Genomic DNA, 140560 nt, shown 5'->3' on the forward strand with positions numbered 1-140560 from the left:
TGCTAATATTGTTTACAATTGTTGATAACCATTGACCCATAAATAAAAATTTAAACTATAATAATGCCATAAGCAATTTAGGAAATTCCACAAAATAATTATTCAAAAACACTAACTTTTCCTTATCATTAATGATGTATTTTGAAGTATGTCGTGTATTGAATTTTACTGAGATAATTTTTTTTCAAATTTATTATGATATGGTTTGACGTCCACACATAACAAAAAATAACTCGTTAACCATGGAAATCATTCTATAAAACAATTTTGACTCCTTTATTGGGTGTCCATCAGCGCCGGCACTACCTCCAAATCAAGGTAGAGCGATATCGTCTTTCGGCACCGTTTTTTTCTAAAAATTAACTCGTATTTCAATAATCAACACTTAAAATGTGAAATTGTTTTTTGAATTTGGCATTTTGGTGCCCCTTGTAACCTGGGGTTTACAAATTTTGCACGAGTAATCTAGTCATCCCTATCCCTATCCTACCCCTATCCCTATCCTTATCCCCGTCCCTATCCCTAAATATTATAAATGTGGAAGTAAGGATGTTTGTTTGTTACGCTTTCACACAAAACCAACAGTATTCCTAAGTATATAATAATACCAGACACATTATATTTGACCATATCAAACTTTGGCTTATTCTCAATATTAGTCGATATAGGCAATACACTATACATAGATGCATAGTTTTTGTAGAGAAAATTCTTTTGATATCGTAAAATATTATGAAAGTCGGATAACTAGAAAACTGCTTAGATGAGTATTGTACAAGTGACAACATATGTCTTCTTGTCGAAAATATTTCGCTCTTTTTCAAGCGAAGAAATTTAATGTTTCGCTAAGTTAACAGTCCAATAGTCAGTCGGTATTTCATGCTAGCCAGCTAAACCAAATTGACTTCTGAACATATCTATGACAAAATTAAAATTTGCTGATTCCGAATTTCTTTGTATAATAATCTATCTATTATTGTTGGATTCTGTTTGGTTTATAGCCTAAAAACAGCAGAAAGGCTAAGCAGGTTGTCTAATATTATATGCTACAATGAAACAATTGGGAATTTTCCTAAATAAACCAATTAATTATTATTTAATGAATCAACATTTTAAAATTCAGTTTTATTGACATCTGAAAACTCATTTAAGATTTTCAATATTATATAAAAAGCAAAATTTAAAATATTAGAATATTCAATTTCAAAATTTTGAATTCAAATGAATACAGTGTAGCCAATGTAATGTTTATTAAAAGTAATGTTGACATGCCTGTAAAAAACTTAAAATGCAATCTTCATGATAATGATTTTAGCGGGAAAGTGAGTTTTGGCAACAGGTGTTCCTTACATTTTATTTTATTGTTTGTGTTATTTTTTGTTGCATTAAAAATATTAAAAAAGGTAAATTTATTTTGTACGAAACATTTTTTATAATTTTCAATGAATATTATTTACTAATTTTTATTATAATGGTAGAAACATAATGAGTTCGCCGCCACCGTCTTCTGATCGAGGAGCTATGACTTCTCCAGCACCAGATTTCGAACCATTTGAAGATGAAGGTGCACTTATTGGAAACGATGATCCAGAAGTAGAAGAAGAAGATGGGGAAGAATTATTTGGTGATAATTTGGAGAATGATTACAGGGCGATGCCAGAACTCGATCGATATGAAGCTGATAATTTGGATGATGAAGATTACGATCTTATGTCTGAAGGCGATCGTCAAGCAGCTGAAGCAGAATTACGAAGAAGAGATCGTGAACAAGGTAATTTTTATTGTTATTATTCCCTGACATAATTGGGTGATTCTGCGAGTTTTTGATCCGTCCTGGCCAAAAAACCTATGTAATTTTATTGAAAAAGTTTATTTTAAATTAAGTAATATTATCAGTCAACACTAAATGTTAAAATATGTTTGGAATTACGTAAGATCAATTCGTTTGCCACTTTGTAACCTTGAGAGATGCTTTTTACGACCGAAGCGAAAAATTATAGTTTTATTTCAAAATTTGTTATAAATTTATAGGGATCGTTCGTCGTGATGATCGAGAACTTTTTTATGAGGAGTCTGATGAAGATGAAGCACCTAAACGTAAACGAAAAGCTGCTGAGAAAGCAGCGACCGGAGAAATGGAAGATACTGAAATGATTGAATCTATTGACAATTTGGAAGACACAAAAGGATATAATATTCGTGAATGGGTATCAATGTTAGGACCGCGTACCGAAATTGCCAATCGATTTCGTAATTTTCTACGTACATATGCAAACACAAAAGGTCAATACATGTATCGTGATCGAATACGTCGTATGTGCGAACTAAATCAGTCATCATTTATCGTTGAATTTCCTGTACTCGCAAATCAAGAAAATGTTTTAGCATATTTCCTTCCAGAGGCTCCATTTCAAATGCTTGAAATTTTTGATGAAGTTGCTAAAAGTTTAGTTTTAAACATTTTTCCAAGTTATGAACGAGTTACATCTGAAATTCATGTTCGTATTTCGGAATTACCGTTAATCGAAGAACTTCGTACTTTCCGAAAGCTACATTTGAATCAATTGGTACGAACAAATGGTATTATAACTTCGACAACAGGTGTTTTACCACAACTTTCAGTCGTTAAATACGATTGTAATAAATGTGGGTACGTATTAGGCCCGTTTGTTCAAACTCAGAATGCTGAAGTGAAGCCTGGATCGTGTCCGGAATGTCAGAGCACCGGTCCATTTATGATTAATATGGAGCAAACTGTTTATCGTAATTATCAAAAAGTTACTGTACAAGAATCACCTGGACGAGTTCCTGCTGGTCGAGTTCCTCGTTCAAAAAATTGTGTTCTTCTTGCTGATTTATGCGATCGTTGCAAGCCAGGTGACGAAGTCGATATAACGGCTATATATACAAACAATTATGATGGTTCCTTGAATACAGCTAATGGATTCCCCGTATTTTCTACAGTTTTACTTGCAAATCATATCATAGTAAAAGATTCTAAACAAATTGTACAATCTTTAACCGATGAAGATATCTTAACGATTACTAAATTGAGCAAAGATCATCGTGTAGCTGATCGAATAATCGCTAGTATAGCACCATCAATTTATGGGCACGATTATATTAAAAGAGGTCTTGCGTTAGCATTATTTGGTGGAGAATCGAAAAACCCTGGACAAAAGCATAAAATTCGTGGTGATATCAATGTACTTTTATGCGGTGATCCTGGTACAGCAAAATCGCAATTTTTAAAATTCACTGAAAAAATTGCTCCGCGGGCCGTATTTACAACTGGTCAAGGTGCTAGCGCAGTGGGTCTTACAGCTTATGTACGACGTAATCCAACATCACGAGAATGGACTTTAGAAGCTGGTGCTCTAGTTCTTGCGGATCAAGGTGTTTGTTTAATTGATGAATTTGACAAGATGAATGATCAAGATCGAACTTCCATTCATGAAGCCATGGAACAACAGTCAATTTCAATATCCAAAGCTGGAATTGTTACATCATTACAAGCTCGATGTTCCGTTATTGCTGCAGCTAATCCAATAGGTGGGCGATATGATGCAAGTATGACATTTTCAGAAAATGTCAATTTATCTGAACCGATTTTATCACGTTTTGATATATTGTGCGTTGTCCGAGATGAAGCAGATCCAATGCAAGATAAACGTTTGGCCAGGTTCGTCGTTTCGTCACATATTCGCCATCATCCAAGTAAATCCGACACTACTGTGATACCCGATAACGAGACCGAAGATATATCAATTCCGCAAGATTTACTCAAAAAATATATTGTATATGCTCGAGAACACGTTCATCCAAAATTACACAATTTGGATCAAGATAAAATTGCTAAAATGTACAGTCAATTACGTCAAGAATCGTTAGCTACCGGAAGTTTGCCCATTACGGTACGACATATTGAAAGTATGATTCGTATGGCTGAAGCACATGCACGTATGCATTTACGTGATTTTATCCAAGAAGGAGATGTTAATATGGCGATTCGAATGATGTTAGAAAGCTTTATCGAAACACAAAAGTATAGTGTGATGAAAACTATGCGAAATACATTCCAGAAATATTTATCGTACAAGAAAGATCACAGCGAACTCTTATATTACATTTTACGGCAACTTACAATGGATCAAATGACATTTTTACGTTGTTTACATGGCTCTGAAATCACATCGGTGGAAATTAGTGAGAAAGATTTAATGGATCGTGCCAAACAAATTAATATCACAAATCTAAAACCGTTCTATGAAAGTGACGTTTTCAAGAAAAATTATTATGTTCATGATCCAAAACGGAAGGTTATTGTTTTAACGATGCCAGAAGCTGCAAGTTTAAGTCAAGCATCAGTTTAAGTATTATTTTTTTAAATTTGTTTTTTGTACTTTATTTGTTAGTTTTTATAGATTAAGCGTTATATAAGAAATTTCGTGGAGCGGTTGAATAAAATTAATCCATGTTCGAATTTTACTTTACGAAGGAATTTTGAGAAAATTTTGCGGGCGAAAAAAATGCATAGAGTATGAGTTAAAGTATATATTTCTAATTCAATACAATTACAAATTTTTCTTGAAGAAGTTCGTCAAGATTTACCGTAGTAGAAAATTTCCTCTAATATCAGAATACACCAGAAAATTAATATTCGTCTTATGGAAATCTCATATGAGTGAGTCTATTCTTTTTATATTTTTGTTTCGTTTATCACTTAAAATAAGCTTTAATTTTCTCAAGATATTGGCATCCTATAAATAAATAGAATTGGCCTATAGATCAATTATTTTTTAATTTTAATTATTTTTAAATGTACTTTTCTAAAATCCAACGCACTCTAATGGACCCAAAACGTACTTGTACAAAAAATTTACGGAAAAAATATTTTAAGCCTCAACAAACCATTTTGTTGGATGCCATCGTATACTGATCAAATATTTGATCTTGAAAAATCGTTTGAAATTATTTCAAATATTGTGACTTTTTTACAATTTTTTTCATAGTGTTTTTATTGTTAAAAATGCGTTTCTGTTTTTCATGAAAAAGGTCTATTGGTTTTTTATTTTATGTAGGTAAAAAACTGTTTTAATTTGATTGAAATTTCTTGAAACGTTTTGTCTAACAACGTTTTTTTTATCATCATCAGTGTGCGTTGGGTCTAAGCAAAAAATGAAATTTTCATTTATTTTTAAATTTCTTATTTTGTTAGGTACATATGTTAATTGATTCAAACCAAAGTTGATAAAATTAAATCGTGAAATTTTACATAAGTTTTTATAACTATTTTAGATTTACGAATTTTGGAGTTACATTAATTAATTCGATAGGAATGCGAATATGTAGTTATGTCATTGGCTTTATAGTTTACTTAGATTAAGCATCGCCTATCTTTCCGTACAATGAGAAAAGAACCAACATCTGAGGTAATTGCTTAGGTCGGCTAGGGGCATTAATAAAAAAAATATACATTGAAAATAGGGACATTTATCAAAAAAGCATACATTGAATGTCAAATTTACATATCACAAAATGTTTTACATAAAGCATTGTGATTTCACAGAACTTTTTCGCTTTTTGATTAAAAAAAATACTTATCACGTATCACTTTACATTTTTTCTTTCGATTCTACAATGGATTTGACCTAAGCAATTATCTCAGATGTTGGCACGCTTAAAATCGTATGACACTCAGTCTATGTAACTGTAATGCCAATGAGTTATGTACACACATGATTTATAATCTCTAAATTTGTTATTTACCATTATTTTTTTAATTTAAAATATACAAAAGTTCATTTTATAAATTTGTTAATTTTCATTTAAAAAATTACCATTGTTTAATTCTCATCACCCCGGCTGCAGCTGCAATCAAACCCCTAAGATATCGATAAGTTATTTTAATTGATTTATGTTAATTGAGAACTCTACAATTTCCGTAGACTGCTATTTTGCGATTTCAGGAAGGTTTTCATGAATATCCTGACGGGCAACGATAATAATTCGTTTTCTTCGTCTTCGACGGGTATGATGTCATCAGTGGATGAGTTAATGCCAATCTTTAATGAAAAGCCAGTCCTTCTGGGTCAAAATCGACAAAAACTGAAATAAGGTCAAAATTTTTAGAATGACCCGGTCGTTTGATGAGATCGAAAATTTGGATGTAACTTAGCCTTTGCATTGCAAATAACATATAAAAAATATCTAATTTTTGATACAGCGCGCTCAATGTTTGATTTAACTGAATTAAAATTATAATAAAATTTATTTTCTACAACATTATCATCATAAATTTATTAAAATATATTTTGAACGGAGAAAATCTCAAATTTTGTATATTTTAGAACATTAAAATCGTTAAATTAGGCAATTTTATAATAAAATACAATATGAGTTTTAAAAATAATTTTATTTAAAATTTGCATTCGCAAAATTATGAACTTATTTAATAATCTATTACATTCTACTTATTCGCTACTACAATCTGAGATTGGAATACATTCTGAATTATCATCTCCTTTTCGGGCGTAACCTTCCTCGCAGTAGCAAGCATCATTACATTTAATATTTACTATTGGACAAGGTTGTCCTAAGTTTGAACATGTTGTTTGACAAGCAGATCCACACTGATACTCTTCATTAGGTCTTGTGCAATCTAATTCATCTGAAAACAAATATTTTTCTTAATATATGTATAAACAAAAAAAAAATAAAGGTATAAATGTCATAAGTCCAGGCACATGGAAACAAAGCTAAAACATTTAACAGAAAAATCACTCCTGAATCTAAAAATACCATTTTGTAATGCAACAAAATAAAAATCATGACGACAAACAATGGAAAAAATATGAAGGGTACCAAAAGAAAGTTCATTTTTCAGGGTTGGCTAACAAAGAAGTTAAAATATATATTGAAAATAGACCCTTAAAAATGAAAATTGCAGCGAAAAATGACCTCTACAAGACGACGCGATGTCAGGATTTTTCAAGAGTATCCAGATTTATTACATCTTCGTCTAGCATGCCATCTGTGGATTAATAATCTTGTAACTTTAAAAAATTGGACAAATTTTGAAAATCTGAATCTTTGAAACATTTGCTCCTATAAAAACCGCTCTGGCCTCAAATGAATGCACAATCTTTAATGAAAAACTAATCCTTTTGAGTCGAAATCGACAAAAACTGATGGTTAGGTTAGGTTAGAGTGACTGTCCTGGGATGAGACACACTTAGACCAAAGGGTCCGTTGTGATACCGAAAAGGGATTAGTCCATCCCCGACCACTACTCCATGAACCATTTGGAGCTGTTTAAGAACAGCTTAAATTAGGGAATTTTATAAATATAAATATAATAGAATTTTAAAAATAATTTTATTTAAAAAATCTCAAAGTATGTATGTATTTTAGAACATTAAAAATCGTTACATTCCCATAATCATTCCCATAATCGAAAATTTTCTACATTTTGAGATTGGAATACATTCTGAATTATCATCTCTTTTTCGGGCGTAACCATCAATGCAGTAGCAAGCATCATTACATCTAATATTTACTATTGGACAAGGTTGTCCTAGGTTTGAACATGTTGTTTGACAAGCAGATCCACACTGATACTCTTCATTAGGTCTTGTGCAATCTAATTCATCTGAAAACGAATATTTTTCTTACTTAATATAGGTATAAGCAAAAAAAATGAAGGTAAAAGTTTCATAATTCCCGACGCATGGAAACAAAGCGAAAACATTTAATGGAAAAATCACTCCTGGTTCCAAAAATACCAAAGTAACGTTTGCGCAGTGTGCCAATCATATATTCCTTTGAATACCCTGTTTGTAAAAAAAGTATTTCTACACAATTTTTTTTCGAAATGTTGGACAACTCCAACGAATCGTTTTTTAATGGATTACAACTAAAATAAAACAGTTCAATACATAAACTTTTGAATAAAATTCAAGACAAAGTAAGTTGAATCGGTGGGATTCTGCCATAATCGAAGAGAGTATAGGTATTCGTTACACTTGTTTAGAGCTTGTGAATTGACACGTCGAATTTTCTACGTTAATATTTTATTATCATAGGTAATAAGTGCAACACATGCTCTACAGCAAAATTGTTTATAATTATGAAATAATAAAAGTATATTAAATTTTCATTTCTTCAATACAGGTTTTCAAGGTTATTTCAGGTTATATGATTTATGTGGTATAGTAAATAGTAATTACAACAATTGAAAACAAACAATTGACTGAGTTAATTGTTGAAATACCATGCATAGGTAGTGTTGATTCATAGACAGTGACGCACAGACTTAAGAAAGATAGTCACTCTTAAATAGCCACACATACATACATATTACACACATATAACTGATATTCCCATATAACACGTAACATAATTTGCGCCCTCGCGGGTAAACAATGATGTTTACGAAAAAATGTTTCAAACAAAAGTTGTTTATTTTTTAATAAGGAACATTTTTTACATTTAAACTTTTGTGCTATATCTAAAGGTTTACAAGATCCAATTGACCTATGTTGCTCATTTTTACGTCCTAAAAGTATGCTATAAAAATTTCAGCTTGATATCTCTTTTCGTTTTTGAGTTATCGAGTTAACAGACGAAAAGACAGGCGTGCAGACAATCCAAAGTAGACGGATTTTAGGTGATTTTATGAACAGCTAGCTATATACCAAAATTTTGTTCATAGCATCAATATTTTTAGCGTTACAAACTTGAAACTAAAATTAGTATACCTTGATATTATTTCATCTACACATGGTATAAAAAAACGCAAATGTATTGAGGAAAATTATTGTATATCGCGACAATTTTGTCACATGCTGGAAAAATTATGAAAATATGATCTACTTTCAATGTATTAGTAATGCAAATTTTGTTGGGTTTTGTAAAACTATGCGAACATGAAAAACTTTAAATACAATCTTAATGTTTTCTATGAATGTTTAGAACTTGATTATACGGTTTTATTATGGGATTAGGTGTAGGCAAAGACATGAAAAAATGGCATGTTTTTTTGCCAGTAAATTATTTTATTTTACAAAAGTAAAAACATAGCATCTTTTCGACTTAACCTGACGAAAATTGAAAAAAAAAGTTAATAAATTTAAAAGTCATGGCTGTTTGTGTTGATCTAGTTCCAACCGAAGCTCCTTGCGGTGACCATGACTAAAATCCTTGGACATTCATTTAAAATCATTCGGACAAAAAAAATTAGTTTTATTAATAGATAATCTAGTGCCTAATGGAAGCTTTTCGAGAAAAAACCAACAGTTGATTGTTAATAAAAAATTCATGTTTTCAAAAAGTTGTATAAATTTTATTGAAATCTACCGAGCGGTTTTCGAGCAGTAGTCGCTACTAGTAGTCGCTAGTTCAAAAAACATAGTTTTAAGAAAAACGCATTTGAAGCTTTACACTCAATTTACGAAAAGTAATATCTATTCCTGGGCCACATAATAGTTCTTCCTCATTGTAGCAGCTTCCAAAATATTCATTTGATGTTGTCTATATGTAGCATTCTACCTTCTCGAGCTTTGTCGTTAGCGCCCTTATCCGCCGGTCGCTTGCAGTTACTGCAAGTTACTTGCTCTCGAACGTTTCAGAGCGCCCGAGAACCCTTTGCTAATTATTGAACAACTCGAAAAGTATTTGTCGGGTTAACAATTGCAAAAAAAAAAAAATCGATTTTTTGAAAATTCTGACTACACGTAACACCTTATGCTTGTTAATAATTACAGCATGATCAAGCTGCATGTTCTTAGTTTCTTACCTGCCTTTACACCGTATATAAACACTGTGATCGCGAACACAACAAAGACAAAGAATTTCATTGTTTGATTTTAAAGTATTACTACAAATATAATATGTATAATTTAATTAACTAATAGTTTTTTGCGTATTTTTTATTATTTATATACCAATTTAGCCAAATACCTATGAATCGTAAACAATAATTACCTAGGATTAACTCCATTTAACTTTTAAACATGTTTTAGGGTTACGTACCACTATATATAATGCTAATTTTTGAACAAGTTAATGACAGCGGAAAATTTATTTTGTAAAGAGGCTGCAGCTTTCCTTCTTACCCAAATATATATTTAAATGTAAAATAGGGCAATTTTTTACAATTGAGTTTCCTAATGACTCAATTCTTCACCTTTTTTTTCGGAGAAATACCTTATTTTGGAATTATAAGGAATGGAAAAAGGATTATAGGTATGGACCAGCATTTGTTTTTTTAATTTTTTTTTTAGAATCGATAGATTCTGACCAATGTATAGACAAATTATTTTAATTTTTTTATGGAATTAATCTCTTCTTTTATTAGGGATGGTGATATCCCCCATAAAAAACTTTTCTTGGACTATGCATATCTTAGACCATCTATTACTAGATATGCCTAACGTGTACCAAGTATGTACATTTTTGCTTCACAATAAGAAGATTACAAAGACAACAATACAATATTCAAACAGCTGACAGAGAAACACAATACCAGAGCATGGCATTCAATGCGCATGATTGTATTGACGCAAATCCGCTGCTTCAATAGCTACTGTCTGTTTAATTAATTCTGTGTTAAAGTTATAAAAAATGGTTAGATATTGTTTTATTTGCAAGGAATATTTTAAAGTAGACATGTATTACAAATTAGTAAAGTTTAATTATTGAATATTTATTAAATGGCAATTATTATGTTGTAAATACGCGACAGGATATTATATTGCTCTCGCATTTATTATCCTTCTCAATCTTCTTTGAGAGGTGGTTCTCACTCTGTTTCCAATTCGCGATCGCAAGATACGGTGGCGCCGCGCAGCGAGGATTAGTGAAACTATTATAGAGGATTTTGAGTTTTGACAGCTACACAAGTGCTGAATGTTTTTGTTGTTGAGATGGAAATTATCAAAAATGAAAAACGTTGTGGTGTTCCCCAGTGTGGGAAAATAAGATCTACAGGCGTCAGTTGTCGCACAATGTCGCAAAAACATGCTTGCACTTGCTTTCCGCGCCCGCTTTGCATTCGATTTTTTTGTTGTCATTGGCTACAAACACTTTGATTTAGATCTCATGAGGTTTCTCGGTGATGTTCGACGTTTGCAAACATGAAGATTTGATTAATAAACAATTATTTTGCTTCGATTGGATACCACAGAAATGCAAGTTTTTGGAACGAGAAAGCGCCTCTCCTTCCATCAACGGCCTTACTGATCCACCAAGTAGATAAAATATATCACCAATATTAATATCCAGGGCTTTCTCCATGTTAAAAAAACAAATAAACAAAAAAAAATGCAAAAATTTATTTTGACAACTTGAACGAAAATCCTCTATATCGGCCATATTGCATTCACACCAGAGCCATCTCTAGGTAATTTCGTTCGCCAATTCCAGTTAGTATATTTTCAAAGGTACATACATCCACACTCCTTATTTTTAAGTGTGCATCCGGCTTTATATAGAGCAAAATTAATTATTTTATAATGAATTCAATCACAAATATGAAATTTTGTTTGATAAGTTAGCCTAAATTTGATTAATATACATATTATTAATATTAATAATAATATGAATATTTATCACACTTATAATTGGATAAAATTTATATGAGATACAGAAAAATTTATTTTTTGGTCTTTGTTGACCTCACCATGTTTTAAAAATCGACTTTTTGGGTAAGTTATATTACGTACTATCCCGTAATAATATACTTTTACCTTATACTTGCGTTTATTAAGAACTAATTTTAGAAGTAACAATTTAGAAAACAAACAATTGACTGAGTTGATTGTTGAAATTCCATGTATAGGCAGTGTTGATTACGCAATCGTTTTTTTACGTCATGTAAGTAAAGAAAGAGTCAGGTAGCCATAATCATGCGGCTGTGGAGTCACATATACAAAACTGATATTACCCATATAAGACATACCTACTATAATGATCTAATCTAATTTGCGCCCTCACGAGTAAACAGTGATGTTTACGAAAAAATGTTTCAAACAAAAGTTTATTTTTTTATAAGGAACAATTATTATATTTAAACTTTTGTCCTATCTCCAACGGTATACAAGATGGGTCCTACGGATCCAATTGATCCAAGATCCAATTGACCTATGTTGCTCATTTACGAACTCAATCTCACTTTTTACGTACTGAGGACGCTATAAAAATTTCAGCTTGATATCTCTTTTTGTTTTTGAGTTATTGTGTACACGGAGGGTCGGGCCGACGGGCGGTCAACCGGAAATGGAGTAATTAGGTGATACATGGTATCAATATTTTTAAGCGCTACAAACTTGGGACTAAACTTAGTATACCTTGGTATATTTCATATATACAACAATAACAATTCTGTTTCCTTTATGCCTGCTATATCCTCTACCGCACTACGCACTCCTTTTTAGTGCAGATTCTATATGCTTGGTCAAACTATTTGGAATATTTACCTTGAATGGGAATTTTTTTTATTTTTTATCAATTGTCCTTAAAAAACATATTAAAAAACTTTATTTTAAAGCTTGTATATAATTTTATACTAAATTAGTTGTATACATGGATTTTTTTTTTTTTCTAATTGGATAAAACGTAAAAATTTACTCTAAATTCTTAAGGTAGTTTGTTATTATTCACTTTTAATTAAGAGGTATAATCTTAATTAAAAATGAATAATAAACTACCTTAAGAATTTATAGTGAATTTTTTCGTTTTATCCAACAACAAAAATAAAAATTTAAAAATCGAGAATAAAGCATGTGCACAATTAATTTACTATAAGAATAAGATTATAATAATTAATTGATCTACGATTAAAATCAAGTGCATAATTTAAAATTAGTGATAAAAAAATCGCAAACACATGCGCATTTCTAATCATTAAAACGTCACATAACTTCAGCTGTGTACTTCATGCACGTACCTCCTCCCCCTTGCTATATTTTAGTTAACCAAACAGATTTGTATGGTAAAGTTAAGGTGGTTTTTAAACATCATAATAGAAAAAAATAACAACGCTTACATTTTTCTAAATGGAAATCAATTAAAATCATTAAATTTGGATGACTACTATTGAATTATACACAAAGGTAAAAAACAAAATCATTTCAAATAAAACGTTGCCAAGTAATTATAAACTCAACAAAAAAAAATATTCATAATAAATATTGATATTTTTATAATGTATGTCATTTTGCAATATGTAGGTAATGTCATCTTTGTTGGATATACGACCTGTAATTATTGTTGTTCTTTTTTAACACATTTGTGCCTTTATCTAAGTACGAAAATCGACAACATAAATAACATTTAGAGTTTAGATAGTTTTTTTTACCTTTTAATTTATAAATTTTATGATAATGAAAAATCGTAAGTTAATTTTGAATAAATTTATGTGTTTAGGGGGCCAAGGTATGGGTACCTCACCCAAAGCAAGTATGGGAGTCAGCGGAGATAAGCGAAAATTACGATCCAAAAAAGAATGTCATATCTATCATCACCGAATCAAACATTACAAAAACTGTAAATATAAAAACGGATGCTGATTTACCACCATTATGTAATCCATCGATATTAATCGGTGAAAATGATTTGACATCGCTTAGTTATTTACATGAACCAGCTGTCTTGTATAATCTTCAAGTGCGATTTTGTCAACAGAAAGCTATCTACACATATTGTGGTATTGTTCTAGTCGCTATTAATCCTTACGATGAATTACCAATATACGGTAAGTCCGAACACAATATTCACTTTATTTTGTACTTGAGACTTGTTAAAAAACATGTATTTGTTCATATCATTCAAAATTATTGATTAATCATCGAAATGATATTATAATATAAATCTAAAAAAATTCACCAATCTGATTTGTGGCTTAAGGTTGCTTTTGTCCGAATGGTAAGCCACAAATGCTCAAAAATTTTGAGAATGAAAATTCTAACCGGGACGCCTTAAAGTATGTCAGTACATAACGTACAATATCATAGTCTCATGTCGTAGGCTTAGATCAGTCAAAAATACAAGTGTTGCGGCATGCGGAATCTCATTTAAAAGTTTGGGTGTTTCGGCTAACGTGTACCAATGACTACGATAAATACTGTACCACACTGTACAATAACTACGATAAATTGTAATGATGGGCGAGGATTGTCTAATATACTTGATGATCGAATACTTATTCAGCGTTCTACACATGCGTTAAATATTCTTTAACTTTGCAAAGACATAGAGAATGGACTGTTCCCTATTCAGCTGTATGGTAAATACGGGCAAGAAACTATGAGAGAGATAAAGCGAATGTACGGCCAGTAATTCACTCTTCTACAGACCTATAGAAAAGAAACAGGTATTGGCTGCATAATCGCTTTGCCTCTTTCTACAGAGCTGTCATATATTTTTCTTTACCCTAAGCCGAAATTACGTACTTTCTACCTGCCAACAGAAGCAGAAAGTGCGTACTTTCGGCCGAAATTAAAGAAAAAACGGGCAGAAAGTTTGAGAGTCCTGAACTGCTCGCCATGATGCATCATACCGCACTATTATACTATTAATATTCTTTATTTAATTAAGCAATATTTTATTATTTTCTATGATTAATTATTACTAGTTCATTATTTAAATGACGTTAATAAGAATTGTTTCCAATATTTATATATTTCATAGTAATTATTTCGCGTGGAAAAATAGTATGTTGGTCAAATTATCAAAAATTATAAATATTATGAGTGTTTAGTGTCTAGACAAAAATCTCATCACTTATGTAATAATGTTGCCTAAATTGTTTATGAATGGGAATTATTTTTTATAAATCTTAGGTGGTACCAAGAACTATATAAATATGTAAGGGCGTGAAACTTTAGTGGAGAGTGTAGCAGGAAAAAAAGCGCCTTTTGTTTTCAATCACTTAGACAGCCTGATGCGCAATACAAAGTACGCAACGAACTCGGGCGCTTATAGCTCGACATAGGAGATTTCACGTCCTTATATAATATATATGTTCTTGGCTGATACCCTTACTATCTTTGGCACTAGCTCTGTTTTGCATTCCGAATAAATTACCAAATTGAGCGTCTGTGGACTTAGCGAAAAATTTTTTACATTGCAAACTTCCTGCAACAGCCTTTGTTCTAATCTAAACATGTGAATTTGGTTCTAAATAATATTTTTGTGTTTTTATTGTTATGTTGCGAATAGGATTGCAGACAATGTCGCTCCACATACTCGGACACTCAATTCAATGATTTTTGGCAGTGACTCTTAGACCAAAATGTGACTTAAGATTGTTTATTTATAAACAAAATAGCTTTTATTATAGATACACGTTTGTTCAGTGATGTCATTTTAATTTAAATTACAAATCAAAGTACAAATAATCTGTTGATTTGTTTGTAAGTATGTGTAAAAGTTGATTAGGATTACATAACTATAATATTCTAGACCTTGGCGACGCGACGGTTGCACTTACGACACCAGTTTTGAAAAAATGATTTTTTTTTTAAATTCATTGCGCAAGTGCATCACTTTTAGAGCTGTCGTAATATTCAAAATATGCGGACAATTGAAATTATTGCCATGCAATAACGAGAATTTTAATTATGCGTTTTATTTCAGAAAAAAATGCATTTTATTTATAAATGAATGTTTATTATATAAAAAATTTTAAAGTCTGAATTATTTGTCGTAAAAAGCTAGATCCCGAAAAATTTTATATACTTTTGCCTGAAATAATTTTAAAAAAAAACTCTTTTCTGGAAAGTTAAGTCGTCTCGTTACTTATGAGACACTCGGTACTTAATAGTGTTATATAATTAATTACAAATTAAAAAATTCCAAAATTAATTCCATATGCGGGCGAGGCCAATATCTGTAAAACGGTAAAATAATTTGACTACGTTCAAAAGCTAAATCAAGTCATTCATAACAAGAATAAATCTTTGACTAACATATTGTTAGTATTTGATTCTCATTATTTATATCTGAATTTAATATCAATTAAAACACATAAAAAAGTTGTGAGCAGCAGAGCTCCATCACTAACAGTGATATTTCCCCTTCATTACAAATTTTTTAATTGAAATGGGGTATATATCTTTTCAAATTCAGAGAGACTTTATTGAAGTTCAAAGCAATGAAAATGTCAAAAATAGCGGTTTTACCCCGGAGAATTTCCTCCTCTCCCAGTTGCTGAAATTAACCCCTTCTTCAAAACCCATAAATAAATTATTAATTGATTTGGTGGGAGTCTTTAAACGGATTTATAACATACTTCTCACCTTTCTCCGCTGTCTTCGATAACAGTACATAAGTTTATATTTTCGGGAAAAATATGAATAAATATATTATGGTAATTAATTATGAGAAAATCAAATAAAAAAAACAAATTATAATAAAAATATTGAATAAATTTATTTTCTAAATTTAGTGTATGATTCAAAGTAAATTGGTTATTATGTATTATGTAATCTAATCAAATGTAATTGTTTAGGAAAAAAATTTAGAGACACGATAAAAATAATACATAATTTTACATACAGAGTATCTATCCTTAAATCACCGAATCATCCAAAACTATAAATTCCTTACGACTTTTTACAATCTGACTGAATTTAAATTAAAGATTTAGGTTAATGGTCGGCCACTGGCTAATTTTTGTCATTAGCCAGCACGATGAACTTGAAATGAGGGACAAATCATGGGATTTGATAAAGGAGTATCTCGCGTGGAAGGGAAAATCATGCTAGAGAATTAATTTATCAGAAAACTGTAACAGTATGATCCACTTTGTTCCTAATAAAAATTCGACAAATTTGTATTATATTCGAAACATTATTTAATTTGTAATTTATGCTTTTTTTTTTATTAGCTATTTAGAGTAAAAAAATACTTCAATCTATTATGATTTTTTTTATTTATATGTATAAATATAAAACGCTTGGGAAGTGAAAGTGTGGACCGGTTTATATGTTTATATATTATAGATGATTAACGCTAGCGGCAATATTTTTTGATAAACATTTAAATACAAAGTGGTTAGCAAAAATTTTAACACATGAAATAGCACGTTTTACTCTAAATGTCACAAGACATAACAATGACAATTTTTGCAATTTTGTTGTTACTATACCTTATGACCATAAATCGAAACGAATTCTTTTATCAATCGATCGGCAATCGATCTTAGCCCATTTACTTAAGAATATACGACAACACAGAATTTGATAATATTCAAGATATTCAGTAAGCTTTGTTTAAATAGTTACCGTACATCCCTTTTTTAATTGAACCCCTATCCATGAGAATCTCAAACTCACATTTTACCGTTTTTTTCGGATTATAAATCTAGGACTGGCGTATATTGACAATTATTTCAGAACGCCTGAAAATTTTAAAGGCCTGTTGTCAAAGTCATATCAAATAGTATAATAATCTGAATGCAACCAACATGGCCTCTACTAAGTGTAAAAATATGTAATATTTACTATATCCATGATAAAAATAAACAAATTTGTGCGAGATTTGAATTGGTAGTTGCATTCTGCGTCACTTTAAAATATTTATAAAACTCGATGTCATGACATCAAGTTGAATATCAACATCTTCAAAATTGCAATTTTCAAGGTGTCCTTTAACGAACATCTTGCTCCGTTTTTCTCTCTTTCCACCTATAAGAGACCTATTAGATTCGGGCCTATCAGAATAAAAGCTATATTCAAAATTGTAGCTCGATATGAAAATTTTTTGGACCACCCTGTACTGTAGGAGAAGCCCATCATTACAGAAATTATTATTATTATCGTAAAATGCAATTTTTTTTATTTTAATAAATATTATCAACATTATTTTAATAACTTGCCCTTGAAACACTTCAGTTAATTTTTTTTTTTGTTACGCTATTTATGTGATACAGAAAAATCTCAAACATCCGCTGAATTATTTTTAGCGTGTTATAATTATCTCATTTTTTGAATGTTTTATTCCTCTATCTCTGAACAATTAAGGGCAAGAGTTAATTTTTTAATAATCGTGAAGGTCAAAGCCAAATTCGAAGTTATCATAGAGGAGAATAATAACCTCTTTTAAATCATACCACTTTTACAAAAGCCATTTTTTTCTATTTGGGGGCTTCTCCGATCTTATGATTTTTCGATATAACCAATTCCAACGAATAGTTCTGTTTTTAGATGATATATCATAATGAAAACTCAAAAAAGATATATTGATATCACAGAAAATTTCTCCAAGATACAGTACGGCAATGACGGTTACCACCTCTTAATATTTAGAATTTCTGTCGTAGTTTTCGTTTAGTTTTGAACACTCACTTCGGGTCTTTTAAAATTTTGGAAACAGAATTTGAATACTCAAGTTTATTCTCAAGAAAATTTCCAATACGAAAGATTGTTCTAATAACAACTTTAATTCAAAAAGCCAGGAATTTGTCGTAGTGGAGGTTCAAGGTTGCTTCAATGTTTTACTTACAAAATTATATTTTTCATTTATCCCGAAGAATTTATATCTTTGTCCGGAGACGAATTTCAAAAAACGAATTCCTCGGGTTAAAACCGGAAAAATGATAGTTACACGTGTTATATGGAACTTCAAAAATTACACTATCAAGCATTAAATTAATCCGATTTAAAAATTCATCGAAAGCTTAGGTCTTATGACTTTTTATTTCTGACGCTGCTTTTGACTCTTGATTTGTAATCGAAAGACTACTCTGACTTATGGTCGGTGTTATATTCGAATACATCGAAAATGTTTTCCTGTAAGGTTCTTGCAGGATTCGTTTAAAATTTAATGTTAAATCCTTACAATCTCATGGCTTAAATTTATATATTACTTTTAGGCTTGGATATTATGCGGACGTATCGCGGTCAAGCAATGGGTGATCTTGATCCCCATGTATTCGCTGTTGCTGAAGAAGCATATACACGATTGGAAAGAGAACAGCGTCATCAAAGTGTTGTAGTAAGTGGTGAATCAGGAGCCGGAAAAACAGTAAGTGCGAAATATGTCATGCGATATTTTGCAACGGTTAGTGGTTCTGGATCAGATGAAACGGAAACTTATGTTGAGAAAAAAGTTCTTGCATCGTCTCCAATTATGGAGGTTAGTTTTTATTTCTATTACTCATGGCAAATATTTTTATAATTTTAGTTATAGCTGCAGTGACGGATTTAGATCAATCTCACAGTTGAGGAAAAACTTAATTGTGCCTTTTAAAGATTAGTAACCGCCTCTGTATAGCTGTATAAAGATTTAAAAAGTATTTAATTTTTTTAAGTTTTTTTATTGAATTTTTTAGGCAATAGGAAATGCTAAAACCACCAGAAATGATAATAGTTCTAGATTCGGAAAATATATTGAAATACATTTTAATAAACAATATCATATTATTGGAGCATCAATGCGAACGTACTTATTAGAAAAATCACGTGTGGTATTTCAGGCTCCAGATGAAAGAAATTATCACATATTTTATCAACTTTGTGCTGCTCGAAAGCAACTTACACATTTACGACTTGGTAATGAAATATTTCAATAAAATGTTTAATAATTATCAGTACAAGCCTCCCTTTTTATATTGTTTATTACATAGTGTAATCAATCAATGAAGCATTTTACCAAACATTTTTGATAGCTTGTCTGATTTTCATGAGACATGAGACTCGAAATACTAATGTCTCATGCAAAATAATGTTTGTATTTGTTATTCAATTATTTTCTAGAACATTAAAAAAACAGATATTAGTTTCATTTAGTTTGGTACTAAGTTAAATTTTTTCTTGCGCTTACACTTACGAATTTTGAAGTATGTGATGAACAATGTAAAAATATATTGTATGTGCTATAAACTAAAATATATACACATAAAGGTACCCGTTTAAAAAAAAAATTTAAATAATCATTATATTTTTTAGAACATCAAGATAATTTCCATTATTTAAAACAAGGGCAGGCCCCACATATTGACGGAGTTGATGATTTAATAACCTTTGAAGAAACAGTCAATGCATTAACTGTACTGGGATTTTCGAAAAATGAACAAAATGACATGTTTAAAATATATGCTGCCATTTTACATTTGGGAAATGTCCGATTTCGAGATATTGATCTATCTGGAGACCATTCTCAAGAAGATTCTGAAGGATGTGGAATTAGTGTAAGAATAATATCTATTAATTTTATCTATTAAGTCCCTCTAGAAAGAGTTCATTGCTACTAAGCAAACTTTTTGTGGATTTTTTATTACTTTTTATTATTTTTATTGGCTATGATCAATAAAAACATGAACATGTTTTGTTCTTAGCGTAGGCTACGTGTAACATTTTCTTATCCAAGCTAAATTTTCCTTCCAGTTTGATCGTGCATCAAAGTTTGGAACGTGTAATACACGCCATTTAACAGTGAACGGGTTTGAGTATCATTTATAATGCACTGTCACCTTTATAAACCTTTCTCTTTTATTTGGTGCCTTCAAAACTATTAATATAAGAAGCTGTTTTATAAACTCGAAAACACATTTAATAATTAAAATATCTTGCATTTACAAAATTCCCTTGCTTTTTATAGGAGGAAGATCAAAGTTTACATAATTTTGCTGAACTATTAGATATAAATTTAGATGAAATGAGACAATGGTTATGCACAAGAAAAATTACATCTATGCGTGAAGTTTTTCTAAAACCGATGACCATTGAACAAGCGACAATATCACGTGATGCATTAGCAAAACATATATATGCAGCTTTATTTAACTGGATTGTAAAAATTGTAAATAAAGCTTTAGAATCATCAAAAACGTGTCATAAATTTATTGGTGTTTTGGATATCTATGGTTTTGAAACATTTGAAGTGAATAGTTTTGAACAGTTTTGTATTAATTATGCAAATGAGAAATTACAACAACAATTTAATCAGCATGTATTTAAATTAGAACAAGAAGAATATATTAAAGAAGAAATTGAATGGAAAATGATTGATTTTTATGATAATCAACCGTGTATTGATTTGATTGAGGCTAAATTAGGTATTTTGGAATTATTAGATGAAGAATGTCGTGTAAGTATTTCAAACAACAAATTATAAGCGATAATTCAAGAGCTAGCCCTAGTTAACCCTTCCCGATAAAACACTTAATTTTAACTCATTCGTGTTCGTTATAGTGTTCCTTTTATCCCTGATCAGAAGTATAACTTTTTTACAAGTTCTAATGGGTCACTTTTATTAATCCTATGGGTTCCAATGAAGGATAGCTTTGTCGATATTGTCACATTTTTTTCCTAGTATGGCTAATTCATTTCCATTAACATTAGCAAATTTAGATTTCTATGATCCATCATTTGTCCAAGGTTCTTTGCATTTTGATGCATGCACGAGGTCAAAAATACAGATTTATGTTTTCAGTGACAGTTAGATTGGAGGTTATAATTCAAATAATGTCCGGTTAAAAGGTCTATCGTCTTTCCTTAATGTGTTTTATGATTTAATTTAATTACTTAAAACTACCCTGATAAAAAAGTCCGATTAATGAATCGGAAATTTCCAGATAATTCTATTGGATTGAGTCGGAATCCAATAGAATGAAGTGAAAATTTGTTCCTAATTAAATCCGAATCATTTCAATTAATGAATTTAATGAATTGGAATGAATTGGGAATTTATTTCCATTTGAATTTTATTATTCCGATTGGTTGAATTGGAAATTTCCGATTCATTAATCGGATTTTTTTATCAGGGTAATCATTATATCTCTTATAGATGCCAAAAGGATCAGATTCATCTTGGACAGAAAAATTGTATTCAAAATGTAGCAAATACCAACATTTTAAGAAACCACGATTTGGAACATCAGCCTTCATAATAAGCCATTTTGCAGATCAAGTTCAATACGAATCAAATGGATTCTTAGAAAAAAATCGTGATACAATTATTGAAGAACAAATTACTGTACTTCGTGGGTCACAAAATAAACTATTTCGGAAATTATTTGCAACTGAAGATGATCGAAAATTATCGATTCCAAATACCCGAGTAAAAATTAGTGCTGCAAAAACTTTACCATCCACTCAAAAATCACATAAAAAAACCGTTGGTTCACAATTTCGTGATAGTTTAAATATGTTAATGGAAACCTTAAATGCAACAACACCTCATTACGTGCGATGTATTAAGCCAAACGATACAAAAACACCATTTGAATATAATCCACAAAGAGCCGTTCAACAATTACGAGCCTGTGGTGTATTAGAAACTGTACGAATATCTGCAGCCGGTTTCCCTAGTCGGTGGTTTTACGATGGATTTTTCAATCGTTATAGAGTATTGTGTCGATTTAAAGATATTAATCGTTTCGATATGAAGAAAACTTGTGAACGAATATTACAACTAAATATAAAAGCTGTCGATAAATATCAATTTGGTAAAACGAAAATATTTTTCCGAGCTGGACAAGTAGCGTATTTAGAAAAATTACGAGCGGAAAAATTAAAGAAATGTTGTATAATTGTACAAAGTCAATTACGTGCGTTTATATGGCGAAAGAAATATTTGAAAATTCGAAATTCTATTCTTAATATACAACGATATGGCCGAGGATACTTGGGCCGACAGTAAGTTTTGTACAAATTATTATTTTTTCATTTAAATGGGACTTAATTATCAATTCATTTTTATTAAAATTTTTTAAGCTGATAAGGCTAAAAATCGTGACATACTAATGATGGCTGACTAGTTCCCTTTTCAATCTAAGATAAACGAAAAAAGGGAATAATTTAATATCTTTGTTATTATTTCAGAAAAGCTGTAAATTTACGTCGAACAAAAGCTGCAATTGTCTTACAAAAATATATACGTGGATGGATCAAACGTGTTCAATTTTTACGTACTCAACGTTGCATATTAGGTATACAAACACATGCACGTGGAATGTTTGCAAGACAACGATTCATGGCGGCAAAATATAATGCCAAGGCAATTATCATTCAACGTTATGTACGCGGATGGTTATGCCGGAAACGTTATGCTAAACAACAAAGACGTATTGTTGTGTGCCAGTCAGCCGTACGAAGATTCTTGGCACGGCGATTATATAGAAAATTGCGTGTTGAAGCTCGATCTGTGGAACATGTTAAGAAATTGAATAAGGGTCTAGAAAATAAAATTATTAGCCTGCAACAGAAAATTGAAGAAATTAATAAGGAAAATCATGCATTTAAAAACGCACATAATGAGCTTTTGGATTTGAAGTAAGTTTAATTACACTTCTAATCATTCTTATTTATTAATTCAATGCTAATTATATAAACGCTTTTAAAAATTTATCTCATTTAATACCTTTTTTTTAAAATTTTATTTCAGATTGAAGTTAGATAGCTTAAAAGGCATTGAAAACGAGTATAAGAAATTAAATGCTTTGTTACAAGAAAAGGACAAACAGTATTTGATATTACAAGAGAAGTTGAAGCAGGAACAAGATGAGAAAATGGATTTAATACAAGAACAAGAAAAATATAGAACAATTATTGAGCAAGAGAAACTAAAATGGACCAATGAAAATCAAAAACTTATGAAAGAAATTGAAAACCTTAAACAAATTGTTGCATCCAATCAATTGGGTATGTGCTTTCTTTTTAGAATCATCAGTTCTTAATTTATAGTAGGAACGCCGTTAATATTCTTTCTTCAAATCAAGGAAGATCAGCATAAACTTAATTTTTAAATAGGGTCGCAAAAATAGGGTTGTTATAAGCTGTGTATGTGCCTGTCTGTCTGTGACACCGAAGCTCTTAAACGAGTGAACCGATTTGAATACGATTTTTAAAAAAATTTGAAACAGGTTTTGTAGCGTTGGTTCTTAGACATGTTTTATCAAAATCGGTGAAAACCCCTAAATTTGTCCCGACCCCATCGAGAGTGTTCTCTAGCTTCAAGTTTTCAAGAAAATCGGTTTAGTATGGAGAGAGTTACAAGAAAAAAATCGCATTTGTTGGAAGTTTTTTAAATTTCGTAAATTTCACTTGCGGAATGCGTTTATTCAATTTTTATCAGTCCCAGCTAATTAGCCGTTCCTAGAATTTTTTTAGACAAAAAAAAAAAGAAAGTTTATTGAATGTTTAAATTTTTATTTTGTAGGAGCAGAAGAAATCCTTAAAACTCGTTTAGAACAAGAAAAACTTATATTAATGAATGAACAAGAACAGGAACGAACAGCATATCAACAATTATTACGTGAATATAATGCTCTCGAACAACATTGTGAGAATTTAGAATCAAAATTAAGTCGTTATTCACGTTCTGGATTACATCCTCCATCGTCCGCTACGAGTACAATTGATAGACATATGCGTAGTTTAAGTGATGTTTCAAACATTTCAAATATTGATAATATGGATGAATCCTTGCGGACAGAAGATGTAAGTTTCGTAAGTTTTTGAACAATTTTTTTTTTTTTTTTAATTTATTTAGAAAGATTTTTGATTATGTAATAAAAAATACTTAGTTATTCCGGACAAAAGCTTTACATTTTCCGTAAATATTTGTATTTAAAGTAAATTCGAATATTTTTTAAGGACTATGGATATGGATCAGTTCGATCAAATTCAACAGTCGCTGTTGATTCCCACCAACGATTGGATACAATCGACTGGAAACGTGGTGATCCGCCTGTAGATCCCCAACATAAAGCAGAATCAAGTCCGCCACAATTTGATTTAGGCTTAGTATTAAAATTACAACAGAAACTAAAAGCAGTAGAATCTGAAAATAATAGGCTACTCGGAAAAATTGACCAAATGGAACGGGAAGGATCTCCAAATGCGAAACAACTTGAAGCCGCTGTATCTACAGACACAATACGTGTTAGTGAATTAGAAATGGAAAATGCAAAATTATTAAAAGATCTTAATCAATTACGTGAAAATCTATGCGATAAGACGGTTATGGGTAAGCTTTTAGAATTTAATTTTTTTGGAATACCATTGTTTATAATCAATATTTTAACCATTGGATTGAAATTTAAATACCTTCAAAATTATTGTAAGACGGGGCTCTATACATATAATCAAGCGGTCATAACTTGACCCTACGATTTAACTATGGGCACAGGGCTGTTTAGTGATTATTAGGCAATAAGTACACGGAAAAAGATAAAATTAATGCAATAATATTTTTCATTTTGCAAAAATTTCAAATTTTGTAGTGTTTTGTTTCTGGTCTGCTTTTTATTGCCTGTGCCACTATGCTCTACGAATGCCATAGTTATAAAACATTATTATTAAATAAATTATTATATTTTTTTAGAACAAATAACTGCGCTACAAGATGAATTAACGCATAGACGTGAAGAAGTTATACAGCTACGTAGCGTATTTGCAAATCAAACCGCTAATATAAAATCATTTGCGTCATCTACATATGGACCCGATGTGGATATTGTGAATGAAGATGGCGAACTTGTTTTAGCATACGAAGCACAAAAGAAGATCAATCAACAACTAGAAATTGAATTAACAAGTTTAAATCAACGGTGTAGAGAACAAGAAACTGAATATCGTAATGAAATTAAACGTTTACGAGAGGATAATGAAAGACAACAAAAACTATTATCAGCTAATTTAACTGAATCTCCATTAACACAAACTGAAGCATATATGCAACATGAAATCACACGTGTGACATCTGAGAATCTTGATTTGAATGAAAAATACGATAATGTTGCTAACCGTTATCGAATCTTGAAGAAAGAAGCGCGTGCAATGGCAAGAAAATTACAAGAATTAGGTACATTATTTTTCATATTTTAGAATTTTATTTATTTAAATCATTCATATTAGAAAAAGAAAACTAAAAGAATTACTTTTTTTAATATTCTGGGCATGATTGGCTATCCATCATGGTGGCCACATTACTGGAAAATCTAGTACTTAAAGCGATGTTTAATCAAAAAATAAACTAATTTGCAAAATCTGAATCCGTCGAACCACTTTTATTAAAATTGCCCCTGTAATGTAAACAACCCACTGTTACAGATCCCTGCAGGGGAAGGCAAGTTGTGTCCATTTCTCAAATCGAAGGTATAGGTATGTAAAAATTCGGGTCAAGTGCCTTGCTTGTTCCAAAAATACAAGCTTATAGCGCTTAGAGCCCGGATTCGATGCTGTTTAAACAAAATGATTTGGAAACTCTGTTCACAATGCTTACCTTTACAATAACATTATCGAAAATTTTTAGATTTTTAAAGACTCTGGGTAGAAGTAGAAAGTAGACGAAGTGCTAACCCTTGCGATTTAGCCCTTTAATATTAGTTGTCCAGTAATAAAGATAGTTTTTGTTTCAAATTAGGTTTATTGGAGAGTACACTAGATCGGGATAGAATCCAAATTGGTGAACGAACAGATCTTGTACCATTAAATGCATCAACACAAGCAATGCAGGCGGACAATGAAAATAAAGATAATAAACAATTAGTCGTACGTAAAAAGGAGAGAGAATACCAAGGAATGTTTGAATATAAAAAAGAGGATGAAGCAATAATTATACGTCATCTGATAGCAGATTTAAAACCACGTGTGGCTGTACAATTATTGCCCGGCTTACCATCCTACATAGTATTTATGTGTATCCGTCACACTGATTTTATAAACGATGATGAAAAATTAAAATCATTATTAGCATTATTTATGAGCACAATACGAAAAATTGTGAAAAAACGTGGCGAAGATTTGGAAACTACCGTACTATGGCTGTCAAATACTTTACGTTTATTACATAATTTAAAACAATATAGTGGTGATGCCACATTCCAACATTCGAATACACCAAAACAAAATGAACAATGTCTACGTAATTTCGATTTAGCAGAATATCGACAAGTATTATCCGATTTAGCTGTATGGATCTATCAAATTTGTATACGTACAATGGAGAAAAAAATACAACCATTAATTGTACCCGCAATATTGGAACATGATGCTATAACAAATATTAGTGGGAATAAACCGGGATTAAGAAATCGTTCGGCGAGTGTTGGACGCGATATTAATGAGGCTGCAATACCCACGCATAAAGCACCGCAAGCTCTTGTTAATGAATTAACGAATTTCCATCGAATTTTAGGATTTTATGGTGAGTTGAATTTTTACTATTTTTAATATATTTTCAAGGTGATTATTTTAAATATTCAATAATTCACAGTTACGATTATTTAATCGAGGAAATTTATTTTCATCATAAGAAAATCGAATTCAACGTCTTCTCCAGCTTAATGTTACTGCTTACATAGTAATATTATAAAATTTATAGCGAGGTTTTATCAATTTTCTAATTGGTTTGTTCTTTTTAAAATAGCCCGGGAATCAACGGCAGCTTCTCTTTGACTAAAACCTTGTGCTGACTAATTTTGTTTTTATTTGCTCAGTATAATGATGCAATAAAGCCTCCGTTCGTTTAAAACGAAATAACTGAAATCAACCCGGTTGAAAGTTCTTTAATGATAGAGACATGAAAGAAGCTAGAATATAAGCTTCTGCGTTATATCCGATTGACTATTTTTCTATTCTTCGACCAATTGAAACAATGTTGATTTCACTTATTTTTTTAACTTACCGTTCCCTTACTAGGCAGGTGACGTTCACGAAGCTTGATTATTTGAAACATGTTATGTATGTCAGCTCTATTGAAATGTCTAACCGAAATCTGTCGTTGAATTTCGGACTATACCTAACTGTTTGAAATTGGATGCGAATGTTACAATTTATTACAGGTTTTTTTAACTGTCTTGCGTTTGATCGAGTGTTGTTATTTTTAACATCATACATTGCTTATTTATAGTTTTGGAGTCATCCAAAACTAACTTAAAGAATCCCAACACGCACTTTTTTAATCGAATAAATATTACTTATAATTTTTGAGAGGGGAGAATCGTTAATGACATCGAAAAATAAAACGTTAAACACGTGGCTTAACATGTGCTTTCCTGCATAAACAAAGGTTCCTGAACTAAAAAAAAAAATTGTTTCTTGTACCTGAAATTATGCAACCTATCTATCTACTCGCTTATTTGAATTTTTTTCTTCACACCCAATGGATATATTTATACAAAAAGCGAATATTAAGCTGCATGTTTTTTTTATCAATTTTTCTTCTCCATTATCGACTTCTGATTTTGCCTCCAAAAAAAAAAAAAAAAAAGTCACATTGTTTTCCCAAAAAAAGTGCATGTTAGGACTCTTTATGAAATGACTTTTATTAATTAGACTAATTATACTAATCAATAATTATCAAAAGTATTTTAGCATTTTGTTTTTGTTTCTATCAAGAATTTTGATAATTCCAATGTTTCATGAATTTATAATTTTTTCAGGAGTTGATCCAGATATTATTACTCAAGTATTTCGACAGAAATTCTTCTTTATTTGTGCAACAGCATTGAACAATCTATTACTACGTAAAGAATTTTGCCATTGGTCGAAAGGGTGTCAAATACGGTACAACGTATCAAATTTAGAAATGTGGGCACGTGATAAACGATTAGATGTAAGTATTTTATTTCAAAATTATACATTTAGTTCCAGAGTCAGTCATTATTTTTATATATAACTTAACTATTTGTATTTTCTTAGGATAAAAATATACTTGATACGTTACAACCTATCATTCAAGCTGCACATTTGTTACAAGCGCGTAAAACCTCTGAAGATGTTACAAGTGTTTGTGATATGTGTAGTGCATTAACTGCTGAACAAATATGTAAAATATTACAATTATATACGCCATTAGATGATTTTGAAGAGAGAGTTCCACCATCATTTATAAAACAAGTTCAAGCTAAATTAAAAGAACGAAGTGCTTCATCGGAAAATAAAGAACAACAGGTAAGTGATTTAATGTAATTTACGCTCACTTCTGAATTATCCCATAATGGAGAATCTTAAGGTTCTGCCTTTAAAAATTCTTTATCGAAAACAATTTATTTTTTAATTTCACAACTAAAATTTTATGTTACAGGGAAAACTATTATTAGATTCAAAACAGAACTTCCCAGTACGATTTTCATTTAATCCATCAACAATATGCTTGGAAGATATCGAAGTACCAGAAATACTAAATTTACCAATGCTCAAAAAAGTCTAAAACCAAAATTACAAATTTACTGAAAACATACAGCAAAATGGCATTATCGTTGGTTTATTTATTTTTTAGACACAAAACAAAAATAGAAAACGTTTTGCGTTCTCGGCCTCAAATTTTTTTACAAATACAAATAATTTATATCCTATTTAAAAACAAATAGAAATAATAATTCCTAATGAGCAGTATTTCGTCCAAGACGTTATATATAAATAATATATACCTACCACAAAACACAGTTCAAAGAACAAAAATCATGCAAATTATTTAAACAATTTGTATACTTTATTAAGTTTTTTTAGTATTATTTATGCTACAAAATGTTTTAACGAAAATAACGTTATCAATTTTTTATGATTTATTTATATAATTCGAAGGAGTCAAGTATTTTAAATAAGGAAAATAATTCAGAAATAAAACTTCTCCATCATCTATGAGCGCTTTGTATCTCTGGGATGCGTGTTTTTAATAAATTTGGTTTATCTTAAGCCTTGTCTAAAATTTTTCGAAATTTCGTTTGTAAGATTTTAAGTTCAATCATTTCGTTGGCTGTTTACAACTGGCTGTAGACAAAATGGTTGATTGGTTGCATTTATTTTAGGCCAAATTAAAAACAAATCTCGGACTTGCAAATAATAAATACATCGAAGGCTTATCAAATTTTAAAAATTGTTTAGTGTTAAAATGTAAAAAACACTAAAAAACTACTTAATTAAAATTTTTTTAAACTTTAGATGCATAAAAATAATATTTATTGATTTTATTGCGCTGCCAAAAAATTTACAAAAATAACTAAATAAAACTCGAAATTTTCGATTAATCATGTATATGTTCGGCTTCAAGTAAACCATTATACGTTTCTTCACAGACTTCGAAACAAGATTTTACAGGCGGTTTACGAAATTAAACTTTTTTTTTATAAGAACTCAATCAAGTCAAAACGCGTACAAGGGAGTAATTATTTGGATACAAAACTAAATCATTCTGTGTAAAATATGGTTCGGGGAAGATTGGACAGCGCTGAAGGCAATCTTGTCACTTAAATTAGGGATCCTGGATCTTGCGAGAATGGAAAAAAATGTAAATTTACAAATCCTTAAAAAATTTCGTTTTTTTATAAAAGATTTCTTTTTATTTATTTAAAATCCAAAGAAAAAAATTGATTTACGATTAGAAAAAACAAATTCTGTTTTCTTTTCGTATAATTTAAAATACATGACAACTTATAGCGAATCTTCGCAATTATCGAATCTTGCGTAATTAATTTGAATAATAGAGATTTTAAATACTTCATGAAAAATTTTCAAGTTATTTTTTGGTAAACATGATGTATTTCGAATCAGCACTGGTATTAAACGTAATTATTATTAATAGTATAATTTGTTATATACATATACATTCCAAATAATTAACTGCTTTTAAATAATATAGTACTTAATTTTTTTTTTATTAGTATATATTTTCATAGGTGCCATTTTTATTTTATATCGAAATGAAACTTCTATAGTAGTTCAATTCATAAAAAGTTTAAAAAATCATTAGATGTATAAAAATTTGCATCTAAATTTATGCTTAAGTCTTTCAAAAGCCGTTTGATCGGAAGTGACTAATTAAGACTCATTCTCATAACTTTTGAAAAAAAAGATACCTATAAATTATAAAAAGACCAAAAATGCATTGGTAATGAATACGTTGAGCAGAAATTGATTGCAAAAAATTCTATGAAAGTATGTTTTTACATTCAATTTATGCTTAATGTAAACGGTTTTGCGAAAAATGGTTTCCAATAAACAATTGTTATTTTATAAAGAACAACTTTCTAATTGAAGCGTTGTTCATCTTTTGGTGTATTATTACAGTTGGAAGAAACGATCATGACAACAACGAATATTATCTGTAGTAGTAGTCAGATTTTTATACTAAACAAATAAAAGTATTGTCGAATAGCTCAGGGGAGTCTAAAATACGAAAACCTCGACATTAACTGGAAGATTGTCAATTTAAAATATTACAAACTTGATTCCGCTGTAATATTACTACCACTTCTTGAGTAATTGAATTTTAGTGATACATTTAACAATTTAAAAGAACCCTGGAAATCCTCATGGAAATATTAGTCCTTGAAAAGTATAACAAATATCTAAGTATTTACAAATCATTAACGTTCTTATTTTTTGAGATATTTTACCAAGAAATAAGTTGAGATGTTGTAAGTTGTGTTATTATTATATAATAATTCAACAAACACCGTATATTTTTCTTAACTTCTGGGAAAAGTGTCTCGGAAACTAAAAAATTTGCAGCTTTGTAGCCATTAAGATTTTTTTTCTACTTTTCAAGAACCAACATCAACTTAATTTTCAGAAATTTGACCGATAATTATTTCCCATGAGAATTCTGCGGGTTACTTTGGTGTTCAATATGGAAAAAAAATAACATTCTACTAAGTATCCAATTTTAATGCTTAATCATATTTCGATGTCTAAAGAAGTTTCATTTCTGTAAATAGTGTATTATATTTTTGGAATAGTGGACACACATCCTATTTTTAAATTTTTTTTATTAATACGTTATTGTTTTAAACCAAAACTAAATGCAAAGCATTGTATATGTGATTTTCGTAATAAAATTGAGCCAACTTACCGTTATTTAAGTTTAATGTTACAGCTCAATTATAACAAATATTTATTAATTAATTGTAACTTTAAATTTAACTGCTGTAAATTGGATAATAGTATAACGAAATGAAGAGGTGTGCTCATACGCATAAAATAAATCCACCAATCATATTGCGAAATAGGAAGTCCAATTTTTTTATTAAGTCATTCAAATGTCAAAATATTTTTTGCATCTTGTTATTTACAACAAATTTTAGTATAACTTTTCAGTACGAGCTCACCTTTTCTTCATTCCGCTATGGATATTAGTGTTGGAAAATAATATGGTAGAGAGGGCTTATAATTATTATAAATTTTTCATTACGGACCACATATAGTCGATAAATTAATATTGGGGATCAATATAATTATATTAATTAGTACTTTAAAATATTATCATATTATTTTTACAATACGTTCTACAGTGCCCGCTCTAGCCAGTACGTCGTGCCAGGCATAAACACAAATTACGGCCTTTTAAATTTTTAGAGAAAGAAAGGAAATAATAAATGGGGTATTTTGTAGTTTGGGGGTAAATGTCTGGATTGTCTGCATTTAGAGCGGGCCCTACGTTTATGTCATGTATCCTGTTTATAATAAACAGACGAAGAAAAATCAGTACAAATTTAAATGAAGGATTGAAGTCGATATTAAGGCAGTAATTACTATGCGTACTTAGCAGCTATTAGATAATATAGATTTTATGAGAAAGTATGTAATAGCATGTCTCCCGGTAACGAAAAAAAGTTAATAAGGGATATTTTCTTCGTGGCATTTTTCTTCACCGAGAAGGCTGCTTAATACTAAATACTACGTATGCCATTGTTTACTTAAATATTTTCCGTTTTACCTGTTTTTTTTTTTTTTTTTTTTTTGAGAATGTAAACGATCGTATTGAAGTAATTGTAAAATTATTCCAAACTGTTTGATAATATTTGCCATTTTCAGTAACAATTATTATACAAAATTTAATATGTAAGCATAATTTATAAATCGTCACACATAGAAACATGAATGTTTAAATGGTGATCGCAGTCGTAGACTGTATTTGAAGCAGTCGTAATTTGGCTTAAATCAAACAACCGTGTTAATTTAGCATAACGGCATGCGATATTTAAAAAATGTAATTTAAAAGAATAAAATATTAGTTTGCGAACATATGTCAAAACAAGTAAGAACGCTCTGTATCGATACTTTGATGATTAATATTAGTGATCTTGAGATAAATTAGGTCCGTAGTTCACTATATTTGCCAATAGACAACAACAGATTCAATTTATTGGTAATTTAGTTTACCAATTAAAAATAGAATGATTACTGATTCGAAATAATCAAAAAAAACTTTTCAACAGTATTTTGAAAGTTAGAAATGTTGTTGTAACTAAAACATAGACATGAAAGATTATTTTTGCTGAGATAGTTGAATGCCTTTGCTTGTTTTGATATGAAATTATATAAAAATTAATTGGTAAAAGAGTGAATTTTCATAGACTTAGTGTTTGATTGTTAGCTAATTATCAAAAATATGTATGGAGCATTAATGTAAAAACATTTACAATAGTCAATTATTTGAAAGAAATGTGACTTCTGAAGTATCAGATGCGTGTGGAAAGAAGTCCAAGTTGCGCTATTTATCTTGGGCTTTGTTTGGAATATTGCTTAAATTGTATTTAACAGACAAAATTCCACCGTTATTATTTTCCCAGTTTGCGCTGTCATAAACCGATGTTTGATTAATCGACGCTTTATTCTAATTCAAATCATAAATAAATGAATATATTTAAAATAAGTTTAATTTGAAAACGATAAATTTTAGAACGTTGTTGCTAATTATATAAAATATATAAACTAATTTATATTTTAAATTGTACTTATTATCATACAGAATGTTCCAATAATCGACGCCATCTCATGCTGAACTGATATCAAAAAAATTCCACTATTATTTTGTGATTAATCTCAAATAAGTTCATGATTGCAGAATACAAATTAGTGTGAATTTTGTAGCTTCGCCATCAGTTCAGCTGATTTATCAGCCATCTACGGAGTGATATTGACTTATTTTCCTATATGCCAATGCCAATCAAATATATTTTAGTTGAATTTAATGATATATTCGTAAATCTAGTTTTTTAACTTCTTTAAATTGCATAACGAACTTTTGAATAGTAAATTAAATGCGACATTCATGTAAAATTTGTACATTTAAACAGTTGAACCCCTAAATATTATCAACGACTTACTATACAATCGCTCAAGAATAAAGTACGAGTGTAACTTAACGCTTCATAAATAAATCAAAAATTCATCCACGATTGTCGAATTCTAGTTAATTCTCACATATTTAAAATCGATTTTTTTTTATTCAGTCTGTTTGTCTTCGGGTAAAGTTTTTATTTAAATTCTTTAAACCTTATGGTTATTGGCTTCCAATCTAATTCTCTGAAACATTATATTATGCAACGAGTACTAACTTGTCAAGTGATAGTCAATCGATACATTGAGTACGCTTCATTTCGTAAAAATTTAAAACTTAAAAAGAATTAATTTTCGAAAAATTCAACCTACATGAAGTTTAAGAGATATGAAACCAAAGTGAATAGAGCAAGTAATCCATTTATTTTCATAAAACTCCTTTGGTCTGGGAATCACGACCATATAATACGGATATACCATCGTTACTTTTTTTTAATAATTCTTGAAATAAACAATTTATCTGTGAAACCAGAAAAGACTTAAATTATCGTAAGGCAGAAATGACAAAATAATTCCCTGCTTTTAATTAACTGGATAATTTAGTAGAATTTTAATCGTATTTGTGTAAAATTTCGAATTATAACTTTTGTTACTGTAATCTACAAATAATTTTGGTTTTAATTGTCAGTTCATTATTGGCACAAGAGTTAGTGATAGCAACGATTGGCATATTGCTCGAAAACATAGAACATCTTCAATGGAAAGGCACGTTTATGAAAGTTAGCTAGCTTAGAGAATCACACCCAACAAGCGTTTTGAAGCTAATAAGGTAGATTCTTTTAATCGTCTGGCGCTTTTTATGGATAACTCCACAAAATCTTAAATTTAGGCTATAAAGTAGAATTTTTGGATTTTTGAATAAGATTGTTTAAAAAATTTTAGTAGGAAATCATTTTATCTCGCCAGTTGCCTAATCCTGATTATGGTCAACTCGCAACTTGCATTTTTGCATCGGAAAACAAACTCTCTGGATCTACGAAAAATTTCTATGCTATCAATTACAAATAATTTGCTATCGACTCTTGTACCATAAATTTATCAATAAACTATTTGAGAATACAAATTAAAATTTCCAAATAATATATTTTTTAAAACAATTTGTTACTGTAAATATATTTTTAATTCTTACATCAAATTTGAATATTATTTTTTACTTCTAGAGGCTGTGAAAAAATAATTTCAGTTTGTTACATATTTAAAATCAGCTCAAAATGAGATTATAATTGTTGAATCTATTTAAATTATTTATTAAAATAAAAGAGAAATATAAAAAAATGTTATAAAAAATTATTTAAAAAAGAATAGTTATTTATTATTGTATAAAAGAAAATAGATCCGATTATATTGCTATTTGGGAGATAATTATATAACACAGGGCTTCAAATTATTTTATCCATAGAACAAAATTATGTATGCCATATTTTATGTACAGAAGAAATACCAATATTTTAACAAAACGAATCTGATTAAACGAGAATGCTTCTATTTGGTTAGACCCGGATATGGGAAGACGTTTTAAAGGGTTGTCCGAGGTTTTCTTATTACGAACTCCAAAGCTGTTACAAATTCAAATTTCAATAAGTTATGATTTTTTCCAAAAAACAGTTTGATACAAGTTATAAAAATACAACACTAGTGATTTGACACAAAAAGTATAGCTTATTGAAATTTGAATTAGGCAAGCAATCGGCTTTGAAGTTTGTTTAAGGAAATTTCGGACAATCCCTTAAACTATTTTACTCAAATCCGAGTTGGGCCGTGGAGTCGCATTACTTGTATAACAACTTTTAATGTGAATTAGTTTATGTAGTCAATTGAATTTATGCTACAATAAAATATACTAAATACAAACTTTTTGTTTTGTTTTTTTATTACAAATTTTGTGAAAGATAATTAAATTCTGGAAAATCAGAAAGTGAATACTTGTAAAATTCCTTTTTTAACTAAATCTCCCTGTAACCAAATCCTAATTTTTCTTTGAACTACCTTAAACTAATAATAATAAAACTCTAGAGCCCAAATTCAATTTTTTTCTACACCTGTATCTTTGGAAGAGGAACTTGGCTTATGATTGATGGATTCAATATTTCGAAATCAAACATTAATCTCCTCTTCTCATGAGGGGAAGTTTCATACAATTTTATTTTAAAAATTCACTCAAACCCGGTATGTCTGAAATTTAAAAGAAAATGTTTTACTCCATATTGATTATATCCGAAATTTCAATTATAACCGGGTTAACCTAGGTTTCTTAATTTGAATTTATAATAAGATAATTACATAACAAAATACAAGTGCAAAAGCCGTAATTGAAAATGCCGCATTTTCTAGAATTTTCTCAGATATAATACATATACAAAGATTTTAATATACGATAATAATTTGATTTAAAAACCAATTTCGTTTTTCTATTCTTTTAAACAAGGATCAATTGAGATTTTTCAAATCCTTTCTACAAATGAAGCAAGAATTTCTTTGCAAAGGATTCTTAAGAATTGGAAGTTAATTAATAATTAAAATTTTGTTATTTCAACCTTGTTATAAGTATTTTTTAAATAATGGCGGAATTTAAGTATATCGTATAGAACATCCGGGTATAGACAGTAGTGCTATCTATAATATTGAAAATAGCGTCGAAATTAACAACACGGAAACCAAAAAATTATATTTTGTATATCAGTCTTTCTGACTGCACGTGTTTTGTTCAGTTGTGAGCTCAATCAAATTGAATACCTACCTCGTGGTTAATTAATAATCAACATTGTTTATTTTAATAATTAATTAAACATGCAAGACGTTAAGAAACAAAACACCCCAAAGGGTAACAAACAACAAAAACGAAAGCAAAATGATTCCAGTGATGTGTCACCGGGTAAAAAACAAAAACCGGGAAATCAAAATCAATCACCACAAACACCAAACAAGAAAGTGAAATTTAATAAGAAGAATGGACAAACAACACCGAAAAATGAAAAATTCAACACACCTAAAAAAACTCCAGGTCCAAAGCAAAAACCACAAAAGAAACCAGCACTTGGAATTATCGATAGTGCAGAGAAACAAAAACAATTGATATCAAAGAAATTGCAACGAAAATTAAAAATGAAACAAAAACAACAGAGTGTTAAAGAAGAAATCCGTAAATTGAAAGCGGGTGAGTTATCAATTAATGATTGTAAATTGGTGAATTTTGCTTGGATTGAAAAGAAAGTGAATCAAATGGAATCACAAGATAAATTATCAAAAACAAGTAAAATAAAATTGAATCAATTTAAAAAGTTATTGGAATTCAAGAAAACTGGTGATTTATCAATTTTCTCAAAACCACCTCAATCACCAAACAAGGAGAAGAAAGAAGGAAAGAAAGCTAATAAAGCAAAACCCAAAAATCAACAAGACAAAAAAGCTCAAAAAGTAGCGAAAAAAGAGGAAGATGATGATGATGAAGAAGAAGAGAGTGATGATTCCAACAAATTAGAAATTGATGGAGAAGAAGACGACGATGATAGTGACGCCGAAGAAGACGATGATGATGATGACGACGATGATGACGATGACGATGATGAAGATGAAGATGACGATGACGACGACGATGCATCAAGTGAAGACGAAAAACCAGCGCTACCAGCATTTAAAGGCACAAAACAGAAAGGTCAACCAAACAAACCCGGCCAACAACAAAACAAAAAAAACCAAAATAAAAATCAAAAAAAGAAACAAAATGGTAAATAAAAAAATTTGCTGAAAATTTTTTTAGTTATAAGATAATATTAATTATAATGTTTTATTTTATATAACTAAGTTAAAAGTAATTTTCCATGTAAGGTATGAATTCAATTTATGATTGTTTTAAGAGATAGAAGAAAAAAAAAAGGAATTTTTTTTACATTAATTTTAATAAAAGAATAATCATGATTGAAAATCGTATCTTAAAAAGTTGTTTTGTATAGCTCACGTATTATTGTAAAATTAATTATCGATCAATATTATTACTTATTGATATAAAAAAAAGTTTAAAATTCCCAATCTATTAAATCGAAATCCTTAATTATTCCAATATATTCATTCATTAAGTTTATTAGCAAGAAGTTTTTGAATTTAAATATATTGGTAAGAACGAATTATGTTGTTTTATTTAACCTGTTTCAAGTTTTTTTTTACAGCTAAGCACATGGTTAAATTAACCACGTGGTGAACCTAACTTTTCTATGCACGTGGTAAAACTTTGTTAATTGGAAGTGGGGGGTCTTCACAATATGCGTGTTATCTAGAATCTAGATCAAAATGCGTATAACTATGATAAATTTAGGGTTCCGTTGTGTGTATTTAGTAGCAAGAAAATTTATTTTGAAACTTGAACATTTTTAAGTCCAATGAAGGCAGCATAAGGGTTTTACCAGCCTGCTTTGCGATTTTTAAGAGATCAAAAGAGAAATTGTATGAGACCCCAATTAATTATTTGTTGATCCAACCATGTGATGGATGTTTGCGAAAAAGTAGAGTTAATAAAAGTTTTTCTTGTTACGATCGCTATTTATTAATCCAAATTCCAAGAACAGACTCATGAAGTGAAGGAAACATTCACTTTAATTTTGAGCAGTGTAATAAATATTAAAATTAGAAAATAGATGAATTTTGTGTACAAACTCGAATTCTTCCTGTAAACCACGTGTTCCTACTTCCGGAAGTATGAGATTAAAGAGTATTTTACAAGTGTAAGTATGGAAAAAGATAATGAAAATTTTGATTCCGAAAACTGAGGCTAGATGTGAGGAAAAACATTACATTTTGATTCATATTATTATAGATAGAGTGATAGGGCCGCAAAATCCACAAATATTAGATAGTATTATAAGCACGACAGCAACAAGTACCTGTACCAAAAAATGGTGAATCGAGGGTAGAATTCTAAGACAAAGTCCTCTTGCGTTTGTTAATCTGACGCACTGTCATTGAGTTAGGACTTCATTACCTAATTATTGTTATTTTAATAATTTGTCGAATAATATTAGGTAAATCGAAATTTTTATAATGACGAAAGTTGTAGGTATAAGAAATCAAATTTATAGCAACAATTTAGGTACTATATCAGATCATTTTTTCGCGTTTATTATTTTACATAGAAATTAACATTCAAGTTATAAGATTTGAAATTTTCAAAATTACAATTTTAAATTTCGAAAATATTTTAAACGAAGTCCAAATTTGTTAATGGTGTATCAGATCAAAAAATGTTAGAGGACTTTTCGAGTTAGTAATCCATCTCCTATTTATCATTTTTCTATTGTCCACTATTTTTAGGCATTCTGTATACATACAATCATACCATTTTTGCTCTCTGAAGAATCTTTTATTGACGTGAATTATGAACTATGATTGTGAACTAGGGTATTGAATTTCAGAGATTAGTAGGGGCGGCAAAAATTGAATAGATACTAGGTGCTTTATGTTTTAAATGTACATTTTGCTTTGGAAGATATTCCGTTTTCCGGAGAACCAGTTCCACCAGAATCCAAAGATATCAAAAGATAGCAAATATTTTGTTGTATACCTAATTATTGTATTTCTATTTATATTCTTCATTAGGTATTAAAAGGATTGTTTTTAAGGACAAAATGTAAAGAATAAAGCAGGTATTGTAAAGTTAATATTATTATATTTGGATATTATGGCATAGGCTTCTTCAATCTTAATCATATTGCATCTCGTTTTAGTTTATGTATGTATTTATTTATCTTTATTTAAACATGTAGTATATTATGATATTATTTGAGTGCCTTGAATATATGTTTATAATATTGCTTGTGCATATGTAGACTAATAGTAATATATCTATCTCACCTATAGTGTTGCTATATCGTTCTATGATGTTCAAACTTTGTGTACTCCTCGCGGAGGTAGTTCGATGAAGTTTAGGGTATATAGTCATATTTTTTACCCGCATTAAGTATCGCTTCTCGGCTCTAATGAGCTAAGATCAAAGTGTAGTATCTGTTCTTATCAGCTTAATATCTGGTACGTCCTGCATTGCGGGACCAGTATATTAAACTGATTTTTGGAACCAGGTGGAATGTTAGGAGCTTGCTCCTCTTCTGCCACGGGTTGGCCTGGCATAGCAGCACCGCCAGGATCGGCCCTAACAAATTAATCAAAAATTAAAACGACAGGCGTTTCGCTCCACATGGATGAATAAGTACTATAATAGTATGATTCATTCAGATGACTTAATTAGGATTAGTATCAGAGTCTTGTCTACTACCTATTCATACCCTAATACTTATGAAAATAGTATGTGCACAATGTCGTAACAAGTACCACATAATAAATAATAAACAACATACTAAACAAAAATATCCAATTTGAAATGTTCAAGTTTTAATTATTCTTTACCTACCTACCCTTCTTATGAAAAAAGGACATGGGCACAATGTCGTAACAAGTATCACATAATAATAATCAATTAACTAGTCAAAAATAATATTAATTCGAAAATTTTCGAGTTTTTAACTAATCTTACTTGTTAATTATGAAAAAATTACATTCTAACTGTCGTAAGAAGTACCACATGGATAATAAATAATCAATTATTGAGAATCAGACGTTAATCTTGGGACACCTTTCATTATTATTATTATTATTATTTTGTATAAAGAAGTAAAAAAGAATCTATGTTAATTTGTTTTATGAAAATGTACAATATGATTTTTCATGAAAACTTAAAACATTTTTGTTGTTAATATAAATATTATCGAAGATAATAAATGAGAACTCTAGGATATATCGAAATAAATTTCGATTTTTACCGCAATTAGCAAAGAGTAACATTCACTAGCTAACTCTTACTAATGATAACTATACTTGGTAGTCGAAAATACGTATTTTAAAAATACAAAAACTGATCTAGGAAATTGGGGCAAAAATCGAAATTTATTTTTGTTGTTGTCATAAATAAATAAAAACCGTTATATATTTTATTTTTTTTTTTTTTAATCTTTTATCCTATTTTTTCTTTCAGAACAAAATTATCAATTAATTAATTATTTTGTAAAGGTAAGTATCAAATTAATTATATGGTTGTCAATAAGCTGAGTGGCTATGTGGATATAGCACCTGCCTCTCAACCCTAGGTACGCTGGTTCGTATCATGGTATAATTAACATTTTTTACTTATAAAATTAGATTAATTTTTCCTGATTTAAAAAATTTCCCACTCTTTTTATAATTTAAGTTATCTATATAACCTGCCCTCTTGCTATAAATAACGTCATTTATACACATGTCATAAATCACTATTATGTCAGGAGGTGGGAATTTAAATAATCATAAATCATAATCATAAATTACTTTTTAAAATCATATTCTCCTGTTACAAAATATTAAAGAATTTATACTAACTTAAATTTTGTTTTATTTTATTCTAAAAAGGCTAAAAAAGGCTATAGAAATTAAATGTTAAAATTATAACATTTAATTTTGTTTGTTATGCAATTTGTATTTCATATGTGTAATTAAAATTGCCTATCAAAAGAAATAAAGTAAATAACTATTGATATTATATATTATTTTTCTAGCCTGTTTTACGTAGCTCCGCGATCTTACTCTTATCTCGATCTTATCAAATATACATGTATATTTGATAGTAGTTTTTTTTAAGATGAAATTAATTATATGGAATTATGTGCAAGTAATTCGTAAATAGTTTTTATGTATTTTGATTTCATTTAAATAAAGTTGAAAACTCAAACCCTGTTTTTATTTTATTTTTCCCCATCTCTCTGTAGCTATACAATATTATTTCAGTTAAAAACAGGTAAGTATTTCGAACTTCACGATAGGTAAGTAGTTCAAACTTCGTTTGCCATTTTTTTTTGTAATAATACTACTCAAAATTTTCCGAAAATGAGTTTTACTTTTTGTTATAATTTAAGAAAGTCGAAAATATGAATATAATTATTTATTAATACGAATAACAAAGCCCTAATGGTATAATGGTTAGCGTATCTGACTTCGAATAAATAGTCCCTTGGTTCGAAACTAGGTGAGGACATATATAACAAAGTTCATTAAATCTTTTAAGCAAAATCTGATTTTTATTTTCATTTTTTTTTCAAATTTCCAACACAGCATGTTTGCCTAGTAGTAAATGATGAAAAAATTAGTTTTTTTTCGTTCAAAAACTTCAATTTTTTTCACATTTCTACTAGGAGAACATCAAGGACGGGCGGAATAAGTAGTACCTGATAGCAAGGTAATTGTTGTCACCTCGTAAGTCAGAAAGTTAGTGGTCTGCACACCCGTGTTTGGTGAGTGTGACCTCTAGTGGGCAGACCAATAACTTTCTGCCAAAATAAAATTTTAGACTTTCGGGGTGAAAACACTTACCCACTTTTCTCCTTATCAGGAACTACTAATTCCCACTTATGTTCTCCTAGTACAAATGTTGAAAAAATTGAAAATTTTTTCGAAATTCCGCACATGAGGTGCTAAGATCGCGGAGCTATAAAATTAAAAAATCGCTCGTTAAGACTACTTATTTGACGCTTTTGGTTCTCATAGCAATTATCTATTAAATTAAAAATTAAACGTGATAATGATAGATACGAACCGAAGTACTTTATAACCGTAGGCGACTATGCTAACCAATACTCCACCTTTGACGTAGTACACTTATCAATGATGTAATATACATACCTTTTACTCACCTTAAAGATGTAGGTTCTGTTTGATGTTCCTGAAGTCAATGTAAAGCATAAAAGATAAAGGTAGGTATAATATTGAATAATAATAATTAAACCAGAAAAATTGAAAAAACCATGTTTTATTATATACATTTGTACATATTTCTCCTAAAATAAATATGAATGAATAATGAATATTTTTATAAAACCATTTTTCGGGATAACGTATTTATTTTTTTTAAATTTTCAAGAATTTTATTATTAAATTACTTTTATCAGTTCTTTTTTAAGTTTTATTTTTAATTTTGTTCAACACGTTCAAAAAAATTCATGGATTCATGGAGCTAACGTAATTTGGCCCCCAGAAATATTTCTTTTCGGATTAATTAATTATAATCTTTTTTAGTCTATTGTTTGTCGTTTGGTCTTCATTATGGGGGGCCAAATTACGTTAGCTTTCATTAATGGGTTTGAGAATTGAAAGCAATATTGTCAGGGAATAATAATAAAATAAAAAAATAAAAGTATATTGAAAAAACTTTATTAAAACTATAACATTATTTTAAAATGGATACAAACTTTCTATATAACATTTTTTTTTGAAATAAATTTTTCGTGTGCAAATACGTGTTATCTAAATTTTTAGGTGAGAAATTTAATACTGATATATTTTTTTGAATATTATTCTTTGGGGAAGAAGGACTTGAATAAATTATTTATTCAAGTTCATTATTTTTATCATTTATATTAAGTAAATAATATTTATTATTGCAAGTTTTGAGCGTACACATAGATTGCTCTGTATATTTAACTTACCTTTTCGGACAAAGGACCCCGAACAAAATACATTGATTGAAGAGGAGTGTTTTTAAGGGTTGAGTTCATAAGAACTTTCTATCAACATAGATCAAAACTACCTTAATCCATAGTTTTCAAAAATAACCGAAACCAATAATCAATGGATTGTGTCCGGGATCCCTTAGAAATTTTTTTTTGGAGTCCTTCATTTTTTTAATATTTTTTTCTTTGTTGCAAGTCTCTATGCAAATTCTAATTATAAATATAATTTGAATTTTGGAAAATAGTACCTTGTAATTTATTTTGATATTTAAATATTTTACAGCCTTATTATATAATAAGACTATTTGAAGGCACTAAAAATCAGTGGCGGAGTTGGCTATAACAAAGAATGGTATAATATTTTAAAAATTTGAGGTTAACTAAGCTTAGGACCGTAGATTATTTTTTTTTGTTTTACAAGGTAGGTAGTATCAAATATTTGTGTCACATAGACTCGCCCACAAACAATTTTTTTTTCGAATTTAAGCCATGGTTATAAAATTAACATGGTTGTATACAGTTATCGCGTTACAGTTAATATGGTGGGCAATATTGTTGCTTGCCAACGCCAAATTGACAGCGTGTAAATCTCAGCGTCAAGTGGTAGAAAATAAAACAATATTTAAGGCTAGGCAAGTAGTTAAACGTAATCGATCCAAGTGATTTAAGCCTAGCTGTTTCATTGAATTCCTAAATATATTTAGGCCGCTAGTTGTAAACTTTTTTCCATACCTGGACTAACGGCAAATATAACATATCTTATCAATTTGGATCGACGCCTGAGACGCCAAAAATTTCTTAGTTTGTAGAACTATCCAACATACAGAAATTTTGAGTCAGTGTAAAGATCGCGGATAAAAAATTAATGTATATAATGTCTTTAAATTTTAAATTCAATCGAATCGCTTCTTCGTAGTACAAATAAAGAAATATTTTTCTAAAAAGTATAACGATTTAAAAATATCACAATTGCTTGAAAAAACACAGTAAAATTCACACCACACAAGTGCTTCAGTGTAAAACAACACACTTAAATACATAGGATTCTGTTATCATCAGATTCGGTCATGACAGAGATATGAGGCCTAAAAACCCTAGTAGAAAAGTCTTTTGTAGTTCGAGTTTTTCGATCCGGCATAAATTTAACAAGATAGAATTTTGTTGATTTTGAATTTTAATTTAGAGAATTTCTAGAATATTAAAAGGTGTCTCAAAATAAACGCAGGAAGTAATTTTGATAGAATAAAACACATTTTTTTAATAGAAAATTGTAAAGGGTAACATATATCCGGTAAAATTCCAAGATCTTGCGTTAGTTTTGGAATCTTGTATTAAATTTAGGAAATCTAAGTGGAAAAGTTCTTAGTAGTTTGAATTTTCCGATTCGATATACCATTAAAAAGAGTTTAGTCGATTTTGAGTTTTAAGTTTAAGAGAATTTCTCGATTAATATTAAGAAAACTAACTTTAACGCTGATTATTTTCGACATTTCTTATTAAGGATCGATGAAAATTTGAAGAAATTTTTGTGAAATCCTATCCTGGGTACAATTTTAAAAGCTGAGTATTATTCAAATAGGAAGGTCTTAACTTCTTAAATTCTCCTTCTTAGAATTTTAGACTCTATATCACTGTCTTGTTCAAATGTGACCATTACGAAAAATCCCATATATTATATATAACAAATTTGTTAATGAATATTTATTAATTAGAATTAATAAATGCTTCAATTCCTATTAAAAGTTCATAATTTGGTGTTAATTCCATATCTTCAAGTTCTTCATTTGTCATTGGACTTGTATTTTTACCAGATGAGAACCATTCTTCAATTGCTGATTGTTCGTATGTAAAACCATCCGTGCATTTCATTGGATTTCGCATAACTTCTTGTGTAATTGGACATAAAAATTCATGTGGTATCGATACTTTTTCATCCATAATATTTTGTTTGCTCTTCAATTTTGCTAATTGCGGTAAAAATATTTCTTTAGAGTCTTCATCTAAAAATTAAAAATAATTTACAATATTTATTGGTATACTCAGCCAAGCAGCTCAACCCATTTACGGTATCACAACGGACCCTATGGGCTAAGTGCGTTCATACAATGCGAGTACTTTATTTTTACAAGTGGAGTATTTATATCAAATTTCTCGTCAAAAGTCAGATAACTTAACCTTATTTGTTTTGCATTGAAAATTGTTTTTTGATGTAGTTAGATAAACACTCCATCACAGTTTGAAATACCGTTTTGTACTATACAAATGAATTTACCTAAATTAAGTGTATTGCTAAGTTCATCCTCGTCCGTATTTAACAATATTTCACCATTTATATTACATTCGATAATTGTATCAGCTAAATTTCCTAAATCAATACTTCGTATCCAAAGCACAACTTCATTTGTAGTCCAATTTAAAATACTCTTTTTATTATTTTTAATTCGATTCATTAATATATTCTGAAACACCTATCAAAAATACCATCGTTATTTGTGATAAAAAAAAAAAAAAAAAAACTTTTCATTTTTCTGGATGTCCCGTAATGATCTCATTTGGACAACACAGTGTTGTATAGAGAAGTAGTCGTAAATTTTAAATTTTTAGAAAAAAAATTATTTCACAAGAATAATATCTTCAGTATTTTTCGAAATGTTGTATTGCCCGGATATGCTATAATTATGGGACCCTTTACATATTTCTTAAAAAATATAATTTCTATAGATATTTACAAGTTTCTGTGGTAATTTCCATACCCAAATACTTTTATTCAAACAACTGATTGCAATCATTGAACAATCAGACGAAAAGGCACACGAGGTAAGCATTGATTCATGATCCAATGTGTACAAACATACACTACTATATGGTGACCAAATTCTAGCTTGACGATCTGTTGCTACCGAACATACAATGTCACTGTTATGCGGTGAAAATCGTACAAAATTTACATTTCCACCATGTCCAATTAAACAACGCCATTCAATCACTTCAACATTTCCATAATCCAAAATTGACTCATCGATCTAAAATTTTTTAATGATTCTAAATTTTTCAATATTTTGTGTAGTAACACTTCGACAAATGTTTCCATTCAGAATTATTTTTATTTTTTCCCCGCTAGAGGGAGCTTATATTTAATTGTATTTTCCTTAACATTATTAAATAGATGGGGTTTCAATAACACGACAACTTACATACTACAATCATAATTATAATGAATAGGAGAAGATCAACGTCAAAATTTATATTTTTCAAGGATTTATTTTACACTTATTAAGGGAAAGTGCTCTATAATGATTCCTCAGGATAAAATCGAAGTATTACTGTATTTACAATATAAAAAATTTTAAATAATATTTTCTTACAATTGGTAGTTTAATCTTCCATAATTTGACCATACTATCGTTCCCACATGTTGCTAACAAATAATATTGACTTTCGGTATAATTCACATTAGGTATAGGCATTTCATTCTCGGAGAAATCACAATTTTGTACACCCAAATCATGTGCTTCTAATTGTACACAAATCGGTTCAGTCTCAACAGAATCTGATAGAGATTCTAACGACCATAATCGTAAATCACCAGCACTGCATACGGTAGCTAATAATTTCGTATTTTTTGTTAGAGCGATTGATGTAATTGCATCCGAATGACCTTCTAAAATTCTATTTAAAAATATTTTTTTAATGGGCTAATTTAAGGATGTATGAATACGATAGATTCTAAAAGAAAGTACGATAGATTCTAAAAGTTTTAGTCTTAATGTTTTCCCCTACAGGATAGTACATAGTGATGGGACGAATGTTGTATTTGTACTTTCAAATGAAGTGCTCGCAAATTATAATGTATTAACTTAATACATATAATAGGGAATATTCATGAAATTTAAATTTGGTTCAAGTATTTTTCTTCCGTAACTTTAATGACGGGGCATTTCAACTAAACCATTATTTTAGTAATTAATATCTTTTTAATTACTTAAAATTAATTAATAAAACTACAAATTCAGTGACGGCATTTAAAAATTTCTAAAACGGAAATTCTAATTTTTATACGGACGTGACATCAAAGTACGTCTTTGAATGCTTATAGCTTCTTCGTATTTTAATCAATTTTAATTTCACTTTCCAATTTTGTCGTGGTATCAAATCTAGTTTTATATATTTATGCGTAATAATCCGAATACTGAACTTATTTGCCGTTCCGTATTTGTACACTTTAAAAAAAATTGCTATTTATTAAATTTGAAAATATCTTACGCTAAACTTTCCATATTTTCTAGATCAAATACAGTAGCTCGTTCATCATCACCAGCGGTAACTAAAATTTTACAATCATAAGATAGTCGACACGTTCGTATACCACAAACTTCATCAGCAAATGTTGGTTTAAATATTTGTTCACCTGTCTAATTAATTTTAAACAAAACATTAATTGATTAAAATGGTTTAAAGTTGAGTCAAACATTCGCTGTTTGAGGAATATAAACTTCAAAGTTCCATACCACGAACGTTCGTAATTCTCGTAGCGTATTGATCTTGTATGACTTGTCGCTACACATCAAATTTTCTTGGTGTTCGACCTTTAACATCTCGTGTACTTGTCATTTGACAAACATTTGTTGTTCGGTGTTCACTAAACAATGAATGTATGACTCTTTTAGACCAGAACAACAAAAAAGAAAAGCTTACCAAATAATTCCATATGATTGCCGAACCATCTAATGAACAAGAAACTAAATATTCATTAGTTTTAGAAAATTCTACATAATTTACAGAATACGTATGTTCACATAATGGCGAATATTCAACTTCTTCATACAAATTTTCATCAGAATTAAATTTAAATAATTTTATAGTTTTATCACTAAAATTGTGAAAAATATTATTAATCATTTCATTATTTCAAGATAGTTTGGCCATTATTGTCCAGTTCCGAGGAAGGGCATCGTCCGTCGATGGCAAAGAAGGGAGAAAGATGCAGCCAAAATAAGCTTTCTGGCTATAAGTTTCAAATTTACTTTTTGGATGATTATCCAACTAGAATTAGCTTTGGAGATAAAAATTTTTGCCTTAAGGTGCCTGCTCTTTAAGATGGCACATTTTCAATTTTCTCATGATATTAAACATATGTGATAAAGTTTATTTTCATAAATTATTTATTTATTTAAGTAGCTACTTTTTATTTATTTAAGCAGCTATTGCAAAAAATGGGTCATTTTAGCCACAGGTACCTTATATCTCGTGGGGGCAATGGATTAATCGGCAAAGGAATCATAACCGCAGTCAGAAATCTAATTGTTTTGTATTAATCTGTCTCAGTATTTACCTTGACGCTGTAACTAAGGTGAGGTCGTTTCTATTAATATCACAACAATTAATTGAAATTGAATGAACATTTTCTATTTGTTGTAACAATATAACGTCGTTATCGTGGTTTTCCCCTAATTTAGCAACAGCATTTTCTTGTAAATTTGCCTATAGAAAGAAATTCGATGAAATTTCAAATTTTTTATTTATTTTAGTAAATGGTAACCAAAAATATTATAACCTAAGGCCTATGGTCAGAGAATAAAAATTTAATTGGTACCTTAAAATTTAACAACTGTAATGTATTTGTAAATTCCGAATCAAAAGTTGTACATCCAGTTAAATCCCAAATAATAATCGATTTATCATTTGATCCAGTTGCTAAGAATATATTATTTTGACTAAATCCACAACAATTTACATAACGCGAATGTCCTTCGAGTACCGCGACATCTCGATTCTCATTTAAACCCCATACACGGCAGGTTCGATCCAAACTGGTCGATGCAATATAATTACCATCAATATTATATTTAACATAAGTTATTGCTGATGAATGTCCATCTAAAAAATCTGTTAGCTCAAAATTTATTTCGCTGAACGCATTTAACTGTTTGGGTAGCACTTCTGCGGTAATTTTCCATATTTTTATACAATGATCGTTGCCTGATGTTGCTAGGCTGTACATTCGTTTTTGTATGTTATCCTCTGAAAAACAGGACGAAGTTGGAAAATATTTAATAAAGAAATTATCTTAGGATTTTCATGTCTTTTGTTAGGTAGTTGAACTAAGCTTTTGGGCGGATTAACGGAGGAGGCAGCTTTACCCAAAACTGGTCGTAAATTTAATAATATTTGTCCTTATTTGTATTAAAAATTCACAAACTAGTGTTGTATTTTTACTAAGCTGTTGCGCGTCACAGCTTCCAATTTTTGAAATAAAATTACTACAGAATTTGTGTAAATACCTTGAATAGTAACAATCGGTGAAAAGTCACAGCTTAAAACTCCTAGATCGTGAGCATCCCCAATTGTAATTAAAGGTAAACTTTCTTCAATGGTTGTGTCACATAGCGAATCAACTGACCAGAAATTCATCACGCCTAAAGTGCAGCTTGTTAGCAGGTACAAAGAATCTGATGTAAACGATATGGCTTGAACGATTCCTTCATGTTGCGTGATTGTTCTAGAAAAATATGCATGATTGTAGTAAGGTAAGTACCTGAGGTAAAAAAGGCCTAGTTCGAGGGACCCTGGTATAATAAAGAATATTTATTAGTAAAATTAACCTTATTAAACTTCTGTGAATTAAATCCCATATACAAACTGCTCCATTATCTCCAGCCGTGACAACCATGACACTATTTGGAGAGAATCTACAAAGTAAGAAATAAACGAATTTCAAAATTCTTACTAATCTCTACGGTTTAAACAGATCGTTAAAGAGGCGGCACTATAATTAATGCCGTCTTACAAGTACATACCTGCAAACACGTATAGGATCACCATTGTCCTGGACAAAAGCATAAATCTTTTCGCCAGTTTTTATTCGCCATAAAAATGCAACCCCATCGATTGACCCTGTAATTAGCATTGACGATTGTGGTGATACTTGTAACGATGTAACACCATATTTATGACTACTTAATGGTGAAAATGATGTTTCTACAAATCCATCACCGATAATCCATTCCCATATGCGAACCAGCTTATCACTAGAAACATTTTAAGATATATAGGTAACATTTGTGATTAAGGTTTCTCTTTTGGTTCAGTGAACGCTTCGTAAAAAAAAATATTCGAGTGTGTGAAGGGCGAGAAATGGCTCTTATCAATTCACCTCCTTTTGTTTTAGATTTTTGCTGAATGTATTCTTTTACCGAAAAAATTTTCGAACAAAAAAACTTGTAAGGCTTGTTAAGACGAGCAAATTTTTCAGTTTTCAAAGAGCAAAGTGACTTTAATTAAAATTTTTGTATCTTGATACAACTCAGTCTCAAGTTAAATTAAACACTCTAAATGTATTTTTAGAAGATTCACTTTATTAAAGTAATTTTTTTAATGACTGGGTTGTCCAAATTAAACTACCTTAATTGATTATCATTATTCACGTTAATATTTCATGTGTAAATACAATTAACATTATAGAAATAGAATTTTTTTTAATGTTTAAGTATTTAATATAAAATATAAACATTACAAATTATTGATTATAGAATAAATTATTAAAATGTTTAACTATACTTTTAATGTCAATTTTTATTTAAAAATTATTAATAATTTATTGATGAGAACTTTAAAACTTTATTAATTATTTTAGCATTATAATTACTTAAAAACATTAAATATGATATTGTTAGCAAGGGTAAAATATTTAACATTATTACTAGGTAGGCCACTTGCATTACTTAAACGCAATGTATACAGTTTAATAAGGTTGAAGATTTTGAGTTTTTCGTTTTGATTATATTTTAAAAACTTAAAGTTTATCGATAATTGTAGGTCATGGACACAAGCGAATGACCTCTATTGCCCTTGATAACTTTTAGCTAAAATATTTTTTCGTAGTTAGCGTATTTTCTTCTCTACGTCGCATTTCATACCTAATTTTCATAGACATAATATAGCATATCTAATTTGCGGCCTCATGGGTAAACAGTGATGTTTACAAAAAAGTGTTTCAACAAAAAGTTGTTTATTATTTTATAAGGAACATTTCTTACATTTAATTTTTTTTTTTATCTCTAAAGGTTTACAAGATGGGTCCTACGGAGACCCAATTGACCTATGTTGCTCATATACGAACTCGACATCACATTTCGCGCGCACTTTTGAGTTATCGTGCTTACAGACAGACAGGCGGATAAACGTACCTAAACGAACTAATTTGCTAATTTTATGGACACCTCTACCAAAATTTTGTTCGTAGCATCAATATTTTGAAGCGTTTCAAGCTTTGCACTAAACTTAATATATCCTGATTCGTTACGATATCAAGTAGATTATTCTTAGTAGATATGTAAAATTTCAGATCATCCATACATCCGGCAGTGGATAAGAGCTTAGTTGGAAAATTCCATTACATACATAAACACAAAATAAAAGCGTGTTAAAAACATACAAGAAATATAGAAAAAGAAAAACATACAACATTCACATAAAATAAATGAAAATATTTGAATTTTCCCTCGCAAATGTATATACACATACCTTGAACCAGTTATAACGTAGATAAAATCATTGCCAATTGCAAAATCACAGCATGTAACATCACTTTGATGTACAGGCAAACATTGTAATATTCGAATATTATTCACATCAATTGGATAATCGTAGTCACTAGACGTAGCCATTATCTATGATTACTACTACTTAGTTAATTTATTTTTATTATTGTGTTATTATTGTAAATAAAAATAAAAAGTAAACAAAAAGAAGTTTGTAGATACGTCAATATAGTTTCTAGCTAGTTAATTGTTTCTATTTTTATATAACAAATTCATATAACATAAATAAAATAATAAATTTTAATTGTAAACTATTTATATTACATTCCATTTTTATTAATTTTGTTTTATGATTTACACTACACACGTCTCTCTCTTTTCGACTTATTTCTTGTCAACACTACTATGACTGTCATGTGGGAAACGTGTTATTATATGATAGCTGAAAAGCTCCTCGTAGTCTCGTAGTATGGTCGTAGTAATACGAATTACGAATAACTATTATATGTTATAAGTCGTAAAGATAGCTCTATGCTCTATCTAGCTCTATGTAATGTAAGTACATGACATATGATGTTGTATTGTATTGTACATTAACCTGAAAAAAAATAATTATTATTCGTGTTGTAAAACTTTATTTTAATTTTTTATTTATTGATTTATAAATATAATGACTTTTATTTTATTGTATTATTATTAGTCCTAAGGCACACGCCTAAAACTGTTCTCTTACCGTTGAAGTTGGTGTTGGACGACACTAGATGTCGGTTTAGAATGCACGAGCACCAAGCCAATTTTAAATAAAAAGCTTGATTTTTGTTATATAAAGTTAGAATAGTCGGTGGAAATTAAAAAAAAAACTTTTTTAATTAAAGCTAAAACCATAATAAGATATCATCAAATTACATTTAGAGAGAGTGTTAGCAAGGGTAAAATATTTAACATTATTACTAGGTAGACCACTTGCATTACTTAAACGCAATGTATGTGGCATACAGCTTAATAAGGTTGAAGATTTTGAGTTTTTCGTTTTGAATACATTTAAAAAAAACTGTATTGGAAACTTATTAAATTTTTTTTTAAGGAAATCTTTTTAAATTTATTAAGCTTATATTCTTAAGCGACTACAAATGTTTAAATTATCAGTTTAGGTGTAATTTTATGCACCCCTATTAATCTATATACACCTAAATATCCCGTAAAACGGTAGATGGTTGATATGTTTTCATAGATTTCTCCAAAACTAGTCGGTGGAAATTTAAAAAAATTATCAAATTACTTAATAAAACATCATCAAATTACATTTAGAGAGAGTGTAGAGGTATCCAAAGCTTTAAAAACCACGAAAAAACATAATTTTTTCTTTTTTGAAAAATTATTCCTCTCATATGATCAATTTGCAACTTTTCTCCTGGGAATCCTTTACAAATTTCTGAAATGTGCTGCCGCTTTTATAAAATCCTTCCAATAAAAAACTCTACCCGCCGAATTTCAGCTCATTTGAACTAAAGATAACCCTTGGAAGTGCCTAAATGTACGTTCATATTAAAAAACCCGTATATCGTGATTTTTAATTAACAGATTTATAACTAGCCCACATCCGTTCTCGTTGACTTACGATGCAGTGTATAAGTCTGTATTTTCGGAGAAAATATGACTAAAAAATTGCTAGCTCAAAAATTTTTGGAATCCCTAAAAGATACACTAACTACTGCAGTGAATTTTCGAATGTAAGAAGTTGTCGAACAGGATATAAAGTAGAAAGAACACATAGGCATACAACGGTCAGGTAATTAAAAATGTTATTTAGGCGTGGGCTCCAGACCTATAAGTTTTAATATACCTACAATTGAAATGGTTAATATAGTACTTGAATGTTATCCATACATAATATAAAGAAAGTCGCTATCCGCATCTGTCTGTCTGTTTATCCGCTAATAGCATCTTCTACCCCAATTCTCTACATGATCGGTCTAGCCAAATAATAATCATTAAAATAATTTTAATCAATAGTAATACAATCCATTTTTTGAGTTTCATACTGCTAGACGTAGAAATTTGTAAGTTACCTCTTAAAAAATATTAGGGTTCCGCGAATCCAAAACTCGACTACGTTAAATAAAATCTGAAATGAAAGAAACAAGTCCAGTAGTTTACATATCGATTTCAGCAGTCGAAATCAATTAAAAGGCTATACAGGTTCAAAATCTTCCTGATAATGCTACGTAAACTACTAGACTTGTTTCTTACTTTTCAGATTTTATTGAACGCAGTCGGGTTTTTAATTTTTTAAATTATTTATTTTATTATTTAAATTTTTTTAATAAATATATTTTTGTCTTTAAATTTCAATGATTTTATGTTTGTGAATGTAATTTAGTGTACCATTTGTGTAACTGATGACTATACACTTGTATTGTATTATATCGTCAAACATTACGAGAGGTGGATAATAATGGGTGGGTATGTGGGTGGCTTGGTGTTTAGGGTGGTTGGGTGGGTACCCTATGTATGAATACATATTACACAATAAAACATTCAAATGAACATACTATAACAAAGACCGTGTTTATAATATGCGTTCAAGTTCTTATTCTTATCGATCGATGTATATATGTATGTACATGTACTAGTCAACAAATATAAGTGTCAGATTTTCGTTTGTACGAAACACCTTCTCAATCGTTGTTCCTACACCTTCACACCGTTCAACTTACGTCTTCAAGTACTGTTTTCTAAATAATTATAGGAAAATGGAATTATTATAATGAATATAAAATTATGTGCTAATGCATATAACTATGTTTTAGTTAAATTAGTGATAAATGATTTTTTTTATATTCATTTATGATAATTAGGGGATTTCCAGCATCTCTGTCATGTGTTATTTTTATCCTCTATACAGAATGTCCCGCATGTATGCAAACTTGCACTGCAAACGAAAAATAAACCCACCTTTTTATACCATGTGAATATGAAATATATCAAAGTACATTCCAAGTTTAGTCCCAAGTTTGTAACGGTTAAAAATATTGATGCTATGATCCAAATTTTCGTATAGGTGTTCATAAAATCAGCTAATTAATCCATTTCCGTTTATTTGTCCGCCCGACAACAAGCTAACTCAAAAACGAAAAGAGATATCAAGCTGAATTTTTTTTATAGCGTGTCCAGGACGTAAAACATGACATAAATGAGCAACGTAGGTCAATTGGTAACTGAGTCCGTATAGGACTCATCTTGTAAACCGTTAGAGATAAAAGTTTAAATGTAAAAAAAGTTCTTTATAAACAAACAAACAACTTTTGTTTGAAACATATTTTCCTAAACATCACTGTTTACCCGTGAGGGTAAAATAAGTTAGAAACATTTTATAGTCGCAACACAGTCGTGTTATATATACACGACTGTGGTTTTCTAAGAGTGACTTTATTTCTTTATTTACATGACGTAAAAAAACAAACGATTGCGTAATCAACACTGACTACACATGGTATTTCAACAGTTAACTCAATCAATTGTTCGCTTTCACTTGTTGTTAATGCTTTTCATTCATTAAATAATTCTAATTTTCCTCAAAAATGGGTAGTGTACTCAGCTATGTTTCAAGTTCCAGTTTAGGGTTCCGTACCCAGAACAAGCAACCAATAAGCGATGATCCCCAAAATTGGTTCAGTTCGGAGAAAACTCTAAGAAAAAAGGTAATTTAATAGACAATGTTCTTATATGTTTCAAGTGCGATATTAGAGTTTCGTACTCGAAAAAATTGTCGGGGCATTTTTAAATTTTATAAACACTTGTAGGCATATTTGATAACGTTACAAAATAACATTTGGAAAACGTTTGGAGTTAGAGGCCTTTGGATAGTATATTTTAATGCAAATCATTCCACAGCGCTTCCACCAATCATAAAATGAAGCTTGTTATTTGTGTATAATATATATGAAATCATAAATATGTTAATGTTTCATCGAAAAATGCTCTTAAATGAATGAAATAAAAATAACAATTTTATTAGTTATATTCAAAGAACAGAGATGTCACTAAACGTTAATATAATTGAACTTACCAAAGAGTATAGGGGTAGAGAAGAAGCAGGAATATAATTTTAAGTGACATCTGGAGTCTGTGGCGATCAACTATTAAGTTTGTAGGCCTTTGCGGGGGCGACTATTATCTATTAAGTTTAAAAGCCTTACTCGGTAGAGGCGCTGAAACTCGTATACTACGATTTTACATTAGCTCATATGGGCTGCTTCTCCTCTACCCTATGCTCTTTGGAACTTACCATAGAGTTTCTTTCTGTTAAATGCGAAGAGGTTTTCATACAAGTAGGTACGTACAATCTAAAACAATAATTTGAATCTATATATATATATATATAATATTATAGAGAAATAGCTGCCGTATATATTAGCTAGTTATTTATATATGAATGCATGTATAATGTATATATGTATACAACCAAATAAACGGACATATAACATAGCTTCGAGTAATTTATTTAAGCGACAATCTCGTATTCACACTTACTGTGGAAAATCGATATCATTTACAATTACAAATTTTGAATTCTATAATTCTATATCTATTATAATACAATACTTACGTATCATAAACGTTTTATCAACAAATTATGATAAAGCAATTGATAAAATATTCGAGGAATCGAATGTCGTTTTTGTTTTCCATACGAGTATCTTTTTTTTTCTAGACCAACCAATATTGTCAAAGAGTTTTGGCTTACATGTACTGTATGTGTATATACAGGGTGTTTTTTTTAAGTTGATATATGCTTGAAACTCGATAAATAAATTTAATCGAGGAACATACTTCAAACGAAAAATGTGAGTTTCAAGGGCACACATCGTATACCGGCATCGAATTCAATCAAAGCTTTCAGGTTCAATTACAACCTCACTATGATTCATAACTGGCGAACAATAGATGAATGCTTCAAATTAGAAAGTTGTTGTTTATGAATACGCAAACATTTTTTGTTTGAAATATTTTTTTGTAAGCTGAATAGTTGAGACAGTAATTGATAGCAAAAATCTAGTTTTTTGTGCTTTTGTTCAATCAATTTGAACAAAAATGGTCTTAATAGAAAAACAAGTGAAAACAAACAATTGACTGAATTAATTGTTGAAATACCATGCATAGTCAGTGTTGATTTCTTTATCACATAACACATACATACATGTGACACATACATAACTAATATTCAGGTATGGTACATACTATAAAATTTCCGCCTAATTGGCGCACACGGGTAAACAGTGATGTTTACGAAAAAATGTTTCAAGAAAAAGTTGTTTATTTTTGGATAAGAAACATTTTTTACATTTAAACTTTTGTTCTATCTCTAACGGTTTACAAGATGGATCCTACGGACCCAAGACCCAATTGACCTTTGATGCTCATTTACGAACCCGACCTTACTTTTTATGTCCTGAGTACGCTGTAAAAATTTCAGCTCGATATCTTTTTTCGTTTTTGAGTTGTCGTGTCCACATGAACACCTATAGCAAAATTTTGTGCTTGGCATCAATATTTTTAAGCGTTACAAACTTGGGACTAAACTTAGTATACCTTGCATATTACATATATGCATGGTATAACAAAGCACCTTTATTGGATTTAAATTAATAATTATACGAAATAACAATTTTGATACGAAAAATCAATTTTGGGTAAAACTTTTCAGTCCATTTTTACCTAAACTGTACGGTTTGCGAAAAAAAATTTCGAACAAAAAATACTACTTTTTTAATCAATAATAACTTTCTAAATTAAAAAGATCATCTATCGATCATCAGTTATAGAGTAGAGTGTGCTTGTCATTGAACTTGAAATCCTAGGACGAGTGTAATGTCTACTTAAGATGTGTGCCTAAACACCCAACATTTTTCGGTTGAAACATTTTTATCGATAAAGTTATTTTTGGAGTTCAAGCATATGTCAACTTAAAAAAGCAAAGCAAAAGTTGTCCGTCTGCCTGTCTGCCTGTCTGTCTGTCATCACGATAACTCAAAAACGAAAAAAGATATCAAGTTGAAATTTTTACAGCGTGCTCAGGTCGTAAAAAATGAGGTCGAGTTTGTAAATGAGCATCATGGGTCAACTTAGTCTTGGGTCCGTGGAATCCATCTTGTAAACCGTTAGAGATAGAACAAAAGTTTAAATGTAAGAAATGTTTCTTATAAAAAAATAAACAAACTTTTGTTTGAAACATCTTTTCGAAAGAATCACTGTTTACCCGCGAGGGCGCAAAATATGTTCGAATATTTTATAACATGTATTATATGGTAATATCAGGAATATCAGATGTGTGTGTGACATGTATTTATATGTGTGGCTGATAATCAACACTGTCTATACATGGTATTTCAACAATTAACTCAGTCAATTGTTTGTTTTCACTTGTTTATAGTTATATGTAAATAATCTTCCCAACAAAAAAAAAAAAAAACTCATACAAAACGTGATTATTTGCGCTCACAACTGGATTTAACCCCTTAAAACAAATGTAAGATTAATATTAATGGACAGAGCTAAATAAATAATTAATTATATGATTTGAATTTATTTTATCATAAAAGGGGTTGTTACGAATATATATACATTAATAGATATACCAATTACCTATAACCCACGTTCACGGATAAAATATGTTTAAGACAATGAAGAAACTTCTTCGAATATTGAATACATTACATTAGATAGGTATTTGTACGACCTAAATAAAATTAAAGATAGATAGATACACCTACAATAAAGATGTAATGAAAGTAAAGTATTTGAAATTAGAATTCCATCAATTAAATCGAAATTTGGAACAATACAACACATAACAAAAGAAACATGTTTAAACCAGATGAAAGAATTGTTCCAAAATCCAATTCACATACATATACATATACACACATGTAAATGTAACAAAAGAAAATAGTCCGTTTTAGCTTTATACATATCTATAATCTTCTATGAATCGCTGAATGTGTTGCTAAGCGCAAATCTCGAGAGTAGCTGAACCGATTTCGCTAATTCTTTTTTTATAATATTCCTTGAAGTACGAGGATGGTTCTTACGGAGAGAAATGAGAGATGGTTCTTTTCTATATTCCCATACAGAAGATTCGTAATAATAATTAAAAGTCAATTTGAACTTTAATACCATACCATAGAGTTTAAGTATGTTAGTAGAGGGGTTCCGGGAAAGCTATTGAGTGACGTTAGTATCGTATAAATATTAATATCAATATTTATACTATTGTAACATTACTCAAAAACAAATTGTCTATGGCAGGGCTTCTTAAACTTTTGTAATTCACGACCCCATTTATGATTGCGAGTTTCTTGACGACCCCATACAAATATAAAAGAAAAATAAATTAATATTTTAAGTTTAGAATTCGTTTTGAAACATACAAAAATCTAAAATTAAAAATTGCACAAAAAATTATAAAATTGTATTTATTATAGTTTCAAAAATTAAAGTGGATTCTGACCGTCTTAATTCTCTCGAATATATTCAAGTAGTTGCGTGGTAAGTATTAAATTAAAGTGTAAGTTAAAAATTTAATGAGATGGATGTGCCTGTTTTTTATTGCATAACAAATCAAATCTTGGTGGAATGTTTGAAACTGCTGGACGTAAGACCTCTTTAACATTTTTTATCGCTGAACGATATTGGGATTTAATATGTGTTAAAGCTGTTTCTTCAGCAATAATACCTAGAAATTTTGTTGATAATTATTTCTCGGGATTATTTCGGCTTTTAAAGATTGACAAAAATAAATTTATATTTTTTATTAATTCCAATAACATTTCATAATTCATAGTAAATGTTATTCAAGTTATTATAATACTCTTAATAGAAATGCAGGTACAAACAATCTTTCCGAACTAGAAGATGATATATTTTATGATATATTTATCTACGATAATTGTTATTTTATCTTTATAACAATAATTTTACAAGTTAAAAAACATTTTCTGTTAAATTGTATTTTTACCTCTCGCGACCCCAGAATTTTGCTACGCGACCCCAAATGGGGTCGCGACCCATAGTTTAAGAAGCCCTGGTCTATGGTAAAATGTCAATTGTCTGTGGTAAAATATCAATGTTTTTTTAGTGACTATTAAAAGAATTTTAAGTGTTTTATCATTTTTATTTTGACATAATTACATCATTTTTTTATCTCAAAATGTAAAAATATCATAAAATTTCCTATTTTCAGGGTAAAAATATTAGCTTTCTATCAGAAGGTTACCAAAAAAAAAAAGAAAACTATTAAAAAGAAAAACGTACCTAATATTGTTGTGTGATCACCAACCAGTTAGAAGAAGAAAATAGTGTAAGTTTTGTGGTAGGTATGAAATATAATTTGGAATGAGTTCTAAATAGGAGGTTAATATGTACCAGAAAATGAGGAGTATATACATGTATATAAAAACAAGTTGGTTGCTTTGTGTTGTATATATATACATATGTGTCTGTATCTGTATATACACTTGCTAACAAGAAAATTGTTCCTTTAAAGAAAAACTCAAATATTTGGCCCATCAAATCAAATTAGATGAAATTTTATATGATCTACTGAAGTTTTGAGTTTTTAAATTTTTACCTATAGACTGCAAATTTTCATATATGCAGCAAAAAAAATTTCGGAAACAATTTTCCACAATTTTTTACAATTTACTCGAAAACTATCCTTTTTAGTGAAAAAAATATATCAGCCCAAAGTTATTGGGCATAAAATTTTCGATCGATTTGTATTTATAAACTTTTTCTTATCATTCATATTTTTTGAAAAATCTACATCAATGTACCATTTTCCGTGTTTTTGATGGTTTCTTACAAACTGAATTTTAGTGAAAAAACACCCCAGTCTAAAGTTATAGAGCGTCAAATTTTCAACCGAAATGAATGTATTTAAATATTCTGGACTTTAAATTTCTCTACTAGAAGGCGGAAAATAAACATAAGTATGTCTGCCTTTCATCACACTTTCATCACTTCCCCATCACGAAATGCTCTTTTATTGGATACTCCACTTGGATATATTCGATTATTCCCATATATTCATCCCCACTTTCTCTAAAAATATATAAAATCGTTGAAGTTGGTTGCACATCTTGTCAATATTTGAGTTTAATCGATGCACAACTTTTTAGCTTTTGAAGCCCTTTTCTTTCAACCCATATTTCAATCCCTTACTCCACTACACCAATTTTCTTGAAAAAATCTATCTAGTAGAAAAAACCGAATCAAAATCCGTAGTTTTAAAGATCTAAGCATAGATAGGAATTAGGGACAGACAGACGGATTGAAGTGAAGAACATTTTTTTCTAGAGGTAAAAATAGGCATAGCATTGCAATATATTAATTGGAATTGCAATATATTCAGAAATTTACAAAACTTGAAAAGTAAGTATAATTAAATGAAAATTTTCACAACATGTTAAAATTTGAAGGCGATTTAACATACCGCTTATGAGATAATTACGATTAAAATTGACATATTTACAAGTGTGGCATGAGAGATTCGTGGGAAAATATATTTTATAGGTTTTTTTCTTAGTAGAAATATTTCCATTTTTAGGAAAAACTGTCCTCTATATATATGTTTAAAATTTCGCAAATATTAGAATTTTTTTAAAAGTATCGTTTTTTTTATTGTGTGGTAAGTGTATATGCTTAGTTTAGCTTAATAGAACTACCCATAACTTGGTAGTAGTAACTTTACTGTCGACTCTTCGAATACTGTACCATCAACAAACATATATATACAGTACACTTACACAGTTCTCATTCCAATTCTGAAACTATTCGAGGATTGAGGATACATCAAATAGAAAAGCAAAGCATTTTGTATATCCCACTACCATAAATGTATATAGAAAACTCCTTTTCTGTTTAAATTCTATACTGATTCAAATCATATATGTATTTATGTGATAATACATAGCCATATTTTAATGTTACAGAAAATAGTGGATATATACATCATATACAGAATCATTGGGATATAATGGACCAAATTAAGGTGGTTCTTTCATTGGCTGGAAGTAAATTGTGCATTTTTTTTTTAAATTAACATTTGACTTCTTAAAAATTAAAGTACAGCATGAAAATATTGTCCGAAATCAAAGTATTTACTTGTTGCCTTAAGAACAAATTTTCCTACTAGTACTTTTTTTTCAGTTTATTATTTATTTCTCAATAAATTTCACGGTAACATATATTTTAGTACAAAAATTACCCAATTACAATCAAAATCATTTTATTAGATCATTTTGACCCAATATTTTCTAAAATCGTATTCATTTAAAAGTCCGATCAGTGGCTTGCAAAATATTGAGCCTCCAAATCTTATAATTTTGAAATTCATAACTGTGGGGCTGATATCTTGAAAACGATCAATCTAATCGTATTTTAACAGGCAGGATCGTTTTCGTAGGGTATAAATTAGGTTGGAAACAAGGTCTAATCCAAATAGGAGACTTATAATTTTTTTCGAATTTTTACGATTATTTTAAGGGGTACCCCTTTGAAAAAATCCAAAAAACCGAAATTTATTTTTCGTCTCTAATTATAATGAAAATTATTTTATTAGGTCATTTTGACCCAAAACTTACGAAAATCGTATTCATTTAAACGCCCGACCAAAGGTTTGCAAAATATTGGGCTTCAAGTTTTTTTCTCGGATGAACTTTGTAAATGAATTCCATACCTGTAGGACTGATATCGTTGAACAATAATACGAAGAGCTAAGCCTAGGGTAGAGGTAGAGCGTACCATCTCAGTGTATCAAAAAGTGCCCGTCGAAAAGCATTCAATAAAGATAGCTCGAACTTTCTACACATGCGGCATTCTGGTCTAATCTAGAACAGTTATTTGATGCTTTCAGTTGGACACTTTTTTATTTCCACCCCTACTTAAGATGATCCACCTTAAATACTCCTTAGCTTAGCATACCCATAGGTATATTATAAGAACAGAGTCCGCGAGTGCCTATACTACCCATAAGTGAGAGTGTCCTCGGGTAAGAGCCTATCAAACCCTCAAATAACTGAATCCATTAGTCATTGCGCTATCTAAACACGGTAAAGAATTTTCTTGAGAATTTTGGTCTAGTTTTTTCGCTTGCATCCTGTAATTATATATATATATACACACATATGAACTATAAGAGGAGGCTACAGGCTACACAGGCTACAGTTTGTTGTATAGAGAGAATGACGACTCACTATAAACGTAGCGAGAGTCAGAGAGGTATGTGTAGTATACCCTCTCCGCACTCTCACAGTCGAATCAATAATATTATTTATATCGTCGTCAGAAGAGGGGATATGAATAGCTCGCCGGCCTCTAGGAGGTCGCTGTTACACCTCATACAATCCATCTAGTCGTACTCGACTACGAATACGACTATAACTACACCACTACTGTATATATATATATTCATCCATTCTCTTCACACAGCCATCATCATCATCATCCCGTTTTTTAGCCGACATGTCCCACCACCACCTCATTCTGGATATACATACATACATACATACATACATCGAAATAATATATTATATCAAACGAAACGATATGAAACGAACATTACATAATATTACAAGAGTTACTCTTTCTATGTATTCTGGTACTGTTTTGTTTGTTGTTTCATACTTTATACTCATGGTGTGTTGTGTGTTGTGTGTGTGTACATGCGGGGGTGCTTAACTTAACTGTTACTATTGCTATTTTATTCTGTTTAGGCCGTATTATGGATGTATGGATGGGTATATATGTATGTACACACCAACCGAACACCGTTACCGTTCTTCGTTCGTCAATATATATTTTCATGAGAAATATTATTAGAATTCTAATCGTAATATCTATAATAAAAGTCTGTCACTTTTTCTAATATCCTTATTATCAAACTATCGTAAGAATGTCGATAATTAGGTATTATACCAATATTACCAGAGAATAATAATGAAAATTTGTACCTACACAAGTAAAATTAACAAAATTTAAAAAACCCCCGACAAACTTTTCGTGTATGGAACCCTAAACTCGCACTTGAAGCATATATATAAGAATACTCTCCATTAAAATAACTTTTTCCTTAAAGAATTTTGAAGATCGTCGCCAATTTTTTAAAACTCGCACTTGAAACATAGCTAAGAACACTCTCCGTTAAATTACCTTTCAAACGAAACCAAAAAAATTAAAACCGGTTCATCCGTTTAGGCGCTAAGATGCCACAGACAGACACACACACATAGTGCGTGTGTCTAAATAAACAGCTTCAAATCTCGGTTGTGACAATGCGTTTGTTAAATATACTACCTGCCATGTAAAAAATTTTAAAAACTATAAGTTCCAATCATTAAACATTACGACATGATTTACATATCAAATATTAGATTATTATTGGGGTACCAATTAAAAACTAAACATGATACCTTAAAAACCAATAAATAAATTTTTAACTTGAAAGCATGGGTGAAGACTCCAAGCACACACAAAATCATTGTGAAAGTGGCTGCAATTTAGCCACGAAATATCTCACTAGTTACAATTTAAGAATATAATAAGATAGCAATACGCAATGAAGATAACCACATTGCAATCGAAATACGTATGTATAATACAAACTTGCGTAAATAAAAAAAACTTGCCTAGACATTGGTAAAATTTGAAATTTAATTTCAAATACTTTAAATTATTTTAAATAATTTAATAGAAAAAAACCCAGGTATTCAATAATTGTTTTAAATTTACTAGCTTAGGCAATTCAAATGACATTAAATAAAAACTTTTGCCTATACAGCTAAAATGAATACACCAGAACTTATATATGTGATTTTCCGCTGACTAAAAGTAAAGAAACCGTTCGTGTTTTTTACTTTCCATACTGGAAAATACTCTTAATATTCAATTGGTAAACTGATGATATGATATTAATTAGTCAATAGATGTCTTTTATACAAAATATATCTATTTTTTTAATTACTAAATTTGAAATTGAAAATCTTGTGCAAAGGTATAAGTTATTATTAAAATGTTGAAAATTTGCTCTAACTATTTATACATTCGAAAGTTTATTTGTGCTTAGATCTCTTAGGTGGAAATGTAGCTACAGATTTACGTAAATTGTAGCACAATGTTAGTTCGAGGACCAAAGAATAATAATATACATTTAATTTACATAAGTATTTGCAGTTCAATACAAACAAAATACAAACAAAATATTTCTAATCCAAAACTCGAGATAAAAAAATATTAAAAACTAGAGTTCGACTTTTCGTGCTCTCAAGTAGGCACCATCAAATATGCACCACATTTATCCTCAAGTAGATACGCAGTCTATAGAATTTTGTATGTATACTGTATAACTTCAGAATTTATTATTTACACAGTTTACGAAATTTTACTTATTTACACAATTGAATTTTAAATTTACACAAAATCCATTGCGTAGAAAAAGTTAGCGGATAAACAGACAGACATGCAAAAGCGGACAGCAACTTTCTTTTATACTATGTATAATTTGTATTTTAATCAATCTCATTAAATTTTTCGAAATCAATTTTTTTCTGCGGTACAATAAAACAGAAAGTCTATCGAAATTTTGTTACCTACAACAAATATTTAAATGACACTGCATAACGAACCTTTTCATAAAAATATTTTAATTTGTTTTGTAGTTTTTATATATGAGCCTAAATAAAAAATTAAATATACCTTTAAAGTTTGCGGTCTTTATCTAAAAAGATTACTTCCATATATCAGCTTCTAGCATGAAGTGCTGTAATGAAGTATATGTTTATATACTTAAAAGATTTATATACCGTATAACTTCTCCTAATTTTACGACTTGACCGCTAACATGTAAGATGTTTCTCTGTATTGTACCTTTGAAAAAAAGAGAAAAACAAATTAATTTGTTCTGGAATTGACTAAAAATAGTTTTCTGTGGAAATTTGATCTAAGAATTTCGAAAAATCAGATTTATTTGAACGTATGTACGATCACTTTTAAGTTATCAGCCGAAACCGTGGCTTTTTAATTTCCACCTTGTGTAGCCTAAAACAAAGTTATCCGCTCCCTTAGCTGGACGATTTCGAAAAGTGCCGAATGGATTTTAATGAAACTTTGCAAGAGTGTAGCTCATATACGTCATAATAAAACATTGGCTATAATTTATAAAGATACTAGCAGTTTCCCTGGCAGATTTCGAGAACTACTGAATGGATTTTAATGAAACTTTACAATAATATTCAACTATGTTAAACACAGTGTAAGTCAGATTCTGATTCTCAGGTCATAGGTTCGATACCATTTGTATAAACGAAACTTTATGTGCCCTAAAGATAGATAGATATCTTGCCCTAAAGATAGATAAGGGAGTTAAGACATAAAGGTGATGTTATGATTGAGTGGTATTCAAGTAAAATAGCTCTTTTCACCAAAAGACACGGTAATAAAAGTTTGAGAGCTGTTTACAAACTTTTTTTCCAGCTATTTACACCACTCTTTCGTAATGCTCTCTCTGGTCGAACATACTTAGAGCCAGTGCTGCTACCGTACTATAAAAGCTCGTGTGCTCAGCGACAGATAGTTTCAGCCAACAATAAAATATATTTGATATATTTATAAATAAATGTATGTTGTATGTAGTATATATGTTGGTTGCTTGCTAGAAGTTGAACAATTGTCATAAAAGCACCACAGTAAACTAATAAAATCAATAAATAATATAATATTCGTTTGTTATCAGCATGAAATTTTGTACAACATTACAGTATTTAGCACTCAATATTACATATTATATAAAATATTATATCTACATAGGTATATAATACGTATATACATCTCTTATATACTTATGACTGACTGACTGACTCTAGTTTCTATAAAATATTTCAACTTACTTCTTATACAGTATGTCTCAGGAGTCCTAACTTCTTAGCCACCCTTCAGGAATTCAAGGGCTATTGTTTTTTCTTTTCGTCAGATACATAGAAATGTTTCAAGAAAAAATTGTAAGTCTCATAGCGACCTTAGAATTGACTTTGACCTTGAATACCATCGTTAAAAGGTCAACTTTAAAGAAAGTGATTTGAAAGATATCGAGCACCCCTCGGTTTAAATTTTACATTATTATTAAAATTATTATCCATTTTAAGAGTGCAATAAAACGTTTTTTTTAAATAGTTTTTTAAATTATAATTTTCGAATTGTTAATTGCGAGCAACTTTTCTTAGTAACCTTTTGTCAACTTATAAAAAGGAAGGGTACTTTACCAAAAAGAAAAATAGTGATTCCAATGACTACATAGTTTTCAGAATAAGCAAAATTGTTTATATAGAATGACTTTTTTTCTTAAAATGCAAAATAAGAAAATTTACAAGTATAGTTACCTCTATCCTTGGACACACTATATGTAAATAAACAAATTAGGGATGCTTAGAGACTAAATAAGATTAAGTAATTGACGTTTAGTTTACGAAACCACAATAAAAAAAGATCACTCTAAAAAATATATAAATCTAATCCAAAACTGAATTGTTCAAGCGGCACCGATGTTGAATTAACATATGCGCTGTGACCATGCACTACTTGAAATCCTGTGTACATAGATGAGCAATATAGAATAGTATTTGTTGTAGCGTTGGCAGATTTAATGCGCTAATACAAATACTATTTCGATAACTATATTTCTTCTCTTTCTAAAATATCGTGCTCACTCTCATATCGTTAGAAATACCTTACTGACAAAAAGAAACCACAAACCATTTTGGCGATCAGCCGCTGTACTATATAGTATGTAATATCTAGGTACTTTTTTATACCTCATAATATGTATGTAAAATTTATAATTTTATTGATAAAAGTTATTATAATATTAAAATAATTTTTAAACCTTGGTTTGTTAGGTTTAGTTGCTTATCAATAATATTTGTTTATTGTTTTAATATTTATTCATACACAAAAATACATATAATTAAACTTATCATATTCTTTATTTTTATAAAATTATACATTCGACATCAAATTTTTTTTTCTAAATTTTACTTAAATTATAAACTTTTACAATCTATAATTACACTAGCTGTGTAAACTACCCGCTTTGCTGGGCAACATCCCCACTTGCACCCCTCCCTCCACATTTCCTTGCGTGGGATAACAGTTTTGTAATGTACACGTCATGCTCTTTTATTTGATATCCCACTTAGGTATATTTGTAAATATTCGATAATTCCTTCCCACTTTCTCGCTACACCTTTCTACCCTCCGAAGGTTAAAAGTAGATAAAAACAATAGATCTTTGAAGCTGGTTGTATATCGTGTCAATATTTTAGCTTAATCGATGCACAACTTTTTTAGTTTTTAAAGCATATCCCTTTCAACCCCTATTTCAACCCCTTACTCTACTATAATATGGATGTATTATACATAAAAACCTTCCTCTTGAATCACTCTATCTATTAAAAAAACCGCATCCAAATCCGTTGCGTAGTTTCAAAGATTTAAGCATACAAAGGATATCCTTTTCAACCCCTTACTCTACTATAATATGGATGTATTATACATAAAAACCTTCCTCTTGAATCACTCTATCTATTAAAAAAACCGCATCAAAATCCGTTGCGTAGTTTCAAAGATTTAAGCGTACATAGGGATATAGGGACATAGGGACAGAAAAAGCGACTTTGTTTTATAATATGTAGTGATGAGCCGCAATCATTTTTACATTTTTTTCTTTCAAAGAAGATTACTCAAAAACATATTCATTTTTTGAGCTTGTCTAAAATGTACGAATATTAAGCTTGTTACCCTATATGCTTCATGTTTCACTGTACACCATATTCCCTTATAATTTATTCCCAAGTTTGTAACACTTAGAAATTTATAAGCTACAAACGAAATTTCCATATAGGTGATCATAAAATTACGTTATTAGTCCATTTCCAGTCTGTTCGTGAATGCAATAACTCAAAAAGGAAAATAATAAAATGCTAAATGATTTTGAATTCATAAACGAGCTATGGAGATCAAATGGATCAGTGTTTTTATCAACAAAAGAACACATTTCTCATAAAACGAACAGAGATATGAGTTTTTCACAAAAAACGTATAAGAGAATGATTAATTGATAAACAAAATTTAAAACTGATTTCAAAAGCAGAACTTAGAAAAAAATTTTGAACATAATTCAAAAGTTGTAATTGTCATGAAACGCAAAGATATTGAAACACAAAATTTGAAAAAATTCATTTTCTTATCATTATTTATATGTACAATAAATGTACAAAATATGTTCAAAAAATGCATTTTTTAATTCACAAACAAGAGAAATTATCTCCCAATAATCTTTAATATTCACAAAGTTTATAAATCAATAAACAGCATCTCGATCCATCTTACTTCAAAAATTTTAGAGGTAAAATGCTAAATTTTCTCGTCTATACATGTAATGTTATAACAATAACACTTAGAATGAGTTTTGCGTTTATTTTTTATGCACAGTTTTATTTAAACTTATTAAATAATGAGACTGAGAAAGTTCTTAATTTTGATATGATTATTAAGCTTAATACTTTGAAGAATATTGATAAAATTTTTGTATGTAAATGGCAACATTTTTCAAAGCACTTATTGCCTAAAAAACCAACATTCATTACGACTTCTTCATATACCACCATGTAAAAAGGGCTGTTTTTAATAATTAATTTCCCCCTTATTTCATGTGGCCAACTTTATGGTGAAATTAAAAATGTCGTCAAAATAATTAAATTTTAAACTATAGTTGTTATTTCCTACCCTGTACCCAATTGGTTGAGAAAGAAGTGAGAAGAATTTCACGAATGGCGAACATAATCAGCATAAAATTTAACCCAATTTTTTGTGTAACACTCTTTGTTGTGTTCTTACGTAGAATCAAAATAAATATATGAAAATATAAATTTTTTCTATGTTCCTATGCTGATCTAGTTTACCAAAAATCCAAAATATAACATTATAAACAAATAAATTGGATTTTTTAGAAAATTTTACTCCAATTTCATGTGCCTAACATAACAATTAAGTTAAAGAAACACGTTAAAATTATGTATTAAGTTTTTTAACTATAGTCTTTGTTTTTTACCCTGTACTTAAATTGTCTCGGAAGAAGTGGGGAAACTTTTACGTATGATAAACAGAATCAGCATAAAATTCTACCCTAAATTCCTGCATAATACCTACTTGATGTATTAAATATATCAAAATATAAAAAAAATTATTTTTTTGTATTCTTATATTGAGATGTCATGGTTGAGAACTTGAATCTTACCACTTAATTAATTCATAAAACTTTCTACATTTATAATAATTGCAATTGTCATAAAATTTTAGTCTGATTTCATGTATCACACATATAATATTATAAGCATACTAAATTGTTTCAACATCTTACTAATATTTCGACATTTTAAAATACAAAAAATTGAAAAAATTACTTTTTTAATTATACATACACTCGCCGTGAACAACAATTTAAAAAATAAATAAATATAAATATTTTATTGGCATTAAAAACAAATTTTATCATCAAACAATCAAAATACAATGTTATAAACATGTTCAATGTATTTTTCAGAAAATTTTTACCCAATTTCATGTGCCCAACATTATATTTAAGTTAAAAGTATCATTAAAAGAATTTTTTTAACTATGGAAAGGGTCTACTACCCTATTCTGTTCAGCAACGGAAGGGGATGAAGAAGGTTTACACTAACAAACATAATCAGTATACAATTAAAATAAAACTATTTATGCTTTAAGCATAGAATCAAAATATTTTTAAATTATTTGAGGCACTTCATCATGAAAAATTAAAAATACAATATTATAAACATGCTTATTGAATTTTTCAGATAATTTTACCCCAATTTCATGTGCCCAACATTATCCTTAAGTTAAAAGTATCGTTAAAATAATATTTTAACTATAGTTTTTGATTACCTACCCTATACTTAATGTGTCCCGGAAGAAGTGGGGGAAATTTTAGATCTGATAAACATAATCAGCATAAAATTCTACCCTAAATGTATGTATAATACTCCCAAGTATCAAACGTAGAATCAAAATGTATGAACAGAATACTTTTTTCTGTATTCCTATGTTGATATACGTAATGGTTGAATACTTGAATCTTACCAAAACTAATTCATAAAACGTTCTACAATTGTAATAGTTGTATTTGTCGTAAAATTTTAGCCTGACTTCATGTGCCAAACATTATATTTCGACATCATAAAATATAAAAAATAGAAAAAAATTACTTTTTCAATTATACCTACAGTGGTTGCCTTGAGAACATTTAAAAAAATTAATATCAATATTTTGTTGGCATTGAGTCAAAAAAAAAACTTAGAAATAATATAAAAATCGTCATGAGCATAAAATTTTGCCCCAATGTTGTGTGTCGAACATATTAATTGAATATTAAGTTTTATTTATACAAAAAAAATGCCATTTCATCAAAAATAAAACGTATGCACTAAATAATAAAATAGAATTGCATGTGTACAATTTGATTCATTATAAAAATGAGAAGAAATGAAAGTGAAGTTTTATTGTAATAATGGCTGCCGGCTGGTTTTCTTTTAAAATTCACGAAGGTTTTTTGGGTTTGTATCATGCAGATGACTGATATATAAATTTAACTAAATATTGATGTGATCATTGGTTTTGGTATTATTGCAGAGAAAGGTTCAAGCTCGTTGCTATACGACAGTTGTTTGAGTCCAATAGATGAGTATACCCCGTCACCCTCTCACCCATACGTACCGTTGTCGTGTACTAGTCGTCGTTCGCGGCAAGCGCGTTTTGTAGTTCTCAGGGCCCGCTTGCGTCTCGCCCAACATATATATATATATTTGTTGTATTCATACACACATATATAAATACATATTATACTTATGATGTGACGGGGTGAGAGGAACAGAGTATTGAGGTGCAAGATACGCGAGAGAGGGGTACATTATATCGTGTATGTATTCAGAAGTCGGATGTACGCAACTTAAAATAACCAATATCCATTTTAATATCTATATACTTGTGTATAAATAAAATACATTACCGTGTAACATAAGTACAAATAACACTAGACAGATTTTTCATTTCGAATTTTTATAAAAATTTATTCAATAATTATCAATTTTTTTATATTTATTTTTCATTCCTTAACAATTATGATTTTTCATTTCTATAATAATTAATTATCGTTATTAAAATAATAAAATAATATTGTGGTTTTAATAAAAAAAAATAAATAAAAATACTTAATAAAAGTATAATACAAAAATTTTTATGAAAAATTAGATAAAATAATATATTTTAGCTATCAACTAATTTGTAGGGACCGTAGATAAAAAACAAGATTTACCGTTTTTAATCTTAAATACAGTGAGGCACCCTATAAAATTTATAACTATTTGGTACAGTAAAATCTCGTTATAATCGAACTGTACATTTTGAAATATGGCTTTATGATGTAATATATTTAAAATAGAAACATAGACAAAAATTTAATTAAAAAAACCGTAGACTTATCGGTTCACAAACACAAGCAGTTTACGTATACTATTGAGTTTTTACTATTTGATATTCTCAAAATACTCATTTGGCTTAGGCATCTTACGTGGTTTGATTTGCATGTCAAAATATTTGATGTTTTGGTGTTTCAAGGTTAAGGCCCAACTTCAAATCATGAAAACTTCATTGCTTTTTGGGGTTCACCGATAGGGCAACGAATACCAACTCTTAAAATTTTTTTAAATACAATATGCCACTTCCTGATTAATGGTAAAGTGTAAACTTCAGTTTAAAATAGCAGAAAGGTCTATCGCTACCTATCTGCCATATTTTTCCGATGCATCAATGCCACAAAAGCCACCCCGTATTTATCACATTTTATATCTCTCGTTTTACACTTCTTATCTGATTGGGGTAGGATATCGAGCACTGATGTATAGCGGCGGATAGGAAGATATCTTGATCGGAATTATTATCCTGACATATCTATCTCCTATTAATTTTTCACGTTCGCCAGTTATTGCTCCCTAATTTTTAAACTTTATTTTCGTTACTATGAAAACGAAATAATTTTCAACAGGTCATCAAATAAGTTATAATTTAAATATTTGACATTATAATAAGAGATAATAAAAAAACCTTATCAGTTTATAAATATGAATCACGAACATTGATTAAAAAAATTGATAAAAACAAATAGATAATATAAAATAATTATAATTAATCTAATTAATTATAAGTGACAAAAAAAATGAATAAAATTAAAAATTTAGAAAAAATAAATCAAAAAAATTTAATAAAAATAAATATTGTAATCTTTAAAAATAATAATAATAATAAAATATTAAAATAATTACATTATTGAATGGGTATATATTCGTGCACTGTAAACAATACTTCCAGTAATGTAACTGCACCTCGCGTGTGAGCGAGATAGATTTATCGAATGAGCGGTCATCGTCATATGATAGACAAAGATATCGGGGGGACAACGAGAGGAGGGGTGGTAGTTGTGATTCGGTAAAACGGGCCAAGCAATACTATACTGACATCGGTGGTACGTACGGTCGTATATGTTGTTATATGTATGCATGAGTGTATTACAGAGGAGTCACAGCCGGCCATTTTGCTTCGTGCAAATGAATATACACAGATCTTAAATAGCTCCGTGTGAATTAAAACAAATAAATACTAATTAATAATATTTTAAATTTCAATTAAATTAAACTTAAGTGAAAATGTAATGTCAGTGTGAGATAAAAATTGTATGAAAATGAGTTTTTATTTCAATTTGTGATGTGTTAAGTGACACTGTTGTTTTTTTTAAAAATATATAAATCATTTAAATTAATTGTTTTCGGGAATCTGCTTGTGTGCGGTGTAAATGTAGTTCTAATACATACAATTGTGTGATGATGATCAATTTTTTAAATACATACCTTTTCTTGTGTGCCTAAAACGATACATCCAAAAAAAAGTAAACTATTTTTGTTTTGTTTTTTCAAAAAAAATAAACATTTTTTAAAAGTTTTTCACGTGTATGATTTAATCAAAGTGTACTTTAATTTAAGAGAAAACAAACAAAAACAAACTTATACGTGAGAGGATCGAAAAATCGAACTCAAAAAATTGTGTAAACAAAAAACGGATGTGTTTGACGTTTTAGAAAAGAAAAAAAATGTGCATGTGGTGAACTCAGTGAGAAAATTTTCATTGATAGAAAAAAACGGAAAATATAACATTTTTTAAGAGTGAAGTTTATTTTGAATTTATTTTTCTTGTTTTTATTTTTTTTTTTTGGATTATTTTTATTCAATATTAATAAAAGGTAAGGTTAATTAAATTTAATAAAACTTAAATTAGAAATGGATAAGCCATATTTCTTACCCATCATGATATGATATTGTTATATATATTTACAATTGTGCTTCTTACAACAATAAAATGTTGAAAATGATTGCGCATTAGACGATTATTTTTAAGTATTGAACTCCCAAACTAACTAAAATCTGCAACGTTTTTTTTTTTTTAAGATTATCCATTTTTATAACTTTTTTTTTCTTTCTTATCTATGGTATTATATCGCTTCTTTTGTTTTATTTGTGGGAGATTTGATTTAAATAATATTAATTCAAGGATACTACATTTTTGTTTTTAGTTTTTGAGAAATTTTTTTGTATGTGTACAAGGTTATTGTGAAATTTTTAGTAATATTAAAATGCAGTAATGAAGTAATATTTTTTTTAATTGATACACTCAAATAATTTAACAAATAAGTAGCATCTTATTATTTTGTGAAGATAATAGATAGCGTTGCTTTGCTATATCAAAACTATTTCTTTTGTAATTTTATTTAAAAAAAAGAAATCGTTTGGTACTTTGGTATTTGAGATGTATTTTAGATTCTATAGTATAGCTATTTGTTTTTGTGTTAATCTTCTTTTATTTATTGGACTTTTTTTTTATAAATGAATATGTTTAGTAGGTTTATTTCAAATCTTTTTAGTTCTTAACCCCTCCTCCCCTCTCTTCAAGAATTCCATAATTTTTTATTTATCTAATGCAAGTAATATATTAAATTAAAAATTAGTTTTGACCTCCATGTATAAACTGCTATTTAATAATGTGATTTTTTTTAAACCATTTTTAAATATTTTAATGGCTTGAAAGTTGTAAGCTTTAGTATGGAGAAATTAGCGAATGGGCGATAAATATACCATCGATATCGGTCTTTTTAAAGTTTAGTGTACATCACAGGATTTGTATCTATTTGATTTGGAATCTACGTTTAATAAACAAATTTTTTAACAGAATAAAATTCTTCTAAAGTTTTTTATTCTTTTTCAATGAACTTTTCATATAAATAACCTCCATGTACAAAGCTTAAGTCGAATAAACATAAATTGTGAGAAGTAGAATGTTTTAAATTTAACCAACTTTTTTCTTTGTAACCTAAGATTTAACGATTAGTCACTCATGGAAATTTCAAACTCATTATCAATATAAATTTGAATTATTCATTCGATAAAATCGTTTAACAAATAGTTGTGATTTGGGGTGATCTTTTCATGCTTATTTTAGGTTATAACTTATGTTTTATTATTTTTAATTTCTATTAACTATTTTTTTTAGCTAAATATATCACATATCACGTGCGATATTAAGAGATTTAATCACAATTATCTCGCTTATCACATAACGACTAGTCACGTTGAAAATCAGAGTTTGACAGTGTCATGAAAAATCAAGCGGGGGGGGGGGAGAATTGAGGTGAACTAATGTAGAGTTGCTGTTTATTTTATTTCACCTAATAATAAAAGACAAATCGATTTAAAAACTTTGAACAAAAATTAAACAATACTAAGCAATCGTCTAAGTAGCAACTTACATATCAAAACGCTAAAATTACGATCTGGCTAAACAACAGATGCTAGGTGAAAAGAGATAGGTGATATTCTTTATCTATTTCATATATGTACAATTGACTACTGAACGACAACATCCTCGGCGTATAGGATACTGAATATTCTCGTTTGTTTTACTTTAAACATGATTCTGAAATAAAATCTTGGGAAAGGATTTTTAAATATATTTTTGGTGAAATTAGATACTAATATGACAATCAGACAAGAAAAAATAATAAACTTAATTATTTCTATTTATTTATTTTTGACTAGATTTCGTTCAAGGGGCTCTATAGGGGTTGTATCAGGCTTCTGAGATTTTGTCACATGTTTCGTGATATTTTAGCTGAGTTGTCGAAAATTCCTTAGTTTGTAGAGCAACCCAACTAAGAAAATTTTTGTCTTGAAGTTACTGGACTACACAATAGTACAGTAAAATTATTTAAAAAATCATGTAAAAACAGAAAAAAAGTATTGCATCTTTGATATTTGGCACGGTTGTAACAACTCCGTACCGAAAAATCTACCTATTCAGGGGAGAGGTGTTTTTAAACATATTTTCAACATTTCTTGATTCAAAAATGATAGTATTGAATAATAAATGAAGTTTTTATACCATTTATATGAAATATACCAAGGTATACTAAGTTTAGTCCCTAGTTAGTAACGTTTAAAAATGTTGATGCTGTTTTGTTTGAAATGTTTTTTCGTCAACATCACTGTGTTCCCGTAAGGGCTCAAATTAGGCGCAAATTGTGCAGTATATGTATTATATGGGAATATCAGTTATGTATGTGTGACATGTATGTATGTGTAATGTGAAGTGTATTGCAACAATTAACTCAGTCAAGTGTTTGTTTTCACTTGCTTGATATCAATACATAAGGACATTGCGTTCGTTTAAATCGTGTCTATGTATTCTCATGTCCTCATCTAATGTCCTTTATTAGCTGGTAAATTTTGTCTGTGTAGTAGATTTGCGCTACGAAGTTTTGCAATTTAATAAACAACAGTGGTAAATATCAAAGATGCAACACTTTTTTTTTCCTTTTAGACATTTATTAATTTTATTGTACTACAAGCAAAAAAATAATCATAAAAATAATCATAAAATAATTTTTTTTGGCTGCTTCCAGAATATTGTCTGTAAAAATACACAAACACACACATATACCTAAATTTGACAATAAAATTATAATCTTGATCATACATACAAAACAAAACAGCATAATAGCATTGAATTCAATTGAAAACAAAAAAATATCCTAATATGTGAACACAGTGAGTGCGAGAGGGGTGTAATAATAGTGGTTGGTTCTACCATTTAAACTTAGAGGGTACACAAAAATAGTTGGCGTTCTCAATGTGTACAGAACCGTTAATTCTAAAGTAATATAACATAACACAGAAGGGAGTGTGCCTGTTTTATGTGTGTGAGATTTCTATGAATATATCTGTGTGTTGAAGTGAGACACAGTGTCATTGAATACATATTTCTTGTGTATATCGTATGGACGAATTCTTTTTTAAGGGTACTTTTTTTTTTTAAAACAAAATTGTGCTGTCTATGATTAGTCGACTATTATTAATTTTATTATGTTCAAGACGATCGATTTTTTAAAAATTGCGAATAATTTCTGTTTTTTATGTCTATGAACAGTCGTAATATGTCTAGAAGAAAAACAAGTGCAAATATTCAATTGAATTGAGCTTATTCGTTTGAATACCCTATCGTCTCGGCAAAATCCGTCATTAAGCATGCTTAATTTTTGCGTGGAAATTTTTTTCAGGATTCTGTTTAAAACATGCTTCTGAACGTAAAAGTACGGGCTGTCGGTAGGAAATGAAATATATATCAAGGTATACTAAGTTTAGTCCCAAGTTTGTAACGTTTAAAAATATTGATGCTACGAAAAAAATTTTGGTATAGGTGTATTTGGTCTGCCCGTAAGCACGATAACTCAAAAACGAAAAGAGATATCAAGCTGAAATTTTAATAGTTTGGTCAGGACGTAAAAAGTGAGATCGAATTCGTAAATGAGCAACATAGGTCAATTGGATGGCTCCGTAGGATCCATCTTGTAAACCGTTAGAGTTAGCACAAAAGTTTAAGCATAAAAAATATTCCTTATAAAAAATGAACAACTTTTGCTTGAAACTTTGTCAATGAAATATGTCAATTTTAATCGCAATTATCTCATAAACGCTGTGATAAATCGCCTTCAAATATTAACATAGTGTCTATTGTGCAATTAATTACTTATTTTCTAAGTTTTATTTTCTTAATATATTGAAATCGCGAAACGTTCCTAATTTGCAAAAGGGCTTAGTCTCTAGTGCGGTCTAAAAACAATAACCCATACAGAAAAGTTTTTAAGTGTGACTTGTGCATCTTGCTTAGACCATTAAGTTACATAGACTGAGTGTAAAACGGTTTTAAGAGTGCCAACATCTGAGGTAGTTGCTTGGATCAAAATCAAAGTGTTGTCATACTTGTCATTGTAGATTCGTAAGAAAAAAATGTAAAGTGATTACGTGATAAGTATTTTTTACGTTAAAAAGCGAAAAAGTCCAGTGAAATCACGAGGTTTTGTGTAAAACATTTTGTAATAAGAAAATTTGACATTCAATGTATGTTTTTTTTATAAGTGGCTTTAGCTGACCCAAGCAATTGCCTCAGATGTTGGCACGCTTCTCACTGTACGGAAAGATAGGCGATGCTGAGTCCATGTATTCGCACCGTGCGTGAGTTTTATTGGAGACGTTTTCATGGTAACGATACACTACTTTAATTATAGAATTGTATGGATGCATGTATAATTGTTTGGATTGCATTTATGACTTACATTGATAATTTAATATTATTTTCTCACAAATTTAAATAAATAATTATGATAATTTACATTTGAAAAATAATATTTGTGCAATTTGATTTATTATTTTCACAATTTTTAATGCATTAAGTTTAATAAATTAATGTTTTTCAATAATTATAATTTGACATTTTCTATAACATTAACATATAAAGAATTGCAAATACAGCATCCTTTATCGCTTAAATTTTTTACTGGAAGCGCTGGCATCGTTTTTATTGTCCCTACCATGACTACGCACACAACGAATACTTATTGTCTAAGGCATCTTGAGATTGTATTGACGCTGCTCTATAACAAACATTTGTGAGTATTTACTAAAACAGAGTTATTTATTTATTAAAACAGTATAAACTAATTAACCATTACATATAACCAAGTGAATATTTTTTATTTTTTTTAATTGAAAATAATTAAACAAGTATATTTTTTCTATAATTAACATACATACAAATGGAATTTTGATTGTCCAAATTTCATGTATACCATTTTTATTTAAAACACAACTATATATAGCTTCTACAAGAAAACTAACTTACTAAAATATATACAAAGTTTGATGTTTGTGCATAAAATATTAATTTTCAAGGTCTTTTAAATTTTAATAAATATGAAACTTATATCGAATTAATACATTCTTTGTATTTTAATAAAATTAGTTTGCTTTTAAAATTTAACTACTTAATTGTTAACATGACAAAAATTTTTAAACAACATATACACACAAATTTGTCAATTTTATATGTCTCTGACTTTTTTATGAAATATATCAAGGTATATTAATTTTAATCCTTTTTATTATAGCATGTATATGAAATATACCAAGGTATACTAAGTTGAGTCCCAAATTTGTAACGCTTAAAAATATTTTGGTATAGCTGATCATAAAATCACTTAATTAGTCCATTTCCGTCTGTCATCACGATTATTCAGAAACGAAAAGAGATATCAAGATGAAATTTATAGCGAGCTCAGGACATAAAAAGTGAGGTCGAGATCGTAAATGAGCAACATAGGTCAATTGTGTCTTGAGTTCATAGGACTCATCTTGTAAACCGTTAGAGATAAAACAAAAGTTTAAATGTAAAAAATGTATACGGAACATTAAAAAAAAAATAAACAACTTTTGTTTGAAACATTTTTTCGTACTGTTATGACTGTTTACCCGTGAGAGTGCAAATTATGCGCAAATTGTATAGTATGTATTATATGGGAATATCAGTTATATGTGTGTGGCATGTATGTATGTGTAATGTGAAAGAGTAATCAACACTGTCTATACATGGTATTTCAACAATTAACTCAGCCAATTGTTTGTTTTCACTTGCTATTTATTTTATTCTTTTAATCTTTCTGAAATTATGCCCAGGCAACTAACGATGCGAGTAATAAATGAGTAATAAAATTAATTTAGTTGGAAAATATTATGAACAGAGTCGTTTAATTTAACGCCATAAAGCTTGGTTCACAGTTGACACTGAAATAATTAATGCTTGAAACTCAGATTACTAATCCAATTCAAGCTTTCAATAAATAATTTGTTGAAAATAATTTTGATTGAAGCTTTTGTGCGATCCTTGCATGTACCAGAGTTTTGAATAGCCTAAGAATAGCTCTTTTGAATCCCTATATATTATAAATGTGAAATTAATGATGTTTTTTTGTTTTTTACGCTTTCACGCATAAACTAATGAATAGATTTGAATAAAACGTAACAATAATATAGCTGATATATCAGAATAACACATGAGCTATAATTTATAAAGATATATTTAAAAAAATTAAATAAAATTAAAAAATTTTATTTCACATTACCATAAATTACAGATTTCTGTAAAAATAGTCAATATAAAACATATGGCCATCTTTTCTGATATACTCAATGAATTATGACTATTTCACATTTAAAAAAATAGAAAACCGTGCATATATATTACCTATGTAAAACAATCCCAACCATTATTTCGAGTCTTATAGAAAGGGGATAAGTGAGAGCAAGAGAGTTGGAAGCTTTAACCCGATGGCCTTTATCAATCTTTGCTTTTAAACCCAACGAAGCGGGTGGGTATCACGCTAGTAGTAAAATATTTGTCAAAATGATTTCAGTGAAATTCATGTTCTACGACGATATATTACAAATTTTTGGCATATGTTTCCAGCATGAACAACAAATCAAAAATAATAAAAATTAATTAAGATTTCTCAAGTGAAAAGCCTCTTTTTGGACATTTAAACAAGCAAATTACAAAACAAATATGAAATATTATCAACATACACGTAATTTGAAACGGTCAATTATTTTACATTTAAAAAAAATGAAATCAATTATTTATATTCATAAAAAAAAAAATTTTTTTGGCAGCCACATCACGATAGACCTTCAAAACAACAAAAATTTTTATAACAAATAATATAACGGTAATCAAATGTATTGTTTCAAAATATTCCACGGTACAATAGACATCATTCACATAATCACGAAGAAATAGCTCTAACACTAAGAGAATATTATTAAGATAGTTTATTAGTAAAATAATTTTTCTTAAGAATTTAGAATATTTTAAATTATTTAGTACTAGAGTGATACCCACCCGCTTCGCTGGGTTTAAAAGTAAAAATTGATAAAGATTGTTCTCGTTATCTCCTTTCTATAACACTGGAAATAATGGTGAGGATTGTTTTACACAGGTAAAATATATGTATGGTTTTCTATTTTTGTAAATGTATAATAGTCGTAATTACTCATTGAGTATATCAAAAAAGATGGCCGTGAAATATTTTATATTGACTATTTTTACAGAAATCTGTAATTTATGGTAATTTCAAATGACTACTTTTACAGAAATTAATATATCTATAATGTGAATCTTGGAAATAAATGACAGTTTTTGAATAAACACTTGTGTTGCTCTGAAAATAGAGTTTATTTTTATAAATCAATTACATGAATAATCTTAATACTAATTACATAAAGGAATTAATTATTTAATTACCTGAAAATAGAGAAACGACAATAATGTCAATTCTCACAATGACATTTATTCCCTCTCGAGTTATCAAACTATATCTAGTTTTTATTATGATTTATACAAAAGCTATTTATACAAAATCTATAGTAACAACAATTAACATACGAACATACCAACCCGCGGTCAAGTGAGCGCTGGGGTAATTAATTAAAGAAATGCATTTCTTTACATATCTTTATAAATTATATCTCATGTGTTACTCTGAAGTATGAGCTATATTGCTGTACAGTTTCATTAAAAACCATTCGTTAGTTTTAGCGTGAAAGCGTAACAAACAAACAAACAAAGATGCTTACTTTCATTTGCATTTATAATATATAGAGATAGAATAGTATAGCCCAATCGAATAGAACATTATCTCTGTTCGAACAGTTTAAAATCACGTTTAAAACGATATCTACGCATTTGAAGATTTTATTATTCAATATTATACTATCCACTTTTCCCTAAACAGCCTAAACGGCAACTTAAAATTCTCTAGATTGAATCAAATTCTCTTTAATTAAATAACTTTGGAATTATTACATATCTGATAGCTTTTTGAATTCGTTTTTTTAAATAAATAACTTATAATAAAATTAAAAATTTGCACGTAAAAAAATTTCAAAAACTTGTCAAAAAGTTTAAATTTTTAATAATTTTTTTTTTTATACAAATTTATCTCTTAGAATTACAAAAGTTCATTTTATTATCATTAAATCAAAGATCTTATAATCAAGATTTTCAAGCTTGCTTGGAAATCCTCTAAACAAATCTCCTAAAAAAATGTTTCTCCTAGATTTTCCACCAAGCCGTTTAAAATCCAGTAAATTTAGGGGAAAATTTCCCCATCTTGACAACAGTTTATCGAGTATTGTTGAACGATTTTTTAGTTTAAAGTGAATACACTCGTCTTCAGATCGTTGAATAAATGAAATGCCACAAGCTAAAGTATATCACATACCAAAACGAAGGTCATAAACGTAGAAAGAACAAGAAATTAAATGTTTGCTTTATCAACAAAAATAATAGCCATGTTCCTGCCAATAATTCTCAAGAGCAATTAGAAATACAGTAACGAAGTCTATATATTTTTTTAATAATTACTATAATTCTATTTTTTGTATAAAATTTTATCTGATATTTCACTATTAATGCAATCGAAAACATGAATAACATGGATAGAAAGTATTTATAAAACGGTTTAGAACTATCGACAGGAATAAACATATTACTTAGTCGTTAAAAGTAGTGTAAAGTTAAAAAGTAAAATTTGTTTAAGTTAAAATATGGTATCTTTGACCTTTTAAGTTGGTAATTTAAGAATGATAAAAATAAAGGGTACCTTCATGGGAGGCGCCATTAAAAGTAATTCAAATAACGATGTGTATGTTTTACAGGTAAATATTATTAAAAGTTAAAAAAAATACAGTATGATTCAGAAGTGGTTACAAAAAATAGAGAATTTTTTGAGGTAATCTGATTCATTTCGAAAATAATTTGTAATTTTATTTCATGCAAAATATATCTCGTGAATAGTGTTCGTAATCGTTACTTTTTGTTGTGGCCCTCTTCAATCGAAATTTCCGAAGAATTTTTTGAATCGATAGTTTCGAAAAAGAATTTTGAATCTCAGTTTTTTAAAGCTTTTTTTTTCTTGAGCTATTTTTAGTATACGTATTTCGGAAGTGTGGTGAGTTAAAAACTTCCTTTAAAAATTATAAACATAAAAGAAATTAAATTTTTTTTTCCTTGAAAACGATGTTAAAAACAATCGGTCCGTCATTTATTAAAAATTCTGCACTTGAGTTCAAAAATTCCAAGCCGTTCTTGACCTATAACCCCTATTGACACTACAACTTTAAACACATACTGTATATTCAGTTTTTACTAACAATTTGTTAAAAAATACTTACTTTAAAAAAATAATTTTAAATTAACTAATAAATGCTTAGATAAAATTTTGTTGAGTTATTGGGAAAAAAAATGTATAAAAATTGAGGTTAATAATCCTTAGAATAGATATGATAATTTAACCTTGATATTAAAAATAATATAAACATTTTGTGATTGGGTATATTTATTGTACGTCAAAATTAATAATATACTACATAATGTGTTACAAAATTCTCTTAGGTCAGACTACACAAAATAAATTTTTTGATTAACTGTGATAAATAGTTCTTTATTTTCGTAAATGTTATAAATGAATTTAATTCAACATTTTTGTCGTATGTTGCGAATTTTTGTCACAGTTCATGGAGGCAGTGTAAGCACTATTGGCCGAGTTCTTCAATCTAAATTTCTTGGAGTAATATATATCGATAAATACAGTATTTTTTAGATTGAAGAAGTTCCATTTTTTTCAAGAACTTCTTGTGTCTTCCAAATGTCATTGATTACACTATACTAAACTTGCAGTTATAGAAATTTATTATGGATGTTGTAATTTATTGTTTTCCGCACGGTAAGAGTATATGAGCTTGTAATAAAATGAGCTATAATTGTTGTCTGATACTGTATCAGCGAATACTTACAATACTCAGTGTGTGATCAGTTGTTTACAATCACAATACTATAGTTGCTTTTGTTACAACCACAATACTCTACTATAGTTCTCTTGTCCACGCAATTCTCTTATTCATTGAAACTATGTGGTGCATAAATTTAAATTTTAACCCCCAAATTAAAAAAAGGGGTGTTATAGTTTGATCCCATTTGTGTATGTCTGTCTGCCTGTCTCTATATCGCATCGTAGCGCTTAAAAGGTTGAACCGATTTCGATTTTTTTTGTTTCGTTTAAAAGGTAATTTAATGGAGAGTGTTCTTAGCCAAGTGTGAGTTTAGGGTTTCAAGTGTGAGTTTAGGGTTCCGTACTCGGAACAACTAAAAAATGGTTCTTAAAATCGGTTCAGTTTGGAGAAGGCTCTAAGGAAAAAGGTATTTTAATGAAGAGTGTTCTTAGATATGTTTCAAGTGTGAATTTAAGATTCCGTATCCGAAAAATTTGTCGAGGATTTTTTAAATCTTATAAATTTCAAAATTGTGAATTTAATTATTTGTTTTCCAAGTTTTGTAAATTTTTTTATATGTGTTAGCGTTAATTTTTTACCCTCTAGTATCTATACTAGATATGGTAAAATAAAATTGCTTTAAAATTTTTGAAACACACGGTACTAAGAAATAAACTTTTAAAATAATCGTCAAATGAATAATTTTTATCTATATGTATTGTTTTTTATTGCCTGCCTCTTGGGTGATGTGATGTGATGTATATTTGTTATAAAAATGTTGTGGCTATGCTAAGATTTTGATCTACGTTTGATTTGCTATTATGAGTATGGTAATTAGAGACGATTCTTTATGTATATTATAATATTCACATACATTACATACCATAGTTATTGGACAATGAGGGGGGTAATCATATTTTTATTTAAGTATTATTAATCATCAAACATAGAAATGATGACATCACCGTTTGATGTGTTATTTTTGTTTCTTTAATTTGTTACATTTTATTTTCAATTTTAAATTTAAAGTAAATATTTTGTGTGCATACCTGATGAATACTGATTTATAAAATCGAATTTATCATTTTATTGGAATATTGCAGTGAAAAAATATTTGTAACCGCTTCCCAAAAAATAAAGATTTTGCGTTTCATAGAGTTCAAGTAGAATTCGAATATAAAAAAATAGTTTTGTCTGGTTTTGTCATATGTTGGTTTGTGGCATGATATATAACTAGCTTCATCTTCTTTTATCCCTTGGTTGTGTCTTATTCCATAGTGACCCTTTCCAATCATTTTTAACCAGTCATTTTTTACGGTATAGCAACTTATTAATAGGACAAATTACGTAATTATTGAAACGGAAGTGATAGTTACAGTGCTTGTCGTTGTGGCGTAGACGAAAGACGGTCGTTCTTATCATCGTTTTTCGATTACGCCCCGAAGAGCAGTCTTGTGACTTATTTTCTTTCCCTTCAATAAATTCGTAACAAACAGAATAGATTATTATTCACGTTTCGTAAAATTTTGTATTGTCCGAAGAATGGACAGAAGATTCAGGGACGAGAAAGTATAAAAAGTCGTTCAACTGTTCAGTCTGCACTACAACAGGCTACACCTTGTTTATTTTAAACAAAACACAATTTCATAATACATGATTTTTTTAATCAATAAAACGTTATTTATTTTTACGCAATATAATAAATGTAGGTATTATAAATACATTTTTCATAATAATTTACCATTTTTGAAAGTGTAATTTTTTATAACCTCTGTGCACATTAAAGAACGAGGTGATTGCAATAAGGGAGTTGGTTCCCAAAGTGAAAAAGACTAATAAAGATAAAAAAAGATGTTTTGAATCAATTTATGTTTTTTAAGAATATCTATCTTATGTTTAAAATTTCTTATTTGCTTTAAGACTTAAGCTGCTAATTTTCGACTTCAAAATATTAATTTATATTCAAATTCCCATATCTAAAAGTTTCAACTTTTCCAATAGTCCCAGTGTGTCGTTTTTGTCGTATCACGATGTGTTGGATAAAAAATTTTTGCACACGATGTGTTGTATAAAACTCAAATTTCATATCTAGTGCAAAAAACACGTCCATTTTGCAACCAAAAACCAATCGCAGTAAAAAGTGCAAAGTATCTTCACGCATTTATTCCTCCCGGTCTCTCAAATGCGGTGTCTACTTAATTTTTAAAAATCTGCACCATTTTATAATCTTGATATGCTCAGCTTCAAATCATTAACTTTGTTTTCCGACCCTGATGGGGAGGGAGGAAAACCTATAAATATCTTTAAAGCAATTTTTAAATTGTCTATTAGCTTAGCTTCAGCCACAATTTAAAGAGGCCCGAAAAATAACTTGACATCATTTGAAAATCTTGATATGCTCAGAAAATATATAATTAATCAAATAAAATCAAAATCGTTAGGGGAGGGGGAATCTTTAAGTTGACTTTTTGACTCTCATCTCTACGAATCCCAGTATTCCATACTTCTCTATAAAAGGGGTTGCCACCACTTTAGAGACTTGAACCTTCTTAAAACTTATTATTATTTAAGTATTAACTCATAGAAATATATTATTTTCAATAGTATTTTGGTTTTTTCAAATTTATAATGATATACAGAGAGTTTCGTATATTCAAGAGAGGAGAAAAAATTTGTCTACTTGAATTGGTTGCTTGCTTCCGTTCACTACTTCTCATGGATATTTAATCGAGAACCAATTCGCATAAGATTAGTGCTTTCTTGTACATAGAAGTTGTATGGTGTTTTAACCAGATTATTTTATGTTTGTTTATAATGTAAAGGTAAAATTAATAAATAAGTAGTGCACATTTTTAAAATATTAACAAGCATTTTTGTTGTTTTTATTATAAAGAATTATTTTGGAAATTTTGTGTTTGTGTTTTGTGAATATTTGTGTATTCAAAACAAGTTTGGTTAATAAAAATAAATAAAATGTTTATTTTTGAAGATTAACATTCCATAATGAAATCACTTTGATTTATTTTTTATAACTTTAACGATATTAACAAATGTCACTACAACAATTTTTTTTTTTTCATTAAAATGTCATCTGGTGTCTGCTGAGTGTTGAGACTTCTAATCAAAGTTTCTCATTTTTATATCATGTATATATAACATATATCAAGGTATACTAAGTTTAGTTCTAAGTCCCAAAATTTTGGTATATATTTTCATAAAATCATATAATTACTGCACAGAACGTAAAGAGTGAGGTCGAGTGGATAGGTCAACTGAATTTCGATTTTTTGCAATTTTGTTGAAAGGTACCCCTTAATAAAAATCGGGAATAAGTTTTTGTTTTCAATTTCGATAAAACTCTGTATATAAGGCAATTTTGACCCAAAAAATAAAAAAATCGGGTTTATGTATCGATTGGATGCATACTTTCTGAGAAAATCGCCCATTGTGTCCAATATTTCAAAAGCCACGCATCCAATCATTAAATAAACCCTATTTTTGGATTTTTGGGGTCAAAATTATCTTATATAATGAATTTCATCGAAATCAAAGACAAAAAAAAATTTTTCGATTTTTTGCAATTTTTTGAAGGGGTACCCCTTAAAAAAAATCGAAAAAATCGGGAAAAAGTTTTTGTTTCTAATTTCGATAAAACTCTATATATAAGGTAATTTTGACCCAAAAAATACAAAAATCGGGTTTATGCGTCGATTGGATGCATAGTTTCTGAGAAAATCGCTCTTTGTATCCAATTTTGGATTATATCTACAAAACCACGCATCCAATCATTAAATAAACCCTACTTTTGGATTTTTTGGGTCAAAATTACCTCATATAATGAATTTCATCGAAATCGAAGGCAAAAAAAATTTTTCGATTTTTTGCAATTTTTTGAAGGGGTACCCCTTAAAAAAAATCGAAAAAATCGGGAAAAAGTTTTTGTTTCCGATTTCGATAAAACTCTGTATATAAGGTAATTTCAACCCAAAAAATACAAAAATCGGGTTTATGCATCGATTGGATGCATAGTTTCTGAGAAAATCGCTCTTTGTGTCCAATTTTGGATTATATCTACAAAACCACGCATCCAGTCATTAAATAAACACTATTTTTGGATTTTTTGGATCAAAATTACCTTATATAATGAATTTCATCGAAATCGAAGGGAAAAAAAATTTTTCGATTTTTTGCAATTTTCTTAAGGGGTACCCCTTAGAAAAAATCGAAAAAATCGGGAAAAAGTTTTTGTTTTCAATTTCGATAAAACTCTATATATAAGGTAATTCGACCCAAAAAATACAAAAATCGGGTTTATGTATCGATTGGATGCATAGTTTCTGAGAAAATGGCTCATAAGTGAGGTTTGAACGTGGAACATCATCCCGGTAGAGTAAAAAAAAAAAACACATTACACGTAATAATGCATTTGATTTGTATTGCCCAATTTGGAATATTTTTGATGATGCAATGAAATGAACAACCCTCTTCAAATCGTTGAACATTAAACAACATTTTAAAAATAAATTTGAGGGAAGTAATCATTCAACAACTCCTTTATATGTTCACTAGAATGTTTAAACTGAATGATTTTTAAAGTGAATGTTTATCATATGTGATATATTTTTATAAACAATTATAAATTTTTTATATAATGATATATATTGTAAACTCTTTAACGATTTTATAATTTAATGTTTGTTAGTTTTAACGATCTTTAAAATTATTTGTTCATTTCATGTGTTCTAGTGTTGTACTATAAATAATCATAAATTTAAGGCAACCAAAAATATATTGAGTGCACCTCATTTTAAATAAACACCTATTAAATATTTTCTTCAGAGAAAAGTTTGTGGAAAATTACCTGGGGATCATCTTACGATTATCTTAAATTTGATATCGGATTTTAAAATAGTTTAAAAGTAAACTCATCTTCATAGTCGATAGAACATAGTCTAAGAGCCTAATTAGGGTTGACATTCATCCGTCTGTCTACTGAATGAAAGTTATTTTTTTATGACTTTTAGTGAAAATACCAAGCATAAAATTTTTTGGATACAAGTTTTAAAGTTTCGAAGTTTTGGTATTTTTATTAAAAATAGTTTTGACCATATTTTTTAGACAATCCATTACAGGGATAATTTTTTAATTTTTTAACAGAAGGGCGAAGGTCGATCCTAATTCGGCACTTGTACTTAGAGCAGGAAATCAAATTGTGAATTAAAAACTTGTGTAGGAAACATTTTTTTGAAAAACAAATCAATTCGATCCAAATTGAATATACAAATCTTTCTGCCCATCTCTTTGTTTCCGTTTTGATGTTGACACTTTTGGAAGTGGTAAATGGTAAGCTAAAAATAAAATCGCAAACTCGTTTTTCCAATTTACATAAAACTATTCATTGGGATTACGAAAAAATCATAAATAAATTAAAAATATTGCTTTCTCACCGGACCACCCAAATATTATGAGGTTGTTATCCATTGAGGCTTTCTAATTTGAAGCACTTTTAACGATTAAGGCTGCATTCTTTATTTTTTTAATTATAAGAATTTGTCAGTTAATATTAGGAAAATTTTTATAATAAACAAAGTTGTAGGAAAAAAAGTTTGCTATAATTTATCATCAAATCATTTATTTGCAAAGTTTAAATATTTATAGAGATTTTTACGCCCTTAATCTTTTCCTAACATTATTCGATAAATCCTTAGAAATGATAGCGATGCGTTCTTTCGAAAAACGTCAATGAATTTTTCCTTTTAGTATTTCGTCAAAATTTATGATCCGGGTGTACCAGCGATTCAAGGAATGTATATTAATTCGAAAAAAATAAGATTATGAATTTTTGTGGCTTTTTAATTTATTGATCGAAAAAAGTAGTTATTTTTGGGGCGCATATAATAAAACGCAAATCTGTATGTTTATGGTTGTCATATACATATACACCGCTGCGTTGATGAACATTCGCTGATGGTGATGATTTATCTCAATGTATGTAACTACAAATCGTCCCAATACACTGTTAGTTAAAATAATTTTGTTAAAAGAAGTGCCATATGGCTGCACTTTTGTAGTAATTATTATTCAACACTTTAAAAAAATAAAATAACAAATTTTAATTATAAAAATAATACAAAAATATTTTAAACAGTTAAACTGCTGTATAATCTACACTATGTACAAAAAAACCAAATTGTACTCAATAATGTGAATCATTATTTTTATTTGAAACTTGTTTTAATCTGGTGTAGGGGAAGGTAGAGTATCAAGTATCCAAATTTACATTTATGTATTTGTATTTGAGTCACATTTTTATACCATGTATATGAAATATACCAAGGCATTCTAAGTTTAGTCCCAAGTTTGTAACGCTTAAATATTGATTGACCAAATTTTGGTATAGGTGTTCATAAAATCACCTAATTAGTCCATTTCCGGTTGTCTGTCTGTGTATCTGGCTGTCTGTCGTCTATCTGTCTGCCCATCTGTATATCTCAATACTATTTTTTTTACTACCAAAGAAAAAAACGAGTGACCTATGGTGCATGGTGTGTGATCCATGGTACACTATCTTTATATACCAATGGATCACACCCTAATGTACCTAATAAAATCCCGCACTAATTTCAGAAGATGCTCTTTTCAACATTATAAGTATAACCTATCAAATATAATAAATAAGAATTCTAGGATTTTTCGCTATAAATATCGATTTTTGACCTAATTTCCTAGATCAATTGTTGTATTATGTAAATACGTTTTTCGACTACTTATCAAAATGAATTAGCTATTTGTAGCTCAATTTCACTGTAGAGCAGGCATGGGTGAGTTATTTTAAGTCGAAGACACCATTGTTATAACTTTATTGTGTGCCATAAACTTTATAGTGTCTCGCTATTAATATAGATTTTTGCCCTAAATTCCTAGATCAATTTTTGTATTATGTAAATACGTTTTTCGACTACTTATCAAAATGAATTAGCTATTTGTAGCTCAATTTCACTGTAGAGCAGGCATGGGTGAGTTATTTTAAGTCGAAGTCACCATTGTTATAACTTTATTGTGTGCCATAAACTTTATAGTGTCTCTTTCAAGTCCGCATTGCTCGTAGAGGAGGAAGCAAGACGGGTATACGACTCTTCTATCTATCTCAGTTTCTCTAATAGTAATGAGATAGGTAGGAAAAATATGTTGTGTCTGTCTTACTCGTACTTATGGTTGTCACTGGTTAGGTTATCACTAACTTACACGTATGTTAGTTCCAAAAGTCTAAGAGACTCCTCTAAGCCACTTTTGCCCATGCCTGCTGTAGAGTATGTAAGTAGACAATCTGTAGAGTATGTAAGTAGACAATAAAGTTAATGCTGTCAGAGTAGGTGTTTGCTATCTTTTTTGATCTAATATTATATATTTTAATATGAATTCCTGAAATATTAATTAAATTAAATTTATTGTATTTTATAAACAAAATGAAAATAATTTATACTATTTAATATATTAAAATAAGTGTAATGCGATTACTTTATATATAAATAGTAGTATATAATACTTATCGATAAAATTTAATTAAATGTTAGAGTGGGGAAGCGAAACGAAGGGAAAAATTAATTTGTGATTTTAAACAGTGTTAATTTAATGAGTAAAAAACGTTTTTTACCTAATATTATAATTCATTAAAATTAGTTTTATGTTAATTAAGTATTATAATTATTTTTTATTTTCTCGGTAAACTTAATCCAGTTAATAATCGTTGAAAATCTGGTGAGAACGCCACATGACTTTTTTTTTCTGTAAAGACTAGAATATACTAATCAGTAGTGATGTAACGAATATTCGCATGTTTTTAAACATTCGCAAGAAACGATGCAGATATTTTGCGAATGTTTTTGTCAAAAAAAGTGAAAATAATTACGGATATGTAATGAAAAATTAATTAATAATGAATTGCAAAATTATTCAAAACACTAATATGTGCTTTACTCATATTTTTAATTTTTATACCTTGCGTATTACATTTTACTAAGTTTAGTACCAAATTTGTAACGCTTAAAAATATTGATGCTACGAACAAAATTTTGGCATAGGTGTGTTCATAAAATCACCTAATTAGTCCAATTTCGGTTGTCCGCCCGTCCGTCTGTGGGCACGATAACTCAAAAACGAAAGAAGATATCAAGCTGAAATTTTTACAGCGTACTCAGGACGTAAAAAGTGAGGTCGAGCTCGTAAATAAGCAACATAGGTCAATTGGGTCTTGACCAATGGGTTTGTATGACCCATCTTGTAAACCGTTAGAGATAGAACAAAGGTTGAAATAGTTTTTATTTAATTTCCACCGACTAGTTTTCTAGAAATCTATGAAAGCATCATCCATCTACCGTTTTACCATAAAACTAATGTTAAATATGCCTACTTTTGAAATCATTTATTTATTTAATTAATCAGGAAACCACCTTCCCCCAAAATTTTCAAATTTTCGGAATTGATTTAGACTTAGTCTTACTTCGTATTGTACTTAGTACTAGTCCAACTTAACATAAGTCTAAAAGACATTGTTTGTTTCTAATAAATTGAATTTCACAAGTAGTTTGTACAACAACAAACATCGAGCCGAAATCAGACTATTTTTTTTAGCTTGTAGAACAACCCATACACAGTCGTTATAAAAAGATACTATTTTTTTATAACACCCTATATCGTAACATTTCAGTTGACTGAGGCTACTTCCCCTCTGAGAGCATCAATTGGTATCAACTATCAAAAAAATTAATAAAAACAATTTAAAACAGTTACAAATAAAGATATGCTTGATTTTTATCTACTGTTCTCATAAAATATCGATTTAAAACTAGTGTTGTGTGAAGGTGAAACAACAAATACAAAGAAAAGAGATAACAAACGTCCATCCATTACATACAAAAAAAAAAGTATATTATGAACATTATCCAGGTTCTTCTTTTCTAACAAACAAACAAAAAAAGTATACTAAACAAATACCCACACACACACACACATATACACAACAACCATATAAAATACATTATATATGAAAGAAGATGAACCCAACCCAAATGTATGCAACCCTCCTGCTACAGCACTCCTGCCTTACACTGTTGTGTGATGTTGATGAAGATGACTGATTCTTGTTCAAGATGTCGTTGTTTGTAACTTTCTGATTAGAAAGTTAATGTTTTCGCCTCGAAAAATTAATTAAACATCTTTATGCTTTAGCCCGCGGGACAGAATTGAAACTTTGTGAGTGTATTCGAAACTTTCGAGTGGCGAGTTTACGAAACTTTCTACGACTTTTTTTTTCTCGAAATTTTTGCCTTTTCAAATGAGCATGATAACATCATATTTAAGCTATCGATCTGAAAAAACATAGCAGGGAATCTATCGGACACTTCCCTTTTTTAGTAATCCCAAAAACTTGCAGAAATGTTTTTTTGCATGAATGTGTAAAAAAAAAAACATTAAAATTTGTTGACCAAAAGTTTTTTTTTCTCGAGAATTTCAAGAGAAAATACACTTTTGTATTCTTGATTCTTAAATGTAGAAACGAAACGAGTCGATAGAAAAACTTTTAATAGAAAAGTTGCATGCCTTGCCATTTTTTTCGCAAATTCCAAATTTATTCGCAGTTTCTGCCAACTTTTGATGTGAAGAAGCCCGTGACAATATCAGTGATGCAGTTTTTTGCAATCGAACTATTCTGTTAATTTAACTTTATTTCAAGTCGACTGTTGAAAATCCCATCTTTCTAGCGTGTATAGAATTGAAAAACGTAATTTTGATGGTTTTTTCCCAGTTTCCGGGGGGTTACGATATGGATAATGAAGTTTTTCAAACTTTTCTTTTAATTTCACATTATTTCTGGTCGATTGTTGAAAATCCCATCATTCTAGCGTTTATAGAACTGAAAAACGTAATTTTGGGGGGTTTTTCCGTTTTTTCGAGGAGTTCCGAAAGATCGAAAGTATTTTAAATTTTGTAGAAAGGTGTCTTACAACAACATACATTATCAATTGAAATTGGTTTTGTACAATTGGAAGGTTGCTCATTTTCTAAAGCACTTTTTGGGGGTGATCCGCAGGTCTAAATAGAGCATTAATTTTTTTTTTGCCACAAATTCGTAAATAAATGAAAGAATATTTCATCTAAAGTATATTTAAGTAATTTTTTTAAAATTAATAATTCCATTTTTTTTAAAATATTAATTATTAATAAAAAATAAGTACATTTTTGAATTAAAAAGACGGTAGGGACGTATTTACACTCGTTGAGGCTGTGAGCCAGTCAGAGAAGCACACTAAATTAACATTTTTCGACTTGTTTCTATGGAAAACTGCGTTATAATAAAGTGAAAACCCGTTGAGATATAAACCATTTATCATTATTCATGTTATTTTATCATTTCTCCGTGCGGTGCTAAATACCAGTCTACATTTTTCGTGCAAAATACCAGTCTATCATTTTAAACTTAATGGACTGGTCTCTAGGTCATATCCACCTCGACTTGTTTTATATAATATCAGAAGACTCTAAAACAGAATAATATTAATATGTTGCAACCAACCACTGTGATGTGTGGTATTTGTATTTTATAATCATAAAAATTATATGTGCATGAGTTTTTTTTATTATTATTAGAGCAGACATTAAGGTATGGGATGATGGGGGGTTCTTATATATTCAGAAATCGTTCACGTTTTCTAAAATCGCTAATTTTTTTTCTTGAATCAATAAGAATCAAAAAATCCGACTGCTTTAAATAAAAACTAAAAAGAAAAAAATAAGTCTATAGTAGTTTACACAGCGACTTTAACAGTCGGGAAGATTTGAACCGATTTAGATTTTTATGGGTCCCGACTGTTAAAGTCTATGTAAACCAATGGACTTGTTTTTATTTTCAGTTTTATTTGACGTAGTTAGTTTATTAATTTTTTCAATTTATTTTATCAATGAATATTCATCAACCCGGCTATGGAAATTATTATCTTGAAATTCTGGTATTTACTATTTTGCTGAAGAAATATCTTTATTTAGTAATTTTTATACCATGTTTATATGTAATATATATCAAGGCATAATAAGTTTAGTCCCAAGTTTGTAACACTTAAAAATATTGATACTACGAACAAAATTTTGGTATAGGTGTTCATAAAATCACCTAATTAGTCCATTTCCTGTTGACTGTCTGTCCGTCTGTATACACGATAATTCAAAAACCAAAAAAGATATCAAGCTGAAATTTTTATAGCGTGTTCAGGACCTAAAAAGTGAGGTAGAGTTCGCAAATGAGAAACTTAAGTCAATTGGGTCTTGGGTCCGTATGACTCAATTTGTTAACCGTTAGAGATAGAACAAAAGGTTAAGTGTCAAAAATATTATTTAAATTATTTATTTATAAAAAAATAAACAACTTTTGTTTGAAACATTTTTTCGAAAACTTCACTATGTACCCGTGAGGGCGCAAATTTTATAGTATGTATTATATGAGAATATCAGTTATGTAGGTGAGACATACATGTATGTGTAATGTGACAGTGTAATCAACACTGTCTATACATGGTATTTAAAAAAAAAAAAAATACAGTCGAATTGATAACCTCCTCCGTTTTTGTTTGAAGTCGGTTAAAAATTAACTCAATCAATTGTTTGTTTTCACTTGTTTTGTTGTTAAAGTAACCTTTTGTAAATTTGACAACCTACGAAAATTTTTCCGCAATTCAAAAATCACAGTTTACTCATAAAATAATATAAAAAAAATAACCTAGCGATAGCAAATGATGCATAATTTTAATTGACTATGGCCTCCTACTCTTTTGTATGTTTTTGATTTAACATTGAATAAAAAAATAAAAATTAAAACACACAGTGCAAACAAATTTTTATTGAAGCTTGTCTGATAAATAGAAAAAAAATATATAATTATGGAAAAAAGCAGTTGACCCAGTAAACAGTAGCATAGTAATATTATATAGAAATTAAACTAATTAATAATATAAATGTTAATTAAAATGTAAAAAATGACCTTAAATTATTGAATTATTATTCATTGTTCGTTGGTAATGATATATAGGTGTACGTATGTACAGGATGAATTGGGACGAACGTGTCAAATATTAGGAGACTATTTTACACATAAAACAAACAAATGTTTATTCTAGGAAAGATGAAACATATTTACTTATTGAGCAAAAAAAACAGTTACTAGAGGAAAGAAAACTTTCTTGATACAAGCATTTTTAAGTAACTAAATTTTCTTTTCATTCTGAAAAATGAATAAGAAAAAAGAGATTTTTACGTCCAGTATAGTAAGTGTCCAGTATAGTAAAAAAATAATAATTATTGTATAATAACAATGAATTAAACTTGTTGAATTAGAAATTATGAAAATAAGAGACGAAATTGCATAGATAACATTTTTTTAACATAATATTTTATTTTAATTTGTTGGAAAATATTATTAAATTTTCAATTTAAACCATATATACAAACCATAGACTTATATGTACATCCATAAAACTTATATGCACATTACTCTTCTTATTCGAGTGGCATAGAAAATGTCAACTTGTTCTTACTTAAGGATGTATGAGCATGACAACAATGTTTGATTTAAAGGCTCAAAATTTGTTTGTAGGTAGTCTTTTACTCAAAGAATATGTGGTTAAAATTTCAGCTTAGGTATCCGTGCAAATTTTTAAGAAAAAAGTTATTAAAAATCGATATAAAATACATTGGCTCATATGGAGGAATCTCAAAAAACGACATATTTTGGAAGTTTTTGATAATTTTCATTTGGAATGAATGAAAACAAATTAAAAAAAAAACTTTTTAATAGAAAGTAAACATATTAGCAATTAATTAGAAAAGAAAAAAACTAAGTGTCACCGTCCATATAAGGGATGTAAGAGCAGGGTAGATTAAGGGTTGAAATTATTTTTATCTTATTTTCAACTTTGATGATGAATTTTGTTATAACTTCATGAATGTAGACGAAAAATAAGAATAAAATTTTTCGATATGTGTCTTGGTTTTCGAAATATCGAAAGCTAAATAATTAAACAAAATTTTCAATTTTCAATATTTTGAAAATTAAGCCAGATATCGAAAAATTTTATTCTTACTTTTCGTCTTATATCGTCAAGTAATAATATAAATTTATCATCAAAATTGAAAATATCTATTTTTAAATTTGTGCCCCCACTACCATGCTCATACATCCTTAACTCAATTATAATCGCCACTGAATGATGTTAGAACGTATTTACCTGTTTATGTCTGCTCGCATTAGAAAATAAGTTTTTCACTCCAAATTGAATGAATCCATTTTGTTTGAGAGTAAGTTTTGGTATTGAACTAAATATACTTTTTCGTGTTCGAATTTGGGACTTGATACCGTTTGATACGGTCCGCCTGACACACCTTGTATATACAAAGTGCATTATATATTTATTGGTTGTTTTTGAAATGTATGATGTTGGTTTGTTGATTTTAAATACAAAGATTTATTATTTAATGTCATGGAATGCTTAAGTTTTATTAAAATTAAGTAACATGCAAATATCAACAACAAAAGAATGTCATCGATGAAACAACACTGAGCAATGAGCACACAAACAATTGTGACAATCAATATATATTTTATTATTGGCATTTTTATGTAATACTAGCCGTTACCTTGTTACCCGCCCGTATCGCTGGACAATATCAACTTTTTAAATAAATACCATCACAAAATCGGTTTAAAAAAAGTTGTCTAGTGTATCACAAACTTGTTATTACCTGAGAAATACAAATATTTTAAAATAATGTCAAAATGCAGTTTGAAAGGTAAAGAAAGTTTATGCAACTTTATTATTACAAAATCAATCAACTACTCTTCGCCTGAGAAATCTTAAAAAAATTATTTCTTATGATCCTATTTTGAGTTTTAATAAAAAAATTCAAACATCTTTGCTGCAAGTCATCAGCAACGCGAGTGATTGTTTATACCTTTGTAATTATCTTAATGAGAAATATAAGCTGTGGAAGGTACTTGTAATTTTCATCTGCCTATCATTTATAGTTTTTGAGAAAATGGACACCAAATTTTTACGTAATTCGCGCCCTTACGGATAAACAGCGATGTTTATGAAAAATATTTTTATAAGGAACATTTTTTACGTTTAAACTTTTGTTCTATCTCTAACAGTTTACAAGATGGTTCCCTTTTTTTACGTGCTGAGCACGCTATAATAATTTCAGCTTGATATGTCGTCATTTTTGAGCTATCGTAATCATGGAAGGACAGACGGACGGACAAACGGAAATGCTCTAATTAAGTGATTTATTGAACACCTATACCAAAATTTTGTTCGTCTGGTGGTTTTTATTGAACTTGTAGATTAAAAGAAATTATTGAGGATGATCCTACAAAAATACAGTATATATAACCCGGGAATCTTTAAGAAAAACAAAAAAAATCGAGAAGAGTCATGGACACCCGGTAGGAACAATATTCTTTTCGTACCTGGGTACATTATAAATGTAGCGTTTACTTTTTTATTTACAAAATATTTTTCTGAAAATTTAAGGTATTAATGCATTGACTTGTCCGCCATAAATATTGCTAATGTTACTATTCCCTCAATACAGTGTGCCGTTCACACCGATATTGACATAGTGATATCCACAAAAAATTTCTTACCGTGTATATTGCATGTATATATTCACATTATAAATATTAAACTGGGGGTGATATTAGGGAGAAACTTGATTTAAAAAATAAAATGACTTCTTCCAAATTTGTTTCTCAAAACGATTTATGTAGATTATTAATATTGAAGACAATGACAAATTTAGCAACACTTGGTGTAAATATGAGTATGGTATCTATCTATGTGTGTGTATTATTTCAGTTGGATATTGTTTGAGTTGAAATGAAGAATGGGAAACAGTACTGGTTTATAGAAAAGATTACCATATTAGGATATGACGTATATGAACGAACAACCACCGATCGATCGATTTGATGATGATTGTGTGATTGTCTGTGAGCTAGCTGTGTATGCTGCGGGAGACGAGGGAAGGAGGCTGATGAGGGGCTGCTTGCTGTTGCCTGTGCTTGTGCTTGTGTTACTGATTTAAACTAACGACATTGTTGATTAAATCAAATGTGTATATAATAATACTTGTAACCGTATATAATAAATAAGAATACATTATTTTACTTCTGTGTATTGTGAACATCGTGTCCCATTTATATTAACAAACGACAATGTCAATCATTGAATTTAATTAGATTTGTTTTTAACCCTTAACTGTCTAAGCATATGATAGATGCACATAGTTCAATCTAAGAAGTTATTATCGACGTTATACCGTAGCATTTCTTTAGGATTGTTAAGGTAGTTGAGGCATGCACGCAAAATCTTAAGAAATCTTCAAAACTTTGAATATAAGTATTTAAAAGCCTAATGCACACCCTGTTTAAATGGGAAGACAATTTATCCCGCCTAACATGAGAAAATTTCAATTAAGCTAGTACAAGCACCAAGGCAATTTTAGATTTAGGGTTGAAATTATTTATACCTTATTTTCAACTTTGATGATTAATTTTCTTATAACTTAACGAATGTAGACGAAAACTAACAATAAAATCTGCCTTGGTTTTCGAAATATTGAAAGCTAAATTTTCGATTTTCAATATTTTGAAAATTATTCCAGATATCGAAAAATTTTATCCTATATTGTCAAGTTAAACATAATTCACCATCAAAATTGAAAATACAATTTTTTTTAAATTTGTGTCCCTACTACCGTGCTTATACATCCTTAATTAGTCAGGCACTGCAAATATTTTTGTTTTCAATAATTTATTAAGGTTTTAACTCATTTTGGAGAAATCTGTGAAAACATATCATCACAGCTCCCGACATATTGGATTATCATATAATTTTTCAACCGTAAATATTAAAATCATGAAAGTTATGGGATTTTCAAAAGATAACAGTTAAGGGTTTAAACAGTTTTAAAAAATCCAATATATTCCATTCGATAAAATGTATATATATTTTATTGTATTTGATAGTTTTACAATTATTATTATACGCAAGGCTTGTTTCATAGCGTAGAGGCTATTGGCTTTTATTTTGCGAAATATGATGATTCTGCTTCGAACAATAAATACTTCGCTTACGACATACCATAAATAACATATATTCGTTGTAAGCTCTAACAATTTTTTTTGAAATTGGTATCATACGATAAACCCGACTTTTCTAGACTATATCATGACGTGATCTAGAAGTAGCCAGAATTTTGGTAAGCAACTCTTAGTTTTTGCATCCCGATAATACACCTGTTTACAAGTCGAAAGGAAAAATCTTTTCCAAAAGCCATTCCAGAAATCTATTTTAAAACCATTTCGAAAATTGTCAAGACAAGTAGACAATAATTAAGTATATTTTATCCGGGTTATTAAATAAATTATAAGGAACAATAATAATCTGATACTTATATTTATAACTCTTATAACTCTACTAATTGAGAATTGTAAAATCTAACAGATTACGATAAAAAAAAAGATTTTGCATTTGAGATGATTCAAGTAGTCATAATTTTAGAACACAGTAAAATTATAAATTGAAATTTATCGAGAAAAATATCATTAATTTGTTCGTGGGCGCGTTTAAGTGATCATCCTTGCTCTTTCCTGCATTCTAATTGAAAAGGAGAAAAGAGAATTTTGCTCTAGAAAACTAGATTATTTCAGAATTATTTTTACATTTCACATTCGATTGAGATACATTTTCCATTTGTAGATTCAATAAAATGGACCATTTTTATGTGTAAATCAAAGAAATAGTAGTTTTCAATTAAATACTAATTAATAAAAACTCATTAATTACATGAACATTAATTAACAAATAAGATTTATTTGAAATTCATATAAAAATAATCGAACTTAAATGTAAAATAATGTACCTACTTTACTGAACAAAGGTATAAGATAAATGATATCACATAAATCATAAATATATTCTCACAAATCTCTTAAGTAATTGATTTTCTGAATCATAACCAACATTTATTTCAAATAAAACTACTTATAATAAAACAATTATAACCATATTCGTATAAAATCAACTTACTATTATTGGTATTTTAATATAAAATATTAGTTTAAATTTAAATCTTTATCACTGAATTTGATTATAAAAATACAATAAAATATTGCAATTTGTTTTATTTGTGAAGGCAGTTTTAGAGCTCTTGTTACAGTAGATTTTACGTCTATATACAGCCTTCATGCATCGTTGCAACAATTTGAAATTAATATGAAACGGACAAAAATAAAAATCGACTGATCGATGATTAAAAAAAAGGTAATTTTTACGTCGATAGCTCAATTGAAAATTTCGGCAATTGAAAATTTTCTTCTCAATATGACTATTATTCACGGAGTTATCTCAACGAGAGAGACATAATTTTATCATATAAATGTTAAAAATGTCATTAAAATATCACCAAAACATGTACGATAGACGGTTTAAGGTCGATCTTCACTCATCTAATAACCAGATGTGATATATTTTTGATGAAATTTTATTGATTTTTAAACAATTAATAGTTTTTCTATCGAAAAGTGTTCATGGCTATTTTTAATTAAATTAATTTTAATCAAGTTTTTACACGACCGGTTTTTTTAAGGCAAGCCTTTATCATTATTTTCGTAATTAAATTATCTTTCTTCTTATATCAATTTCGATTGGTTAACAGGTCGTTTAAATTGATATCAGAAGAGACATATTTAATTACGGAAATAATGGTATAGGCCTGAAATGAAACTATTCATGGAAAAAAAAAAACGATTTAAATTAATTTAAAAATAGCAATGGACATTTTTCGATAGAAAAACTATAATGAGAGTGTTTATAAATCAATAAAATTTCATAAAAATATCGACCTTACACTGTTTCTTAGGCCACTATTACAACTCCAACTTATCTTCTTAGAGATATCACAATTTGTCATGACTCAGTAGCGATTTTCGATTCTATGCCTTTTGTTTTGCGTGGTTAATTCTATCTTTACTTTTTCACTGATGTGAAGATTATCACACCAGTTTTAAGGAAATACAAACTATATATGGAGGTCATTTGGTGTTCATATCAAAATTTGTAGAATCATTTGTTATTATTAAATTACGCAAAAAAAAAAAAATTATAAAACGTTTTATACTTCGATGAAAGTTCGATGATTTGTTTTATATTTGTGGCTTTCACTTTTTGAATTATCTGATATTTTCCTGAGTATTCAAATTTTACATCAAAAATCCAACTCAAAAATTCTACTTACCACATTTTTATCAAAATTAACCTCATTTCCCCAATTTATTCTTATTTCGATTACATTGTACTCTGTCTTAGATTATTATTATCTTATAATCTTGTTAAGCTTTAAGGATTAATGATAATCCTTATTAATATCTTAATATGTGTTACTGTAGCTGTTATATTTCGAGCTTGAGCATTCATTTGAGCGTTAATTCTTTAGGGTTAAAATATTTAATTGCCGATGATTGCAGGCCTAGCTTATAAACAAATTTTAAGGTATTTCTATGTCTTGAATTGTACGGTGAATATTGATTTTTAAGTATTCACTTTTCAAGAAGAATTCAACAATTTTTAATCATAGAATCAATTTTGAATTGAGTCCTGTTAAAGAATTCGTGGTTGACATTTTCACGATATTTTATTCGTAATAAAATTCCCATGTATGAAGTAAGTTTCAAAATAAAGGTTCCATATCAGTTTTGATTCAAGTAATTAATTAAAAATTGTTTATTAACGAAGTGTTAAAATATTTTAAGGAAAATGTTGTAGAAGGTAGAACACTATTAGAGTATAAGGTGAAAAGTATATTATGTTACAAAATCTATGTGAAAGTAATTTTTGAATCCCTCTGTTTACCACCTTTCCTTGATAAAATCCCCCTTCTAGACTTATCGAGATTTATGTATCTGAATTATTTAACCCTAAACAGAATGTGATTTACAAACAATTGTAAGATACAAATTTAACCACAAAATGAAACATTTAATATACAATTTGTGGTCAGTTAAATGGACAATACTTTCAAAGACTACACCTAAATTATGTATTTGTAGTATTTGTCCCAGAAATAGAAATTTTATTTGCGAATTTCTAGTTTTTTATAAAACTTATTTTATTTTACTGCATTTCTAAATTTAAAATTTAAATTCTAATAATCATGTATTCTCTGTTTCAGGTAATTTGAAAATTATACCAATCCAGTATGGTAAGATTTTTTATCTTTAATAAGCAATTGTTTATTAAATTGTGCTGTTTTTTAAAATTTATAAGAATTTGTCAAAAAATTTCAACAAGTGAAATTTACAAAATTTAAAAAACACCCGACAAATACGATTTATTCCTTGTAATCCAATTTTTGGAAACTTAACGAAAAAATGTTCTCAATCAAATCGGTTCGACCGTTTAGGAACTACGATGCCACTGAGAAACACACTTATAGCATTCCTTCTTAAATCAATATCAAAGTGATGGTCAAGGACATCAGATGAGATGAAAAGGATTTTCAGAGAGCTATCATTTTTTGGGACAAATTTTTGGAAATATTTTAATTGAAATTGAAATATTTGGGTTGACTGTGTTCTTTTGAATTATTGTTTTGAATTACCGAATTATTTTACCATTTCACTTTACGAAATTAATTGAGCCACGTTTATTTGACCATTCATTTCTATAGTAATTATTTTATATGTTAAAATTATATGCCAAACTAAATCGATTTTGAAGATCATCGACAATTTTTTAGTTTTGTCGGGTATGGAATCCTAAGCACGCACTTGAAACATAGCTAAGAACACTCTCCGTTAAATTTCCTTTCAAATGAAACCAAAAAATTTAAAATTGGTTCACCCGGTTAGGCGCTACGATGACACGGACAGACACACACAAATAACGGTCAAACCTATAACACTCCTTTTTTTTTTAGTTCGAAGGTTAAAAATAAAAAAAATTTCACTTTGAACTGTCAAAAAACGTTTATTATTATGTTTGCCTATGGTGTTAAAAATATATTTTGACCAAAAACTGTTCGGTAAAAAAATTTACTTGACTAGAGAAAAGCTGTTTGGGCGACTTTATTTTAAGTCGAGTTAAATTAAAAAAAACGATATCTCGCTGTTAAAATGAAAATAAAATCGTTTTGTTCAAATTAGAATACATACTATTATAATAACTTAATTGAATATTGAAAAAAAATCATTTGCAATATTCTTAATAAGTGCTAAACTCGTTTTTATTTTAACGCCCGCCCCTACTTAACTCAAAGATGGTATTTCCGTTGTAATTGTATTTAGGTATTTATTTATAAAAAAAAAGTTGGTATTACAAGTCGCTTCTTATATATTCACTTACTCGCTCACTCGTTCATATTTTTCTCTATTCCACCACATTTATGGCAGTCAAGGTGCTATGGGCGCTGTCGTTACAAAGCGAATTCGGATTGTATAGCTTAAATATCAATAATATCATGTTTATTTGAAAACGCATCACTTCCGAGAAAGGTCGTAGAGAGAAGTACTTTTATGTATGTTACAAACAGTACCGCCACAGGAGTCTGACGATTCTTACCAAAGAGTATAAGATAGAGGAGCAGGCTCCCATTACTGACAATGTTAAAAAAGAGTATACGAGTTTCAACGCCTCTAGTGATTAGATCCAGTCATAAACACTCTTCACCTCCATGATTTTGTTTAAAAGAAATTCTGTTAGAGCGTTGTTCCAATCTAAGGATCTCTGCTCTGTGTAATAATATCGTAATAACATGTACTAATTCTGTTGTAAATACAGTAGATAGTATTTGTAGGACATAAATATAATTTAACATTTGTGCTTGTATACGCGACTTTCTCCTCTATCTTGTACTCATTGGTTCTAGTAAGAAAAAATTCAATTCTGAACGAAATCACCCAAATCGTTCATCTTATAAGTGTTGCGGCAATATAGAATGAAGTTTCAGGAACCAAATATCAAATGGCATTCGTGCCTGTATACACGACCATCTTCTTTATCTTATACTCATTGGTTCTAGTAAGAAAAAATTCAATTCAGAACGAAATCACCCAAACCATCTATCCTATAAGAGTTGCAGCAGTATAGAATGAAGAATTAGAATTACTATTATATTTTATTCTGTGACTGTTATGGACGTTACGACGTTACGCTATCGCCGGCATCAAACCACCACTGTTTAACTCATACCACATAATATTACATACACCATTATTGTATAATCGTTTCATCTCTGTCTCACAGATCGTTTATGTTTGCATGTAATATGTATCCTGACGTATGTACATTTGTTACCTATACGACGTATTACCTCCAACTATGCTCCCCCTCGATTGTGTTGTACTCTGTATACATACAGTACCACAGTACACTGTACACTGTACACCCCGCTACTGCACCCTCCTCCGTGCACCTCTTTTATAAGCATTTGGTTTCTCTATATTTGATGTGATATGAAATGAGATGAGTTTCCTAGATGTGTATAATACATATATTTTTGGTATCAATAGAAAATCAATATCACAACTATAGAGAGTAGAGAGTAGGTAGTGTGTGTATGGAATATGGATGGGTCTATGGATGGTCTATGGTAGGTAAAAAGGAATACATACAATATACATAGATGATATTAAATAATGTATACAGTGGAGTCGTTTTGATGTGTGAATGTATGTGCACTTAGCTATCGTTATTTTAGTGAGCCATGTCCTCTTTGCTATATTTATAATCATAATCATATCTCTTTTTAAATATTATAAAATATGGATAACATTGAGCGAAAATATAGTCTTACTTCAGTGTTTCTCTCTCTTTTTGATCTTATCCAAAATATTTGTACAATTCGTCAACCCGTTCATGCCGGTACAAAAGTGGGAAAATTAAAGATGACCAGTAAGTAACCAGATTACCAGATTAACAACTGCCTGAATTACATGTAAAGGATTTCTCAAAATTAACGCTAGATTTGAATGTTTGCCCATTTGCGTGGTAAAGTGTTGAAAAAAAAGCAAAGATAGCGTGGAAAAAAGTATGCAAAAAACCCATTATAAAAAAGAATTTTTTGACGCTACTTAGAAAATATTTTATTTGTTATATTTTCTATAACACGCAAATTATATCCAATTTAAATCAATCAAGTATACAATCCCACTAATTTTGGGCTATTCTTTTCAAATAATTGGTGAAAATTAACGTATCTCGAATAAATTTCGAAAATACAGTATCGTATTTTCCACAATTGTAATAAGGGCTGATATAAACGGATAACTACCAAGACAAGCGAAAAATATGACCCAAAATTAGTGGGTTACAAAAAAAATTCATTCCAATACGATATAATTTGGGCAAAATATCCAAAAAATTGATTTTTGATCTCTATGACGTCATAAATATAAAAAAAAAGATTTTGTTCTACAATACGTTAATTTTATCCAATTTGGATCAATCAAGTATGTAATCCCACCAATTTTGGGTCATTTTTTTCAAATATTTGGTCAAAATTAACGTATCTGGAATAAATTTTGAAAATGCAGAGTATTGTGGTTTCCACATTTGACGTAAGGGCTAATATAAACGAATAACTACCAGTTCAAATGAAAAATATGACCCAAAATTAGTGGATTCCAAAAGAAATCATTCCAATACGATAAAATTTGGCCAAAACATCCAAAAAATTGATTTTTTTGAACTTAATGACGTCATAAAAATCCAAAAAAAAAAAGATTTTGCTCTACAACATGCAAATTTGATCAATCAACTATCTAATCCCACTAATTTTGGATCATTTTTTTCAAATATTTGGTCAAAATTAACGTATCTCGAATAAATTTCGAAAATGCTGTATCGTAGTTCAGCATCAAAGAAGCATGTAATCCCACTAATTTTGAGTCATTCTTTCTAATATTTGGTCAAAATTAACGTATCTCGTAGCATTTCTTTTCACACTCATTAAAAACTAATATTTCTGATAACTTATTTAATTCCGTCACAGATGTAGAGACTATAGTTCGTAAAATACCTGAACATAAGCTAAAAGACGTTGTATTTTTGATAATTGACTGAATTACGCTACTTAAATGTACAAGAAATGAGTAGTCTAAATCATATTCATTTTCTTCCTTAGTTTGTAGAACAACCCATATGTTTGGTAAAGCTATAGAGTTAGAAGTCTACTTCTAGTCGTAGTCGTAGTTATAGCGTATAATTATAATACTATTATTGTTTTGTATTTGTAGTACAGTGTATAAGTGTACAGTATGTCTATGTAAGTTATAGTTTAATTAGTACAATTGTTAGTAGATATGTTAACGACCTTTCTATATTACAACTACTTTTTTTTTATATTATTTTATTTTTACAAACGAATTTTATTCACTTATAGTTTTTGTTTTTAATCGGTTAAAAATATATATTTAATAAAAAGAGAGTTCTTCAAATACTCAAGAATAAATTAATCAGATCAAAAAAAATTATTATTTTTATATACAAATTTTAAGAACTTGTGCAGCAGAGCTATAATACGTCATGTTTCCCCCCTCATGAGGGTGTTAGATTTTATTTTATCTGAAATATGATTTTTGTCTTTTATCATGTTTTTTAACCCCCTGAACTAAGAAATGGGGTGTAGCATCGTAGCGTCTAAACGGATGAACCGATTTTGGGTTTTTTTTTGTTTCGTTTGAAAGGTATTTTAATGAAGAGTGTTCTTAACTATGTTTAAAGTCCAAATTTGGTGTTCCGCATCCGAAAAAACTACAAAATTTGCGATGATCTTCAAAATCGGCTCATTTTGGAAAATACTATAAGGAAAAAGGTTATTTAAATGGACAGTGTTTTTAGATATGTTTCAAATTGAGTTTTGGGTTCCGTACCCAAAAATTTGTCGGTGGTGTTTAAATTTTGTAAATTTCATTTGTTAATACATGAAATATTTACATAAAGGGTTGAAAGTGAGACCGGAGATTCGACACTTCCAAAAAGCTTTTCCTTTAGACTAACTCAATTCTAAAATAACTTTCAAAGGTGCAAAAAGCTTTAAAAATTCAATTTTTCCTGCATAAAAATGGAGTGAGTAAGTTCCGATAGTCGACATCCAGAAAATGACTTTCTTTGACACTAATTCAACCTACATACAAATGTTAAAACTTTTTAATTAATTTAGAGGGTCTGTTTAGATGAACAAAGCTTTAAAAACGTTGAATAAAGTAGAATTCTCTTCAAATTTCTGAAATCAACCGCTACTTTTATGACATCATTTTGCCTAGTAAACAATCCTTCATACCGAATCTGCTTTCCTAAACTTAAGGGGGATGTTGTAGATGCTCAGAAGTAACAGGAAACTAATAGTTATACAGAAAATTCCATAAATCGTGTTGTAGGGGTTATAAAACGGATTTATAACACACCCCACCCCTCTCATTTCTCCAAAGTGATGTGGTTTCTGTAGAATTAGATGCCGATAATGTTATTTTAGTTCATCAAATATCCATTTCTGAATTTAATTGTGATAATGGCAGGTGAATGTTTTAATCTCTAAAATAAAATAAAAGAATCTCAAATAAATTGACCTACTTATCAGAGGGCATAATTTTCTTATGAAACTTAACTCTTCCGTATCTCGAAAATGATGAGTATTAGACCATATGCTCATGTGAGCTTATTTTAATACAAAGAAGTAATACCCGAAGTTTGTCAATTGTATTTTATTGAATCAGCCTGTATACTAATACCACCCTGTAGGTTTGAATAACATTAAATGAATGTTAAATGTAGAACTGAATCTTGACTTTTAAACAAACTCCCTTTAAATAATACTACATCGTTACTTGTTCAAGTAAAGTAAAAAAGAATGATGGTTGGTTGTTTCGATTCTCTTGACAATTTCAAAATAAAAATATGTAATATGCAAATATAATTGTAAGTAGGTTTTATACATTATATTATTATTTATATATTTATAATATTATGTATTTGATATATAAAAGTATATAATTTCTAAGAAATCCAACGAGAACATTCAACTTTACTTACTCTGTTGTGTGTGTTATGTTTGTGATCGCTTTTTAACGTTTTATTATTTCAATTGTGTATTATTATTTATTTTAAATCAATAATAATGAATTTCATCCAACATGGTTGCTTATGCTATGTTTTTGTGTTGTTTGTTACAATATTGTGAACGTTTGTTGTCAAAAGTATAAACGTAGGTATAATGGATTTGTGCTGACTTTTTGATGGGTAGTAATTTGTTTCATCCCGAAAAACAAAATTTAAACTGTGCTTCTGTGTGTCTGTTTAGGGAAATTGTTATTGTATCTTAACACTGTTACAATTACCGTCATTAATTTGAAATTTTGTCTGAAATTGATGTTCTATGAAAACGTGAAAGAGATACTTACTGCACGACAGAGAGAGAAGGACTGAAATGTATAATTTGGATCTTCTTGGTTAATATTAGTAAAAAGGCATAATGAAATCTTGCACGTTAAATTTGACACACTTCCCGATTTCCGATTGAGCTGAAATTTGGCATGCATATATGTAAATGCATTTTTATAGTAAGTATGATCTGATTTTCTCATCGCTTCCTCCGTATATACATACTTTTAGATAATTAAAAGAAATACACTCGCACCAGGACTCCAGATAATACGGTAGTTGCCTGAAGTGGAATTTAATTTCCCATAATATTTTAAATGCAGACTTGATACCATAACAAAATTTGAAATTGAAATTAAAATTGACTCAAAAACGTTATAAAAAGTTATAAACATTCAAAGATTGTTGCCCATCCCTTTAAGCAAAACAAAGTTTTGTATGTAATCTCTATGGTGATACCATGCAATGACGTCACTAAATTATACCTTCCTTTTTTTGTTTAATTAGAAATTTTAAATGTTCATATGTTGCATACTACTAAAGATTTTCAAAAACCAACTACACTTTTATGATCGCCCAGTGAGAATTCCTACTTTTAGCTGAAATATTTTTCCGTGAATATGACAGATTTCTAGATATCAGCCAAAAACCTCTGTTTCATGTATATATATCTTTATATATCGCATTCCCCCACCTCCTGCCGAAGATGCCGAAACCCTTCTTTTTTTTAGTTTTCATCCTGCTCCTCAAAAGTTACCATGAAAAATCCTTAAATGATGGGCCTAGAAGAAATCAGTATGTTTTTCCGTTTCCCATTTCCTTCGATAATACATATTTTTGTTGGAAAAATAAAAATTGCACTTTGTATTCGTATTTTTGATTGTGATTACTGTTGGCCTAGTAAGGTCCCTATTTGCTTAAGATGCATTTCTGATATATTTTTATTCTTAGCGTTAATCTGTGATACACTAGAGAAAAATCAAGAAATTTTATCAATAAACTGGTTACGATAGTCCTGCGTGTCATTTCTGACTTCATGGTTAGTGTCTGTCAATTGTTCCAAATTCTTTTTATTTTCTCTATTATCACGGAAGCAAAGCCGTTTGTGATCATGTATTTGCATTAAGTGTCGTTAATGACTTAACTTAGCTGCAGTAATGATCACATTACGCTTACTAGTATTAAAATGGAAATATTTGTCACAAAGTATGCTATATTTTATCTAGTAATTATCTATCAACGAATTGAAAGTTTACAGACAAATTTATTTTAGAAAATTATTGACCAGATTTCAAAGGGTCATATGCACTACAGCTTGTTACAATTGTAAAGTTTGTGTCAAAAGTATATGGTACCGTACAATAGGTTTGTGTTTTTGTTTTAATTTATGTTCGGAAGTGAATGAATTATTATTTTTTTTACTTTGCGCGAGTGTGTGTTTGTATGTGTTTTCTGTATGTGTGCATTTCGAACAAATTAATAGGTAATTAGATGGTTGGATGATTTTTGATGAATAATACATAATATTTACATTTGTAACAAAAATATTGCCCCTTTATTAATAACTGTGAATTTCTTTCTTTGAGTTGAACTCTTAGTCCGTAAAAATATTGCAACTGTATACACACCAAGTAATACAAGAAACAGAGATTATATAATTTTGTAATAGTACTTATTGATGATATCAGTACTTGAATTCGATGGCACTACATTAATTTTTTCACGTTTTATAATTCCATGAATAAAATACACATTTAATTTGTAACTTTCAATTTCAGCTAATTTGATTGAAATTTTTATAAATTAGAGATAATAATTTAAAAAATAAATAAACTATAATCTACTAGCGACCCGCCCCGGCTTCGCACGGGTGCAATGCTGATACTAAATACACTACAGAAAAACTGTGAACGTTGTATATAAAAACATAGCGGCCCGCTCTGGCTTTGCACGGGTATAAAATATATAGCCTATGTGATTAAAATCGATCCAGTAGTTTTGATTTATTCATTACTGCCCGTGGCCTGCACGCGTTAAATTTGGAGTAAAACAATCCCCCTTTCCCTATACCATGAAGATTTCCTGCTATCTTTGGAATATCTAAATTCATACACTACATTTTTACTTATTTACTTTTTACATTTTTCAAAAAAAGCAGTACTTCTCCACTATTTAATGGATGTTATTATACATATAAACTCTATCTATTAAAAAAAACCGTATCAAAATCCGTTGCGTAGTTTCAAAGATTTAAGCATACAAAGGGACATAGGGACAGAGAAAGCGACTTTGTTTTATACTATGTAGTGATATATAAATGAATCTCTATTTCCCTTAGTTCATCGCTTCACGCGTGAACAGATGGAACTACTAGTATTTTCGGCAATATTTCAATGAGAACTATTCTAAAGATTCTTCGATAGAAGTTAATTTACACCTCTTTGAGAATGAATGATATAGCGTGTAGACTTCAAAATCTATAATATAATAAATAAAAGGGTAAATGGCGCACAGTGAAACAAAAAAGTTCTTTTTGAAGTTTTAAAAACAAAATATTAAATCTGGTTAAAAACTCCTGATAAAATACATAATATCAGCTTTTATCTATAGCAAAAATTAGCTCAATCTAAACTGTATGGAGTCGATTGATCTTCAGATAATATTTCACTCAACAATTTTCTTGCTTTAAGTAAGGACCTTCTATATCGTTCATATCAAATTCCGCATGAGTGCGTTTAATATGTTCAGAAATATGTACCAATTATTAGGAAAACGCTTGGAAAATATTCATTCATTATAAGTATCCTCTGAATTATTTTCATAAATTAATATTTTCAGCATAACTGAACGATAAACTCATTAAAGCAAAATGACTACTACATTAAAATGACGGCTTGATTGAGTTGATCTTATCATAAATCTGTGTGACAGGGAATATCGATGATTTTCAACCAATTTCAACCAAGAAATACGAATGATATAAGCATTTTAAACTTCAAATTAGTCAGATATTTGACAGAGAGATCGAGCATAGCATTTGACATCATATACTCTGTGCTAGAAAGAGATACAAACGAATCTTTGATAGCTTTTGTCTTGGCTGTTTTTATAGTTATTCGATAAACAATTTTTCTTTCCTGTTAATTAAGATACTAATATTGCGGTAGTTCCACTGTGCCCCACCTTCCCTTATAGCGAGTGTAATGTACACGTATGTACACGTACAGACTACAGATGTACAAAAATATAATTTATTTATTACATTAATATGTCTGCCTAATGAATCATGTGTTCTTTTTTATTTGTGTTTGTGTTGTATGTTGAACGTTGTTCATTAGTTTTGTACAATAATATCATAAAAATATGTATATGTGTGAGTCTATATACCTCCTCACCTCTATACTAGTCTATATGTATATACAAAAAAAAAATAATATATACCTAACTTGAATATTTAATAAAATTAAACAAAGACAGTGATGTAGCGAGATATATACATAATACAAATTTATTGTATTTAAAAAAAAAATTTGTGTATGCGCACATTAAGAAACAATTATTTTATACGTTGTAATGTCGTGGTTATAGTCGCCATTTGATTACAAAACACTATTCAACTAAAACTAAAACAAGTCGTGTTGACACCGCCTTTAACTAACATCAATGACTTCTTGATGGATGGAATTATTTATTCCAAATTATTATCAGAATCGTTATTCTGTCATAATTCTTGAATAATTCAATCAATAATTGCAAAAAATTAAAAGCTTTGATTTTCGGTTTCCCCACTTAAGGTAGAATGTCCGTAAATTCACAGAATGAAATAAAATTTTGAATAGATGTTAAGAAAAGCCTTCTTGATAATTTCTAAATTCAAAATTTTTGGCATGTTAAAAAAACTGTTCTTGGTCTGTCTTTTCAAAAAGATAAACACAAATCAAATTATAAACATGCAACTGTGTGTGTATAATGTGTATATGTATACTCAATGTCAGAAAAAATGCTCGTTTTAAAACATTCTAAGTGTTACTATTATAACATAACATATGATGAGTGCGCTTAGAATGTTTTAACTGTGGCATTTTATCTGACAGTGAGTATATATTTAAGATGTATAAGTACTACCCGCTTTGCTGTGGCAACTTCAATTTGAAATACAAAGATTATTGTGTTATAATCTTTATTTCATATGCCGTCACTTATCCTCCTTTTGTTCACAATTTGATTTTACTATTTTGATGCGAAACCTTAATTTTTTTGAAAACAGCTCATGTAACTCTCTGTTAATGAAGCTTTCTAAACGTGAGATAATTTTTCAAATCGGTTAAGTACCTATTACCTACAGAATGCTTATATCCTCTGTTGCTTTCACCTTTCTAAATGAATACCTATTTTGCATTAATTTCAGTTTCACATTTCTCTGCATTTCTTCTAAATTTTTCTTTTCTGGGTCTATGCTTTTTTTTCGACGTCATCACACAAAAACTTGCATACCCTATTTTTATCCTCTTTAGGGTAAAATTCATTGCATACCCTATTTCTATCCTCTTTAGGTCATAAACTTTGAATGTCGTATTTATTTATATCTAATCAAAAGCTTAAAAAATAAATTTCAAGCTAAAAGCTTAAAAAATGACGTAATTTCCATACAAATTTTAATCCCCTATTTCAATCCATTACAGAACTTTTATCGCATTAAATGTTGCGTATGTCCTTTTTTCAGGCTCTAGACTATCTCTGTACCAAATTTGAATTAAATCGGTTCAGTAGTTTAGGTGTAATTTCGTAATACTCAGACAGACAGACAAACTGAGTTGTTTTCGCATTTATAATATTCGTATTTATAATATTTCTATCGTGCGATAGAAATGTTATTTTCGTGTTTTTAACAACTCAACACGTTCAGACATCAAAAACTTGTCGAATTTTGTTTGTCGGATTAAAATCAATAACTTTCTATCAGGAAATTATTACTAGGTACTCAATATTTTTAAATACAACACACAAAAAATTTATGTTTAATAAAAAAAGAAACAAATAACAGGACTAATACAAAAAAATGATTATAAAGAATGAAATATAAAATTGTTTTTAATGATTTTAAAATCTATAGATCACGATTTATTATACGTTATTATATTAGAGCAGGTTTATTTAAAAGAATTCCAAAGTTGTTGTTTAATCTTTTTATAGTAGTATTTGTATTAATGTTCAATTTATACTTTTTTTTTAACTTACGAACGTTGATCGGGATTAGAACTTCGGATCTTTAGCCTTACATTTAGATTAGATTAGCCTTACATTAGATTGGTGATATATTAACCAAATATTTCTTTATCACATTATTTAAACTTAGATCTTTTTAAAATTGGGCTAGATGTTGAAAGGACCACGCACTGCTTGTCTCCATTTTGGACCGCTTACAGAACATTGAATATTCAAGAAAATTATTTATAGAAATAATACTGAATCTACATCAAATTATATTCGTATGATGAAAAAAACCTTAAATCACATTTTAAATATAAAAATAATTTATTTTATGTAGAACTTGTGAAAGTAATGATTGCCGATAATTTTATGTATATCTATCTATACGTACAATATAACATGTGTCTACCCATATCTACGATACATTTAACACATACAGAGAGTATGGGAAAATAGTGTAAAACATTTGAAATTACTTGTTATATTTTCTTAACTTTGAGTGGAATATGTGAAATGAAGTGAATAGCTTCAATATTCATTTTTTTTAAGATCAAACTAATCTGAAAATGATCAAGCACTTAAAATATTTTTTCGAAAAAGTTATAACTGTGTTCTTAAATAATCGTGTAGTGCTTTCTAGTTGTCAAAATTATTAAATGTGGGGGACTAGAATAACAATGGTTCGCTTCGTATGTATTGTATATTGTGTAGTCCGTGTGGCTTTGTCAGTTTTGATTCATAGATAGCTGATGTTTATATACGTAAATCCTATATGTATAACGAAATAAAGTACATTACCGGAACATTCAAATTGGTATTTGTGTGGAGAAATTTTAAACCAGGCATGGGTGAGTTATTTTAAGTCGCAGTCACCATTGTTATAACTATTGTGTGCCATAAACTTTATTGTGTGTCTCTGTATCCAAGTCCGCATTGCTCATAGAGGTGAAAGCGAGGCGGATATACGACTCCTCTACCTGTCTCAGTTTCTCATTATAGTAATGAGATAGGTAGAAAGAAAATTATGTCTCTCTGTCTTACTCGTATTTTTAGTTGTCACTGTCTTACTCGTATTTTAGATACAGTAGTATGAGTGATTTCTCTAAGCCACATTTGTCCATGCTTGTTTTAAACGGTTCTTATGTTAGTAATAAAATTTGTATATTTTTAACCAAAAAATGTCGAGCAAAGCTCTGTCATCTAGGTACTTTTTGTTAAATGAACCTATATTAGAATATTATTTTCAATCACTCTGTATATACGTACACAATTAATAAAACACTCAAAATAGTGTATAATATGTAATTATATATCCTGTTTTTATGAACGTATTTGAATAAATCAATAATTATAAAACATAATATTATATTATATATATAATATACTTTTATGTACATATATTTTTATTATATAAATAATAAGTCATTGAATTTATCACATTTTACATCAGTAAATTTTATTTTATAATCATTTCAATATTCACTGGCTTAAAAGCATTAAAAACTGCAATTATTAATTGCTAGTAAAATTTTTAATCTAAACGTTTTACCACGTTTTTTTATTAACTATCTTTCTTACCCACCTCTCTGCCTGTTCGGAACAAATGTTATATTTAACAAGTGAAAGAAAATAAACAATTGACTGTATTAATTGTTAAAATACCTTATATAGACAGTTTTGAAAATCATAGCTTGTATTATTTATATAAATAAGGTAAAAAAATATTTCACGAGAATTGACAAATTGTATGGCTGTTTATACATTGGACACCTTAAAGTGGCTCCTTGGATTCGAGAAATAGAAAATAGCCTGAATTGGTTTTTCTTGGGTTATTCAAACGAGATTTAGAGAGGATGGCTCTTCAATTCGAACGGCTCATTTCCGATCAGCTTGCCAGGTCTTCTGTGTTATATTATAGGATTAAAATCACCTAATCTTAATCGTTGTTAAACAATAGCGCAAAAATAAAAATTCTCGGAAAATGCAAAACAAAAGATTAAAAATATGCGATTGTTTGTTTGAAAAGTTAATTTTTTTAAAAACAAAGACAATCGATTTATTTTGTTTAATGTTTCTACGAATCAATCAAAACAGAATAAGTGGTAATTTTTCAATAAATACTACGTTTAGGTAGTTAGTTAAAATAATTAATAATAATTAAGGTAATTGTAAACCTACAGTATTGTAAAAAAAGTTTTGGTTGATTGCACGGTACACACATATAAAGAAAATACATGATTTGTAGTACAGTAATGAGTTATTTTTAGCTTTACAATACCACGCAACTACAAAAATATGTAATATATTGTGTGCAAGCGCTGCTTATAAATTTGATAATATAGATATCGCTCTTCAATCATCAATACTCTAACTGTAATCGTCTCTGTTCATCAAATGATGGTTCTTCGATGAACTCATAATTAAATTAAAATTTTGTTTCTATATCATCAGCAACCTTATATTTTTATGGTATTATTATAAACTACAAGATTGTCTAAATATTTTACATTGTTTTTAATCACACTCTCTAGATTTTTTTGATATAGAAATATCCAATTGAAAAAGAATAACCTATATGATTCATCATTTTTTCAGCTAACTTTGAACGATAAAATAATAATTAAAAGCGCGATGACCTAGGAATTATTTTGTGATTTTTGGAAACTTTGTTATTAAATGTATTTATAAAGTTTCATTGAAATCTCTCGTATTATTCAATCCTTGCATATCTCCTTAAGAAGACCAGTTTCTTCAGATTTATCAGATTTAATAATAATATGATTGTTAATTATATCATTACTAATTAATATGAAAAAATTCATTCTGAAAAAAAGCTAATAACTTTTGCTACACCTTGTACTATTTAATAGAAATTTAAATAATACCATAAATATATGTTAATAAAATAAACCGTGATATTGATATTTTTAATTATATTAAAATTATTCTCCCACACATTTGTAATCTAATACACACACTGATAAGTTTTTTTAATTGAAAGTAGGTGAAAATAAACTTTAACTATTTGCAGTTTATTTAAACGGAAATCTTCTTGTGTACACGGTTTTAACAAAAAAAACAAGCGAAAACAAACAATTGACTGAGTTAATTGTTTAAATACCATGTATAGACAATGTTGATTACTCTGTCACATTACACAAACATACATGTCATACATATATAACTGATAATCCCATATTAATACATACTATACAATTTTTATATAAAGTGTGCCCTCGTGAGTAAACAGTGATATATACAACAAAATGTTTCAAACAAAAGTTGTTTATTTTTTGATAAAGAACATTTTTTACATTTAAACTTTTGTTCCATCACTAACGCTTTACAAGATGAGTCCTACGGACCCAAGATCCAATTACCTTATGTTGCTCATTTACGAACTCGACCTCACTTTTTACGTCAAAGCATGCTATAAAAATTTCAGCTTGATATATCTTTTCGTTTTTGAGTAATCGTGATGACAGACAGACAGAAATCGGAAATGGACTAATTAGATGATTTTATGAACACCTATACCAAAATTTTGTTCATAGTATTAATATTTTTAAGCTTTATAAACTTGGGACTAAACTTAGTATACCTTGGTATATTTCGTATACATGGTATAAAAAATGTATAAATAATTTAATGAAACATTTCAAATACGTGTCATCGTGTGTTTGCCTTTAGGGCATGTGTTTGTATGTATGTGTGTATAAAATTAGACAGACATACATACATACTTGTCTAGGGCCATACGTAACATTCTCATGCTTGTTTCATTTTTCTACCGCTTAACCGCTTTTTAAGGAGATATGCAAGGATTGGATAATACTAGGAATTTCAATAAAACTTTATAAATAAATTTTTTGATTAGCAAGGTTTCCAAAAATCACAAAGTAATTATTAGGTCACCGGGCTTTTTATTATTGTTTTATCGTTCAAAGTTGGTTGAAAAAATGATGAATTATATGGGTTGTCCTTTTCAATTGGATATTTCTATATCAAAAAATCTAGAGAGTGTGATAAAAAACTATCAAAAATATTTAGACAATCCCGTAGTTTATAACAATATAAGGTTGTCGATGGTATAAAAACAATAATTTAACTTAATTATGAGTTCATCGAAGATCCATTATTTGATGAACAGAGACGACTATAGTTAGAGTATTGATGATTGAAGAACGATATCTATATTATCAAATTTATAAGCAGCACTTGCACACAATATATTATATATTTTTGTAGTTGCGTGGTATTGTAAAGCTAAAAATAACACATTATTTGACTACAAAGCATATGTTTGTTTATATGTATGTACCGTGAAATAAACCAAAACTTCTTTACAATACTGTAAGGAAACAATCACCTTAAGCTCTTCAAAATCGAATTTATTATTGGTCCACCATTAAGAAGCCCCTGTTTATAAAAAAAAATTCCTCAAGGAAAACGTTGTAAGGCACTGCCTCTCGTATTTCCAATCACTCTGAAATGACCGTCTAGCCCCAGACCTAATACATATACACTTATTATACATAACATACATGTAAAAAATGTTAAGGCAGAAGTAACTAACCATCTGCGATCTACTTCATGCAGTCAGTTCAATTACAACCCCAAATATCTGACGTAAGGGGTTACATTTTTTTTATTTGAGTACCAATATTATACATTTAACATTTAACTAACCAAAAACAACTGTCGATTTATGACTGAATTCTTTTTTTATATTCTTTATTTTAATATTATTTAATATTTTGTTGCATCATCAAACTTTACAATTATTTATTTGAAGAAACATTCTAGTTTATGACGAAACTTTCTAGATTAAATATCTTTAATAATTTCAGTATCGGGTTTTTTTTTTAAGTGTGTCATTAAGGCTGCTACCTCTCTTGATTTGATTCCAGAAATACGGTAGTTTCTCCTGTCTCCCAAATTTAACATAATTCATCCAGAGCTCACTAAACAAATTTTTTGATTCCTTTTTTTTATTCAAGTAAATGCAGTTCTCAGCTGCTTTTAATTAAATTATTTGAAAAACATCAAAATTTTCGTACTGAATTATGAATCGTTGATATAATTAGATTAATTTTACTGCCAACCAACTTCCCGAAACTTTGAGGTGGCAACCCTACCTTTGATTAAAACATAAATAACCCCTTTGTTGATGATATTCAACCCATATTTCATTGATGAGTATAATGCTCCGAAGTAGGATTTAATTTTTTGTAACAAGCAGTCATTAATTTTTTAATTATGATAGTTCATTTTAGCCAATTTTGTACCAAATATTTCATGGAAATCCACGTTGGCTCATAGAAAAACATATTCTTCCACCAAAAAACAACGTAAACAATTTGCATCAAATTACAAACACCTCCATGTATTTCGTAATAAAACTTAAAAGCTTCATCCGACAACTCGACATCCTTTAATAGAAATCTAAAGAAGAAATCTCAAATTCGATAATCAATTACATAAAATTTCATTAAATAATTATACAAATTCAAATTTTATTTGTCAACGTACAAAGGGTAAACTGTTAAAAAGAATATTACTTTTAAAGTTTTTACTATCTGGCTGGTATATATAGGTAATTCCAGGTGTACGGAAGTTTTTGATTATTCATTTATGCTACCTTTTCTTTACTATGTATAAAAAAATATAAATAAGTAATTGAAAAATTATTCATATCATGCTAAAAATTCACATAATCGTCATGGATGCCCCCCCCCCCCCCGACACCCAGAGTTGTGTGTACCAACCCTTTCTTTTAAAAGTGACTACGTTAAAATAGTAACTAGGACAGTAAATTGTTTAACTATAGCTTAAATACTGAATAAAAGATTTACAAAAAAAGATACTTCGAACATTTTGCCTTTAGGATAAATACACATCGAAGGCGATTGGTTTGAGACTTTGGTAACTAGATAAAGTATACCGTTCCTTTTTTAAACCTTCCAACCAACCATTGCTGTTACAAAAATTATGAACACCGAGAACCCGAACGTTTTTGTTGCTTGACCTATGCTAGCAAACACTGTTCAAGTTCAGGATATTCTGGTAAACGTACACGATTTAGTTTTCCTTGTCTGTCAGAACATTGTGATTGAATTTTATCTTTATTCTGAATCATTCTACAAAGAGTAGATTTTGGCACATTAAATTCGACGCAAACTTAATCGCGTATCTTCCCACTTTCATAGAAAGATCAGTTTTATAACTACATATAATATATAACTTCAGTTTTCACGCACTGATAACTATTTGACCCTTCGTTTCGATATTTTTCAAATAAACATCCGTATGATTGTGAAGCAAAACTAAAACTTGAGGTTCAAAATTAGTTAAGTGTGGAAATTGCGGATAGAATAAGAATAAGTAAGTAAACAAACAAAACTATGTTATCTCAGTTCTCAGTTACAGAGGTTAATGCATATAATAAAATTCACTCGCTGTCTCAGTTATAGAAGTAACTAAGACGATAAAATCGAAAGAACGAATACCAGATATAGAGGTTTGCTTCGTTCCACTAACAGAGATAATTCAGTGCCAAAGTGTTGGGACCTCAGCATGAGTTCCAGTTATGGAGATTTCTCACTTATCCGGGTTCTACTTATGCAAGTCCCACTGTATTATCAGAAATTGTAACTTGAGAATACAATATCTAAGTACAAGCAGATTTTTGACAATTTATTTCTAATGCAATATACCTTAAGTTAAAAGCTGTTATTTTGACATTACAGACTTCACTTTTACTTATCTGTATAGGTTTATTCTTTTACGGGACTGTCAGAGTATTGCCTTAAAAAGTATTTAAATGTGTAATTTTTAGTAGTTATGGTTTGTAGGTTATTTAATTTTCTAAAGGAATGAATCAAAGAAATCAGATTCTAAATCATACATGATCCAACAAAACGCTCTTTACTATTTTATACCTCCATGAATATATAAAAATCATGTAAATATATGAAGGTATACCTCCTATTCAAATTATGCATATTTTTAACTTGTTTATAAAAAAAATGAATACACGTAAAAATGTTTTTTTTTGGTATGTGTACTACAATGTTATAGGTACTCCTCGTCGGATATGACACGATATATTTATTTATTCGTATCATAAAATACTTCATACTAGTTAGACCCAGGTAACAAAAACATATTCTTATGTTGCAACTGTAAACTTTTTTTTTTTAAATTAATATTACTTTTTGTTCGATTTGTCTTTACTCTCTGACATTTTTTAGTCAACACACTCAACAGTTTTAAATGAATATTCAATGTGGTATGTTAGTAAAAACTGTGTTTGCTGCGTTCGTTCGAAATAGACAACAATACTTCTTCAACAAGGGTTCTTTTTTTAGTGCATTTGTGTGTGTGTTTTGTAATGGAGTTTCTTAATTTTTTAAATCTGTGGTACTGTGGTTTCTAAATTTTTATAAAGTATTTTGTGGTGAAAATTAAGTACAAATTATATAGTTTGTAGTTCTATAGGTGTTAATTGGTTTTACTTAATCAGTTGTAGTTTCAAATGAGGTAATATTTCTTTTTATAATATTTAATTTTATTAGAATTGTTATTCAATTAAAGTCGAATGTAATCGGAAATCTTCGAGTTTTATCGATTTGTATTTGCTTTTACATTTTTGTAGGTTATGTGACAAATTCGATATCAGTCTATCTACACTATTAACTAACACTAATCATTAAAAATTTGTCAATGTTAATTTTAATTAACTTTTCATTGAAATCTTAACTATTTTTCTGAAACAAGTTGTATTTTAAAGTGAGATATCTTACCAAATCATATACACTAGGCTGCATAAATGGTACATCGTTAAAATTCATTTAATCGATATATTCAATTTTCATTTCGTTGCATACTGCTTCTCTTTTCTTCATTTTTATCGCCTGACTTTAAATGCAGTCGTGCTAGCAGGAGTTCTTTAGACACTGAAAAATTTTAGTTGAGATATAGACGGCCAATTCTTATGTTTTTTTACCGATTTTTATTGTTTCCTATTCGGTCAGCTCACCCTCACCACTTTTAAGGTTACAGGTAACATCACCCTTCGTCTGATCTGCTAAAAAAAAATTGTATCTGGTAGTTGAATCAAAAATTCCAGAAGGATTTTTTCTTAAATCGAACCGTGAACAATTGGGTAAATAATTTGAAACAATTAATACAAATTATCTAGAAAATTAATTAATATATTCAAAAATTATGAAAAATATTTAATCGTGATTAAATCTAATGTCATAATAATGATTTGTAGCCATACAAATAAAAATGGTTTGAAATCATAGAAGAAATATTTAAGGAATGTCTTTTAAATAAATATATCTATTGATTTGAGCGACAATTTCATTCACCATAAACAGGATTTTAAATAAGTTTCACTTGATTAAAATTTGTTAATTAATTTGTCGTTATCGTTTTTTATTTTAATTTATAATCTATCTAATTATTTAATATGTATATTTTGTGTGTATATTTACAGTATTTATTATAAGTTATCGGACATAACAATCACTAAACATCCATAAAAATTCACTAGGCTAAAGTCATGACAAAATATCGTGAATTAATTAATGCACCCGGGGCTTTCACATTTTAAAGTAATTTTTGCAGTAAATAATAATCTCAATTTTATTTTTAAACTCTTTAAAATAGAATTTTTACTTTTTGAATGTATCGTTATCGAATTTACAGTGGCCATACGAAATGGTACACGGTAAGAAATGTATGGCGTTTACTACAATGCTCGTATGGTATAAAGACAGATACTATAGATGAAGTTACAATAAGTAATATTACAGTATTAAATATTGTTATCCACAAGAAGTATTGTGGTTATCATCAACCAGAATAAACTTGACACCCATACTGCATTGATTCGCCCGCCATAACTATTGTTATGTTCCTATTCCTTCAATGGTAAAATCAGTAAGGCGTTCACACCAATACTGACAAATTCGATATCCACAAAAAATTTCTTACCTTGTATGGAAACCCTTAAAAGAACTCAAAATTCACTTAATCCGGGAATTATTGATCTGGTTTTTAGTATCATACCCACCAATTAAAATCTAAAAAAGACGACCCGTATGTGATTGTATGAGTGAAAAAGTATTTGTGAAGTCGCAGTCGCGAAGGCAATACGATGGTGGTGATTACAATCAAACCAATGCAAACGAAACGGTGTATATTGTAAGGTAAACCCCATGATCGTCATCGTATGTATAATAATCATAATAATAATAATGCACAATCCGTAGATACCCATCAAGATTCTCGTCAACCAACAACACTGTTCACGTACCTTCATCATACATACAAACGTTATACAATAATAATATAGCTCTTTCACTCTATACTGGCAGAAACGAAACACTAAAAACGATCTAAGTTCGAAAAATTTGAACAGTAAGTGGGTAATTTTAAATTAACCGTAAATATACTAAATACGTTTGCCTATGACTGTTTGTCCATTTAGACTTAGGTTGCGGGTTCGAATCCAGGGAGCGGCAGTGTGAACAATTTATAATTAATGGGAGTGCAGAATTGATCACATTGTCGTCGCTTGGATAAGAACGAAGTAACCGACTCCACCCACATCAAAATGTGATTGTAAATATGTTTATAATTAAATAAATAAAGATTAACAAATAATGACGTGGGTGGCCTCTGTTTTAGGCGTATATGTCAGAGAAACGGAGATTAAACCCCATTATTATTATTACTACTGAAGTCACAATTGGGTTAATAGTGATGAAAATGATTAAAAACTTGTTACCCGGAGGTTTTTGGGGTCGCTGAGCAGCACGAATACCACATCAAAATTGGTCTCCAAGGTCTTGGTGCCCAGGGTAAAAAGTTATCATCCTCCTCTCTTGGGGTTTTTGGAAAATTCGCTATATAATCAGTCCTAAGTCGTTACTCGGGGGTTTTTGGGGTTGTTGAACACGAATATCGTGAGTCGGGCAACAGGTACCTCGAAGATTAATTCTGCCACAACATTCGTGCTCAGTTATTCCAAAAACCATCGAGTAACGAGTTTGTATCGATAATATAACGAATTTCCCGAAAACTCTAGGAGACGACGAATATGCCGTTTACTACAGGTACTTACCAGCAACCCCAAAGCCATCCGAGTGTCAAGTTTGGAATCATTTTCATCACTATTAATCGAATTTTGTTAATTTTGTATATTTCAGTTAATTTAAAATGCATATTATTTATGCAAAATATTAATTTCTTATAAATCAATTTAGATCACAAAATTTCCTGACGCTCTAACGAATCGAATGTCGAAAATCGCATTCAAATCTGACTTACTGTTCTAATTTTTCGAACTTTATTACATCGTTTCTGTGACTTTCATATATGTTTTGAGTTCTAGCTTTTCTTTCTTCTATAAAACAGTTTATAATATTTGTAAGGTTGGTTCTCGTTCAATGTGTATAGCTAGCTAGAGGTATTATTATTGCTCCTTGTTTGCTGCTGTGTATTTGTGCATGTGTACGTGCTAAACTTGGTGGATAAGTATTAGTGAATATGTCCTTTTGTGTTTTATCCATCTACTCTACTATCGAAACACATCGACTGTAACATAGTATGTTGGTACTATTATGTTTAATTTTATGGAATCTAAATTAATTTTTATAATATTTCCACTTTTTAATTACGGAAAAACGATGAGTATTATAAGTTAGTCTGTGAAATTTTATCTTCCAAATGGGTGAATGAATTTATTGCAGGATTTTTTCTTTTTTCTCTAAGCTCAGCACTTTTTTTGGGGATAATAGAACACATTTCGTTTGATCGACTTAGAAATAATATCTTTCTTATACACATTGCTTAATTTGTATGTACATGACGTCAAAAAACAAACGATTGCGCCCTCAACATTGTCTATACATCTAATTTCAACAATTTACTCAATTGTTTGTTTTCACTTGTTATTAGTGCAAAAAGTATAAAATAATACAATTAATATTATTATAATATAAAATTTAATGTTAAAAAGCGTTGGGTATACGAGATACCACAACAAGAGCAACGTTGAAAACGTGGTATTCAAAAGTATTTTTTATTTAACTTTATTTATATTTTTTTAAGTTATAACCAATATAATAATAATAATGATGTTTAACCTCCGTTTCTCTGACATATGTCTATAACAGAAGCCACCCACATCATTATTTGTTAATCTTTATTTATTTAACTTCATACATATTTACAATTACATTTTGATGTGGGTGGATTCGGTTACTTCGTTCTTATCCAAGCGACGACAATGTGATCAATTCTACCGTCCCCATTAGGTTTGTTTTTTTTCAATTATTCACACTGCCGCTGCCTGGATTCGAACCCGCAACTTAAGTTTAAATAGACGTACAGTCTAACGCCTTAGACCGCTCGGCCATTTAGGTTCTCAAAAATTATAACCAATATGCAGAAGTACCGAACATTTTATGAATGTATGTAAGTATAAGTCGTCTATGCATGTATGTATTACAGTATTGATTCAATGTGTATCTCGCAACACACACACATAACACCGTCCGTCATATACTACTTACCAAGCTCTTCTTCGACGGTGTACCAACAATATTTACAGGCTATATAATATGATGAGGATGCGAAGGAGTGAACTATGACGATTCTTCTACATCTACACACTCATTTCACTCACATGTTTAGTATCATCTATACTTTATAGTATTATTCGTGGTGCTTATTTTATAAGGGTATATGTGTGATGTGATGGGGGGTGTATTGACTCATTCCAACATCTTCTGTTTAGGTTCTTTTATGTGTATACCATCACTTTGCCACCATATCGTTCCTTTTCATTCTCGCTATATACAATGGTTAATGTTTTCTTGTTCCTTGCGTACCATGTACGTTATGTATTTTTTAGAATTTTAGATAGGTTTTAAATAATTGTGTTGGGAATATTAAGAACGTTCGTTTATCAACCTATTTTGCTATGTGCGTTCATAGAGAAATAGTATGTAAATCCCTATCTCTATTATATTATAAATGCGAAAGTAAGCATGTTTGTTTGTTACGCTTTCACGCTTAAACTAGCGAATGGTTATTAATGAAACTGTGCAGCAATATAGCTGGTATATCAGATTAACACATGAACTATAATTTATGAAGATAAATTTAAAAAAAAAAGAAATTTTGACCCAAAAAGTTCAAAAATCGGGTTTATTTAATTGTTGGATGCATAATTTTTGAGATATCCTCCAAAATCGTCCATGAAGAGCAATTTTCTCCGAAAATATGAATCCAACCGTCATATAAACCCGATTTTTGAATTTTTTGGGTCAAAATTACCTTATGTACTGATTTTTATCAAAATCGGTGACAACAAAATTTTTTCGATTTTTTACAATTATTTTAAGGGGTACCCCTTTAAAAAAAATCGAAAAAATCGAGAAAAAATTTTTTTCCCCTATTTCGATAAAACTCAGTATATGAGGTAATTTTGACCCAAAAAGTTCAAAAATCGGGTTTATTTAATTGTTGGAAGCATAATTTCTGAGATATCTTCCAAAATCGTCCATTAAGAGCAATTTTCTCCGAAAATACGAATCCTATCGTCATATAAACCCAATTTTTGAATTTGTTGGGTCAAAATTACCTTATGTACTGTTTTTTATCAAAATCGGTGACAACAAAATTTTTTCGATTTTTTACAATTTTTTTAAGGGGTACCCCTTTGAAAAAAATCGAGAAATAATTTTTTTTCCCTATTTCAATAAAACTCAGTATATAAGGTAATTTTGACCCAAAAAGTTCAAAAATCGGGTTTATTTAACTGTTGGAAGCATAATTTTTGAGATATCCTCCAAAATCGTCCATGAAGAGCAATTTTCTCCGAAAATGCGAATCCTATCGTCATATAAAAGTTAATACTGTTTGTGTAGTGTATGTACAGTCCTAAAAAATACAACCTGTAAATGTACCTGTGTATTAAAGTTACACCTACGCGCTATGTATTATTTAGATTCTTGTGATGTATGTTTATTTGTTTTGAAAAAAATAAGTTTGAATATTAAAAAGAAAGTTATGCGAAAAATGGTCTTTAGACTGTTTTTTATACTTTTCTCTCTACGACATATTTGATAAATTTATTAAACAGAAATAGAGTGTATACTGGATGTATCATAAGTCACGACAGATCTCTGGATAACAAAGTCTTTAGAAATTAAATAGTTTAATTTTTTTGAGAATTTATCGATTTATATTACGCAAAACGAAATTTTTTAAGGGGTAAATTTGTTTAAAATCAATTTTACTAAAGCTCTAAAATGAGGTACGAATTGGTTCCCACTCTACCATCGCTTTCAGTGGTCTGTGTAATCTGTATCATATTTGACAGCAAAGCGACAAAGTTATATCTATTAAAAAAATTTTAGCTTTTTTCTTGCTATATACATTTTTTACTATTTTACCTAATAATGACTTTTAATTTCCAATTTAAAAGATTCTAATGATCTGTTTATTTGTTTCAGGTAATTCAAGAGCTTTTCAAGCTACATATTTCACCACAATCTGTAAGTTTTTTAAACAAAAACAAGTTGATGTGAGTGCGACCTTTATGGTTCACCCAAACAACTTCCCACATGATGAAAATAACTTCCCTAACTATTTAAAAGACTGCAATATTAATTATTTTACTGGAACAGAGGTGTCGCTTTGAGGTTACATATGGTTTTTATGGTTACATATGGTTTTTTGAACACGCGTGTTCCTTGCAAGAAGCTCTGGTCAAAATATTTTTTTCATTTGACACAAATTCATAGAATTAACTATCGAAAATCTGGATAAATTACTGTCTAAGTTGGTTTCTACAACTTTATTTATTATCAAAATTTTCAGTTTCTTAATATTAACAGAAAAATTTCAAATTTTTTTGAACACATCTTGATCTTAGTACGTAATCTTGATCACTATTATCTTTCATTAGGGAGAAATTTTGCACGAAAAAGTGTCCCTCGCACACATGCGTACACACAGGAATCAATCCTAAAGTGGTGTTAATAATAAATAGATTGCTCCAACCATGAAATATATGGTCTGACATATATTTCATGGTCAGACAGATATGGTCTGAGTACAATCGCAGCCGTTTCGAAGATCTTATATCACTTCCAAGGGTCTCTGTTCGCAAAGTTGTTGCGGCTATTACAGGATACTGATTACTCGGCGGGCATGCTGAACGCCTGGGCCTGGCAGTGTATCACGAGTACTGCAGGAGCTGTCACAGTGGGGAGGAGGAGCAGACAATTTCTCATCTTCTCTGTCACTGCCCAGCTCTTGTCATGGACTTACTTTAGCCAGCCTCTCTTTGACGACCTCTCCGACCTGAAGTCCGTCGATGTCAAAGCTCTCCTGCTGTTCTTAAACAGCTCCAAAGGGTTCACGGAGTAGTGGCCGGGGATGGGCCAACTATTTTTTCGGTATCACAACGGACCGTATGGTCTAAGTGAGTCTCACCCCATGATAGCCACTCTAACCTAACCATGAAATATAAAAATATATTTTCAATTTTGATTTTCGAACCGATTACTTTTATTAAATTCCCTATTACTTGGAAATTAAAAACAAACCGTTTAAACAAATATATAGTTTCTATCTGAAAGACTTAACACTGATTGTTATCGCTACTTTAAGTTAATATTTAAGTATAATAAATAATAGTTAATATTTTTTTAAGATTATATCTTACAACATCAAATGAAAATAGGCCATTTAATAATTTCAAACAAAACAGTTATTATTATACATTTTGCTTTTTATATTTCAAAAAAATTACATGTTAATTGCAATAGATCATGTTTATAATACATTTTAATCGTATAATCGGTGGATTTATAAACAATTATTTTAAAAATTATTTAATAATTATATCATTTAATTATTAAATTTATGCTTTTAAAACTATTACAACTTTTTATTAAAAAAAAAAGACACAAGTATAAAGTCACTTGGGTGACATTTTTTAAAGTAAATATTTCTACTTTTGAGGTGTGTATTAATTAAACACGATAAATGTTTATTTCGTTTATGAAAAGAAATATAACTAAAAGAGGTAATTGTTGCAATATATTGTGTTAAGAAACAATGCTTTGGGAGACTTTCTCATTTAGAATTTTCAAAAACTACTCTCCTAAAATTTTATGATGAAATTCGAAGTATAAAACAAGTGAAAACAAACAATTGAGTTAATTGTTGAAATATCATGCATAGATAATGTTGATTACTCTACCACATTACACATACGTACATGTCACACATACTTAACTGATATTCCCATATAATAATACATACTATAAAATTTACGCCTAATTTGCGCCCTCACGGGTAAACAGTGATGTTTACGAAAAAATGTTTCAAGCAAAAGTTGTTTATTTTTTGATAAGGAAGATTTTTACATTTAAACTTTTGTCCTATCTATAACGGTTTACAAGATGGATCCTACGGACCCATAGGTCAAGACCCAATTGACTTATGTTGCTCATTTACGAACTTGACCTCAATTTTTACGTCCTGAGTACGCTGTAAAAATTTCAGCTTGATATCTTTTTTCGTTTTTGAGTTGTCGTGCCCACAGACGGACGGACGGACAACCGGAAATGGACTAATTAGGTAATTTTATGAACACCTAAACCAAAATTTTGTTCATAGCATCAATATTTTTAAGCGTTAAAAACTTGGGACTAAACTTAGTATACCTTGCACATTACATATATGTATGCTATAAAAAGTAGCGCACTTTAGCCAAATAATGTTAACGTGGAAATAGAATATTCCAACTTAAATCATCTTACATAGGAAGATAAACTACGCCATCTGATTCAGAAAACCGGGCTGGATAATGAAGAGTTGGGTACGTCTCATGGTCGAACAAGCCACTCCCTCTCTTTATCGAAGAACCCACACATTATTATTGGAAATTCCGCCCATTGATAAAATGATTCCGCCTTTGGCGCTGACCATAAGTTTCTCCAAAGATTGGAAATCCATTAAAAAAAATTAATGCATCGTCCGGGAATTGAACCCGGGCCGCCCGCGTGGCAGGCGAGCATTCTACCACTGAACCAATGATGCTCTTATGTGTTGAAATGCAAATGTAGCTTGATATCTTTTTTCGTTTTTAAGTTATCGTATTGGCAGACAGACGGACAGACAACCGAAAATGGACTAATTAGGTGATTTTATATACACCCATACCAAAAGTTTGTTCCTAAAATTAATATTTTTAAGCGTTACAAACTTGGGACTAAACTAAGTATACCTTGCATATTACATATATGCATGGTATAAAAAGTTATTTAAGTCGATTTTATTTTGCCAATCTTGAAGAAGTCTATGTGCCTTATTTTTCGATTATTGGGAACATTATCTCGCCTCTATAATGCATACTCATGTCTTTTAGTTACATTATACCATAAATTACATTCTACAGTGCGATTTTTTAAAAGTAGAATAAAATTTTAAATAAATCGAAATACTAGATAGATATTTTTTATATATGACGTGTATTTTGTTGATGCCATAGAATGTTATCCATGATACCTAGAGTATACATCACATATAACAGTCAAAGAAATTAATTATTACAAAAATATGTATCTACAAATACACACACACACACATACACACATTTACAGTTGCTATAAACGAAACGAATCCAGTATAAAAACATAAGAGCATCACCAAACTCTACAAAAAATTATTCAATACATTCGTTCATTGTATATATATAAAGGGTAACAGATCTATTATAAGGACATAAAACCTTATTCGATACAATTTAAAGAATTCTCGATTACATTAATACGCAACTTAAAAGATTTTGACTATTATTATAATATTCTAAGTGCTAGTAAAAGACGACTCGGTTGATATTTATTTTCATCAACATTAAATTTAATATTCAATTGTTTTAAAACCAACAGTAAAAAGTTATCGTTAAGGAAGATGACTCGGCAGTAATAGAAAAAAAATTGGTAGATAATGATCCGAATTTTCAGTATGTTATAGTTACTTTATCGATCAATTAAGAGAATAATTATCAATAGATCGATAAGATACCCAAATTTTTGTTTTCCTATTGATAATTCGGATCGTTACTACTAATTTATTTTTTTCTATTACTGCCGAGGCATGGTCTTTAAAGAGGATTTAAGCTTGATGTTTCACTATGAACATAGTGTCAAAAAATTCGATTTTTATACTATTATCGATTGACTGTCTCTAACTCGAAATAAACTTAATTAAAGTTCGAATCATTAAAACAGAGAGCATAGAAGAACCTGTTTTTTTAGATAAAATATTGTAGTTGAAGAGAAATAACTATATTAACAAAATTTTAAACTCATCGTAAATTCTACATTGTATGAATTGAAAAAAAAAAAATGTAGATCATTTCACCACGAGCTTATATAATTTAAAACTTTTTTGCAATATTGCATTAAGACAACAACCTTAATGATACAAAAGGGCTGTACAACGGTTTACTTGCTTTGGTACCAAGTTTTTTTTTATAACTTAATTCCAAACTCGAAGCTATTTTGTTAAAATTGGGTATGTTGACATTGTTTTATGGAAACTATAGCAAATAAAGGAAAAAGCAAATATAAAATATAAGTTTATCATCAATCCATTGACGTAGTCCTGATTGAAACTGACTAGGATATAGTTGAGAAGGATAGTAGGTCTTTTAAAAACACATTATCTTCATAATTTGGAGAATCTGGAGGAAAGTGATTTGATTTCAAGGTTTGATCCTATCCATCTTCAGAGCAGTTATGTTAGAGAAGTTTTCTGTATAATTAAATGGCTTTCTGGGTTTAATTTAGTCTCAGAATTTTGCGTCTTCATTTTCTTATAACAGAACCTGTTACCAGTGAACATTTTTTAACAGGAGACATCCAAAATCTTCAGATGACAGGGACTCCTACAATTTATCATAGAAAAGTGGGACTTCGAAGATCAAGGAAAAATTGTCCATTGATTGGGTGTGTAATAAAATCTACCACCCTATAAAAATGTGGTGTTTTTTTTAAAGCATTCATGTATTATATTCTGTTGTACAATCGGCACCAACAACTCTCTATAGTCTAAACGTAACAAATACAATCACACACAATTTTACGTTATATTATATATTTTTTGGATTGCAGATATGATGATGTTGGATCATCAAACCCACCAACCATTATCATCCATACCATGATGATATGGGCTCTTTTATTTTGTATATGTATTATTATTACGTATCTTTGTCTACATAATATATATATATACGCAAGTAAATAGTTTTGTATTGTATTTTTACTACATAAACATATTATATACTGAAGAGTCACACACAGCAGTCCTCATCATTGATACGACTACGGAGTACGTACGGACTACGACAGTACGAATACGACTTGTATAGATGAGAGACGAAAGGAGCGTGCTGGACTGCAACAATCCATGGCGGTGGTGGTTGTGACTGTGTTGATGATTTATTTGTGTAATATTAGTGAATGTATACAATTTATTTAATGAAATGTTTAATTTTGTGTCTTAGTTAATGTTTATAATCCACAAAAATTATGTTTTTTTATAGTGTGTGAAATATCGTGGATTGGAGAAGTTAGAAGGATTTTCTAAACACGCTTTTATTTAATTCTAACTTATGCTGCCTACACATTTTGTGCGAAGTGCGAGTGCATTTAATTAATTTTTGTTTTAGTAACGAATAACAAATTGTATGTTGTGTCCAGCAGTGAATAGTGCAATTGGCTACTTCAAAGTTCAAGTTCAAAATTATTATTGCAAAGGGTTAGAATTTAGTATATATTATACATTCAAATCTGGATAAGCGAGAAAATCTACAAGTGGGAACAATTGTGAGGTCCCGTCATTTTAATTCACTTAAACCTCTATAGGTAAGAAACAAGAACTTCTGTAAGAGAAAGTTGTTTTTTCCTCTTTTCCATAGTGGATCTCTATAACTCAGACTGATTCTTGGATGTACCTCTATTAGCGACAGCCGAGCGTATTTATTAATTTCATTATGATAACATCCGTCTAAATATAGACATTTTTCCAAGTGAGTCTTTAAGTCATTAAATATATGACGATATAGCATTGGCAAAGGAATTTAAACCACTTCTCTGAGCCTGTAATTTTCATAGAGAGATTCTCCGTAATTTATCAAATGAAGGAATATGTAAAACCACAGCTAAGCCACTTGACTGTGCTGGGTTGAAACTAATTAGAACACATTTGGGAAGAGTGGTGAGACTGTTGACAGAACGATGAAACTTTCATGCCATGGCCTGCAGGGTGTTGGGTATAAATGTTTGTCGACAAAATTCTATAGCGTCCATGTATTTAAATAAGCTTCTCATATCTTTAAAATGTTTCATTTCCGTGTGAGTTTTCTTCAAAGACTTCACAGTGGTCCAATGAGCAGTCTTTGAAGAAAACCTCTGAAGAAGTTCTCTTGGTCAAATTGCCCTTTTATCTATATTATTATTATTATTATTATACCACTTTTTGTTGGATCTGCTCTTTCAGTGCTTTGATAAAATACTGTTTTGATAAAACAGTATCTCAATATAAACTGCCTGAATGAATGTCGTGAAAAACTTGATTGAAAGGAAAATAAGTCTTACAATATTGACTGAAAACACGATATATTTTTCTTTAAAAAAAAATGTTCTGTACTTAATTTTCTTAAATCTTTTTATCTAATTTAAGGTGGTAAAAATCAACATAAGTGACACATTTGGTTAAAGTGTAACCTATTCCGTACGCGATATGCCTAAAGAAGGGAAATCCCTTATATTTTGTTTACCGAAACAAAACTTAATGTTTGTTTGCCGAAAAAAATGTAAAATTTAGTGTAAAAAAAAGTTTGATTATATTTTCCTGCATAAATATTATTGATACAGCTTCAAATACGGCTTATATAAGGTAGACGAAAAAAGGGTGGCGAACTGCAACAATTTATATTGATGGTGCCTATGTGAAATATTAGTGAATGTATACAATTATAATGAAAACTTTGTGTTTTAGTTAATGTTTACAATCAAAAAGATTCATATTTTTCGAATGTGAGTATTTAGTGTTCAATTCATATAATGCAGTTTTTTTAAGTTGGTTTTAGGTGTTCAATTAAGATGCATGTTTTAAGATAGCTTTGCTAAAGGCACAAACATTGGACCATCGAAATAGACTAGCTTTGATTTCAATATCATAAATGTAAATAATGAACTGTTTACATTGGTAACGTACAGGCTATGATGGATCAACGATTTTTATCGTTCGTGCGTTTGCAGCTTAACAATTACAACATTTTCAAAGTAATTCTTTTGATACCATTATGGTTTATTTATGTTAACTGCTTAAGGTAGTTCCTCAAAAAGTAAATGTATAATCACAGTACCATCAATATTTTTAAGCGATACAAACTTGAGAATAAACTTAGTATACCTTGATATATTTCACATATACATGGTATAAAAAATAACAATAACAATAATAAAGGAATATTGACTATTGTTGAGCAATATATTATTTAACTAATATTAGTGAAAATGATAAAATCATGGTTGGCAAAGTTAAACTATACAATTATCAGATAAAATCCATTTAACTTAACATATAGGTACCGCAGGAGACAACTTATACTTTTTTTTTTATTCCCTGAATATGTGTATTTTATCCCTATGAAAATGTCCATTGGGTGTATAATATGACTAGTTCACACATATACATGTGATATTATGATCCCTTCTAACCGGATTGTTTCCTCACTTCACCACCAATATAAACACATATGATTTGCAGCCATAAGAGTTTTTAGGCACACTTTACCTCACATTTCACATACTAACACAAACCGTGTTAAATTATACAGCTAATGCTTAAGTATGCACATTTAACACATTATTTAAATACTTCAGAATTCACGATTATATAATTGACGAAGTGTGTTCTCGAATCTTGCGATTTATATTCGGATACACTTTAAAAAAGTATATTGGAAGAAAGTGTTCCGAGCAAAAGTACATATTTTTTTTTTTTTGGGAAATATTTTATAATTTAAATTTTTATTCCTATCTTTTATGGTTTTCGAAATAGTATTTAAGTTTAAATCTCGAGCACGATGTCGTATATTTGTTTATTAAACATTCTAAGAGCCTAAATATTAGTAATTGTAAATATTTATGAAAGTTGAATAAATAAAGATTAACAAATGATGATGTGGGTGGCCTCTGTTATAGGCGTATATGTTAGAGAAACGGAGGTTAAACCCCATTATTATTATATTATTAAACATTCTATATTATATTTTAGAAAAACTTTTACCTTAAAAAGTGTAAAAACAATATTTTTATTAAAAGGTCAAAATTATTGCGTTATGAAAGACGGGCTAAAAATGCATTCGACAAATTTATTATACATTTCTAACGCTTAAAAATATTGATACTTCCAACAAAATTTTGGTGTAGGTATTCGTAAAATCATCTAATTAGTTCATTTTCGCCTGTCTGTTTGTTTGTCAACACGATAACACAAAAATGAAAAGAGATATCAAGCTGCAATTTTTTAGCATACTTAAGACGAAAAAGTGAAGTACAGTTCGTAAATGAGCAACAATGTCAATAGGGTTTTGAGTCCGTATGACCCCTCTTTTAAACCATTAGAGATAGAACAAAAGTTTAAATGTAAAAAAGTGTCCCAAGAATAAAAAAAAGTTTATAGTAACATTTTTTCGTAAACATCATTGTTTACCCGTGAGCAAATTAGGTTAGATAACTTATATAGTATGCATACAGGTATTGTATATATTTAACATTGTAACACTTCAAATTCTTCTTTCTTTTTTTTTTAAGTTAGAAATTCAATTAGAATTAGATAATAATTCGTCATATTTATATCCCTTTTACGTCACTATAATCACTTATTTTACGTCAGGGGCGTTAAATAATGATCAAATTCTATTTGTTAAGATCTTCTTCATAAAATGTCATACCACCCGCTTTTGCTCCCTCCAAATTCAGAATCAGCAAGTCAAAATACTAGAAAAACGTTTGAAAGGGAAGAGACACAACGATTACAGAGTGAATCGCTTGATAAAAGTAAATTTGAATATTTAAAAATAATATTTTTGGATTTCTATAGAGCATTTATTATATTTTAAATAAACGCTTAATAGTTTTTTAAAAATATTATATTTCTGGCTACCCTAATCACAAGTATAATCAGTTATTCATAATCAGTTGTGTATGTACGAAGAACAAAGATAAGTATTCAGAGCTAGTTGAGAGAGGTGAGACGAATGTATACATATTGTGTCTGACTGAGCTGTTCATGTTTATTATTTATTTTCAGTATAAGCATATAGTGTTAAACCGTGTACGCTATACATATACATCCATACATATATATTTTGTAATCAATAAGAATGTAATAAATCTTTTAAGATATGAATGCGTATACAGAGAGTCCAAAAACTACATTTTATCATTTTAGCAGTGCGAGATCTATTTAGTCCATTAGATCTCAACAATACTTACTCGTACTATCGGTTTTAAACGTCATTTAACTTCACCAAAGCCCCCTAAAGTAATTGGACCATATTTTCATTAGCTTTCAGTAAGTAAGCATACTAGTAAAGTTATCGACCAATGAAATAAAAATTGCAAATTCTTTCTATTTGTGTACTCATTAGTGGGAGTATTAAAAAGTAATCTCTGTGCTAGGGGGGACTAAAGTTTTAAAATACAAGGTTTGTTTTTTGACACAAATTTTCAAATTTATTATTTTAGAACTTTTGAACGTGAATATCTCGGTATAAACTTTCAATTTAGAGAAAAAACTATCAAAGTTTTATCAAGTTAATGGTACGGCAGTTTTGAGACACCGTGTATTTGAATGACTGTGTTACAATTTTAACACACTGTACAAACGCATATGCGTATTTAATTCATTTATTAGTTTATTGTATTGTGAAGCCCCAGCCTCCATTTTGATGATATTATGTGATATTCATGTTTACGAAAAAATGTTTCAAATTAAAGTTGTTTATTTTTTTAAAAGGAACATTTTTTATATTTCGACTTTTGTTCTATCTCTAACGGTTTACAAGATGGGTCCTACGGGCCAAAGACTCAATTGACCTACGTTGCTCAATTACTATTTCAACTTGATATCTCTTTTCGTTTTTGAGTTATTGAGTACACATACGGTAAGACAGACGGACAAGTGATTTTATGAACACCTATACCAAAATTTGGTTTGTAGCATCAATATTTTTAGGCATTGCAAACTTGGGACTATGCTTAATATACCTTGATATATATAGTCACAATATGTGTACATAGGTATCAAGTAATTGGCAAATGGTCAATTGTTTTTGTTCTTATAGGTAATTACACCCAAAAAAATACTTTTGTGGTAGATAAAATACACGCTTGGTTTTTTTTTTGGCATCATACATTAATGAAAAAAAAAATATTTCATTAAAATTTTTCAATCGGTTCGTTAAATTTCAAGTAATTTGTGTGTTGATTTCAGAATTATAAATAAATACAAAAAACTTTTAACAAATAGAAAACCGAATTCAAAAGAAAAACTTTTCCAAGACAAATTAATATGCACTAAAAAGTAAAAAAATAACAATAATATTATGTAGTTAAAATTATTGTTATTTTTGGAGTCGGTGTCAGCCAAGGAAACAACTCTGACAGAACAGTTTGCTACATCAGCTTGGCTGATCAAAAATAACAATAATTTTAACTACATGATATTATTGTTATTTTTTTACTTTTTAGTGCATATTAATTTGTTTTGGAAAAGTTTTTCTTTTAAAGTCGGTTTTCTTTTTGTTAAAAGTTTTTTTGACTTTGTGATTTTTAGTGCATCTGAAGTACATTAACTAATTTGTCACTAAAAAAAGAATAATCGAAATCGGTTGGCATGATATTGAGTTATTCGTCCTCTTGTCGTGCATACTTAATGCAAATTTAAGACTTTTATGATTTTTTCATGGATGTCGTTGTCAGAACTGGGCTAAAATGAAATGGGTGGGACCACATGAGAGCACCAGCTTTCAAATAGATAAAGAATCGGTTCACCCAGTCGAAAGTTCTGAGGTAACACACATAAAAAAATACAGTCGAATTGATAACCTCGTCCCTTTTTGTTTGAAGTCGGTTAAAAAATAAAATGGTTGTTGATAAAATTTAATGATTTAATATAAAGTTAATATTGAATAAAAACAATAAAGTTTTAAGTATAACAATTTTATATTTACTATTTGTATTATTTTGATATAAAATTTAAAAAGCGATGATATAAAATTAATAATAATACCGGTTTAGAATCACTGACTTAGATAATAACACAGGAAATTCTTAAAGGTGTACATAATTATTTTACCTACATATTTACTAAACAATAATAATATTAGTATTTAATTATAGATTCAATTAAATCTCTAATGTCTTCGATTCAAAAATCTAGACTGTCTGTAAAATCAAACTGTATGAAAAAGTAGATTTTATCGTAAAGAAATGCATACGATAATACAATTCTAATTCAAATTTAATAAAAATTCAATGTTTAAAAGAACGAGATAAAGTTTTGAAAAAAGTTTATTGTAATAAATTTATATTACTTATGTCACCGTAAAATTGTAATTTCCGTTAGATTATAAACTAACTAGTAATATTGTAATTTTGACTTCTAAAAGAAGATAACCATAGTAACTGGACCCAGGTCAATTAAACATAACGCAAGGAGTTGATTTTCGTTAATAGCTGTTGAATTAAAGCTAGTTAAAGTGTAAAGTTTTTTGAAACAAGTTTACAATCTGGTGGAAATTACACTATTATGTTGGCAAATACATGATAAGAACTGTGGTGATTCAAACTTTTTAGTACAAAATATAGCACCCTTTTCATAATTGATCACTACACGGTAAGAAATACTGGTATGGTATAGAGACAGATACATATTGTATCGATGTTAATATTACATTATTGAATAGGGCTAGTCACCAGAAGTATTGTGAGTATCACCAACCAGTATGGGCTCGACTCACATACTACATTGATTCGCCCGCAATAACTATTGTTAATGTTGATATTCCCTCAATACAGTATACGTTATGGCGTTTACATCGATACTGGCATAGTGATATCCTAAAAAAATTTCTTACCGTGTAACAAGTTGAATTTTGTATGTGACTGAAGACAGTCTAGGGCTGACTCGAATATACAATTTTGAGTCAAATATTTATTAATGGCA

General features: G+C 29.2%; 5 protein-coding genes and 1 non-coding gene across 7 annotated transcripts; 4 read left to right on the forward strand and 2 right to left on the reverse strand.

The window, feature by feature from the left end:
• The first annotated feature begins 1305 nt into the window (after positions 1–1305).
• Positions 1306–4944, forward strand: LOC123300289 (DNA replication licensing factor Mcm2). Its single transcript, XM_044882842.1, has 3 exons — positions 1306–1403; positions 1479–1771; positions 2032–4944. Exons 2-3 carry the CDS (start codon positions 1486–1488, stop codon positions 4371–4373), a joined length of 2628 nt encoding a protein of 875 aa, XP_044738777.1. The 5' UTR covers positions 1306–1403; positions 1479–1485; the 3' UTR covers positions 4374–4944.
• Positions 4945–6473: 1529 nt separating this feature from the next.
• On the reverse strand, positions 6474–9935 carry LOC123301057 (inducible metalloproteinase inhibitor protein-like). The gene is made up of 4 exons (XM_044883785.1): positions 9797–9935; positions 7432–7651; positions 7014–7033; positions 6474–6670 (listed from the first exon to the last, which is right to left on the reverse strand). Exons 1-4 carry the CDS (start codon positions 9855–9857, stop codon positions 6474–6476), a joined length of 498 nt encoding a protein of 165 aa, XP_044739720.1. The 5' UTR covers positions 9858–9935.
• Positions 9936–12990: 3055 nt separating this feature from the next.
• LOC123300288 (unconventional myosin-Va) lies at positions 12991–29862 on the forward strand. Of its 2 annotated transcripts, none has more exons than XM_044882840.1 (16): positions 12991–13112; positions 13426–13753; positions 18875–19137; positions 19334–19553; positions 19950–20191; positions 20602–21090; positions 21790–22640; positions 22827–23276; positions 23389–23645; positions 24163–24452; positions 24600–24972; positions 25330–25809; positions 26371–27153; positions 28391–28563; positions 28650–28901; positions 29035–29862. In XM_044882840.1, exons 1-16 carry the CDS (start codon positions 13086–13088, stop codon positions 29158–29160), a joined length of 5604 nt encoding a protein of 1867 aa, XP_044738775.1. In that variant the 5' UTR covers positions 12991–13085; the 3' UTR covers positions 29161–29862. The 2 variants fall into 2 exon arrangements, with proteins under 2 accessions (XP_044738775.1, XP_044738776.1); XM_044882841.1 differs by having other exon boundaries at positions 24163–24443.
• Positions 29863–36857: 6995 nt separating this feature from the next.
• Positions 36858–38963, forward strand: LOC123301058 (glutamic acid-rich protein-like). Its single transcript, XM_044883786.1, has 3 exons — positions 36858–37280; positions 37350–37722; positions 38878–38963. The coding sequence occupies exons 1-3, from the start codon at positions 36858–36860 to the stop codon at positions 38961–38963; spliced, it is 882 nt and encodes a 293-aa protein (XP_044739721.1).
• Positions 38964–40019: 1056 nt separating this feature from the next.
• Positions 40020–40214, forward strand: LOC123301921. The gene has a single exon (XR_006535477.1). It is a non-coding gene; the product is annotated as a U2 spliceosomal RNA (small nuclear RNA).
• A 4859-nt stretch (positions 40215–45073) lies between these two features.
• On the reverse strand, positions 45074–52262 carry LOC123301059 (WD repeat, SAM and U-box domain-containing protein 1-like). Its single transcript, XM_044883787.1, has 12 exons — positions 52112–52262; positions 50386–50616; positions 50191–50277; positions 49870–50087; positions 49182–49609; positions 48921–49069; positions 48284–48428; positions 47852–48000; positions 46954–47257; positions 46318–46611; positions 45861–46056; positions 45074–45588 (listed from the first exon to the last, which is right to left on the reverse strand). Exons 1-12 carry the CDS (start codon positions 52252–52254, stop codon positions 45293–45295), a joined length of 2640 nt encoding a protein of 879 aa, XP_044739722.1. The 5' UTR covers positions 52255–52262; the 3' UTR covers positions 45074–45292.
• Between the last annotated feature and the right edge of the window lie 88298 nt (positions 52263–140560).

This window comes from Chrysoperla carnea, chromosome 5, assembly GCF_905475395.1.
Source record: "Chrysoperla carnea chromosome 5, inChrCarn1.1, whole genome shotgun sequence".
Classification (NCBI taxonomy): domain Eukaryota; kingdom Metazoa; phylum Arthropoda; class Insecta; order Neuroptera; family Chrysopidae; genus Chrysoperla; species Chrysoperla carnea.

What these genes read in the sequence shown, in the direction of transcription:
- LOC123300289 (XM_044882842.1), top strand. Translation starts at nt 1,486, where the DNA reads ATGAGTTCGCCGCCACCGTCTTCTGATCGAGGAGCTATGACTTCTCCA. An exon ending in AAGAAGAGATCGTGAACAAG is followed by an intron (nt 1,772 to 2,031) that starts GTAATTTTTATT and finishes ATAAATTTATAG; the next exon opens with GGATCGTTCGTCGTGATGAT.
- LOC123301057 (XM_044883785.1), bottom strand. Translation starts at nt 9,857, where the DNA reads ATGAAATTCTTTGTCTTTGTTGTGTTCGCGATCACAGTGTTTATATAC. An exon ending in TATATACGGTGTAAAGGCAG is followed by an intron (nt 7,652 to 9,796) that starts GTAAGAAACTAA and finishes ATTCGTTTTCAG; the next exon opens with ATGAATTAGATTGCACAAGA. An exon ending in ATGGGAATGATTATGGGAAT is followed by an intron (nt 7,034 to 7,431) that starts GTAACGATTTTT and finishes ATTAATCCACAG; the next exon opens with ATGGCATGCTAGACGAAGAT.
- LOC123300288 (XM_044882840.1), top strand. Translation starts at nt 13,086, where the DNA reads ATGACTACTATTGAATTATACACAAAG. An exon ending in CGATGAATTACCAATATACG is followed by an intron (nt 13,754 to 18,874) that starts GTAAGTCCGAAC and finishes TATTACTTTTAG; the next exon opens with GCTTGGATATTATGCGGACG. An exon ending in GGACAGAAGATGTAAGTTTC is followed by an intron (nt 24,453 to 24,599) that starts GTAAGTTTTTGA and finishes ATATTTTTTAAG; the next exon opens with GACTATGGATATGGATCAGT.
- LOC123301058 (XM_044883786.1), top strand. Translation starts at nt 36,858, where the DNA reads ATGCAAGACGTTAAGAAACAAAACACCCCAAAGGGTAACAAACAACAA. An exon ending in TTGCTTGGATTGAAAAGAAA is followed by an intron (nt 37,281 to 37,349) that starts GTGAATCAAATG and finishes CAATTTAAAAAG; the next exon opens with TTATTGGAATTCAAGAAAAC. An exon ending in TAAAGGCACAAAACAGAAAG is followed by an intron (nt 37,723 to 38,877) that starts GTCAACCAAACA and finishes ATATTATTATAG; the next exon opens with ATAGAGTGATAGGGCCGCAA.
- LOC123301059 (XM_044883787.1), bottom strand. Translation starts at nt 52,254, where the DNA reads ATGGCTACGTCTAGTGACTACGATTATCCAATTGATGTGAATAATATT. An exon ending in TACGTTATAACTGGTTCAAG is followed by an intron (nt 50,617 to 52,111) that starts GTATGTGTATAT and finishes AAATGTTTCTAG; the next exon opens with TGATAAGCTGGTTCGCATAT. An exon ending in GATCCTATACGTGTTTGCAG is followed by an intron (nt 50,278 to 50,385) that starts GTATGTACTTGT and finishes CTTACTTTGTAG; the next exon opens with ATTCTCTCCAAATAGTGTCA.